General features: G+C 38.0%; 1 protein-coding gene and 2 long non-coding RNA genes across 3 annotated transcripts; 2 read left to right on the forward strand and 1 right to left on the reverse strand.

Annotated features, from left to right (window-relative positions):
• Window positions 1-27,111: 27,111 nt before the first annotated feature.
• LOC146730200 (uncharacterized) lies at window positions 27,112-29,089 on the reverse strand. The gene is made up of 3 exons (XM_085494259.1): window positions 28,898-29,089; window positions 28,284-28,410; window positions 27,112-28,141 (listed from the first exon to the last, which is right to left on the reverse strand). The coding sequence occupies exons 1-3, from the start codon at window positions 29,028-29,030 to the stop codon at window positions 27,166-27,168; spliced, it is 1,236 nt and encodes a 411-aa protein (XP_085350385.1). The 5' UTR covers window positions 29,031-29,089; the 3' UTR covers window positions 27,112-27,165.
• A 1,908-nt stretch (window positions 29,090-30,997) lies between these two features.
• Window positions 30,998-75,377, forward strand: LOC146730201 (uncharacterized). The gene is made up of 5 exons (XR_014927919.1): window positions 30,998-31,237; window positions 58,368-58,432; window positions 60,559-60,722; window positions 62,940-63,113; window positions 75,039-75,377. It is a non-coding gene; the product is annotated as an uncharacterized LOC146730201 (long non-coding RNA).
• A 58,110-nt stretch (window positions 75,378-133,487) lies between these two features.
• Window positions 133,488-139,083, forward strand: LOC102801067 (uncharacterized). Its single transcript, XR_014927923.1, has 2 exons — window positions 133,488-133,548; window positions 138,984-139,083. It is a non-coding gene; the product is annotated as an uncharacterized LOC102801067 (long non-coding RNA).
• The last annotated feature ends 5,096 nt before the right edge of the window (window positions 139,084-144,179 follow it).

Genomic DNA, 144,179 nt, shown 5'->3' on the forward strand with positions numbered 1-144,179 from the left:
TTTTAACGCGTAGCCAGGGTAGTGAAATTAAACGGTACCCACCGAAAAATACACAGGGTCAGAACCCTGACCAACACATTGAATTAAAGTCCACGATTGGTCGGTTATGTACGTACTTATACAAAATGAATTCATAACCATTTTAACGCGTGGCCAGGGTAGTGAAATTAAACGGTACCCACCGAAAAATACACAGGGTCAGAACCCTGACCAACACATTGAATTAAAGTCCACGATTGGTCGGTTATGTACGTACTTATCCAAAATGAATTCATAACCATTTTAACACGTAGCCAGGATAGTGAAATTAAACGGTACCCACCGAAAAATACACAGGGTCAGAACCCTGACCAACACATTGAATTAAAGTCCACGATTGGTCGGTTATGTACGTACTTATCCAAAATGAATTCATAACCATTTTAACACGTAGCCAGGGTAGTGAAATTAAACGGTACCCACCGAAAAATACACAGGGTCAGAACCCTGACCAACACATTGAATTAAAGTCCACGATTGGTCGGTTATGTACGTACTTATCCAAAATGAATTCATAACCATTTTAACATGTAGCCAGGGTAGTGAAATTAAACGGTACCCACCGAAAAATACACAGGGTCAGAACCCTGACCAACACATTGAATTAAAGTCCACGATTGGTCGGTTATGTACGTACTTATCCAAAATGAATTCATAACCATTTTAACACGTAGCCAGGATAGTGAAATTAAACGGTACCCACCGAAAAATACACAGGGTCAGAACCCTGACCAACACATTGAATTAAAGTCCACTATTGGTCGGTTATGTACGTACTTATCCAAAATGAATTCATAACCATTTTAACACGTAGCCAGGATAGTGAAATTAAACGGTACCCACCGAAAAATACACAGGGTCAGAACCCTGACCAACACATTGAATTAATGTCCACGATTGGTCGGTTATGTACGTACTTATCCAAAATGAATTCATAACCATTTTAACACGTAGCCAGGATAGTGAAATTAAACGGTACCCACCGAAAAATACACAGGGTCAGAACCCTGACCAACACATTGAATTAAAGTCCACGATTGGTCGGTTATGTACATACTTATCCAAAATGAATTCATAACCATTTTAACACGTAGCCAGGATAGTGAAATTAAACGGTACCCACCGAAAAATACACAGGGTCAGAACCCTGAACAACACATTGAATTAAAGTCCACTATTGGTCGGTTATGTACGTACTTATCCAAAATGAATTCATAACCATTTTAACACGTAGCCAGGATAGTGAAATTAAACGGTACCCACCGAAAAATACACAGGATCAGAACCCTGACCAACACATTGAATTAAAGTCCACGATTGGTCGGTTATGTACGTACTTATTCAGAGTGAATTCATAACCATTTTAACACATAGCCAGGGTAATGAACCAATGCATTGCCTGATATTAAATGTTAACTAACGTCTTAGTACATAAGTATAAGCATAATGTCCACAGTTATGTCTGTAGGTATACCTTACCTGCATGCAAAATAAAGTCCACGATTGGTCGGTTATGTACGTACTTATGCAAAATGAATTCATAACCATTTTAACACGTATCCAGGGTAGTGAAATTAAACGGTACCCACCAAAAAATACACAGGGTCAGAACCCTGACCAACACATTGAATTAAAGCCCACGATTGGTTGGTTATGTACGTACTTATCCAAAATGAATTCATAACCATTTTAACACGTAGCCAGGGTAGTGAAATTAAACGGTACCCACCGAAAAATACACAGGGTCAGAACCCTGACCAACACATTGAATTAAAGTCCACGATTGGTCGGTTATGTACGTACTTATCCAAAATGAATTCATAACCATTTTAACGCGTAGCCAGGGTAGTGAAATTAAACGGTACCCACCGAAAAATACACAGGGTCAGAACCCTGACCAACACATTGAATTAAAGTCCACGATTGGTCGGTTATGTACGTACTTATCCAAAATGAATTCATAACCATTTTAACACGTAGCCAGGATAGTGAAATTAAACGGTACCCACCGAAAAATACACAGGGTCAGAATCCTGACCAACACATTGAATTAAAGTCCACGATTGGTCGGTTATGTACGTACTTATCCAAAATGAATTCATAACCATTTTAACGCGTAGCCAGGGTAGTGAAATTAAATGGTACCCACCGAAAAATACACAGGGTCAGAACCCTGACCAACACATTGAATTAAAGTCCACGATTGGTCGGTTATGTACGTACTTATCCAAAATGAATTCATAACCATTTTAACACGTAGCCAGGATAGTGAAATTAAACGGTACCCACCGAAAAATACACAGGGTCAGAACCCTGACCAACACATTGAATTAAAGTCCACGATTGGTCGGTTATGTACGTACTTATCCAAAATGAATTCATAACCATTTTAACGCGTAGCCAGGGTTGTGAGATTAAACGGTACCCACCGAAAAATACACAGGGTCAGAACCCTGACCAACACATTGAATTAAATACCACGATTGGTCGGTTATGTACGTACTTATGCATAATGAATTCATAACCATTTTAACATGTAGCCAGGGTAGTGAAATTAAACGGTACCCACCGAAAAATACACAGGGTCAGAACCCTGACCAACACATTGAATTAAAGTCCACGATTGGTCGGTTATGTACGTACTTATCCAAAATGAATTCATAACCATTTTAACGCGTAGCCAGGGTAGTGAAATTAAATGGTACCCACCGAAAAATACACAGGGTCAGAACCCTGACCAACACATTGAATTAAAGTCCACGATTGGTCGGTTATGTACGTACTTATACAAAATGAATTCATAACCATTTTAACGCGTGGCCAGGGTAGTGAAATTAAACGGTACCCACCGAAAAATACACAGGGTCAGAACCCTGACCAACACATTGAATTAAAGTCCACGATTGGTCGGTTATGTACGTACTTATCCAAAATGAATTCATAACCATTTTAACACGTAGCCAGGATAGTGAAATTAAACGGTACCCACCGAAAAATACACAGGGTCAGAACCCTGACCAACACATTGAATTAAAGTCCACGATTGGTCGGTTATGTACGTACTTATGCAAAATGAATTCATAACCATTTTAACACGTAGCCAGGGTAGTGAAATTAAACGGTACCCACTGAAAAATACACAGGGTCAGAACCCTGACCAACACATTGAATTAAAGTCCATGATTGGTCGGTTATGTACGTACTTATGCAAAATGAATTCATAACCATTTTAACACGTAGCCAGGGTAGTGAAATTAAACGGTACCTACCGAAAAATACACAGGGTCAGAACCCTGACCAACACATTGAATTAAAGTCCACGATTGGTTGGTTATGTACGTACTTATCCAGAGTGAATTCATAACCATTTTAACACGTAGCCAGGATAGTGAAATTAAACGGTACCCACCGAAAAATACACAGGGTCAGAACCCTGACCAACACATTGAATTAAAGTCCACGATTGGTCGGTTATGTACGTACTTATCCAGAGTGAATTCATAACCATTTTAACACGTAGCCAGGGTAATGAACCAATGCATTGCCTGATATTAAATGTTAACTAACGTCATAGTACATAAGTATAAACATAATGTCCACAGTTATGTCTGTAGGTATACCTTACCTGCATGCAAAATAAAGTCCATGATTGGTCGGTTATGTACGTACTTATGCAAAATGAATTCATAACCATTTTAACACGTAGCCAGGGCAGTGAAATTAAACGGTACCCACCGAAAAATACACAGGGTCAGAACCCTGACCAACACATTGAATTAAAGTCCACGATTGGTCGGTTATGTACGTACTTATGCAAAATGAATTCATAACCATTTTAACACGTAGCCAGGGTAGTGAAATTAAACGGTACCCACCGAAAAATACACAGGGTCAGAACCCTGACCAACACATTGAATTAAAGTCCACGATTGGTCGGTTATGTACGTACTTATGCAAAATGAATTCATAACCATTTTAACACGTAGCCAGGGTAGTGAAATTAAACGGTACCCACCGAAAAATACACAGGGTCAGAACCCTGACCAACACATTGAATTAAAGTCCACGATTGGTCGGTTATGTACGTACTTATCCAAAATGAATTCGTAACCATTTTTACACGTAGCCAGGATAGTGAAATTAAACGGTACCCACCGAAAAATACACAGGGTCAGAACCCTGACCAACACATTGAATTAAAGTCCATGATTGGTCGGTTATGTACGTACTTATCCAAAATGAATTCATAACCATTTTAACACGTAGCCAGGGTAGTGAAATTAAACGGTACCCACCGAAAAATACACAGGGTCAGAACCCTGACCAACACATTGAATTAAAGTCCACGATTGGTCGGTTATGTACGTACTTATCCAAAATGAATTCATAACCATTTTAACGCGTAGCCAGGGTAGTGAAATTAAACGGTACCCACCGAAAAATACACAGGGTCAGAACCCTGACCAACACATTGAATTAAAGTCCACGATTGGTCGGTTATGTACGTACTTATCCAAAATGAATTCATAACCATTTTAACGCGTAGCCAGGGTAGTGAAATTAAACGGTACCCACCGAAAAATACACAGGGTCAGAACCCTGACCAACACACTGAATTAAAGTCCACGATTGGTCGGTTATGTACATACTTATCCAAAATGAATTCATAACCATTTTAACACGTAGCCAGGATAGTGAAATTAAACGGTACCCACCGAAAAATACACAGGGTCAGAACCCTGACCAACACATTGAATTCAAGTCCACGATTGGTCGGTTATGTACGTACTTATTCAGAGTGAATTCATAACCATTTTAACACGTAGCCAGGGTAATGAACCAATGCATTGCCTGATATTAAATGTTAACTAACGTCTTAGTACATAAGTATAAGCATAATGTCCACAGTTATGTCTGTAGGTATACCTTACCTGCATGCAAAATAAAGCCCACGATTGGTCGGTTATGTACGTACTTATACAAAATGAATTCATAACCATTTTAACGCGTGGCCAGGGTAGTGAAATTAAACGGTACCCACCGAAAAATACACAGGGTCAGAACCCTGACCAACACATTGAATTAAAGTCCACGATTGGTCGGTTATGTACGTACTTATCCAAAATGAATTCATAACCATTTTAACACGTAGCCAGGATAGTGAAATTAAACGGTACCCACCGAAAAATACACAGGGTCAGAACCCTGACCAACACATTGAATTAAAGTCCACGATTGGTCGGTTATGTACGTACTTATCCAAAATGAATTCATAACCATTTTAACACGTAGCCAGGGTAGTGAAATTAAACGGTACCCACCGAACAATACACAGGGTCAGAACCTTGACCAACACATTGAATTAAAGTCCACGATTGGTCGGTTATGTACGTACTTATCCAAAATGAATTCATAACCATTTTAACATGTAGCCAGGGTAGTGAAATTAAACGGTACCCACCGAAAAATACACAGGGTCAGAACCCTGACCAACACATTGAATTAAAGTCCACGATTGGTCGGTTATGTACGTACTTATGCAAAATGAATTCATAACCATTTTAACACGTAGCCAGGGTAGTGAAATTAAACGGTACCCACTGAAAAATACACAGGGTCAGAACCCTGACCAACACATTGAATTAAAGTCCATGATTGGTCGGTTATGTACGTACTTATGCAAAATGAATTCATAACCATTTTAACACGTAGCCAGGGTAGTGAAATTAAACGGTACCTACCGAAAAATACACAGGGTCAGAACCCTGACCAACACATTGAATTAAAGTCCACGATTGGTTGGTTATGTACGTACTTATCCAGAGTGAATTCATAACCATTTTAACACGTAGCCAGGATAGTGAAATTAAACGGTACCCACCGAAAAATACACAGGGTCAGAACCCTGACCAACACATTGAATTAAAGTCCACGATTGGTCGGTTATGTACGTACTTATCCACAGTGAATTCATAACCATTTTAACACGTAGCCAGGGTAATGAACCAATGCATTGCCTGATATTAAATGTTAACTAACGTCATAGTACATAAGTATAAACATAATGTCCACAGTTATGTCTGTAGGTATACCTTACCTGCATGCAAAATAAAGTCCATGATTGGTCGGTTATGTACGTACTTATGCAAAATGAATTCATAACCATTTTAACACGTAGCCAGGGCAGTGAAATTAAACGGTACCCACCGAAAAATACACAGGGTCAGAACCCTGACCAACACATTGAATTAAAGTCCACGATTGGTCGGTTATGTACGTACTTATGCAAAATGAATTCATAACCCTTTTAATACGTAGCCAGGGTAGTGAAATTAAACGGTACCCACCGAAAAATACACAGGATCAGAACCCTGACCAACACATTGAATTAAAGTCCACGATTGGTCGGTTATGTACGTACTTATCCAAAATGAATTCATAACCATTTTTACACGTAGCCAGGATAGTGAAATTAAACGGTACCCACCGAAAAATACACAGGGTCAGAACCCTGACCAACACATTGAATTAAAGTCCACGATTGGTCGGTTATGTACGTACTTATCCAAAATGAATTCATAACCATTTTAACACGTAGCCAGGGTAGTGAAATTAAACGGTACCCACCGAAAAATACACAGGGTCAGAACCCTGACCAACACATTGAATTAAAGTCCACGATTGGTCGGTTATGTACGTACTTATCCAAAATGAATTCATAACCATTTTAACGCATAGCCAGGGTAGTGAAATTAAACGGTACCCACCGAAAAATACACAGATTCAGAACCCTGACCAACACATTGAATTAAAGTCCACAATTGGTCGGTTATGTACGTACTTATCCAAAATGAATTCATAACCATTTTAACACGTAGCCAGGATAGTGAAATTAAACGGTACCCACCGAAAAATACACAGGGTCAGAACCCTGACCAACACATTGAATTAAAGTCCACGATTGGTCGGTTATGTACGTACTTATCCAAAATGAATTCATAACAATTTTGACGCATAGCCAGGGTAGTGAAATTAAACGGTACCCACCGAAAAATACACAGGGTCAGAACCCTGACCAACACATTGAATTAAAGTCCACGATTGGTCGGTTATGTACGTACTTATCCAAAATGAATTCATAACAATTTTAACACGTAGCCAGGATAGTGAAATTAAACGGTACCCACCGAAAAATACACAGGGTCAGAATCCTGACCAACACATTGAATTAAAGTCCACGATTGGTCGATTATGTACGTACTCATCCAAAATGAATTCATAACCATTTTAACGCGTAGCCAGGGTAGTGAAATTAAATGGTACCCACCGAAAAATACACAGGGTCAGAACCCTGACCAACACATTGAATTAAAGTCCACGATTGGTCGGTTATGTACGTACTTATCCAAAATGAATTCATAACCATTTTAACACGTAGCCAGGATAGTGAAATTAAACGGTACCAACCGAAAAATACACAGGGTCAGAACCCTGACCAACACATTGAATTAAAGTCCACGATTGGTCGGTTATGTACGTACTTATCCAAAATGAATTCATAACCATTTTAACGCGTAGCCAGGGTAGTGAGATTAAACGGTACCCATCGAAAAATACACAGGGTCAGAACCCTGACCAACACATTGAATTAATGACCACGATTGGTCGGTTATGTACGTACTTATGCAAAATGAATTCATAACCATTTTAACATGTAGCCAGGGTAGTGAAATTAAACGGTACCCACCGAAAAATACACAGGGTCAGAACCCTGACCAACACATTGAATTAAAGTCCACGATTGGTCGGTTATGTACGTACTTATCCAAAATGAATTCATAACCATTTTAACGCGTAGCCAGGGTAGTGAAATTAAACGGTACCCACCGAAAAATACACAGGGTCAGAACCCTGACCAACACATTGAATTAAAGTCCACGATTGGTCGGTTATGTACGTACTTATACAAAATGAATTCATAACCATTTTAACGCGTGGCCAGGGTAGTGAAATTAAACGGTACCCACCGAAAAATACACTGGGTCAGAACCCTGACCAACACATTGAATTAAAGTCCACGATTGGTCGGTTATGTACGTACTTATCCAGAGTGAATTCATAACCATTTTAACACGTAGCCAGGATAGTGAAATTAAACGGTACCCACCGAAAAATACACAGGGTCAGAACCCTGACCAACACATTGAATTAAAGTCCACGATTGGTCGGTTATATACGTACTTATCCAAAATGAATTCATAACCATTTTAACACGTAGCCAGGGTAGTGAAATTAAACGGTACCCACCGAAAAATACACAGGGTCAGAACCCTGACCAACACATTGAATTAAAGTCCACGATTGGTCGGTTATGTACGTACTTATCCAAAATGAATTCATAACCATTTTAACGCGTAGCCAGGGTAGTGAAATTAAACGGTACCCACCGAAAAATACACAGGGTCAGAACCCTGACCAACACATTGAATTAAAGTCCACGATTGGTCGGTCATGTACGTACTTATGCAAAATGAATTTATAACCATTTTAACACGTAGCCAGGGTAGTGAAATTAAACGGTACCCACCGAAAAATACACAGGGTCAGAACCCTGACCAACACATTGAATTAAAGTCCACGATTGGTCGGTTATGTACGTACTTATCCAAAATGAATTCATAACCATTTTAACACGTAGCCAGGGTAGTGAAATTAAATGGTACCCACCGAAAAATACACAGGGTCAGAACCCTGACCAACACATTGAATTAAAGTCCACGATTGGTCGGTTATGTACGTACTTATGCAAAATGAATTCATAACCATTTTAACACGTAGCCAGGATAGTGAAATTAAACGGTACCCACCGAAAAATACACAGGGTCAGAACCCTGACCAACACATTGAATTAAAGTCCACGATTGGTCGGTTATGTACGTACTTATCCAGAGAGAATTCATAACCATTTTAACACGTAGCCAGGATAGTGAAATTAAACGGTACCCACCGAAAAATACACAGGGTCAGAACCCTGACCAACACATTGAATTAAAGTCCACGATTGGTCGGTTATGTACGTACTTATCCAGAGTGAATTCATAACCATTTTAACACGTAGCCAGGGTAATGAACCAATGCATTGCCTGATATTAAATGTTAACTAACGTCTTAGTACATAAGTATGAGCATAATGTCCACAGTTATGTCTGTAGGTATACCTTACCTGCATGCAAAATAAAGCCCACAATTGGTCGGTTATGTACGTACTTATGCAAAATGAATTCATAACCATTTTAACACGTAGCCAGGGTAGTGAAATTAAACGGTACCCACCGAAAAATACACAGGGTCAGAACCCTGACCAACACATTGAATTAAAGCCCACGATTGGTCGGTTATGTACGTACTTATCCAAAATGAGTTCATAACCATTTTAACACGTAGCCAGGGTAGTGAAATTAAACGGTACCCACCGAAAAATACACAGGGTCAGAACCCTGACCAACACATTGAATTAAAGTCCACGATTGGTCGGTTATGTACGTACTTATCCAAAATGAATTCATAACCATTTTAACGCGTAGCCAGGGTAGTGAAATTAAACGGTACCCACCGAAAAATACACAGGGTCAGAACCCTGACCAACACATTGAATTAAAGTCCACGATTGGTCGGTTATGTATGTACTTATGCAAAATGAATTCATAACCATTTTAACACGTAGCCAGGATAGTGAAATTAAACGGTACCCACCGAAAAATACACAGGGTCAGAACCCTGACCAACACATTGAATTAAAGTCCACGATTGGTCGGTTATGTACGTACTTATCCAGAGTGAATTCATAACCATTTTAACACGTAGCCAGGGTAATGAACCAATGCATTGCCTGATATTAAATGTTAACTAACGTCTTAGTACATAAGTATGAGCATAATGTCCACAGTTATGTCTGTAGGTATACCTTACCTGCATGCAAAATAAAGCCCACAATTGGTCGGTTATGTACGTACTTATGCAAAATGAATTCATAACCATTTTAACACGTAGCCAGGGTAGTGAAATTAAACGGTACCCACCGAAAAATACACAGGGTCAGAACCCTGACCAACACATTGAATTAAAGCCCACGATTGGTCGGTTATGTACGTACTTATCCAAAATGAGTTCATAACCATTTTAACACGTAGCCAGGGTAGTGAAATTAAACGGTACCCACCGAAAAATACACAGGGTCAGAACCCTGACCAACACATTGAATTAAAGTCCACGATTGGTCGGTTATGTACGTACTTATCCAAAATGAATTCATAACCATTTTAACGCGTAGCCAGGGTAGTGAAATTAAACGGTACCCACCGAAAAATACACAGGGTCAGAACCCTGACCAACACATTGAATTAAAGTCCACGATTGGTCGGTCATGTACGTACTTATGCAAAATGAATTTATAACCATTTTAACACGTAGCCAGGGTAGTGAAATTAAACGGTACCCACCGAAAAATACACAGGGTCAGAACCCTGACCAACACATTGAATTAAAGTCCACGATTGGTCGGTTATGTACGTACTTATCCAAAATGAATTCATAACCATTTTAACACGTAGCCAGGATAGTGAAATTAAACGGTACCCACCGAAAAATACACAGGGTCAGAACCCTGACCAACACATTGAATTAAAGTCCACGATTGGTCGGTTATATACGTACTTATCCAAAATGAATTCATAACCATTTTAACACGTAGCCAGGATAGTGAAATTAAACGGTACCCACCGAAAAATACACAGGGTCAGAACCCTGACCAACACATTGAATTAAAGTCCACGATTGGTCGGTTGTGTACGTACTTATCCTAAATGAATTCATAACCATTTTAACGCGTAGCCAGGGTAGTGAAATTAAACGGTACCCACCGAAAAATACACAGGGTCAGAACCCTGACCAACACATTGAATTAAAGTCCACGATTGGTCGGTTATGTACGTACTTATCCAAAATGAATTCATAACCATTTTAACACATAGCCAGGGTAGTGAAATTAAACGGTACCCACCGAAAAATACACGGGGTCAGAACCCTGACCAACACATTGAATTAAAGTCCATGATTGGTCGGTTATGTACGTACTTATCCAAAATGAATTCATAACCATTTTAACGCGTAGCCAGGGTAGTGAAATTAAACGGTACCCACCGAAAAATACACAGGGTCAGAACCCTGACCAACACATTGAATTAAAGTCCACGATTGGTCGGTTATGTACGTATTTATCCAAAATGAATTCATAACCATTTTAACACGTAGCCAGGGTAGTGAAATTAAACGGTACCCACCGAAAAATACACAGGGTCAGAACCCTGACCAACACATTGAATTAAAGCCCACGATTGGTCGGTTATGTACGTACTTATTCAAAATGAATTCATAACCATTTTAACACGTAGCCAGGGTAGTGAAATTAAACGGTACCCACCGAAAAATACACAGGGTCAGAACCCTGACCAACACATTGAATTAAAGTCCACGATTGGTCGGTTATGTACGTACTTATCCAAAATGAATTCATAACCATTTTAACGCGTAGCCAGGGTAGTGAAATTAAACGGTACCCACCGAAAAATACACAGGGTCAGAACCCTGACCAACACATTGAATTAAAGTCCACGATTGGTCGGTTATGTACGTACTTATCCAGAGTGAATTCATAACCATTTTAACACGTAGCCAGGGTAATGAACCAATGCATTGCCTGATATTAAATGTTAACTAACGTCATAGTACATAAGTATAAGCATAATGTCCACAGTTATGTCTGTAGGTATACCTTACCTGCATGCAAAATAAAGTCCACGATTGGTCGGTTATGTACGTACTTATGCAAAATGAATTCATAACCATTTTAACACGTAGCCAGGGTAGTGAAATTAAACGGTACCCACCGAAAAATACACAGGGTCAGAACCCTGACCAACACATTGAATTAAAGTCCACGATTGGTCGGTTATGTACGTACTTATCCAAAATGAATTCTTAACCATTTTAACATGTAGCCAGGGTAGTGAAATTAAACGGTACCCACCGAAAAATACACAGGGTCAGAACCCTGACCAACACATTGAATTAAAGTCCACGATTGGTCGGTTATGTACGTACTTATCCAAAATGAATTCATAACCATTTTTACACGTAGCCAGGATAGTGAAATTAAACGGTACCCACCGAAAAATACACAGGGTCAGAACCCTGACCAACACATTGAATTAAAGTCCACGATTGGTCGGTTATGTACGTACTTATCCAAAATGAATTCATAACCATTTTAACGCGTAGCCAGGGTAGTGAAATTAAACGGTACCCATCGAAAAATACACAGGGTCAGAACCCTGACCAACACATTGAATTAAAGTCCACGATTGGTCGGTTATGTACGTACTTATCCAAAATGAATTCATAACCATTTTAACGCGTAGCCAGGGTAATGAACCAATGCATTGCCTGATATTAAATGTTAACTAACGTCTTAGTACATAAGAATGAGCATAATGTCCACAGTTATGTCTGTAGGTATACCTTACCTGCATGCAAAATAAAGCCCACAATTGGTCGGTTATGTACGTACTTATGCAAAATGAATTCATAACCATTTTAACACGTAGCCAGGGTAGTGAAATTAAACGGTACCCACCGAAAAATACACAGGGTCAGAACCCTGACCAACACATTGAATTAAAGCCCACGATTGGTCGGTTATGTACGTACTTATCCAAAATGAATTCATAACCATTTTAACACGTAGCCAGGGTAGTGAAATTAAACGGTACCCACCGAAAAATACACAGGGTCAGAACCCTGACCAACACATTGAATTAAAGTCCACGATTGGTCGGTTATGTACGTACTTATCCAAAATGAATTCATAACCATTTTAACGCGTAGCCAGGGTAGTGAAATTAAACGGTACCCACCGAAAAATACACAGGGTCAGAACCCTGACCAACACATTGAATTAAAGTCCACGATTGGTCGGTTATGTACGTACTTATGCAAAATGAATTTATAACCATTTTAACACGTAGCCAGGGTAGTGAAATTAAACGGTACCCACCGAAAAATACACAGGGTCAGAACCCTGACCAACACATTGAATTAAAGTCCACGATTGGTCGGTTATGTACGTACTTATCCAAAATGAATTCATAACCATTTTTACACGTAGCCAGGATAGTGAAATTAAACGGTACCCACCGAAAAATACACAGGGTCAGAACCCTGACCAACACATTGAATTAAAGTCCACGATTGGTCGGTTATGTACGTACTTATCCAAAATGAATTCATAACCATTTTAACGCGTAGCCAGGGTAGTGAAATTAAACGGTACCCATCGAAAAATACACAGGGTCAGAACCCTGACCAACACATTGAATTAAAGTCCACGATTGGTCGGTTATGTACGTACTTATCCAAAATGAATTCATAACCATTTTAACGCGTAGCCAGGGTAATGAACCAATGCATTGCCTAATATTAAATGTTAACTAACGTCTTAGTACATAAGTATGAGCATAATGTCCACAGTTATGTCTGTAGGTATACCTTACCTGCATGCAAAATAAAGCCCACAATTGGTCGGTTATGTACGTACTTATGCAAAATGAATTCATAACCATTTTAACACGTAGCCAGGGTAGTGAAATTAAACGGTACCCACCGAAAAATACACAGGGTCAGAACCCTGACCAACACATTGAATTAAAGCCCACGATTGGTCGGTTATGTACGTACTTATCCAAAATGAATTCATAACCATTTTAACACGTAGCCAGGGTAGTGAAATTAAACGGTACCCACCGAAAAATACACAGGGTCAGAACCCTGACCAACACATTGAATTAAAGTCCACGATTGGTCGGTTATGTACGTACTTATCCAAAATGAATTCATAACCATTTTAACGCGTAGCCAGGGTAGTGAAATTAAACGGTACCCACCGAAAAATACACAGGGTCAGAACCCTGACCAACACATTGAATTAAAGTCCACGATTGGTCGGTTATGTACGTACTTATGCAAAATGAATTTATAACCATTTTAACACGTAGCCAGGGTAGTGAAATTAAACGGTACCCACCGAAAAATACACAGGGTCAGAACCCTGACCAACACATTGAATTAAAGTCCACGATTGGTCGGTTATGTACGTACTTATCCAAAATGAATTCATAACCATTTTTACACGTAGCCAGGATAGTGAAATTAAACGGTACCCACCGAAAAATACACAGGGTCAGAACCCTGACCAACACATTGAATTAAAGTCCACGATTGGTCGGTTATGTACGTACTTATCCAAAATGAATTCATAACCATTTTAACGCGTAGCCAGGGTAGTGAAATTAAACGGTACCCATCGAAAAATACACAGGGTCAGAACCCTGACCAACACATTGAATTAAAGTCCACGATTGGTCGGTTATGTACGTACTTATCCAAAATGAATTCATAACCATTTTAACGCGTAGCCAGGGTAATGAACCAATGCATTGCCTAATATTAAATGTTAACTAACGTCTTAGTACATAAGTATGAGCATAATGTCCACAGTTATGTCTGTAGGTATACCTTACCTGCATGCAAAATAAAGCCCACAATTGGTCGGTTATGTACGTACTTATGCAAAATGAATTCATAACCATTTTAACACGTAGCCAGGGTAGTGAAATTAAACGGTACCCACCGAAAAATACACAGGGTCAGAACCCTGACCAACACATTGAATTAAAGCCCACGATTGGTCGGTTATGTACGTACTTATCCAAAATGAATTCATAACCATTTTAACACGTAGCCAGGGTAGTGAAATTAAACGGTACCCACCGAAAAATACACAGGGTCAGAACCCTGACCAACACATTGAATTAAAGTCCACGATTGGTCGGTTATGTACGTACTTATCCAAAATGAATTCATAACCATTTTAACGCGTAGCCAGGGTAGTGAAATTAAACGGTACCCACCGAAAAATACACAGGGTCAGAACCCTGACCAACACATTGAATTAAAGTCCACGATTGGTCGGTTATGTACGTACTTATGCAAAATGAATTTATAACCATTTTAACACGTAGCCAGGGTAGTGAAATTAAACGGTACCCACCGAAAAATACACAGGGTCAGAACCCTGACCAACACATTGAATTAAAGTCCACGATTGGTCGGTTATGTACGTACTTATCCAAAATGAATTCATAACCATTTTAACACGTAGCCAGGGTAGTGAAATTAAATGGTACCCACCGAAAAATACACAGGGTCAGAACCCTGACCAACACATTGAATTAAAGTCCACGATTGGTCGGGTAGGTACGTACTTATCCAAAATGAATTCATAACCATTTTAACACGTAGCCAGGATAGTGAAATTAAACGGTACCCACCGAAAAATACACAGGGTCAGAACCCTGACCAACACATTTAATTAAAGTCCACGATTGGTCGGTTATGTACGTACTTATCCAAAATGAATTCATAACCATTTTAACACATAGCCAGGATAGTGAAATTAAACGGTACCCACCGAAAAATACACAGGGTCAGAACCCTGACCAACACATTGAATTAAAGTCCACGATTGGTCGGTTATGTACATACTTATCCAAAATGAATTCATAACCATTTTAACACGTAGCCAGGATAGTGAAATTAAATGGTACCCACCGAAAAATACACAGGGTCAGAACCCTGACCAACACATTGAATTAAAGTCCACGATTGGTCGGTTATGTACGTACTTATCCAAAATGAATTCATAACCATTTTAACACATAGCTAGGATAGTGAAATTAAACGGTACCCACCGAAAAATACACAGGGTCAGAACCCTGACCAACACATTGAATTAAAGTCCACGATTGGTCGGTTGTGTACGTACTTATCCTAAATGAATTCATAACCATTTTAACGCGTAGCCAGGGTAGTGAAATTAAACGGTACCCTCCAAAAAATACACAGGGTCAGAACCCTGACCAACACATTGAATTAAAGTCCACAATTGGTCGGTTATGTACGTACTTATCCAAAATGAATTCATAACCATTTTAACACGTAGCCAGGGTAGTGAAATTAAACGGTACCCACCGAAAAATACACGGGGTCAGAACCCTGACCAACACATTGAATTAAAGTCCATGATTGGTCGGTTATGTACGTACTTATCCAAAATGAATTCATAACCATTTTAACGCGTAGCCAGGGTAGTGAAATTAAATGGTACCCACCGAAAAATACACAGGGTCAGAACCCTGACCAACACATTGAATTAAAGTCCACGATTGGTCGGTTATGTACGTATTTATCCAAAATGAATTCATAATCATTTTAGCACGTAGCCAGGGTAGTGAAATTAAACGGTACCCACCGAAAAATACACAGGGTCAGAACCCTGACCAACACATTGAATTAAAGCCCACGATTGGTCGGTTATGTACGTACTTATCCAAAATGAATTCATAACCATTTTAACACGTAGCCAGGGTAGTGAAATTAAACGGTACCCACCGAAAAATACACAGGGTCAGAACCCTGACCAACACATTGAATTAAAGTCCACGATTGGTCGGTTATGTACGTACTTATCCAAAATGAATTCATAACCATTTTAACGCGTAGCCAGGGTAGTGAAATTAAACGGTACCCACCGAAAAATACACAGGGTCAGAACCCTGACCAACACATTGAATTAAAGTCCACGATTGGTCGGTCATGTACGTACTTATGCAAAATGAATTTATAACCATTTTAACACGTAGCCAGGGTAGTGAAATTAAACGGTACCCACCGAAAAATACACAGGGTCAGAACCCTGACCAACACATTGAATTAAAGTCCACGATTGGTCGGTTATGTACGTACTTATCCAAAATGAATTCATAACCATTTTAACACGTAGCCAGGGTAGTGAAATTAAACGGTACCCACCGAAAAATATACAGGGTCAGAACCCTGACCAACACATTGAATTAAAGTCCACGATTGGTCGGTTATGTACGTACTTATCCAAAATGAATTCATAACCATTTTAACGCGTAGCCAGGGTAGTGAAATTAAACGGTACCCACCGAAAAATACACGGGGTCAGAACCCTGACCAACACATTGAATTAAAGTCCACGATTGGTCGGTTATGTACGTACTTATCCAAAATGAATTCATAACCATTTTAACGCGTAGCCAGGGTAGTGAAATTAAACGGTACCCTCCGAAAAATACACAGGGTCAGAACCCTGACCAACACATTGAATTAAAGTCCACGATTGGTCGGTCATGTACGTACTTATGCAAAATGAATTTATAACCATTTTAACACGTAGCCAGGGTAGTGAAATTAAACGGTACCCACCGAAAAATACACAGGGTCAGAACCCTGACCAACACATTGAATTAAAGTCCACGATTGGTCGGTTATGTACGTACTTATCCAAAATGAATTCATAACCATTTTAACACGTAGCCAGGGTAGTGAAATTAAATGGTACCCACCGAAAAATACACAGGGTCAGAACCCTGACCAACACATTGAATTAAAGTCCACGATTGGTCGGTTATGTACGTACTTATCCGAAATGAATTCATAACCATTTTAACGCGTAGCCAGGGTAGTGAAATTAAACGGTACCCACCGAAAAATACACAGGGTCAGAACCCTGACCAACACATTGAATTAAAGTCCACGATTGGTCGGTTATGTACGTACTTATGCAAAATGAATTCATAACCATTTTAACACGTAGCCAGGATAGTGAAATTAAACGGTACCCACCGAAAAATACACAGGGTCAGAACCCTGACCAACACATTGAATTAAAGTCCACGATTGGTCGGTTATGTACGTACTTATCCAAAATGAATTCATAACCATTTTAACGCGTAGCCAGGGTAGTGAAATTAAACGGTACCCACCGAAAAATACACAGGGTCAGAACCCTGACCAACACATTGAATTAAAGTCCACGATTGGTCGGTTATGTACGTACTTATCCAAAATGAATTCATAACCATTTTAACACGTAGCCAGGGTAGTGAAATTAAACGGTACCCACCGAAAAATACACAGGGTCAGAACCCTGACCAACACATTGAATTAAAGTCCACGATTGGTCGGTTATGTACGTACTTATCCAAAATGAATTCATAACCATTTTAACGCGTAGCCAGGGTAGTGAAATTAAACGGTACCCACCGAAAAATACACGGGGTCAGAACCCTGACCAACACATTGAATTAAAGTCCACGATTGGTCGGTTATGTACGTACTTATCCAAAATGAATTCATAACCATTTTAACGCGTAGCCAGGGTAGTGAAATTAAACGGTACCCACCGAAAAATACACAGGGTCAGAACCCTGACCAACACATTGAATTAAAGTCCACGATTGGTCGGTCATGTACGTACTTATGCAAAATGAATTTATAACCATTTTAACACGTAGCCAGGGTAGTGAAATTAAACGGTACCCACCGAAAAATACACAGGGTCAGAACCCTGACCAACACATTGAATTAAAGTCCACGATTGGTCGGTTATGTACGTACTTATCCAAAATGAATTCATAACCATTTTAACACGTAGCCAGGGTAGTGAAATTAAATGGTACCCACCGAAAAATACACAGGGTCAGAACCCTGACCAACACATTGAATTAAAGTCCACGATTGGTCGGTTATGTACGTACTTATCCAAAATGAATTCATAACCATTTTAACGCGTAGCCAGGGTAGTGAAATTAAACGGTACCCACCGAAAAATACACAGGGTCAGAACCCTGACCAACACATTGAATTAAAGTCCACGATTGGTCGGTTATGTACGTACTTATGCAAAATGAATTCATAACCATTTTAACACGTAGCCAGGATAGTGAAATTAAACGGTACCCACCGAAAAATACACAGGGTCAGAACCCTGACCAACACATTGAATTAAAGTCCACGATTGGTCGGTTATGTACGTACTTATCCAAAATGAATTCATAACCATTTTAACACGTAGCCAGGATAGTGAAATTAAACGGTACCCACCGAAAAATACACAGGGTCAGAACCCTGACCAACACATTGAATTAAAGTCCACGATTGGTCGGTTATGTACGTACTTATCCAAAATGAATTCATAACCATTTTAACGCGTAGCCAGGGTAGTGAAATTAAACGGTACCCACCGAAAAATACACAGGGTCAGAACCCTGACCAACACATTGAATTAAAGTCCACGATTGGTCGGTCATGTACGTACTTATGCAAAATGAATTTATAACCATTTTAACACGTAGCCAGGGTAGTGAAATTAAACGGTACCCACCGAAAAATACACAGGGTCAGAACCCTGACCAACACATTGAATTAAAGTCCGCGATTGGTCGGTTATGTACGTACTTATCCAGAGTGAATTCATAACCATTTTAACACGTAGCCAGGGTAATGAACCAATGCATTGCCTGATATTAAATGTTAACTAACGTCTTAGTACATAAGTATGAGCATAATGTCCACAGTTATGTCTGTAGGTATACCTTACCTGCATGCAAAATAAAGCCCACAATTGGTCGGTTATGTACGTACTTATGCAAAATGAATTCATAACCATTTTAACACGTAGCCAGGGTAGTGAAATTAAACGGTACCCACCGAAAAATACACAGGGTCAGAACCCTGACCAACACATTGAATTAAAGCCCACGATTGGTCGGTTATGTACGTACTTATCCAAAATGAATTCATAACCATTTTAACACGTAGCCAGGGTAGTGAAATTAAACGGTACCCACCGAAAAATACACAGGGTCAGAACCCTGACCAACACATTGAATTAAAGTCCACGATTGGTCGGTTATGTACGTACTTATCCAAAATGAATTCATAACCATTTTAACGCGTAGCCAGGGTAGTGAAATTAAACGGTACCCACCGAAAAATACACAGGGTCAGAACCCTGACCAACACATTGAATTAAAGTCCACGATTGGTCGGTTATGTACGTACTTATCCAAAATGAATTCATAACCATTTTAACACGTAGCCAGGATAGTGAAATTAAATGGTACCCACCGAAAAATACACAGGGTCAGAACCCTGACCAACACATTGAATTAAAGTCCACGATTGGTCGGTTATGTACGTACTTATCCAAAATGAATTCATAACCATTTTAACACGTAGCCAGGATAGTGAAATTAAACGGTACCCACCGAAAAATACACAGGGTCAGAACCCTGACCAACACATTGAATTAAAGTCCACGATTGGTCGGTTATGTACGTACTTATCCTAAATGAATTCATAACCATTTTAACGCGTAGCCAGGGTAGTGAAATTAAACGGTACCCACCGAAAAATACACAGAGTCAGAACCCTGACCAACACATTGAATTAAAGTCCACGATTGGTCGGTTATGTACGTACTTATCCAAAATGAATTCATAACCATTTTAACACGTAGCCAGGGTAGTGAAATTAAACGGTACCCACCGAAAAATACACGGGGTCAGAACCCTGACCAACACATTGAATTAAAGTCCATGATTGGTCGGTTATGTACGTACTTATCCAAAATGAATTCATAACCATTTTAACGCGTAGCCAGGGTAGTGAAATTAAACGGTACCCACCGAAAAATACACAGGGTCAGAACCCTGACCAACACATTGAATTAAAGTCCACGATTGGTCGGTTATGTACGTATTTATCCAAAATGAATTCATAACCATTTTAACGCGTAGCCAGGGTAGTGAAATTAAACGGTACCCACCGAAAAATGCACAGGGTCAGAACCCTGACCAACACATAAATCCAATAATAAATGTCTCCTTCATAAATGCAGGTACTGACTGACTGAGTTGAAAAAAAAACAGGACAAAAACTCAAACTGTGAACCGACGATAGAAATAAAAACAAATAGCAGGCACTGTTACTGTATTATCCCAATTTTGAAATTCATTGCAGAGACTGTATATGCAATAGTATCTTGTAAGACATATATAACTCTGTGACGTCAATTCAATGACCACAGTAGCATGGTGTGATAGCATACTGTGTGTGTGTTGTTTTATTGCATGTCACTCAGTAATCTATTTTTGTAGTCATCTGTTGAGAATTGTCCTCTATAAATCCATGTTTCAAGGACACCATGTACGTTTCAATACGCCTAATGCAGAAGCAGACCCAGCTATTTATTTGTTGTTTTCGTTGTCCCTAGCAACACCCACTTTAATGAGCACATTATGTTTGTGAAGTCGTATTGTATTATTATCAATATAACCAGGTGTGATTAATTCCATCACATAAACCCAATAATAAATGTCTCCTTTATAAAACTCGAAAAACTGTAAACTGCACAAAAAACAATCTGCGAGCCAATAACATAATTAATAGCAGGCACCGACTGACTGAGTAAAAAAAACAGGGCAAAAACTTAAACTATGAACGGATGACAGAAATAAACAAAATAGCAGGCACTGGTACGGTCACTCACTTGTACGACAGACAACTTTTTTTTGAAACTTCCTTTTACTTATCCAACTTGTTTCTGATCGTATATTATAACGCGTAGACAGGTTTTTGAAATTACTGTAAAATGACTAATTTTCACTGGGTTTAAATTTCACTGATTTACCATTTCAGGCATATTCAGTGGGTTTTAAATTCACGGTTTCGTCATTTAGATAATGTATTCTATGCTAAATTTTACATATTCACTGTGTTTTAATTTAGCGCATTTTTCCAGTCAGCGAAATAAGCTAAATTAAAACCCAGTGAATAATTACCCCTTAACAGTATTATGATTAAGAAGCCATAAATGGTGTGTTACCTTGAAATAAATTTAAGACGCCAAAGCACGGATCCTTTCGAAAATTAACCCGAGGTCACGATGCTGGTTGCATACATAATTAAAGGACAAATTTAAATGATCGATTAAGTGATGACCAAATCCTAATCATATCTTGCAAATTTCCCATAGAATATGACTGCCTAGTTTCATCTGATTGCGATCACCGATTCCTGAGACATCGTGTTTAAAAATTTGCTGCACAGACAGGTAACACGGGACATAAGCACGATAACAAAATTTGGCCTGATTCGTCGTTTTTGTGTAGAAAAATCCCTTGCATACGAACACCTAATTACACGAAGAACCTAGAACACTTTCCTGGGGTATTTAAAACTAAAAATTGGCATTCCAGCTCAGCTCGGTTGGCTTAATATAACTCCAACGGACTGTATTTTTGTGAAAGATTGGTATTTTTGTCCTGATTTGTAGGAATCTGAAAAACGCGTTCCACAACTTGTCTCTTATTTAGTTTTATGCGTCATTCAAGATGGCGGCCCCCATATAGTATATATAGTATTTATTTTATTATCACGTGTGCGCCAGCTGACTGTGTAACCATGCACTCAGTTTCCAATGAAGTGTTTGAGATTCAAAAATCACGTTGTCACTTGTCGTAGCGTATTCTATGCAAAGTCTGTAAAACTCTTATTCCTACTTTGGCTTGCTTTTCATATTTGTACATGTTCTCGTTCAGTATTTTTATTTGAGGTCACATAAAATGCGGCTTTTCGCCAATGAAAACACTTAGAATTAATATTTTGCACGATATTATGTGGACTATTTTTTAAGGTTTTTGTGCAGATTACTTAATTTAATTTTGCCATGGAACATTAATTCATTCACAGTTTTCCCTTTCATTCATGATCATGGCAATAGGTGTGAATTATTTTGCGAGCATACCACACACAGCTGCTAACATCGCATACGAAGTGATGGTAATGCTGAATGAGGCGATGTCCGTGGTGAACCACTTGTCTGATTTTTTTCCCCTTAACTGACACAAAGGCGAGGTTATATGATATGTATATCCAATCAACTTTGGATGTTCCATTTATCTGTAGGGGTCCATCCCACCCTCACCTTGGGCTTACCACAAACATAGAAGTGAAAAAAAGAGTTATATATGTCTTACAAGACACTATTGCATATACAGTCTCTGCAATGAATTTCAAATTTGGGATAATACAGTAACAGTGCCTGCTATTTGTTTTTATTTCTGTCGTCGGTTCACAGTTTGAGTTTTTGTCCTGTTTTTTTCAACTCAGTCAGTCAGTACCTGCATTTATGAAGGAGACATTTATTATTGGATTTATGCGATGGAATTAATCACACCTGGTTATATAGATAAGAATGCAATACGACTATACAAACACAATGTACTTATTAAAGTGGGTGTTGCTAGGGACAACGAAAACAACAAATAAATAGCTTGGTCTGCTTCTGCATTAGGCGCTTTGAAACGTACATGGTGTCCTTGAAACATGGATTTATAGAGGACAATTCTCAACAGATGACTACAAAAATAGATTACTGAGTGACATGCAATAAAACAACACACACACAGTATGCTATCAGACCATGCTACTGTGGTCATTTAATTGACGTCACAGAGTTATATATGTCTTACAAGATACTATTGCATATACAGTGTCCGCCATTAATTTCAAATATATGCATAAAACATGTTATTGGTTATAATAATTATTTGTTTCGTTAGATCAAACTTCTTTCGTGGTCAGTGATAGTCACGAAAATATTAGTCAAGGTGAACATTGCTAAATCATGCCGGTAACAAAAATGGCGACTATAGCCAAGGGATGAGTGACTGCATTTTAAAATGATATATATATGATATATACTGTATATACATATTCATTTCAGACGCCATTTGCTGGAATATTGGGTATGACTGTAAATACATAGGACGTGCATTAGTTGTCCAATAGATGTATTCAATTACTTTGCTACCCTAAACAGAAAGTTTTAAAATCAATTAAAGTCGTTGTCTTGCCAACTGACATCAAGACTATGCTCCTAATGTAAAGAATCCATGCACAGAAAATGTATGCTATTGTATATATAATTTTTATTTTTATTTTATTATTACATATATCTAATCTCCCTGTTATTATTACATTGATAGGAAACAATTATTCTTATTTATTTTACTGATATAAAAAAATATATGCATTTGAATATGGATGATTACTAATATCATTAATCACTCGATATATAGATGTACTTCTTATTATACTAATACAGTACAAGTATCTCTATGACAACTGCTCTACTAATAAAGTAAATATACTACTAGACCTGAATATAGATGTACTTCTTATGATACTAATACAGTACAAGTATCTCTATGACAACTGCTCCACTAATAAAGTAAATATGGTACTAGACCTGAAATATAGATGTACTCCTTATGATACAAATACAGTACAAGTATCTCTATGACAACTGCTCTACTAATATAGTATATATGGTACTAGACCTGAAATATAGATGTACTTCTTATGATACTAATACAGTACAAGTATCTCTATGACAACTGCTCTACTAATAAAGTAAATATTGTACTAGACCTGAAATATAGATGTACTTCTTATGATACTAATACAGTACATGTATCTCTATGACAACTACTATACTAATAAAGTAAATATAGTACTAGACCTGAAATATAGATGTACTTCTTATGATACTAATACAGTACATGTATCTCTATGACAACTACTATACTAATAAAGTGAATATAGTACTAAACCTGAAATATAGATGTACTTCTTATGATACTAATACAGTACATGTATCTCTATGACAACTACTATACTAATAAAGTGAATATACTACTAGACCTGAAATATAGATGTACTTCTAATGATACTAATACAGTACAAGTATCTCTATGACAACTGCTCTACTAATAGAGTATATATGGTACTAGACCTGAAATATAGATGTACTTTTAATAGTGCAAATACAGTACAAGTATCTCTATGACAACTGCTCTACTAATAGAGTATATATGGTACTAGACCTGAAATATAGATGTACTTTTAATAGTGCAAATACAGTACAAGTATCTCTATGACAACTGCTCTACTAATAAACTTAGTTATTCCATTTTTCCAGCATGAAGTTCTTCGCACAACCCATAAAAGAAAACTGAGGTCTGACGCTGTCCCTACGTTATTTTCACATCTTCCACCATCAAAAAAAGGAGAATATCAAGCGAAAATAGACAAGTACGAAAGGAGTATAAAAAGGTACTTTATGCCAATTAATCACGTCAAAATAATTACAGTAATTAGAAACAAGTTCTCAAGAGCAAAGAAAATTCATAGTATTTGAAAGCTGCCTCGACCAATGTTTCCTAAAGTGTCAACGGTGTGGAAAAGCTGTCATTGAAAAATACAAAACCATTTAAGGGACACTACTGACAGTTAGGACAATTTGTTGTAATTTTCTGAATCCATGAGAGTGAAAACTGAACTCAGAAAACAAGCAATTATAAAGCTTACAGGTGACGGTCGGTGTGATTGGCCAGGGTACAGTGCCAAGTATGGAACATACAGTACAGCGAAAAGGGTGTTGAAAAGTTAGGCTTCGTCACAACTCTTGATAGGATAACTGAAGACGACATAGACGTGAAAACCGTTGCAACCGATCGCCACATTCAAATTAAGTCGACAATGAAGAAGGACTATCCCCATATATCACATCAATTTGATGTATGGCACCTTGCAACATCCGTCATCAAGCGACTCTCTGAATTTGCGAAGAAGAAAAAGTACGCAAAACTATCACCTTGAATCCAGTCTGTGTTCAATCACATGTGATGGAGTGCCGCAACATGCAATGAAAATGCAGAAATATTGAAAGAGAAATGGATATCTATTATTAATCACATAACGGATGTCCATAGTTAGAGTGGATATAAATATTTCCATGAATGCGATCACCCCACTCCCCACCTCCCATTGACACAGGATGATTGAAGTAAAACCAGATGGCTCAACGCGGGTGAACCAGCACACCAGACACTGGTGGATGTGGTTTGCAATAAAAGAATATTGGAGGCAGCAACACAGTTGACTGAATTTTGTCACACTGGTGGTTTGGAAGTATTTCATTCCTTATTGACAAAATACTGTCCCAAGAGACAACATTTCAGTTACAAAGGTACAGTGTTTATTTTAGTTGCAGTATTAGCAAGCCAATATAACCCATTAATGTTATTAATGTACATGTACTCGTATTGTAAAGTACATGTACATGTATATGCAATGCCATGTCATAGAAAAAGACTTCTCGGGGAGTATACAGACTTCTCTCTAATAACAATATAAAACCCACCCTGAAAACACTATAAAAATAAAAAAATAAATTTCTATGCATGTCATATACTAATAACTTAACTATTTGTATTATTTACAGATATGGTTGCACGCATGCGTACAACTCGCTGCATTAGACAACAACAATCACTGTAATAGAAAACAGGCATCCATTAAATCTGGTGGCAATGAAGGCCAACTAAGATATCACGTGGTATTTCCAAAGAACAGAAAACACTGGGTAGTTAAACCAATTAAAGAGGTTAAATCATATCCACATGTACCATAGATGATAAAGGCCGTGATAGAAAGGAGAGATAATGGAATCACTGGAGTTGATAGCAAATTACCAGATTTGCCTGCAAATATTGCACCCGTCCCAAAACCAAAGGTGGCAGATGTTGTACATGCACATGTTACCAGATTCAACTAGTCATGTTTTAACTACTACATATAATGTATTTTTGTTATATTCGATGAGACCGTGGTTGTATCATACCTGTAAAATAACTACACTACTGTTACAGTACGTTTTAATTTATGTATAGGGCTTCACGTTTTGTCAAACAGACCCTACAATTACAGTTTTTCCCAAACTAGTATTTTAATGTTTTAATCGCCCCTTGTAATATAATTTCCAGCAAGTAAAACCTAAATTTTGGAGAGAGGGCCTAGAATGGGCCTTACACATTAATTATCCATTTTTTTCAACTGAGGAATTTTCTTATTTTGACCAACTTTACCAGACACAACTTGCCCTTTTTGTAGTGCATCAAATTTTGTTTTTTCTGGGCGGTTATTGCTAACATTGTACGACAATAAATTATGACAATAAATCAATCACAGTATATGAACATTTTAATAATAAATAAATATCATAAGGTTACATATAAATCAGTACGGAAACCGTGATGTGTTTGATTCTTTAAATCTTGTGTAGTCTCCACTGGCTTCTGGGAATGCCTTCCTCACTGCCCAGACAACACAGGATGGTATTACTCGTCTGACATTCCTTCCAAGTTTGTTATAAATCCAGTATGTAAATTGTGTGTAGTCTTCACTGGCTTCTGGGAATGCCTTCCTCACTGCCCAGACAACACAGGACGGTATTACTCGTCTGACATTCCTTCCAAGTTTGTTATAAATCCAGTATGTAAATTGTGTGTAGTCTTCACTGGCTTCTGGGAATGCCTTCCTCACGGCCCAGACAACACAGGATGGTATTACTCGTCTGACATTCCTTCCAAGTTTGTTATAAATCCAGTATGTAAATTGTGTGTAGTCTTCACTGGCTTCTGGGAATGCCTTCCTCACTGCCCAGACAACACAGGATGGTATTACTCGTCTGACATTCCTTCCAAGTTTGTTATGAATCCAGTATGTAAATTGTGTGTAGTCTTCACTGGCTTCTGGGAATGCCTTCCTCACTGCCCAGACAACACAGGATGGTATTACTCGTCTGACATTCCTTCCAAGTTTGTTATGAATCCAGTATGTAAATTGTGTGTAGTCTACACTGGCTTCTGGGAATGCCTTCCTCACTGCCCAGACAACACAGGATGGTATTACTCGTCTGACATTCCTTCCAAGTTTGTTATAAATCCAGTATGTAAATTGTGTGTAGTCTTCACTGGCTTCTGGGAATGCCTTCCTCACTGCCCAGACAACACAGGATGGTATTACTCGTCTGACATTCCTTCCAAGTTTGTTATAAATCCAGTATGTAAATTGTGTGTAATCTACACTGGCTTCTGGGAATGCCTTCCTCACTGCCCAGACAACACAGGATGGTATTACTCGTCTGACATTGCTTCCAAGTTTGTTATAAATCCAGTATGTAAATTGTGTGTAGGCAGCCCATCTGTACGTCCTGCAAATATCCAATATTTGTATTCAGTAATAAACCAAACACTTTACACGACTATGAAACGAATGTGAATAATATAGGCCCTTTAATCGATATATGGAATAAGTAAATGTATGAGAAATATAACAAACATAAATATATTTACCTGTTTACAATGGGATCCGTCAGAGGTTCTTTTCTTAAATCATATAGCCTTACCAATACAGTTCTTAACAGAGCAAGATAAAGGCACACGAAATCAAACTCCTCGTGCTCACATATACAGTTGTAATCTATTGAGAAAAGTGTAAAAGGGTACTATTATTTCATTTTTTCGAAATAGTTATAGAAATACATCGACTTGGCCTAGCGAATCTGTGTACTTGCACGATCGAAAACTTGTGAATAAAAAAACAAAGCTGACGACAGTAACTAAATGGATAATAGATTTGTCAATGGACATTTGACACGAATAAATGCGTCCACTCACAATTCTTTCAAAAAGTGTGAGGCCCAGTTGTTTCGCCAAAAAAATTATTGTCGCGTGTCGCCGGAGATACGATTACGGCGTTTATAAATCAAAACCAAAATAACGATAAAGCGAATATTTTCCGTTAAAACTAGGTATAAAGTCGTGATATGTACTGATTTAGATACAATATATACCGGGATATATATGTTGATGACCGACCCGGAAATGCAAAGGCTGGTTGTAATGCAGAAACGCGAATGCGATCGATCTCTTGAGCGAAAAAAACAACAAATAAAAACATTGCTTACGTTCTAATTTTACATCCAATCCCGACATTTCCTGACAACAAATACACTCTACAGAAGATGACATCGGCAAGCAATTTTCACAAGTAAACCAGTCTGTCGTATTTAGCCTCTCGATGTCGCCAGTTTCCTCCATATCCGAGTCACCACTCGGGCTGTCAGTGTCCGTGTCATTGCTACTCTTTCTTTCCTCTCCAGGCCATTATTTCGGCTCAAACTGTTAGGGTTTGACAACAGAGACACTATCCACCACAATTTCAGTTTCACTAGAGCTGTCATAATCATAGTCGCTTGAATCTGTCATTATTCTATCGATAACATTACATGTTTGGCAAGCAATACGGTGAAAACGTAGACTATAGAGAGGGGGCAAGGGTTATTTTCGTTCAACGTAATTGCAATATTTTTTGTTCGTACAACGTAAATTGAAAAAATAAATTCCGTGATTCTGTAATCACAGGCTAGACGTACAACGTAATCAATCAAATATTTTTTTCGTACACTGTAAAAATGTGTCATTTTTCTCGGTACGTACAAGAATTTACATCCAAATAAAAAAAGTCGTAAAGAATAATCCAGGGAAATTACATTTTCGAAACTGTAAAACGACTAGATGATACCATTCACTGCAAAATTCAATTTTCACTGTAAACTGTAAAAACGTCTTTTTTTCCTTGTAAATTGTAAAAAGCCCTTTTCATTTCCCGTAAAACTGTACCAGCTACCCCCCTTGCCCCCCTCGCTATAGCGTCGACCAATCAGGGTGGTTCATTCACCACGTCACTGAAACAATAGACCCCCAGCAGCAGCTCTCCATAGGAAATGGGGCAAACGTCGTCTGCTTTGCGTGTCTTTTTAAATCGTTATAAAAAACAATAGGCTGGTAGGAAAGTTCAAATTTTTGTTCAGACTTGATTAAAATCACATTAAGTTCGTGAAATAAACCCTGAAATCTACAGTTCAATGCCCCTTTCAGCGCATTAATAAGGAATGACGTCATTCATAAAGATATGATATATCGGACGAGAAAAAAAACACCTAGCTCACAACTTTCGCAACCAGTGAGCGCATCCGGCGACGCATTTTATTCAGTTTTTCCGGTATCTGGTTTTGAACCTGTACGAAAGTAAATAAATACTACACGCTTCTAAACATACACGTATTGCACTTCTCTAGAAGTAGCTAGGGGGTAAACAATACAAGACTCCCTAGAATACAATAAAATATACAATAAAGTCACTATAGATGTATTTTCACTATATCAATAGTGCACAGAAAAAACATGAAATTCACTGTGCCATAGAAATAATACATGTCTGCACAGAATAGAGAAGTGATAACCCCGTGTATAACCCGTATGTTTAACAACAATAAACCGTATGATTAGGGGTGAACAGAACCCTCTCAACATACAGTATAACGACCCCCCCCCTATTAAGGTCGCGCTGAATTGTCGATAACAGTTAGATTATATTCTAGGTTTATGTGATTATTAGATAAATCAATACGTGTCTAATTTGGTGAATCAGTTTTTACTATCATTATCCACACAGCGTTGTTTGAAAACTCTAAGAAACACGATTATATCACCGACACATTGTGTGCAATAATAAATCTCACAAAACATAATTTTGCAATAATAGTTTTACGTTTTTTGTCCAAAAATTGCATGGTTTTGAATCTACATTAGCATATTAAAATCAAATCACTTGAAATCTAGGGTAAAGGTGAACCATTGGAAACCATGGGAGCAGAAAAAATCTACAGGAATCAATAACAAAACCAAATTATACAGGCCTATTTCTTATATAAAAAATACACACAGAGAAAATAAAAACAAAATACAACGAATTCATCATTGAAAATAAAAAAACGAAAAGTAACCCAAAACTAACCGAAGGAATAATAGTTTGCATATTTTTTGTGTCATCTAATGGTTCATTCCTAATAGGTGTTTTTTTTAACTTTAGTTGAAAAAGCGAGCCCGTGAGTTTTTCAGTCACGTCATTTATTTTCACAACCCCCCCCCCCGCTGTTCCCTTTCACCAGGTTCAAACGGGTTACCCCTGACGACCGTATGGAAAAGACAGCCACTGCGACTGTTGGAGGAAACAATGACAAAACAAACACATTTAGTAACAGCGCCATTTTCAACGGTGTTCGTAGATTTTAAATCTCACGACCCGGAAGTCATGATGAAGTACTCAGTTTTCGATTTATACGAAGAAAACACAGTTGAATTTGGACTATCAGAGTATATTGACTCTTTATTGATTGTGATGTCGAATAACTGACCGATGTGCAACAAATCTGAGACTCACATGACATCTATTTGAAAGTAAGGTAACGTAGAGTTTATAGACTTCCCTTTTCAGGTTATTTCGATCGTAATCATGAATTTAATACAGAAAGATGTCACGATAGTTTTGTATTTTATCACCGCAAATGACGACCAGTCAACATCGCCCGACACACCGTACACGTCATCTGTTGTATCTTCGTTCTCCAAACTTGACTTCATCGATTTCCTCTGCAATTCATTCTCAACCAATCTTGTGTTCACGTAAACAATCTTGTGTTCACGTAAACAAGAGCTATCAACATACAGGCAACAAATACATTCAACGATCAGAGAGGCAGACAAACAATAGAATTATAAACCATGACTACTACAACTACTAATATTTAACTTCAATATTCCAGCAGATCATCATCATAACATTAAGTAATTATTAATGTCATTATATTTTACTTTAAATTTTTTATTACTTTTCATTTAAAAAACAAAAATTTGTGGCCTGCAACCCCGTATCGTGGAGAATAGAATAATGATGAAAACAACAACTGTCAACAGTATTAGGCAGACTAATCTTAATGTAGGTAGTTGGAACATTCACGGCCTTGGTGCTAAGTGTGTAGAATCTGATTTTACTTCTATTTTAAAGAAATTTGATATTTTGTGCTTACAAGAGACGTGGTTAGGTAGTATAGGTAGTAATAGTAGTTCATTAGATGTATTAGATAGTTATAGTTATTTTAAAACAGACAGAAAATGCAAATCAGCTAGAAGTAGGAGGAACTCTGGGGGAGTGGCAATTTTGTTTAAATCAGGGTTGAGGGGAGGGCTGAGGGAAATAAAGTCTGAAATTAACGACTTCATTTGGTGTAAATTGGACAAGGAATTTTTCTCATTAGAAAATGATATTTATTTGGGTTGTATATACATTCCACCCGAAAATTCGGTTTATCACTTAGATGTTGACTACTTTGGCATTTTAGAAAAAGAAATAACAGTTTTCTCCAATCAGGGCCAGGTAATTATAACAGGTGATTTCAATAGTCGCACTGGAAATCTAATTGATTACATTGCATTTGGAGATAACATTCATGTACCCACTCCAAATAATTACACTTTAGAAAATTTTGAAAAAAGGCACGCCCAAGATAAAACTAACAATAAGTTTGGCAAACAATTAGTCGATCTTTGTACTATAAATAATCTTTTAATAGCCAATGGTAGGAAGATAGGTGATTTAAATGGAAACTTTACCTGTCATAATCCGGTCGGTTCAAGTACAGTTGATTACTGCATTAGCACAAAGGATTTACACAGACATATTGATTATCTTAAAATTCATGATATTAATTACTTGTCAGATCATTGTCCTATTGGTTTCTCACTAACTGTAAATTACAATCACACCAAGAACACAAAGCTTGTGAATAAATTGAAACCGCACTGTAAAAAATTCATTTGGGACGTTGAGGCAAAGCAAAAGTACAAAGTCATGTTACAAAATTCAAATTTTGAAACAATGTTCAAAAACTACCTTGCCAATGATTTCAAAGACAGTGATGTCAATGAACCAACAGATCAATTCAACAAAATATTAATTAATGCAGCGGATAATTGCCTTAAACAAGTAACCAATAAAAGAACAATAAATAATAAAAACTATAAACATCCAAAACAACAACAATGGTTTTATAAGTCGTGTTCTACACTAAAAAGGGAATTAATTAGTACCTCTAAGTTGCTAACAAAACAACCAACCAACCCGTATATCAAACACCAATATTATACTCTTAAAAAGCATTATACAAAACTTATAAAATATAAAAAAAGAGAATATAAAAATATGTTGGTGTCCAAACTTGAACATATGAACAGTGCCAACCAAAATGAGTACTGGTCTGTGCTGAAAAGCCTACGTAATCAAAAGACCAAAAATCAAGACACAACAATATCCGGAAAAAATTGGATTGATCATTTTTCAAAACTCTATAATAAAACAAACATTAAAAATCATGAGTTACAAAATAATCTTATAGAAAAAGAAATGCGACAAATTCCCAACCAATATCTAAACTCAAATATCACATACAAAGAAATTCTTAGCGCTGTTAGCAAACTAAAAAACAATAAATCAGCTGCTGATGACAGCATTGCCAATGAAATGTTGAAAACCAAAAATAAGTTAATGATAAGATGTTTACAGAAACTTTTCAACTGTATTCTAGATAGTGGACAATTTCCTGCAACCTGGAAATCTACGATTCTTGTTCCACTACACAAATCAGGCGACAAATTAAATCTTCATTTTGGTAATTATAGAGCTATTGCATTAACAAGTTGTCTCTCAAAACTATTTACTGGCATAATGAATCAAAGATTGACCACATACTTGGAAAAAAATAAATTATTTACCGACATGCAGTTTGGCTTTAGGAAAGACAGGAGAACGACAGACGCAATTTTCCTGTTAAAAACAGCAGTTGAAAAAACAATTTATAATAAAAATAAAAGCAGCAGTTCTGGAAGACTGTTATACACATGTTTTGTTGACTTTAGAAAGGCTTTCGACAGCATCTGGAGGGATGCACTCTTTCTCAAGTTACAAAACAGTGGTATCACGGGGAACTTTTATGAAATAATAAAATCTATGTATAAGGATATTAAATATAATTAAATTGTCAGAGGGTATAACTGATGGATTTCAGTCTACCTGTGGAGTTAAGCAAGGCTGCAATTTATCACCAACTTTATTTAACATTTTTCTGAACGATCTGCCAGAATTATTTGGGGATCAAATTGATAAACCAGTTCTAATGGGCGAGAAACCTATAAATTGCATCCAATATGCAGATGACCTTGCACTTGTTTCAGAAACGGAAGATGGCCTACAAAGCTGTCTGAACAAATTAAATGACTATTGTATAAATTGGAATTTAGAAGTAAACGTAAAGAAAACTAAAGTCATGGTATTTAATTGCAGCAACAGACTGATTAAAAACATGAATTTTAAAATCAACAACCAAGACATAACAGCTGTTAGCGAGTTTTGCTATTTAGGGGCAATATTTACTCCAAATGGGAAATTTAAAACAAACTTATCTATGTTAAAAAATAAATCAATGAAGGCTCTTTTCAGCATCAGACAAACAGTCTTAAACCACAAAATAATCTCACCAGCACTTAGTTTGAAAATTTTCGACCAATTAATTTCACCTATACTCATGTATGGTGCAGAAATCTGGGCCAATGAAATCACAACTGACAGTAACAGTTTAGAGCAAGTTTGCAGTCATTTTTACAGGTTTATCCTAGGAGTGAGTAAAATGACGCCAATTAGTGGTTTGAAAGCAGAACTTGGTAGGTTACCAGTAAAATTAAAAATTAATTTGGCTCAAATTAAATACTGCCATAGACTATATAGTCTGCCAGATAATCACATTTTAAAATTAGCCCTGGATGAAATGATAAAAATTAATTCAAACTGGGTAAGGACTATTAATGCTACACTGGGACATGATCTAATTAAAATAAAAAATGATCACAATATGGAAAATTGGAATCAAATACTAAAAAAAGTAAAACTCAGACTATCTGAGTTTTATATTCAAAGATGGAGAGAAGAACTAAATTTCAGTGAAACCAATGAAAATAGGGGAACAAAACTGAGAACATACAAACTATTCAAAGTAAGTTATAATATGGAAAATTATTTGCAAAACATTTCGAATTTCAGCCTCAGGAAAATGCTTTCAAAATTCCGTCTGAGTGACCACAACTTAGAAATAGAATTAGGTAGAAGAACAAAGCCCAAAATAGAATTAGAAAATAGACACTGTAATAAATGTAACACTAAAGCATTAGGAGATGAAAAACATTTCCTGCTATTTTGTACTGGCTATATAGAACAAAGATGAAAACTGTTTGATGAGTGTTCAATAAATATTTACACAATGGATGTGAATTCCATATTTAAAAAGATTATGGAGAATAATATAGCTTTACTAAAATACTTAAAGAGCACAATTTTTAAAACCACAGAAAGTAATTAATTTATTTGATTCTTTTATTTTATTTTACTAATATTTTATTTTTATCTCTTATGTATTGTATGTATTTATGTTCCTTACCATACAAAAACCCTCTGAAGGTTTTTTAGTAGTGTAATAAAGTTATTATTATTATTATTATTATTATAAACTGCTGAACACGCCAGACGCAGACTTGACGACAATAATCGTAGAAATAAATTACTATTTCACGTCTCGTTTCTAAAACTTTATTGGAAGGTCCCACCGGTTTAGAGGTAGACCACTTGAAATCCTGGAGGGGGGGGTTAGAAATAACAAATTTGCAAACATAAATTTGCCATAAAAATTTACAAGTTAGTCACAGTGAAGAAAATTTAATCAACCAAAATGACAAACAATATTCCCTTTTGATTCCTGGTCAAATCAAACTTCTATTTTAAAATTTTGTATTTAATGATTTGATTATCTGTACAGAATAAAAGTCTTACACAAAATCAGTTATTGTACTATATTTACACAGCCAGTTCGTATAATGACATTTTCTGTCATCTTGTAGATAATGCATTGCATGGAAAGATTTCAAACAACTGAGGTCACATGAATACTCTCAAAAAATAGATGAATTGTCCCATAGAAAAAGACTACATATTTTAAAGTGAGGGAGTTGTCACCTGCGCATGTGTCAGATGGTCATAGCGTGTCATTGCTTACAAACAAGCATGTACCCCTGAATCTTTGTGTTTTTAGCATGTGTTGTTATCGTTGCTTGGGACTCAATTCCTGCACGTGCACAGGTGACGACTTTCCTATCTTTGTGTTTTTAGCATGTGTTGTTATCGTTGCTAGGGACTCAATTCCCACACGTGCACAGGTGATGACTTTCCTATCTTTGTGTTTTTAGCATGTGTTGTTATCGTTGCTTGGGACTCAATTCCTGCACGTGCACAGGTGACGACTTTCCTATCTTTGTGTTTTTAGCATGTGTTGTTATCGTTGCTAGGGACTCAATTCCCACACGTGCACAGGTGACGACTTTCCTATCTTTGTGTTTTTAGCATGTGTTGTTATCGTTGCTAGGGACTCAATTCCCACACGTGCACAGGTGACGACTTTCCTATCTTTGTGTTTTTAGCATGTGTTGTTATCGTTGCTAGGGACTCAATTCCCACACGTGCACAGGTGACGACTTTCCTATCTTTGTGTTTTTAGCATGTGTTGCTATCGTTGCTAGGGACTCAATTCCCACACGTGCACAGGTGACGACTTTCCTATCTTTGTGTTTTTAGCATGTGTTGTTATCGTTGCTAGGGACTCAATTCCCACACGTGCACAGGTGACGACTTTCCTATCTTTGTGTTTTTAGCATGTGTTGTTATCGTTGCTAGGGACTCAATTCCCACACGTGCACAGGTGATGACTTTCCTATCTTTGTGTTTTTAGCATGTTTTGTTATCGTTGCTTGGGACTCAATTCCTGCACGTGCACAGGTGACGACTTTCCTATCTTTGTGTTTTTAGCATGTGTTGTTATCGTTGCTAGGGACTCCATTCCCACACGTGCACAGGTGACGACTTTCCTATCTTTGTGTTTTTAGCATGTGTTGTTATCGTTGCTAGGGACTCAATTCCCACACGTGCACAGGTGACGACTTTCCTATCTTTGTGTTTTTAGCATGTGTTGTTATCGTTGCTAGGGACTCAATTCCCACACGTGCACAGGTGACGACTTTCCTATCTTTGTGTTTTTAGCATGTGTTGCTATCGTTGCTAGGGACTCAATTCCCACACGTGCACAGGTGACGACTTTCCTATCTTTGTGTTTTTAGCATGTGTTGTTATCGTTGCTAGGGACTCAATTCCCACACGTACACAGGTGACGACTTTCCTGCCTTTGTGTTTTTAGCATGTGTTGTTATCGTTGCTAGGGACTCAATTCCCACACGTGCACAGGTGACAACTTTCCTATCTTTGTGTTTTTAGCATGTGTTGTTATCGTTGCTAGGGACTCAATTCCCACACGTGCACAGGTGACAACTTTCCTATCTTTGTGTTTTTAGCATGTGTTGTTATCGTTGCTAGGGACTCAATTCCCACACGTGCACAGGTGACGACTTTCCTATCTTTGTGTTTTTAGCATGTGTTGTTATCGTTGCTAGGGACTCAATTCCCACACGTGCACAGGTGACGACTTTCCTATCTTTGTGTTTTTAGCATGTGTTGTTATCGTTGCTAGGGACTCAATTCCCACACGTGCACAGGTGACGACTTTCCTATCTTTGTGTTTTTAGCATGTGTTGTTATCGTTGCTTGGGACTCAATTCCCACACGTGCACAGGTGACAACTTTCCTATCTTTGTGTTTTTAGCATGTGTTGTTATCGTTGCTAGAGACTCAATTCCCACACGTGCACAGGTGATGACTTTCCTATCTTGGTGTTTTTAGCATGTGTTGTTATCGTTGCTTGGGACTCAATTCCCAAATGTGCACAGGTGACGACTTTCCTACCTTTGTGTTTTTAGCATGTGTTGTTATCGTTGCTAGGGACTCAATTCCCACACGTGCACAGGTGACGACTTTCCTATCTTTGTGTTTTTAGCATGTGTTGTTATCGTTGCTAGGGACTCAATTCCCACACGTGCACAGGTGACGACTTTCCTATCTTGGTGTTTTTAGCATGTGTTGTTATCGTTGCTAGGGACTCAATTCCCACACGTGCACAGGTGACGACTTTCCTATCTTTGTGTTTTTAGCATGTGTTGTTATCGTTGCTAGGGACTCAATTCCCACACGTGCACAGGTGACGACTTTCCTATCTTGGTGTTTTTAGCATGTGTTGTTGTCGTTGCTAGGGACTCAATTCCCACACGTGCACAGGTGACGACTTTGCTATCTTTGTGTTTTTAGCATGTGTTGTTATCGTTGCTAGGAACTCAATTCCCACACGTGCACAGGTGATGACTTTCCTATCTTTGTGTTTTTAGCATGTGTTGTTATCGTTGCTAGGGACTCAATTCCCACACGTGCACAGGTGACGACTTTCCTATCTTTGTGTTTTTAGCATGTGTTGTTATCGTTGCTTGGGACTCAATTCCCACACGTGCACAGGTGACGACTTTCCCATCTTTGTGTTTTTAGCATGTGTTGTTATCGTTGCTACATGTGTAGGGACTCAATTCCCACATGTGCACAGGTGACGACTTTCCTATCTTTGTGTTTTTAGCATGTGTTGTTATCGTTGCTAGGGACTCAATTCCCACACGTGCACAGGTGACGACTTTCCTATCTTTGTGTTTTTAGCATGTGTTGTTATCGTTGCTACATGTGTAGGGACTCAATTCCCACACGTGCACAGGTGACGACTTTCCTATCTTTGTGTTTTTAGCATGTGTTGTTATCGTTGCTAGGGACTCAATTCCCACACGTGCACAGGTGACGACTTTCCTATCTTTGTGTTTTTAGCATGTGTTGTTATCGTTGCTAGGGACTCAATTCCCACACGTGCACAGGTGACGACTTTCCTATCTTTGTGTTTTTAGCATGTGTTGTTATCGTTGCTAGGGACTCAATTCCCACACGTGCACAGGTGACGACTTTCCTATCTTTGTGTTTTTAGCATGTGTTGTTATCGTTGCTTGGGACTCAATTCCCACACGTGCACAGGTGACGACTTTCCTATCTTTGTGTTTTTAGCATGTGTTGTTATCGTTGCTTGGGACTCAATTCCCACACGTGCACAGGTGACGACTTTCCTATCTTTGTGTTTTTAGCATGTGTTGTTATCGTTGCTAGGGACTCAATTCCCACACGTGCACAGGTGACGACTTTCCTATCTTTGTGTTTTTAGCATGTGTTGTTATCGTTGCTAGGGACTCAATTCCCACACGTGCACAGGTGACGACTTTCCTATCTTTGTGTTTTTAGCATGTGTTGTTATCGTTGCTAGGGACTCAATTCCCACACGTGCACAGGTGACGACTTTCCTATCTTTGTGTTTTTAGCATGTGTTGTTATCGTTGCTAGGGACTCAATTCCCACACGTGCACAGGTGATGACTTTCCTATCTTTGTGTTTTTAGCATGTGTTGTTATCGTTGCTAGGGACTCAATTCCCACACGTGCACAGGTGACGACTTTCCTGTCTTTGTGTTTTTAGCATGTGTTGTTATTGTTACTAGGGACTCAATTCCCACACGTGCACAGGTGACAACTTTCCTATCTTTGTGTTTTTAGCATGTGTTGTTATCGTTGCTAGGAACTCAATTCCCACACGTGCACAGGTGACGACTTTCCTATCTTTGTGTTTTTAGCATGTGTTGTTATCGTTGCTAGGGACTCAATTCCCACACGTACACAGGTGACGACTTTCCTGTCTTTGTGTTTTTAGCATGTGTTGTTATCGTTGCTAGGGACTCAATTCCCACACGTGCACAGGTGACGACTTTCCTATCTTTGTGTTTTTAGCATGTGTTGTTATCGTTGCTAGGGACTCAATTCCCACACGTGCACAGGTGATGACTTTCCTGTCTTTGTGTTTTTAGCATGTGTTGTTATCGTTGCTAGGGACTCAATTCCCACACGTACACAGGTGACGACTTTCCTGTCTTTGTGTTTTTAGCATGTGTTGTTATCGTTGCTAGGGACTCAATTCCCACACGTGCACAGGTGACGACTTTCCTATCTTTGTGTTTTTAGCATGTGTTGTTATCGTTGCTAGGGACTCAATTCCCACACGTACACAGGTGACGACTTTCCTATCTTTGTGTTTTTAGCATGTGTTGTTATCGTTGCTAGGGACTCAATTCCCACACGTGCACACGTGATGACTTTCCTATCTTTGTGTTTTTAGCATGTGTTGTTATCGTTGCTTGGGACTCAATTCCCGCACGTGCGCAGGTGATGACTTTCCTATCTTTGTGTTTTTAGCATGTGTTGTTATCGTTGCTAGGGACTCAATTCCCACACGTGCACAGCTGATGACTTTCCTATCTTTGTGTTTTTAGCATGTGTTGTTATCGTTGCTTGGGACTCAATTCCCACACATGCACAGGTGACAACTTTCCTATCTTTGTGTTTTTAGCATGTGTTGTTATCGTTGCTTGGGACTCAATTCCCGCACATGCGCAGGTGACGACTTTCCTATCTTTGTGTTTTTAGCATGTGTTGTTATCGTTGCTAGGGACTCAATTCCCACACGTGCACAGGTGATGACTTTCCTATCTTTGTGTTTTTAGTCCCCGTTCGGACGGAGTCCGAAAACGGGGACTTATGTTTTGCCCTGTGTGCGTCCGTGCGTCCGTGCGTCCGTGATCACCTGTATCTCGAACATGCATGGACCGATTATGTTCAAACTTCACTCATACATCACACATTATATGGGACATATGCACATGCATTTTTTTCATGATCCGATTAACGATAGCCGAATAGCGGCCATTTTAAGGCCGAAAATGCATCAAAATGGCACATTTTCACCATTCCGGACCCGGATCTCAGTTATGCATGGACGGATTTCGTTCAAATTTGGTACATACATTAAACATAATAGGACCTTGATGCACGTCATTTTTTTTTCGGATCAAGTTCGAAATGGCCGACTGGCGGCCATTTTGTTTTAAAGATTTCAGTTCTGGATCCGTATCAGAGACATGTCTGGATTGATCAAGTTCAAACTTCACACACACAAGGTACATCATGTCACAAATATGTATGTGCATTTGTTTCATGATCCCATTAACGATAGCCAAATGGCGGTCGCTTTAAGGCCGAAAATGCATTGAAATCGCACATTTTCACCATTCCGGACCCAGATCTCAGTTATGCATGGACGGATTTCATTCAAATTTGGTACATACATTAAACATAATAGGACCTTGATGCACGTCATTTTTTTTTTCAGATCAAGTTCGAAATGGCCGACTGGCGGCCATTTTGTTTTAAAGAATTCAGTTCTGGATCTGTATCCGAGACATGTCTGGATTGATCAAGTTCAAACTTCACACACACAAGGTACATCATGTCACAAATATGTATGTGCATTTGTTTCATGATCCCATTAACGATAGCCAAATGGCGGCCGCTTTAAGGCCGAAAATGCATTGAAATCGCACATTTTCACCATTCCGGACCCAGATCTCAGTTATGCATGGACGGATTTCATTCAAATTTGGTACATACATTAAACATAATAGGACCTTGATGCACGTCATTTTTTTTTTCAGATCAAGTTCGAAATGGCCGACTGGCGGCCATTTTGTTTTAAAGAATTCAGTTCTGGATTCGTATCCGAGACATGTCTGGATTGATCAAGTTCAAACTTCACACACACAAGGTACATCATATCACAAATATGTATGTGCATTTGTTTCATGATCCCATTAACGATAGCCAAATGGCGGCCGCTTTAAGGCCGAAAATGCATTGAAATCGCACATTTTCACCATTCCGAACCCGGATCTCAGTTATGCATGGACGGATTTTGTTCAAATTCGGTACTTACATTAAACATAATAGGACCTTGATGCACGTCATTTTTTTTTCCGGATCAAGTTCGAAATGGCCGACTGGCGGCCATTTTCTTAAAGAATTCAGTTCTGGATCCGTATCCAAGACATGTCTGGATTGATCAAGTTCAAACTTCACACACACATGGTGCATCATGTCACAAATAGATATGTGCATTTGTTTCATGATCCGCTTAGCAATAGCTGAATGATGGCCATTTTAAGGCCGAAAATGCATTAAAATCACGTATTTTCACAATTCCAGAACCGGATCTCAGTCATGCATGCATGGATTTTGTTCAGATTTAGTACAATGTGTTGTACATATGCAGGTGCATTTCGGTCATGATCTGCTTTGAATGTATATGTCACTCAAATATGAACGGAACGGGGACGTGTCATTGACAATGACTTGTTAGCATGTGTTGTTATCGTTGCTAGGGACTCAATTCCCACACGTGCACAGGTGACAAATTTCTTATCTTTGTGTTTTTAGCATGTGTTGTTATCGTTGCTAGGGACTCAATTCCCACACGTGCACAGGTGACAACTTTCCTATCTTTGTGTTTTTAGCATGTGTTGTTATCGTTGCTAGGGACTCAATTCCCACACGTGCACAGGTGACGACTTTCCTATCTTTGTGTTTTTAGCATGTGTTGTTATCGTTGCTAGGGACTCAATTCCCACACGTGCACAGGTGACGACTTTCCTATCTTTGTGTTTTTAGCATGTGTTGTTATCGTTGCTAGGGACTCAATTCCCACACGTGCACAGGTGACGACTTTCCTATCTTTGTGTTTTTAGCATGTGTTGTTATCGTTGCTTGGGACTCAATTCCCACACGTGCACAGGTGACAACTTTCCTATCTTTGTGTTTTTAGCATGTGTTGTTATCGTTGCTAGAGACTCAATTCCCACACGTGCACAGGTGATGACTTTCCTATCTTGGTGTTTTTAGCATGTGTTGTTATCGTTGCTTGGGACTCAATTCCCAAATGTGCACAGGTGACGACTTTCCTATCTTTGTGTTTTTAGCATGTGTTGTTATCGTTGCTAGGGACTCAATTCCCACACGTGCACAGGTGACGACTTTCCTATCTTTGTGTTTTTAGCATGTGTTGTTATCGTTGCTAGGGACTCAATTCCCACACGTGCACAGGTGACGCCTTTCCTATCTTGGTGTTTTTAGCATGTGTTGTTATCGTTGCTAGGGACTCAATTCCCACACGTGCACAGGTGACGACTTTCCTATCTTTGTGTTTTTAGCATGTGTTGTTATCGTTGCTAGGGACTCAATTCCCACACGTGCACAGGTGACGACTTTCCTATCTTGGTGTTTTTAGCATGTGTTGTTGTCGTTGCTAGGGACTCAATTCCCACACGTGCACAGGTGACGACTTTGCTATCTTTGTGTTTTTAGCATGTGTTGTTATCGTTGCTAGGGACTCAATTCCCACACGTGCACAGGTGATGACTTTCCTATCTTTGTGTTTTTAGCATGTGTTGTTATCGTTGCTAGGGACTCAATTCCCACACGTGCACAGGTGACGACTTTCCTATTTTTGTGTTTTTAGCATGTGTTGTTATCGTTGCTAGGGACTCAATTCCCACACGTGCACAGGTGACGACTTTCCTATCTTTGTGTTTTTAGCATGTGTTGTTATCGTTGCTACATGTGTAGCGACTCAATTCCCACATGTGCACAGGTGACGACTTTCCTATCTTTGTGTTTTTAGCATGTGTTGTTATCGTTGCTAGGGACTCAATTCCCACACGTGCACAGGTGACGACTTTCCTATCTTTGTGTTTTTAGCATGTGTTGTTATCGTTGCTAGGGACTCAATTCCTACACGTGCACAGGTGACGACTTTCCTATCTTTGTGTTTTTAGCATGTGTTGTTATCGTTGCTAGGGACTCAATTCCCACACGTGCACAGGTGACGACTTTCCTATCTTTGTGTTTTTAGCATGTGTTGTTATCGTTGCTTGGGACTCAATTCCCACACGTGCACAGGTGACGACTTTCCTATCTTTGTGTTTTTAGCATGTGTTGTTATCGTTGCTTGGGACTCAATTCCCACACGTGCACAGGTGACGACTTTCCTATCTTTGTGTTTTTAGCATGTGTTGTTATCGTTGCTAGGGACTCAATTCCCACACGTGCACAGGTGACGACTTTCCTATCTTTGTGTTTTTAGCATGTGTTGTTATCGTTGCTAGGGACTCAATTCCCACACGTGCACAGGTGACGACTTTCCTATCTTTGTGTTTTTAGCATGTGTTGTTATCGTTGCTAGGGACTCAATTCCCACACGTGCACAGGTGACGACTTTCCTATCTTTGTGTTTTTAGCATGTGTTGTTATCGTTGCTAGGGACTCAATTCCCACACGTGCACAGGTGATGACTTTCCTATCTTTGTGGTTTTAGCATGTGTTGTTATCGTTGCTAGGGACTCAATTCCCACACGTGCACAGGTGACGACTTTCCTATCTTTGTGTTTTTAGCATGTGTTGTTATCGTTGCTAGGGACTCAATTCCCACACGTGCACAGGTGACGACTTTCCTGTCTTTGTGTTTTTAGCATGTGTTGTTATTGTTACTAGGGACTCAATTCCCACACGTGCACAGGTGACAACTTTCCTATCTTTGTGTTTTTAGCATGTGTTGTTATCGTTGCTAGGGACTCAATTCCCACACGTGCACAGGTGACGACTTTCCTATCTTTGTGTTTTTAGCATGTGTTGTTATCGTTGCTAGGGACTCAATTCCCACACGTACACAGGTGACGACTTTCCTGTCTTTGTGTTTTTAGCATGTGTTGTTATCGTTGCTAGGGACTCAATTCCCACACGTGCACAGGTGACGACTTTCCTATCTTTGTGTTTTTAGCATGTGTTGTTATCGTTGCTAGGGACTCAATTCCCACACGTGCACAGGTGATGACTTTCCTGTCTTTGTGTTTTTAGCATGTGTTGTTATCGTTGCTAGGGACTCAATTCCCACACGTACACAGGTGACGACTTTCCTGTCTTTGTGTTTTTAGCATGTGTTGTTATCGTTGCTAGGGACTCAATTCCCACACGTGCACAGGTGACGACTTTCCTATCTTTGTGTTTTTAGCATGTGTTGTTATCGTTGCTAGGGACTCGATTCCCGCACGTGCACAGGTGACGACTTTTCTATCTTTGTGTTTTTAGCATGTGTTGTTATCGTTGCTAGGGACTCAATTCCCACACGTGCACAGGTGACGACTTTCCTATCTTTGTGTTTTTAGCATGTGTTGTTATCGTTGCTAGGGACTCAATTCCCACACGTGCACAGGTGACGACTTTCCTATCTTTGTGTTTTTAGCATGTGTTGTTATTGTTGCTAGGGACTCAATTCCCACACGTACACAGGTGACGACTTTCCTGTCTTTGTGTTTTTAGCATGTGTTGTTATCGTTGCTAGGGACTCAATTCCCACACGTGCACAGGTGACAACTTTCCTATCTTTGTGTTTTTAGCATGTGTTGTTATCGTTGCTAGGGACTCAATTCCCACACGTGCACAGGTGACGACTTTCCTATCTTTGTGTTTTTAGCATGTGTTGTTATCGTTGCTAGGGACTCAATTCCCACACGTGCACAGGTGACGACTTTCCTGTCTTTGTGTTTTTAGCATGTGTTGTTATCGTTGCTAGGGACTCAATTCCCACACGTACACAGGTGACGACTTTCCTATCTTTGTGTTTTTAGCATGTGTTGTTATCGTTGCTAGGGACTCAATTCCCACACGTGCACAGGTGACGACTTTCCTGTCTTTGTGTTTTTAGCATGTGTTGTTATCGTTGCTAGGGACTCAATTCCCACACGTGCACAGGTGACAACTTTCCTATCTTTGTGTTTTTAGCATGTGTTGTTATCGTTGCTAAGGACTCAATTCCCACACATGCACAGGTGACGACTTTCCTATCTTTGTGTTTTTAGCATGTGTTGTTATCGTTGCTAGGGACTCAATTCCCACACGTGCACAGGTGACGACTTTCCTATCTTTGTGTTTTTAGCATGTGTTGTTATCGTTGCTAGGGACTCAATTCCCACACGTGCACACGTGATGACTTTCCTATCTTTGTGTTTTTAGCATGTGTTGTTATCGTTGCTTGGGACTCAATTCCCGCACGTGCGCAGATGATGACTTTCCTATCTTTGTGTTTTTAGCATGTGTTGTTATCGTTGCTAGGGACTCAATTCCCACACGTGCACAGCTGATGACTTTCCTATCTTTGTGTTTTTAGCATGTGTTGTTATCGTTGCTTGGGACTCAATTCCCACACATGCACAGGTGACAACTTTCCTATCTTTGTGTTTTTAGCATGTTTTGTTATCGTTGCTTGGGACTCAATTCCCGCACGTGCGCAGGTGACGACTTTCCTATCTTTGTGTTTTTAGCATGTGTTGTTATCGTTGCTAGGGACTCAATTCCCACACGTGCACAGGTGATGACTTTCCTATCTTTGTGTTTTTAGCATGTGTTGTTATCGTTGCTAGGGACTCAATTCCAGCACGTGCGCAGGTGACGACTTTCCTATCTTTGTGTTTTTAGCATGTGTTGTTATCGTTGCTTGGGACTCAATTCCCACACGTGCACAGGTGACGACTTTCCTATCTTTGTGTTTTTAGCATGTGTTGTTATCGTTGCTAGGGACTCAATTCCCACACGTGCACAGGTGAAGACTTTCCTATCTTTGTGTTTTTAGCATGTGTTGTTATCGTTGCTTGGGACTCAATTCCCACACATGCACAGGTGACGACTTTCCTATCTTTGTGTTTTTAGCATGTGTTGTTATCCTTGCTTGGGACTCAATTCCCGCACGTGCGCAGGTGACGACTTTCCTATCTTTGTGTTTTTAGCATGTGTTGTTATCGTTGCTAGGGACTCAATTCCCACACGTGCACAGGTGATGACTTTCCTATCTTTGTGTTTTTAGCATGTGTTGTTATCGTTGCTAGGGACTCAATTCTCGCACGTGCGCAGGTGACGACTTTCTTATCTTTGTGTTTTTAGCATGTGTTGTTATCGTTGCTTGGGACTCAATTCCCACACGTGCACAGGTGACGACTTTCCTATCTTTGTGTTTTTAGCATGTGTTGTTATCGTTGCTAGGGACTCAATTCCCACACGTGCACAGGTGATGACTTTCCTATCTTTGTGTTTTTAGCATGTGTTGTTATCGTTGCTAGGGACTCAATTCCCACACGTGCACAGGTGAAGACTTTCCTATCTTTGTGTTTTTAGCATGTGTTGTTATCGTTGCTTGGGACTCAATTCCCACACATGCACAGGTGACGACTTTCCTATCTTTGTGTTTTTAGCATGTGTTGTTATCGTTGCTTGGGACTCAATTCCCGCATGTGCGCAGGTGACGACTTTCCTATCTTTGTGTTTTTAGCATGTGTTGTTATCGTTGCTAGGGACTCAATTCCCACACGTGCACAGGTGATGACTTTCCTATCTTTGTGTTTTTAGCATGTGTTGTTATCGTTGCTAGGGACTCAATTCCCGCACGTGCGCAGGTGACGACTTTCCTATCTTTGTGTTTTTAGCATGTGTTGTTATCGTTGCTAGGGACTCAATTCCCACATGTGCACAGGTGATGACTTTCCTATCTTTGTGTTTTTAGCATGTGTTGTTATCGTTGCTAGGGACTCAATTCCCACACGTGCACAGGTGACGACTTTCCTATCTTTGTGTTTTTAGCATGTGTTGTTATCGTTGCTAGGGACTCAATTCCCACACGTGCACAGGTGACAACTTTCCTATCTTTGTGTTTTAGCATGTGTTTGTTATCGTTGCTAGGGACTCAATTCCCACACGTGCACTGGTGACGACTTTCCTATCTTTGTGTTTTTAGCATGTGTTGTTATCGTTGCTAGGGACTCAATTCCCACACGTGCACAGGTGACGACTTTCCTATCTTTGTGTTTTTAGCATGTGTTGTTATCGTTGCTAGGGACTCAATTCCCACACGTGCACAGGTGACGACTTTCCTATCTTTGTGTTTTTAGCATTGTTGTTATCGTTGCTAGGGACTCAATTCCCACACGTGCACAGGTGACGACTTTCCTATCTTTGTGATTTTAGCATTGTTGTTATCGTTGCTAGGGACTCAATTCCCACACGTGCACAGGTGACAACTTTCCTATCTTTGTGTTTTTAGCATGTGTTGTTATCGTTGCTAGGGACTCAATTCCCACACGTGCACAGGTGACGACTTTCCTATCTTTGTGTTTTTAGCATGTGTTGTTATCGTTGCTAGGGACTCAATTCCCACACGTGCACAGGTGACGACTTTCCTGTCTTTGTGTTTTTAGCATGTGTTGTTATCGTTGCTAGGGACTCAATTCCCACACGTGCACAGGTGACGACTTTCCTATCTTTGTGTTTTTAGCATGTGTTGTTATCGTTGCTAGGGACTCAATTCCCACACGTACACAGGTGACGACTTTCCTATCTTTGTGTTTTTAGCATGTGTTGTTGTCGTTGCTAGGGACTCAATTCCCACACGTGCACAGGTGACGACTTTCCTGTCTTTGTGTTTTTAGCATGTGTTGTTATCGTTGCTAGGGACTCAATTCCCACACGTGCGCAGGTGACGACTTTCCTATCTTTGTGTTTTTAGCATGTGTTGTTATCGTTGCTAGGGACTCGATTCCCGCACGTGCACAGGTGACGACTTTTCTATCTTTGTGTTTTTAGCATGTGTTGTTATCGTTGCTTGGGACTCAATTCCCACACGTGCACAGGTGACGACTTTCCTATCTTTGTGTTTTTAGCATGTGTTGTTATCGTTGCTAGGGACTCAATTCCCACACGTGCACAGGTGACGACTTTCCTGTCTTTGTGTTTTTAGCATGTGTTGTAATCGTTGCTAGGGACTCAATTCCCACACGTACACAGGTGACGACTTTCCTGTCTTTGTGTTTTTAGCATGTGTTGTTATCGTTGCTAGGGACTCAATTCCCACACGTGCACAGGTGACGACTTTCCTATCTTTGTGTTTTTAGCATGTGTTGTTATCGTTGCTAGGGACTCAATTCCCACACGTACACAGGTGACGACTTTCCTGTCTTTGTGTTTTTAGCATGTGTTGTTATCGTTGCTAGGGACTCAATTCCCACACGTGCACAGGTGACAACTTTCCTATCTTTGTGTTTTTAGCATGTGTTGTTATCGTTGCTAGGGACTCAATTCCCACACGTGCACAGGTGACGACTTTCCTGTCTTTGTGTTTTTAGCATGTGTTGTTATCGTTGCTAGGGACTCAATTCCCACACGTGCACAGGTGACGACTTTCCTATCTTTGTGTTTTTAGCATGTGTTGTTATCGTTGCTAGGGACTCAATTCCCACACGTACACAGGTGACGACTTTCCTATCTTTGTGTTTTTAGCATGTGTTGTTGTCGTTGCTAGGGACTCAATTCCCACACGTGCACAGGTGACGACTTTCCTGTCTTTGTGTTTTTAGCATGTGTTGTTATCGTTGCTAGGGACTCAATTCCCACACGTGCGCAGGTGACGACTTTCCTATCTTTGTGTTTTTAGCATGTGTTGTTATCGTTGCTAGGGACTCGATTCCCGCACGTGCACAGGTGACGACTTTCCTATCTTTGTGTTTTTAGCATGTGTTGTTATCGTTGCTTGGGACTCAATTCCCACACGTGCACAGGTGACGACTTTCCTATCTTTGTGTTTTTAGCATGTGTTGTTATCGTTGCTAGGGACTCAATTCCCACACGTGCACAGGTGACGACTTTCCTGTCTTTGTGTTTTTAGCATGTGTTGTAATCGTTGCTAGGGACTCAATTCCCACACGTACACAGGTGACGACTTTCCTGTCTTTGTGTTTTTAGCATGTGTTGTTATCGTTGCTAGGGACTCAATTCCCACACGTGCACAGGTGACGACTTTCCTATCTTTGTGTTTTTAGCATGTGTTGTTATCGTTGCTAGGGACTCAATTCCCACACGTACACAGGTGACGACTTTCCTGTCTTTGTGTTTTTAGCATGTGTTGTTATCGTTGCTAGGGACTCAATTCCCACACGTGCACAGGTGACAACTTTCCTATCTTTGTGTTTTTAGCATGTGTTGTTATCGTTGCTAGGGACTCAATTCCCACACGTGCACAGGTGACGACTTTCCTATCTTTGTGTTTTTAGCATGTGTTGTTATCGTTGCTAGGGACTCAATTCCCACACGTGCACAGGTGACGACCTTCCTGTCTTTGTGTTTTTAGCATGTGTTGTTATCGTTGCTAGGGACTCAATTCCCACACGTGCACAGGTGACAACTTTCCTATCTTTGTGTTTTTAGCATGTGTTGTTATCGTTGCTAGGGACTCAATTCCCACACGTGCACAGGTGACGACTTTCCTATCTTTGTGTTTTTAGCATGTGTTGTTATCGTTGCTAGGGACTCAATTCCCACACGTGCACAGGTGACGACTTTCCTATCTTTGTGTTTTTAGCATGTGTTGTTATCGTTGCTAGGGACTCAATTCCCACACGTGCACAGGTGACAACTTTCCTATCTTTGTGTTTTTAGCATGTGTTGTTATCGTTGCTTGGGACTCAATTCCCACACGTGCACAGGTGACAACTTTCCTATCTTTGTGTTTTTAGCATGTGTTGTTATCGTTGCTAGGGACTCAATTCCCACACGTGCACAGGTGATGACTTTCCTATCTTGGTGTTTTTAGCATGTGTTGTTATCGTTGCTTGGGACTCAATTCCCACATGTGCACAGGTGACGACTTTCCTATCTTTGTGTTTTTAGCATGTGTTGTTATCGTTGCTAGGGACTCAATTCCCACACGTGCACAGGTGACGACTTTCCTATCTTTGTGTTTTTAGCATGTGTTGTTATCGTTGCTAGGGACTCAATTCCCACACGTGCACAGGTGACGACTTTCCTATCTTGGTGTTTTTAGCATGTGTTGTTATCGTTGCTAGGGACTCAATTCCCACACGTGCACAGGTGACGACTTTCCTATCTTTGTGTTTTTAGCATGTGTTGTTATCGTTGCTAGGGACTCAATTCCCACACGTGCACAGGTGACGACTTTCCTATCTTGGTGTTTTTAGCATGTGTTGTTGTCGTTGCTAGGGACTCAATTCCCACACGTGCACAGGTGACGACTTTCCTATCTTTGTGTTTTTAGCATGTGTTGTTATCGTTGCTAGGGACTCAATTCCCACACGTGCACAGGTGATGACTTTCCTATCTTTGTGTTTTTAGCATGTGTTGTTATCGTTGCTAGGGACTCAATTCCCACACGTGCACAGGTGACGACTTTCCTATCTTTGTGTTTTTAGCATGTGTTGTTATCGTTGCTAGGGACTCAATTCCCACACGTGCACAGGTGACGACTTTCCTATCTTTGTGTTTTTAGCATGTGTTGTTATCGTTGCTACATGTGTAGGGACTCAATTCCCACATGTGCACAGGTGACGACTTTCCTATCTTTGTGTTTTTAGCATGTGTTGTTATCGTTGCTAGGGACTCAATTCCCACACGTGCACAGGTGACGACTTTCCTATCTTTGTGTTTTTAGCATGTGTTGTTATCGTTGCTACATGTGTAGGGACTCAATTCCCACACGTGCACAGGTGACGACTTTCCTATCTTTGTGTTTTTAGCATGTGTTGTTATCGTTGCTAGGGACTCAATTCCCACACGTGCACAGGTGACGACTTTCCTATCTTTGTGTTTTTAGCATGTGTTGTTATCGTTGCTAGGGACTCAATTCCCACACGTGCACAGGTGACGACTTTCCTATCTTTGTGTTTTTAGCATGTGTTGTTATCGTTGCTAGGGACTCAATTCCCACACGTGCACAGGTGACGACTTTCCTATCTTTGTGTTTTTAGCATGTGTTGTTATCGTTGCTTGGGACTCAATTCCCACACGTGCACAGGTGACGACTTTCCTATCTTTGTGTTTTTAGCATGTGTTGTTATCGTTGCTAGGGACTCAATTCCCACACGTGCACAGGTGACGACTTTCCTATCTTTGTGTTTTTAGCATGTGTTGTTATCGTTGCAAGGGACTCAATTCCCACACGTGCACAGGTGACGACTTTCCTATCTTTGTGTTTTTAGCATGTGTTGTTATCGTTGCTAGGGACTCAATTCCCACACGTGCACAGGTGACGACTTTCCTATCTTTGTGTTTTTAGCATGTGTTGTTATCGTTGCTAGGGACTCAATTCCCACACGTGCACAGGTGATGACTTTCCTATCTTTGTGTTTTTAGCATGTGTTGTTATCGTTGCTAGGGACTCAATTCCCACACGTGCACAGGTGACGACTTTCCTATCTTTGTGTTTTTAGCATGTGTTGTTATCGTTGCTAGGGACTCAATTCCCACACGTACACAGGTGACGACTTTCCTGTCTTTGTGTTTTTAGCATGTGTTGTTATTGTTACTAGGGACTCAATTCCCACACGTGCACAGGTGACGACTTTCCTATCTTTGTGTTTTTAGCATGTGTTGTTATCGTTGCTAGGGACTCAATTCCCACACGTGCACAGGTGACGACTTTCCTATCTTTGTGTTTTTAGCATGTGTTGTTATCGTTGCAAGGGACTCAATTCCCACACGTGCACAGGTGACGACTTTCCTATCTTTGTGTTTTTAGCATGTGTTGTTATCGTTGCTAGGGACTCAATTCCCACACGTGCACAGGTGACGACTTTCCTATCTTTGTGTTTTTAGCATGTGTTGTTATCGTTGCTAGGGACTCAATTCCCACACGTGCACAGGTGATGACTTTCCTATCTTTGTGTTTTTAGCATGTGTTGTTATCGTTGCTAGGGACTCAATTCCCACACGTGCACAGGTGACGACTTTCCTATCTTTGTGTTTTTAGCATGTGTTGTTATCGTTGCTAGGGACTCAATTCCCACACGTACACAGGTGACGACTTTCCTGTCTTTGTGTTTTTAGCATGTGTTGTTATCGTTGCTAGGGACTCAATTCCCACACGTGCACAGGTGACGACTTTCCTATCTTTGTGTTTTTAGCATGTGTTGTTATCGTTGCTAGGGACTCAATTCCCACACGTGCACAGGTGACAACTTTCCTATCTTTGTGTTTTTAGCATGTGTTGTTATCGTTGCTAGGGACTCAATTCCCACACGTGCACAGGTGACGACTTTCCTATCTTTGTGTTTTTAGCATGTGTTGTTATCGTTGCTAGGGACTCAATTCCCACACGTGCACAGGTGACGACTTTCCTATCTTTGTGTTTTTAGCATGTGTTGTTATCGTTGCTAGGGACTCAATTCCCACACGTGCACAGGTGACAACTTTCCTATCTTTGTGTTTTTAGCATGTGTTGTTATCGTTGCTAGGGACTCAATTCCCACACGTGCACAGGTGACGACTTTCCTATCTTTGTGTTTTTAGCATGTGTTGTTATCGTTGCTAGGGACTCAATTCCCACACGTGCACAGGTGACGACTTTCCTGTCTTTGTGTTTTTAGCATGTGTTGTTATCGTTGCTAGGGACTCAATTCCCACACGTACACAGGTGACGACTTTCCTATCTTTGTGTTTTTAGCATGTGTTGTTATCGTTGCTAGGGACTCAATTCCCACACGTGCACAGGTGACGACTTTCCTGTCTTTGTGTTTTTAGCATGTGTTGTTATCGTTGCTAGGGACTCGATTCCCACACGTGCACAGGTGACAACTTTCCTATCTTTGTGTTTTTAGCATGTGTTGTTATCGTTGCTAGGGACTCAATTCCCACACGTGCACAGGTGACGACTTTCCTATCTTTGTGTTTTTAGCATGTGTTGTTATCGTTGCTAGGGACTCAATTCCCACACGTGCACAGGTGAAGACTTTCCTATCTTTGTGTTTTTAGCATGTGTTGTTATCGTTGCTAGGGACTCAATTCCCACACGTGCACAGGTGACGACTTTCCTGTCTTTGTGTTTTTAGCATGTGTTGTTATCGTTGCTAGGGACTCAATTCCCACACGTACACAGGTGATGACTTTCCTATCTTTGTGTTTTTAGCATGTGTTGTTATCGTTGCTCGGGACTCAATTCCCACACGTGCACAGGTGATGACTTTCCTATCTTTGTGTTTTTAGCATGTGTTGTTATCGTTGCTTGGGACTCAATTCCCACACGTGCACAGGTGATGACTTTCCTATCTTTGTGTTTTTAGCATGTGTTGTTATCGTTGCTAGGGACTCAATTCCCACACGTGCACAGGTGATGACATTCCTATCTTTGTGTTTTTAGCATGTGTTGTTATCGTTGCTTGGGACTCAATTCCCGCACGTGCGCAGGTGATGACTTTCCTATCTTTGTGTTTTTAGCATGTGTTGTTATCGTTGCTAGGGACTCAATTCCCGCACGTGCGCAGGTGACGACTTTCCTATCTTTGTGTTTTTAGCATGTGTTGTTATCGTTGCTTGGGACTCAATTCCCACACGTGCACAGGTGACGACTTTCCTATCTTTGTGTTTTTAGCATGTGTTGTTATCGTTGCTAGGGACTCAATTCCCACACGTGCACAGGTGAAGACTTTCCTATCTTTGTGTTTTTAGCATGTGTTGTTATCGTTGCTTGGGACTCAATTCCCACACATGCACAGGTGACGACTTTCCTATCTTTGTGTTTTTAGCATGTGTTGTTATCGTTGCTTGGGACTCAATTCCCGCACGTGCGCAGGTGACGACTTTCCTATCTTTGTGTTTTTAGCATGTGTTGTTATCGTTGCTAGGGACTCAATTCCCACACGTGCACAGGTGATGACTTTCCTATCTTTGTGTTTTTAGCATGTGTTGTTATCGTTGCTAGGGACTCAATTCCCGCACGTGCGCAGGTGACAACTTTCTTATCTTTGTGTTTTTAGCATGTTGTGTTGTTATCGTTGCTTGGGACTCAATTCCCACACGTGCACAGGTGACGACTTTCCTATCTTTGTGTTTTTAGCATGTGTTGTTATCGTTGCTAGGGACTCAATTCCCACACGTGCACAGGTGACAACTTTCCTATCTTTGTGTTTTTAGCATGTGTTGTTATCGTTGCTAGGGACTCAATTCCCACACGTGCACAGGTGACGACTTTCCTATCTTTGTGTTTTTAGCATGTGTTGTTATCGTTGCTAGGGACTCAATTCCCGCACGTGCGCAGGTGACGACTTTCCTATCTTTGTGTTTTTAGCATGTGTTGTTATCGTTGCTAGGGACTCAATTCCCACACGTGCACAGGTGACGACTTTCCTATCTTTGTGTTTTTAGCATGTGTTGTTATCGTTGCTAGTTACTCAATTCCCACACGTGCACAGGTGACGACTTTCCTATCTTTGTGTTTTTAGCATGTGTTGTTATCGTTGCTAGGGACTCAATTCCCGCACGTGCGCAGGTGACGACTTTCCTATCTTTGTGTTTTTAGCATGTGTTGTTATCGTTGCTAGGGACTCAATTCCCACACGTGCACAGGTGACGACTTTCCTATCTTTGTGTTTTTAGCATGTGTTGTTATCGTTGCTAGGGACTCAATTCCCACACGTGCACAGGTGACGACTTTCCTATCTTTGTGTTTTTAGCATGTGTTGTTATCGTTGCTAGGGACTCAATTCCCGCACGTGCGCAGGTGACGACTTTCCTATCTTTGTGTTTTTAGCATGTGTTGTTATCGTTGCTAGGGACTCAATTCCCACACGTGCACAGGTGACGACTTTCCTATCTTTGTGTTTTTAGCATGTGTTGTTATCGTTGCTAGGGACTCAATTCCCACACGTGCACAGGTGACGACTTTCCTATCTTTGTGTTTTTAGCATGTGTTGTTATCGTTGCTAGGGACTCAATTCCCACACGTGCACAGGTGACGACTTTCCTATCTTTGTGTTTTTAGCATGTGTTGTTATTGTTGCTAGGGACTCAATTCCCACACGTGCACAGGTGACGACTTTCCTGTCTTTGTGTTTTTAGCATGTGTTGTTATCGTTGCTTGGGACTCAATTCCTGCACGTGCGCAGGTGACGACTTTCCTATCTTTGTGTTTTTAGCATGTGTTGTTATCGTTGCTAGGGACTCAATTCCCACACGTGCACAGGTGACGACTTTCCTATCTTTGTGTTTTTAGCATGTGTTGTTATCGTTGCTTGGGACTCAATTCCCGCACGTGCGCAGGTGACGACTTTCCTATCTTTGTGTTTTTAGCATGTGTTGTTATCGTTGCTAGGGACTCACAGGTGACGACTTTCCTGCTTTAAACTGATTCATAGACCAAAACTATTTTGTTTGAATTTAATATTAAATAACACATAAATCTACTCATATTTTAACAGAAATCAAAACATTTATTTTATGCAAATCATCGTGAACAAATCTATTTTTATGCTAATTAGCTATTGCTATGGTGACAAGATAATTATCCATTTTGGTGACAGAATAAGATACACTATTCAATACTAACAATAGCAGGTCAATTATCACAAATGTGATTGGTTGGAAGATTTAGTTGAAGACAATTTACAAAGTAATTAATTCTATTGTCTACAATGGTACACCTGTGTACAGAGAATTAAGAAAACATGTTAAGGTAGAGATGCAGGTTCATGGGCACTCAGAGTGATTTTTTTTTATTTTTGTTTTTTCTTACCCAGACAGTCTTGGCTAGATAGTGTTAAAATTTCGGAGCATTATCAATGTTGGAACATACTCAAAAAACGATTTTAAAATATAGGGAACGGAGGCACGCGTATGTGATTAAAAGTCCCGAAAGTTTGTTTGCGTTGCTCTTTGATTGACAAGTCACTGTTGATGTTATATGCAAATGATTGCTGGCCTCAGTTATGGAGCAGCCGGTGTGCGACTTCCTATACTTGGTCTCTGTTTACTTACCTCAAGCGCAATCAACTAGCAAACTACAAAAACAGACAACATGTAGACGCTTCCAGCATGCAAGCAAAATGAAACAAAACATACACTTGTAACTTATAAGTAAACTTTTTCACCCTTAAATAAATTGATTTTTCATTTATTTTCATGTAGGAGGTACATGTAGCGTCGATAGGGCGATTTAATTTTCATGCAAAACAAGGCCACAATTTCTTTTGTTTTCTTGGTGCATAGATTTCAAGCTTTTCCGCATTGTGGGCAAAACTAAAAAAATTTTTCCACACATTTTTACTACAACAGCATTTTAACACTGAAGTAAACATTTATGCTTGGCTGTAACGATTATCGTACTGATAGAATTGCGATGCAATTGACAAACAACACAGCTGTTGCTGTCATCAATAACTAACCTTTCATTGTCAAAATACACAAACATAAAATGCTCGGTTAATTAAAAATAAAAAAAATACCGAAATTACCGAAAAATTGGCAATGAGATACTGTTTTTAAACACCACAGACAAATTATGCACTCTGCGATGCCATCTTGGTTACCTTAATTAGAAACCCCCTTGTCAGCTAGCATTCACCGGTAGCGATGTCGCAAACTACGTTGTATGGCCGTGATCAGCAACCTCTAGTACATGTACTAAGGAACTCTATAAATGAGGTATTTCCAGAGGTCAGGGTTCGTTTAATTTGCATCAACCTGTCTCGTCTGTAATTGAATGAAATCTTCCTTGATTTACAATAGTTCCCCTTCCAATGTGACTTCATTTTGAATTTGTTTCAGCGACGTTTGGGTGATTGAGTAGTAAAAACTGTGAATAGCCGTTGTGTAGTAAAATATTAGGGCCCATTTCAACATGGTCGTCTAACTTCGCACAGTCCACGGAAACTGCGTCCACTCAGTTTTTTTTAATGGTTTGAAGGAAGGTAAATTTAGACTCAACCCACCCAATGGCAATCGCTATGTTTATATAACTGTATGAATATCTCATCGGCTTTACGTAATCCATTGTGTCAGGGGTCATTATTCAGGTCTATCCTAAGTAAATGCTTCTTATGGTTTCCCTGTCTTCACTGGAACAGAAACAATAGAGCTGCCAATTAGTGGTTCTGTTAACTGTGAACGATTTATAAAATGTGAATGTTTCAAAGAGCACTGTGTAAAAGCCTTTCAATGGAAACACTAATAAATAAGCCATTATGTTCCTAGTAAACAGACATTTTAAATAAGTGTTTTTAAATTAAAATCAGGGTATGCATTCAAAAGTTAAATAGTTTTAAGTGCACTTTCACCTAAAATGCATGATTTTACCCCAAAATCAACACCACTTAATATGGTATCATATTACATTATTGTAAACCATAACACTCGAAAGTTTAAATAAAACTCTTTCAAATGATATATAACTTGATTGGTAAAAGTTATATTTTACTCGTGTAATTACAGTAATTAGAGCCAATTAAAAATATACATGTATATCAATTTATTTTTTCCATGTCTATGATTGGTTGTAGATTAATTTATGTAAAATTGTTTTAAAAATAGAACCACTGTCAAGCATATCTCATATTTAGGGTACATGTATATCAATTTATTTTCTCCATGTGTATGATTGGTCGTTGTTTGTGATGATGACCATTATATCAATAAAGTCTGTCTTTGTTTAAATCTCCATTGTGACCCGTAATCTACTTTAATTCTTAATAGAACTCAAATTTATTTATTTCTGACTAGATTTTCAAGATTGATGATAACTCAGCTGGAATAAAAGGTAAGTTACCAAAACAGCTTATTTTGAGGTGAGTTTTGGTTTTATTTTTCTTGTATATGTAGTTTTTAAAATCTACTACAAGTTTTTTGTCCTTGAACCCAGCTAGTCAGCACTGTACGTGTGTTTATTTACAAGAACTCAAAATTGTAATTGTATGATTGTCTTGCCTCAGATATTTGGCAACAGACTCTGACCCCTGCAACACTGATTCACAGACAGATTTTGACTGCATATTGATTTTCAACATCATATTTGATGACACCTGTAACACTGATTCACTGAAAGACTCTGACCCCTGCAACACTGATTCACTGACAGACTCTGACCCCTGCAACACTGATTCACTGATAGACTCTGACCCCTGTAACACTGATTCACTGACAGACTCTGACTCCTGTAACACTGATTCACTGACAGACTCTGACCCCTGCAACACTGATTCACTGACAGACACTGACCACTGTAACACTGATTCACTGACAGACTCTGACCCCTCCAACACTGATTCACTGACAGACTCTGACCCCTGTAACACTGATTCACTGAAAGACTCTGACCCCTCCAACACTGATTCACTGACAGACTCTGACCCCTGCAACACTGATTCACTGACAGACTCTGACCCCTGTAACACTGATTCACTGACAGACTCTCACCCCTGCAACACTGATTCACTGACAGACTCTGACCCCTGTAACACTGATTCACTGACAGACTCTGACCCCTGCAACACTGATTCACAGACAGACTCTGACCCCTGCAACACTGATTCACAGACAGACTCTGACCCCTGCAACACTGATTCACTGACAGACTCTGACCCCTCCAACACTGATTCACTGATAGACTCTGACCCCTGTAACACTGATTCACTGACAGACTCTGACCCCTGTAACACTGATTCACTGAGAGACTCTGACCCCTGCAACACTGATTCACTGACAGACTCTGACCCCTGTAACACTGATTCACTGACAGACTCTGACCCCTGCAACACTGATTCACTGACAGACTCTGACCCCTCCAACACTGATTCACTGATAGACTCTGACCCCTGCAACACTGATTCACTGACAGACTCTGACCCCTGCAACACTGATTCACTGACAGACTCTGACTCCTGTAACACTGATTCACTGAGAGACTCTGACCCCTGCAACACTGATTCACTGACAGACTCTGACCCCTGTAACACTGATTCACTGACAGACTCTGACCCCTGCAACACTGATTCACTGACAGACTCTGACCCCTCCAACACTGATTCACTGAAAGACTCTGACCCCTGCAACACTGATTCACAGACAGACTCTGACCCCTGCAACACTGATTCACTGACAGACTCTGACCCCTGTAACACTGATTCACTGAAAGACTCTGACCCCTGCAACACTGATTCACAGACAGACTCTGACCCCTGCAACACTGATTCACAGACAGACTCTGACCCCTGCAACACTGATTCACAGACAGACTCTGACCCCTGCAACACTGATTCACTGACAGACTCTGACCCCTGTAACACTGATTCACTGAAAGACTCTGACCCCTGCAACACTGTTTCACAGACAGACTCTGACCCCTGTAACACTGATTCACTGAGAGACTCTGACCCCTGTAACACTGATTCACTGAAAGACTCTGACCCCTGCAACACTGATTCACAGACAGACTCTGACCCCTGCAACACTGATTCACTGACAGACTCTGACCCCTGCAACACTGATTCACTGACAGACTCTGACCCCTGTAACACTGATTCACTGACAGACACTGACTGCATTTGATTTTCAACATCATATTTGATGACACCTGTAACACTGATTCATTGACAGACTCTGACCCCTGTAACACTGATTCACTGACAGACACTGACTGCATTTGATTTTCAACATCATATTTGATTTCACCTGTAACACTGATTCACTGACAGACCACTTGTTTTTGTGAAATGCAAACTTTCTGGATGTCCACAGATTGTCAAAGATTAAAATAGTGATCGTAACGATTGTGACAACATAAAAACAGTGACACGATGAAAGCATCAGTTTCACTGAACACTAGGTTCATGTCACTTCACTTCGTTATTGCTACTCTAGGCTACCATTATGTCTAAATGTTTATCTTCTTTGTTATCATCCTGGCTCATAAAAGGTCATCATTGCTTGCTGCCACCATGACAACAGTAGACCTCCAGCCACTGAACCAAGCTATGAACAGATACCAAAGAAATGCAAAGATGCCAACAGTATGATACACTGCAAAAACCTAAAGAGACAAAAAGAAGACATTGTTGAAGGCAAGTTAAGATGGCCAAGGTAAGACGATTCAATGAATTGGAGAAATGCAGACCATATTTTAAAAGTGAAAATGTTTCTTCTCATTCTGTCTTGTTTTGTGTTTTGATTTGATCATGTGCACGTTTTTCAAGTGACGAGTCATGGTGGTTGACAGGCTTAATTTCACTTCAGTCTTTTTGTGAACTCTCGTTTGCATCCACGAATATTGTTTTAAAATGACAGGCAGACAGGTGGCTGACTAAAATGACAGACAGACAGGTGGCTGGCTAAAATGACTGGCAGACAGGTGGCTGGCTAAAATCACTGGCAGACAGATGGCTGGCTAAAATGACAGACAGACAGGTGGCTGGCTAAAATGACTGACAGACAGGTGGCTGGCTAAAATGACAGGCAGACAGGTGGCTGGTTAAAATGACAGACAGACAGGTGGCTGGCTAAAATGACAGACAGACAGGTGGCTGGTTAAAATGACAGACAGACAGGTGGCTGGCTAAAATGACAGACAGACAGGTGGCTGGCTAAAATGACTGCCAGACAGGTGGCTGGCTAAAATGGCGGACAGACAGGTGGCTCGCTAAAATGGCAGGCAGACAGGTGGCTGGCTAAAATGACAGACAGACAGGTGGCTGGTTAAAATGACACAGGCAGTTGGCTGGCTAATATGACAGGTAGACAGGTGGCTGGTTAAAATGACACAGACCGTTGACTGGCTAAAATGACAGGTAGACAGGTGGCTGGCTAAAATGGCGGCCAGACAGGTGGCTCGCTAAAATGACAGGCAGACAGGTGGGTGGCTAAAATAACAGACAGACAGTTGATTGGCTAAAATAACTAGCAGACAGGTGGCTGGCTAAAATGACAGACAGACAGGTGGCTGGTTAAAATGACGGACAGACAGGTGGCTGGCTAAAATGACTGGCAGACAGGTGGCTGGTTAAAATGACAGACAGACAGGTGGCTGGCTAAAATGACAGACAGACAGGTGGCTGGCTAAAATGACAGACAGACAGGTGGCTGGTTAGAATGACACAGGCAGTTGGCTAGCTAATATGACAGGTAGACAGGTGGCTGGTTAAAATGACAGACAGACAGGTGGCTGGTTAAAATGACAGACAGACAGGTGGCTGGTTAAAATGACAGACAGACAGGTGGCTGGTTAAAATGACAGACAGACAGGTGGCTGGTTGAAATGACAGACAGACAGGTGGCTGGTTGAAATGACAGACAGACAGGTGGCTGGTTGAAATGACAGACAGACAGGTGGCTGGTTGAAATGACAGACAGACAGGTGGCTGGTTGAAATGACAGACAGACAGGTGGCTGGTTGAAATGACAGACAGACAGGTGGCTGGTTGAAATGACAGACAGACAGGTGGCTGGTTGAAATGACAGACAGACAGGTGGCTGGTTGAAATGACAGACAGACAGGTGGCTGGTTGAAATGACAGACAGACAGGTGGCTGGTTGAAATGACAGACAGACAGGTGGCTGGTTGAAATGACAGACAGACAGGTGGCTGGTTGAAATGACAGACAGACAGGTGGCTGGTTGAAATGACAGACAGACAGGTGGCTGGTTGAAATGACAGACAGACAGGTGGCTGGTTGAAATGACCGACAGACAGGTGGCTGGTTGAAATGACCGACAGACAGGTGGCTGGTTGAAATGACCGACAGACAGGTGGCTGGTTGAAATGACCGACAGACAGGTGGCTGGTTGAAATGACCGACAGACAGGTGGCTGGTTGAAATGACCGACAGACAGGTGGCTGGTTGAAATGACCGACAGACAGGTGGCTGGCTGAAATGACCGACAGACAGGTGGCTGGTTGAAATGACAGACAGACAGGTGGCTGGTTGAAATGACCGACAGACAGGTGGCTGGTTGAAATGACCGACAGACAGGTGGCTGGTTGAAATGACCGACAGACAGGTGGCTGGTTGAAATGACCGACAGACAGGTGGCTGGTTGAAATGACAGACAGACAGGTGGCTGGTTAAATTGACAGACAGACAGGTGGTTTTGCTATTAGATGTAAATGCATATAAACCAATGTAAGTGCATATTAACTGAAATTTACATTAATTGTAAACTAACTCATTTAAATATTACTTATGTTACCATAGAAATACCTCTTTTATTTACGTAATAACATGCGCTACTAATAGAGTGAATATGGTAACTGTCGTGCTGTTATTTAAATATAACTAAATTTCTCTCTGTATTCAAACCAAGATGAAATCAGAAAGTTTCTCTTTCTACAAAGTGTGATCTGAAGTCTACTTCAAACAAACATGAAATATCTAAAGAATGTGTTGAAGATGAGGATGTCTTGATTCTTTAGATTTATCTAGATGTATCCATGGCAACTGACTGGAATTGAACAGAATAAGACATGGATAAATCCAAGTAAGACATTATGTTTTTATTTCTGATTCCCTAGATGTGGGGAGAGTCAGTACATTCAGACATGTACTTGTTTTCTGTTCTGTTACATTCACTGAAACTTTAATATCATGTGTGGGGAGGTCAGTACATTCAGACATGTACTTGTTTTCTGTTCTGTTACATTCACTGAAACTTTAATATCATGTGTGGGGAGGTCAGTACATTCAGACATGTACTTGTTTTCTGATCTGTAACATTCACAGAAACTTTAATATCTGTGGGGAGGGTTAGTACATTCAGACATGTACTTGTTTTCTGTTCTGTTACATTCACTGAAACTTTAATATCATGTGTGGGGAGGTCAGTACATTCAGACATGTACTTGTTTTCTGATCTGTAACATTCACAGAAACTTTAATATCTGTGGGGAGGGTTAGTACATTCAGACATGTACTTGTTTTCTGGTCTGTTACATTCACTGAAACTTTAATATCATGTGTGGGGAGGTCAGTACATTCAGACATGTACTTGTTTTCTGATCTGTAACATTCACAGAAACTTTAATATCTGTGGGGAGGGTTAGTACATTCAGACATGTACTTGTTTTCTGTTCTGTTACATTCACTGAAACTTTAATATCATGTGTGGGGAGGTCAGTACATTCAGACATGTACTTGTTTTCTGATCTGTAACATTCACAGAAACTTTAATATCTGTGGGGAGGGTTAGTACATTCAGACATGTACTTGTTTTCTGGTCTGTAACATTCACTGAAACTTTAATATCTGTGGGGTGGATCAGTACATTCAGACATGTACTTGTTTTCTGGTGCCTCATGCAATAATATTACATACATATCATGTGTGGGAGGGTCAGTACATTCAGACATGGACTTGTTTTCTGGTCTGTAACATTCACAGAAACTTTAATATCTGTGGGGAGGGTTAGTACATTCAGACATGTACTTGTTTTCTGGTCTGTAACATTCACTGAAACTTTAATATCTGTGGGGTGGATCAGTACATTCAGACATGTACTTGTTTTCTGGTGCCTCATGCAATAATATTACATACATATCATGTGTGGGAGGGTCAGTACATTCAGACATGGACTTGTTTTCTGGTCTGTAACATTCACAGAAACTTTAATATCTGTGGGGAGGGTTAGTACATTCAGACATGTACTTGTTTTCTGGTCTGTAACATTCACTGAAACTTTAATATCTGTGGGGTGGATCAGTACATTCAGACATATACTTGTTTTCTGGTCTGTAACATTCACTGAAACTTTAATATCATCTGTGGGGAGGGTCAGTACATTCAGACATGTACTTGTTTTCTGGTCTGTAACATTCACTGAAACTTTAATATCTGTGGGGTGGATCAGTACATTCAGACATGTACTTGTTTTCTGGTGCCTCATGCAATAATATTACATACATATCATGTGTGGGAGGGTCAGTACATTCAGACATGGACTTGTTTTCTAGTCTGTAACATTCACAGAAACTTTAATATCTGTGGGGAGGGTCAGTACATTTAGACATGTACTTGTTTTCTGGTCAGTAACATTCACTGAAACTTTAATATCATCTGTGGGGAGGGTCAGTACATTCAGACATGTACTTGTTTTCTGGTCTGTAACATTCACTAAAACTTTAATATCATCTGTGGGGAGGGTCAGTACATTCAGACATGGACTTGTTTTCTAGTCTGTAACATTCACAGAAACTTTAATATCTGTGGGGAGGGTCAGTACATTTAGACATGTACTTGTTTTCTGGTCAGTAACATTCACTGAAACTTTAATATCATCTGTGGGGAGGGTCAGTACATTCAGACATGTACTTGTTTTCTGGTCAGTAACATTCACTGAAACTTTAATATCATCTGTGGGGTGGATCAGTACATTCAGACATGTACTTGTTTTCTGGTCTGTAACATTCACTGAAACTTAATTATCATGTGTGGGGAGGGTCAGTACATTCAGACATGGACTTGTTTTCTGGTGTGTCATGTAATAATATTACATATAATGTGTGGGAGGGTCAGTACATTCAGACATGGACTTGTTTTCTGGTCTGTAACATTCACTGAAACTTTAATATCATGTGTGGGGAGGGTCAGTACATTCAGACATATACATGTTTTCTGTTCTAACATTCACTGAAACTTTAATATCATCTGTGGGGAGAGTCAGTACATTCAGACATGTACTTGTTTTCTGGTCTGTAACATTCACTGAAACTTTAATATCTGTGGGGTGGATCAGTACATTCAGACATGTACTTGTTTTCTGGTGCCTCATGCAATAATATTACATACATATCATGTGTGGGAGGGTCAGTACATTCAGACATGGACTTGTTTTAGGTCTGTAACATTCACAGAAACTTTAATATCTGTGGGGAGGGTTAGTACATTCAGACATGTACTTGTTTTCTGGTCTGTAACATTCACTGAAACTTTAATATCTGTGGGGTGGATCAGTACATTCAGACATGTACTTGTTTTCTGGTGCCTCATGCAATAATATTACATACATATCATGTGTGGGAGGGTCAGTACATTCAGACATGGACTTGTTTTCTGGTCTGTAACATTCACAGAAACTTTAATATCTGTGGGGTGGGTCAGCACATTCAGACATGTACTTGTTTTCTGGTCTGTAACATTCACTGAAACTTTAATATCATCTGTGGGGAGGGTCAGTACATTCAGACATGGACTTGTTTTCTAGTCTGTAACATTCACAGAAACTTTAATATCTGTGGGGAGGGTCAGTACATTCAGACATGTACTTGTTTTCTGGTGCCTCATGCAATAATATTACATACATATCATGTGTGGGAGGGTCAGTACATTCAGACATGGACTTGTTTTCTGGTCTGTAACATTCACAGAAACTTTAATATCTGTGGGGTGGGTCAGTACATTCAGACATGTACTTGTTTTCTAGTCTGTAACATTCACAGAAACTTTAATATCTGTGGGGAGAGTCAGTACATTCAGACATGTACTTGTTTTCTGGTGCCTCATGCAATAATATTACATACATATCATGTGTGGGAGGGTCAGTACATTCAGACATGGACTTGTTTTCTGGTCTGTAACATTCACTGAAACTTTAATATCATCTGTGGGGAGGGTCAGTACATTCAGACATGGACTTGTTTTCTAGTCTGTAACATTCACAGAAACTTTAATATCTGTGGGGAGGGTCAGTACATTCAGACATGGACTTGTTTTCTGGTCTGTAACATTCACAGAAACTTTAATATCTGTGGGGTGGGTCAGTACATTCAGACATGTACTTGTTTTCTGTTCTGTTACATTCACTGAAACTTTAATATCATGTGTGGGGAGGTCAGTACATTCAGACATGTACTTGTTTTCTGTTCTGTTACATTCACTGAAACTTTAATATCATGTGTGGGGAGGTCAGTACATTCAGACATGTACTTGTTTTCTGATCTGTAACATTCACAGAAACTTTAATATCTGTGGGGAGGGTTAGTACATTCAGACATGTACTTGTTTTCTGTTCTGTTACATTCACTGAAACTTTAATATCATGTGTGGGGAGGTCAGTACATTCAGACATGTACTTGTTTTCTGATCTGTAACATTCACAGAAACTTTAATATCTGTGGGGAGGGTTAGTACATTCAGACATGTACTTGTTTTCTGGTCTGTTACATTCACTGAAACTTTAATATCATGTGTGGGGAGGTCAGTACATTCAGACATGTACTTGTTTTCTGATCTGTAACATTCACAGAAACTTTAATATCTGTGGGGAGGGTTAGTACATTCAGACATGTACTTGTTTTCTGTTCTGTTACATTCACTGAAACTTTAATATCATGTGTGGGGAGGTCAGTACATTCAGACATGTACTTGTTTTCTGATCTGTAACATTCACAGAAACTTTAATATCTGTGGGGAGGGTTAGTACATTCAGACATGTACTTGTTTTCTGGTCTGTAACATTCACTGAAACTTTAATATCTGTGGGGTGGATCAGTACATTCAGACATGTACTTGTTTTCTGGTGCCTCATGCAATAATATTACATACATATCATGTGTGGGAGGGTCAGTACATTCAGACATGGACTTGTTTTCTGGTCTGTAACATTCACAGAAACTTTAATATCTGTGGGGAGGGTTAGTACATTCAGACATGTACTTGTTTTCTGGTCTGTAACATTCACTGAAACTTTAATATCTGTGGGGTGGATCAGTACATTCAGACATGTACTTGTTTTCTGGTGCCTCATGCAATAATATTACATACATATCATGTGTGGGAGGGTCAGTACATTCAGACATGGACTTGTTTTCTGGTCTGTAACATTCACAGAAACTTTAATATCTGTGGGGAGGGTTAGTACATTCAGACATGTACTTGTTTTCTGGTCTGTAACATTCACTGAAACTTTAATATCTGTGGGGTGGATCAGTACATTCAGACATATACTTGTTTTCTGGTCTGTAACATTCACTGAAACTTTAATATCATCTGTGGGGAGGGTCAGTACATTCAGACATGTACTTGTTTTCTGGTCTGTAACATTCACTGAAACTTTAATATCTGTGGGGTGGATCAGTACATTCAGACATGTACTTGTTTTCTGGTGCCTCATGCAATAATATTACATACATATCATGTGTGGGAGGGTCAGTACATTCAGACATGGACTTGTTTTCTGGTCTGTAACATTCACAGAAACTTTAATATCTGTGGGGTGGGTCAGTACATTCAGACATGTACTTGTTTTCTGGTCTGTAACATTCACTGAAACTTTAATATCATCTGTGGGGAGGGTCAGTACATTCAGACATGGACTTGTTTTCTAGTCTGTAACATTCACAGAAACTTGAATATCTGTGGGGAGGGTTAGTACATTCAGACATGTACTTGTTTTCTGGTGCCTCATGCAATAATATTACATACATATCATGTGTGGGAGGGTCAGTACATTCAGACATGGACTTGTTTTCTGGTCTGTAACATTCACAGAAACTTTAATATCTGTGGGGTGGGTCAGTACATTCAGACATGTACTTGTTTTCTGGTCTGTAACATTCACTGAAACTTTAATATCATCTGTGGGGAGGGTCAGTACATTCAGACATGGACTTGTTTTCTAGTCTGTAACATTCACAGAAACTTTAATATCTGTGGGGAGGGTCAGTACATTTAGACATGTACTTGTTTTCTGGTCAGTAACATTCACTGAAACTTTAATATCATCTGTGGGGAGGGTCAGTACATTCAGACATGTACTTGTTTTCTGGTCTGTAACATTCACTAAAACTTTAATATCATCTGTGGGGAGGGTCAGTACATTCAGACATGGACTTGTTTTCTAGTCTGTAACATTCACAGAAACTTTAATATCTGTGGGGAGGGTCAGTACATTTAGACATGTACTTGTTTTCTGGTCAGTAACATTCACTGAAACTTTAATATCATCTGTGGGGAGGGTCAGTACATTCAGACATGTACTTGTTTTCTGGTCAGTAACATTCACTGAAACTTTAATATCATCTGTGGGGTGGATCAGTACATTCAGACATGTACTTGTTTTCTGGTCTGTAACATTCACTGAAACTTAATTATCATGTGTGGGGAGGGTCAGTACATTCAGACATGGACTTGTTTTCTGGTGTGTCATGTAATAATATTACATATAATGTGTGGGAGGGTCAGTACATTCAGACATGGACTTGTTTTCTGGTCTGTAACATTCACTGAAACTTTAATATCATGTGTGGGGAGGGTCAGTACATTCAGACATATACATGTTTTCTGTTCTAACATTCACTGAAACTTTAATATCATCTGTGGGGAGAGTCAGTACATTCAGACATGTACTTGTTTTCTGGTCTGTAACATTCACTGAAACTTTAATATCTGTGGGGTGGATCAGTACATTCAGACATGTACTTGTTTTCTGGTGCCTCATGCAATAATATTACATACATATCATGTGTGGGAGGGTCAGTACATTCAGACATGGACTTGTTTTTAGGTCTGTAACATTCACAGAAACTTTAATATCTGTGGGGAGGGTTAGTACATTCAGACATGTACTTGTTTTCTGGTCTGTAACATTCACTGAAACTTTAATATCTGTGGGGTGGATCAGTACATTCAGACATGTACTTGTTTTCTGGTGCCTCATGCAATAATATTACATACATATCATGTGTGGGAGGGTCAGTACATTCAGACATGGACTTGTTTTCTGGTCTGTAACATTCACAGAAACTTTAATATCTGTGGGGTGGGTCAGCACATTCAGACATGTACTTGTTTTCTGGTCTGTAACATTCACTGAAACTTTAATATCATCTGTGGGGAGGGTCAGTACATTCAGACATGGACTTGTTTTCTAGTCTGTAACATTCACAGAAACTTTAATATCTGTGGGGAGGGTCAGTACATTCAGACATGTACTTGTTTTCTGGTGCCTCATGCAATAATATTACATACATATCATGTGTGGGAGGGTCAGTACATTCAGACATGGACTTGTTTTCTGGTCTGTAACATTCACAGAAACTTTAATATCTGTGGGGTGGGTCAGTACATTCAGACATGTACTTGTTTTCTAGTCTGTAACATTCACAGAAACTTTAATATCTGTGGGGAGAGTCAGTACATTCAGACATGTACTTGTTTTCTGGTGCCTCATGCAATAATATTACATACATATCATGTGTGGGAGGGTCAGTACATTCAGACATGGACTTGTTTTCTGGTCTGTAACATTCACTGAAACTTTAATATCATCTGTGGGGAGGGTCAGTACATTCAGACATGGACTTGTTTTCTAGTCTGTAACATTCACAGAAACTTTAATATCTGTGGGGAGGGTCAGTACATTTAGACATGTACTTGTTTTCTGGTCAGTAACATTCACTGAAACTTTAATATCATCTGTTTGGAGGGTCAGTACATTCAGACATGTACTTGTTTTCTGGTCTGTAACATTCACTACAACTTTAATATCATCTGTGGGGAGAGTCAGTACATTCAGACATGTACTTGTTTTCTGGTCTGTTACATTCACTAAAACTTTAATATCATCTGTGGGGAGGGTCAGTACATTCAGACATGTACTTGTTTTCTGGTCTGTTACATTCACTAAAACTTTAATATCATCTGTGGGGAGGGTCAGTCTATTCAGACATGTACTTGTTTTCTGGTCTGTAACATTCACAGAAACTTTAATATCATCTGTGGGGAGGGTCAGTACATTAAGACATGTACTTGTTTTCTGGTCTGTAACATTCACAGAAACTTTAATATCATCTGTGGGGAGGGTCAGTACATTCAGACATGGACTTGTTTTCTGGTCTGTAACAATCACTAAACTTTAATATCATCTGTGGGGAGGGTCAGTCTATTCAGACATGTATTTGTTTTCTGGTCTGTAACATTCACAGAAACTTTAATATCATCTGTGGGGAGGGTCAGTACATTAAGACATGTACTTGTTCTCTGGTCTGTAACATTCACAGAAACTTTAATATCATGTGTGGGGAGGGTCAGTACATTAAGACATGTACTTGTTTTCTGGTCTGTAACATTCACAGAAACTTTAATATCATCTGTGGGGAGGGTCAGTACATTCTGACATGTACTTGTTTTCTGGTCTGTAACATTCACTAAAACTTTAATATCATCTGTGGGGAGAGTCAGTACATTCAGACATGTACTTGTTTTCTGGTCTGTTACATTCACTAAAACTTTAATATCATCTGTGGGGAGGGTCAGTCTATTCAGACATGTATTTGTTTTCTGGTCTGTAACATTCACAGAAACTTTAATATCATCTGTGGGGAGGGTCAGTACATTAAGACATGTACTTGTTTTCTGGTCTGTAACATTCACAGAAACTTTAATATCATGTGTGGGGAGGGTCAGTACATTAAGACATGTACTTGTTTTCTGGTCTGTAACATTCACAGAAACTTTAATATCATGTGTGGGGAGGGTCAGTACATTAAGACATGTACTTGTTTTCTGGTCTGTAACATTCACAGAAACTTTAATATCATCTGTTTGGAGGGTCAGTACATTCAGACATGTAGTTGTTTTTTTGTTTGTAACATTCACTGAAACTTTAATATCATGTGTGGGGAGGGTCAGTACATTCAGACATGGACTTGTTTTCTGGTCTGTAACATTCACTGAAACTTTAATATCATCTGTGGTGAGGGTCAGTACATTCAGACATGTAGTTGTTTTTTTGTTTGTAACATTCACTGAAACTTTAATATCATCTGTGGGGAGGGTCAGTACATTCAGACATGGACTTGTTTTCTGGTCTGTAACATTCACTGAAACTTTAATATCATGTGTGGGGAGGGTCAGTACATTTAGACATGTACTTGTCTTCTGGTCTGTAACATTCACTGAAACTTTAATATCATCTGTGGGGAGGGTCAGTACATTCAGACATGGACTTGTTTTCTGGTCTGTAACATTCACTGAAACTTTAATATCATCTGTGGGGAGGGTCAGTACATTCAGACATGTACTTGTTTTCTGGTGTGTAACATTCACTGAAACTTTAATATCATCTGTGGTGAGGGTCAGTACATTCAGACATGTACTTGTTTTCTGGTCTGTAACATTCACTGAAACTTTAATATCATGTGTGGGGAGGGTCAGTACATTCAGACATGTACTTGTTTTCTGGTCTGTAACATTCACTGAAACTTTAATATCATGTGTGGGGAGGGTCAGTACATTCAGACATGGACTTGTTTTCTGGTCTGTAACATTCACTGAAACTTTAATATCATGTGTGGGGAGGGTCAGTACATTCAGACATGTACTTGTTTTCTGGTCTGTAACATTCACTGAAACTTTAATATCATCTGTGGGAGGGTCAGTACATTCAGACATGTACTTGTTTTCTGGTCTGTAACATTCACAGAAACTTTAATATCTGTGGGGTGGGTCAGTACATTCAGACATGTACTTGTTTTCTGGTCTGTAACATTCACTGAAACTTTAATATCATCTGTGGGGAGGGTCAGTACATTCAGACATGGACTTGTTTTCTGGTCTGTAACATTCACTGAAACTTTAATATCATGTGTGGGGAGGGTCAGTACATTCAGACATGGACTTGTTTTCTAGTCTGTAACATTCACTGAAACTTTAATATCATGTGTGGGGAGGGTCAGTACATTCAGACATGTACTTGTTTTCTGGTCTGTAACATTCACTGAAACTTTAATATCATGTGTTGGGAGGGTCAGTACATTCAGACATATACTTGTTTTCTGGTCTGTAACATTCACTAAACTTTAATATCATCTGTGGGGAGGGTCAGTACATTCAGACATATACTTGTTTTCTGGTCTGTAACATTCACTAAAACTTTAATATCATGTGTGGGGAGGGTCAGTACATTCAGACATGTACTTGTTTTCTGGTGTGTAACATTCACTGAAACTTTAATATCATCTGTGGGAGAGTCAGTACATTCAGACATATACTTGTTTTCTGGTCTGTAATATTCACTGAAACTTTAATATCATGTGTGGGAAGGGTCAGTACATTCAGACATGTACTTGTTTTCTAGTCTGTAACATTCACTGAAACTTTAATATCATGTGTGGGGAGGGTCAGTACATTCAGACATGTACTTGTTTTCTGGTCTGTAACATTCACTGAAACTTTAATATCTGTGGGGAGGGTCAGTACATTCAGACATGTACTTGTTTTCTGGTGCCTCATGCAATAATATTACATACATATCATGTGTGGGAGGATCAGTACATTCAGACATGGACTTGTTTTCTGGTCTGTAACATTCACAGAAACTTTAATATCTGTGGGGAGGGTTAGTACATTCAGACATGTACTTGTTTTCTGGTCTGTAACATTCACTGAAACTTTAATATCTGTGGGGTGGATCAGTACATTCAGACATGTACTTGTTTTCTGGTGCCTCATGCAATAATATTACATACATATCATGTGTGGGAGGGTCAGTACATTCAGACATGGACTTGTTTTCTGGTCTGTAACATTCACAGAAACTTTAATACCTGTGGGGTGGGTCAGTACATTCAGACATGTACTTGTTTTCTGCTCTGTAACATTCACTGAAACTTTAATATCATCTGTGGGGAGGGTCAGTACATTCAGACATGGACTTGTTTTCTGGTCTGTAACATTCACTGAAACTTTAATATCATGTGTGGGGAGGGTCAGTACATTCAGACATGTACTTGTTTTCTGGTCTGTAATATTCACTGCAACTTTAATATCATTTGTGGGGAGGGTCAGTACATTCAGACATATACTTGTTTTCTGGTCTGTAACATTCACTGAAACTTTAATATCATCTGTGGGAGAGTCAGTACGTTCAGACATGTACTTGTTTTCTGGTCTGTTACATTCACTAAAACTTTAATATCATCTGTGGGGAGGGTCAGTACATTCAGACATGTACTTGTTTTCTGGTCTGTAACATTCACTGAAACTTTAATATCATGTGTGGGGAGGGTCAGTACATTCAGACATGTACTTGTTTTCTAGTCTGTAACATTCATTGAAACTTTAATATCATGTGTGGGGAGGGTCAGTACATTCAGACATGGACTTGTTTTCTGGTCTGTAACATTCACAGAAACTTTAATATCTGTGGGGTGGGTCAGTACATTCAGACATGTACTTGTTTTCTGGTCTGTAACATTCACTGAAACTTTAATATCATCTGTGGGGAGGGTCAGTACATTCAGACATGGACTTGTTTTCTAGTCTGTAACATTCACAGAAACTTTAATATCTGTGGGGAGGGTCAGTTCATTCAGACATGTACTTGTTTTCTGGTCTGTAACATTCACTGAAACTTTAATATCATCTGTAGGGAGAGTCAGTACATTCAGACATGTACTTGTTTTCTAGTCTGTAACATTCACAGAAACTTTAATATCTGTAGGGAGGGTCAGTACATTCAGACATGGACTTGTTTTCTAGTCTGTAACATTCACAGAAACTTTAATATCTGTAGGGAGGGTCAGTACATTCAGACATGGACTTGTTTTCTAGTCTGTAACATTCACAGAAACTTTAATATCTGTGGGGAGGGTCAGTACATTTAGACATGTACTTGTTTTCTGGTCAGTAACATTCACTGAAACTTTAATATCATCTGTGGGGAGGGTCAGTACATTCAGACATGTACTTGTTTTCTGGTCTGTAACATTCACTACAACTTTAATATCTGTGGGGAGGGTCAGTACATTCAGACATATACTTGTTTTCTGGTCTGTAACATTCACTGAAACTTTAATATCATCTGTGGGAGAGTCAGTACATTCAGACATGTACTTGTTTTCTGGTCTGTAATATTCACTGAAACTTTAATATCATGTGTGGGAAGGGTCAGTACATTCAGACATGTACTTGTTTTCTAGTCTGTAACATTCACTGAAACTTTAATACCATGTGTGGGGAGGGTCAGTACATTCAGACATGTACTTGTTTTCTGGTCTGTAACATTCACTGAAACTTTAATATCATGTGTGGGGAGGGTCAGTACATTCAGACTTGGACTTGTTTTTTTGTTTGTAACATTCACTGAAACTTTAATATCATCTGTGGGGAGGGTCAGTACATTCAGACATGGACTTGTTTTTTTGTTTGTAACATTCACTAAACTTTAATATCATCTGTGGGGAGGGTCAGTACATTCAGACATGTACTTGTTTTTTTGTTTGTAACATTTCTTTTTTCTGCTATCACCATATGAGTTTTGAATTAATAGTTTTGCATTGATCCAATTCAATATGGCTGATATATACTTATATACCCTTTATTTCTGACATTTGTCATTCTCTCCCATTTTGTTGACACCTTATTTTTATAATCAATCATTCATACCTGTATAATTTTGTTTTAATTTCAGAATCTGAAATACAGAATACACTACAAATAGAATAAATACGGTATATTAGAATGGCATCTTTAATAGAAGTGTACGTAAACCAATAGTTGTAATGTATACTAGATTATTTAAAATATTAATTACTTTGACCATAGACACATCTGTCATTTACATTAGCACATACACTACAAATAGAATAAATATGGTATATTAGAATGGCATCTTTAATAGAAGTGTATGTAAACCAATAGTTGTAATGTATACTAGATTATTTAAAATATTAATTACTTTGACCATAGACACATCTATGTTATTTACATTAGCACATACACTACAAATAGAGTAAATACGGTATATTAGAATGGCATCTTTAATAGAAGTGTATGTAAACCAATAGTTGTAATGTATACTAGATTATTTAAAATATTAATTACTTTGACCATAGACACATCTGTCATTTACATTAGCACATACTGTACACTACAAATAGAATAAATACGGTATATTAGAATGGCATCTTTAATAGAAGTGTATGTAAACCAATAGTTGTAATGTATACTAGATTATTTAAAATATTAATTACTTTGACCATAGACACATCTATGTCATTTACATTAGCACATACACTACAAATAGAATAAATACGGTATATTAGAATGGCATCTTTAATAGAAGTGTATGTAAACCAATAGTTGTAATGTATACTAGATTATTTAAAATATTAATTACTTTGACCATAGACACATCTGTCATTTACATTAGCACATACACTACAAATAGAGTAAATATGGTATATTAGAATGGTATCTTTAATAGAAGTGTATGTAAACCAATAGTTGTAATGTATACTAGATTATTTAAAATATTAATTACTTTGACCATAGACACATCTATGTTATTTACATTAGCACATACACTACAAATAAAGTAAATATGGTAGTAATGTCTGAACTGTTTTAAACTAAATGTACATGTTAAGTTTTTTGAGGGTGACTGGAACAGACGAAGGTGTGGTGATGGGAATGGATGAAGGGAGCGTGACAGGGACAGAGGAAAGGGGGTGAAAGGAACAGAGGAAAGGGGGTGAAAGGAACGGACAAAGGGATAGGGACGGGGACAGAGGGGATCTGACATGTGTTTTTTTTTAGGATTTCTACATAGACAGTAGTGTATTTTAGGCTAGAATAGAATAATGATTTATTACATTCTTAATGAAATCTGACATTTCAGTTTTTGTAATTGCTGTATTAAAGCTTTTTAAAATAAACTACACATACAATAATAGATTTCAAATAAACTACAACTAAATCACACTGAAAATATAGTACAACAATACAATAATAGATTTCAAATAAACTACAACTAAATCACACTGAAAATATAGAACAACAATACAATAATAGATTTCAAATAAACTACAACTAAATCACACTGAAAATATAGAACAACAATACAATAATAGATTTCAAATAAACTACAACTAAATCACACTGAAAATATAGAACAACAATACAATAATAGATTTCAAATAAACTACAACTAAATCACACTGAAAATATAGAACAACAATACAATAATAGATTTCAAATAAACTACAACTAAATCACACTGAAAATATAGAACAACAATACAATAATAGATTTCAAATAAACTACAACTAAATCACACTGAAAATATAGAACAACAATACAATAATAGATTTCAAATAAACTACAACTAAATCACACTGAAAATATAGAACAACAATACAATAATAGATTTCAAATAAACTACAACTAAATCACACTGAAAATATAGAACAACAATACAATAATAGATTTCAAATAAACTACAACTAAATCACACTGAAAATATAGAACAACAATACAATAATAGATTTCAAATAAACTACAACTAAATCACACTGAAAATATAGAACAATACAATAATAGATTTCAAATAAACTACAACTAAATCACACTGAAAATATAGAACAACAATACAATAATAGATTTCAAATAAACTACAACTAAATCACACTGAAAATATAGAACAACAATACAATAATAGATTTCAAATAAACTACAACTAAATCACACTGAAAATATAGAACAACAATACAATAATAGATTTCAAATAAACTACAACTAAATCACACTGAAAATATAGAACAACAATACAATAATAGATTTCAAATAAACTACAACTAAATCACACTGAAAATATAGAACAACAATACAATAATAGATTTCAAATAAACTACAACTAAATCACACTGAAAATATAGAACAACAATACAATAATAGATTTCAAATAAACTACAACTAAATCACACTGAAAATATAGAACAACAATACAATAGTAGATTTCAAATAAACTACAACTAAATCACACTGAAAATATAGAACAACAATACAATAATAGATTTCAAATAAACTACAACTAAATCACACTGAAAATATAGAACAACAATACAATAGTAGATTTCAAATAAACTACAACTAAATCACACTGAAAATATAGAACAACAATACAATAATAGATTTCAAATAAACTACAACTAAATCACACTGAAAATATAGAACAACAATACAATAATAGATTTCAAATAAACTACAACTAAATCACACTGAAAATATAGAACAACAATACAATTAATTGATTTTCACCTTTACTTTTCTTATTTTGTAGGCTTTCTGTATGTAATTTAATAAACCGAGTAGACATTGTTTGTTAGTTGTGTTTAAAATGTGTATCAATTTATCTTTGTTGTAATTTTTGAAATTTGGATTGCAGAATTCTTGTCTATTTTCTGTATAGAGATCACACTCAGTGATGAAATGGATTTTATCCTCGATCACGTTACATTGTATTTTGGAGAGGTAGGGAGGAAGGCACCAACAATCTCGTCCATCTCTGCCCCCCCTAAAAATTACCATGTACCCTGAGCTCACTGAAGTTGTAGCAAATGTGTTTTACATTATTATTGTGACAGATGATTTTTTTTATGGAGATAAGCTCTCTTTCAATCACACTGCTTGATGAGGATTGTCAACAAACTTGTGTGTTAATTTAGTTATATATATATATATATAGAATGTCACAACACCACAGCGGTATTTGTCATCTGCTGTATAATCTATAGGAAAATATTTCAGGGACTTTGTTAAAAAATTGTTTTCAAATCCAAAAATATTGATTATTGATTATTGATACTGATTATAAGTTGATATTTCTTTTTGTAACACGTTATGAAATGCAGAAAAAATAATAGAAGTGACCATGAACCACAGAAATTATCACCAACAAATTTAGTATAAATTCTGGTGTTTTACCCACTGTATTGTTCTGAATCACAGTTTATAGAATAGACTCTGTGTTTTAGTTTATGTTTGGGGATTTCATGGTGTTTTTTTTTTGACAGAAATAACAATGTTTGTATACTGTGTTATGTCATTTTATCTATTTCTAGTTTTAAAAAGTCAACAAAATGTTTTATACTGTTAATCCAATGAAGAGTTTAATATACATTACTATGTAAGCAAATACAATACAAACACAATGTTGTAACACATTATTTTATATTTCAGTCAATTTAACATGTCAACCACATTACATCAACCAAGATTAAATGTTACCTTGTATTTAACTTTAGTGTCAAGTCTTATTTTAAATTACAAAGTATGAAAAAAAGTCTCCATTCATATTATTATACATCTGTCACCGTAATGCCATAAGTTACAGCGTGTCGTAATTTTGCATTTTCCTACCATATTACGAAATGGGAATTCCAAATACAGCAGAATGATTACGCTCATAAGCGTCCTCTAATAATAAAAACAAATATGGCTGCCACCAGGGATTGATCACACTCCACACAAAGAAGTTCGCTGATTCTGTTCTAAACTTTTTTGATTTCGGCATCGATTTTGATGTATCCTTGGAAGGAAAGATGTATAATAATAAGGTTATTATGAGGATACCTTAAAGTATGCACTTAGACAGTACTGTAAAAGCATTTATTTTCACTGGGTTTTAATTTCACAAACTTGGTAGAGAAACAATGAGTTTATTGTTATTCTACATGTTCAAGTAGATTTAATTTAGAAAATTTTACTTAACAGCAAAAATAGAAAAATTAAAAACCAGTGAAAAATTAATGCATTCACAGTAACTTATGATTAAAGACAAAAATGTTTTTTAGAAATTTTTCAAACCCACTCGTTACCTATTTCAAACCCATTCGTTACCCATTTCAAACCCACTCGCTAAGACCCCTATGGAGTTACCAGACTACCACCAAATAAGACCCCCTATCTGGTAACCAGGACACAACCAAATAAGACCCCCTATCTGGCACCGAACTACAAACAAATAATACCCCTTATCTGGTAACCAGACTACAATCAAATGAGACCCCCTTATCGGACAACCAGACTACAACCAAATAAGACCCCCTATCTGGTAACCAGAAGACAACCAAATAAGACCCCCTATCTGGTAACCAGACTACAATCAAATAAGACCCCATATCTTACAACCAGACTACAACCAAATAAGACCCCCTATCTGGCAACCAGACTGCAACCAAATAAGACCCTATATCTGGCAACCAGACTACAACCAAATAAGATCCTATTTCTGGCAACCAGACTGCAACCAAATGAGACCCCCTATCTGGAAACCAGACTACCATCAAACAAGACCCCCTATCTGGCAACCAGACTACAACAAAACAAGACCCCCTATCTGGAAACCAGACTGCAACCAAATAAGACCCCTTATCTGGCAACCAGACAGCAACCAAGTAAGACCCCCTATGTGGCAACCAGACTACAACCAAATAAGGCCCCTTGTCTGGTAACCAGACTACAATATCATAAGACCCATTATCTGACAACCAGACTACAACCAACTAAGACCCCAAATCTGGTAACCAGACTACAACCAGAATATGACCCCCTATCTGACAACCAGCCTTCAACCAAATAAGACCCCCTATCTGGTTACCAGACTACAACCAAATAGGACCCCCTATCTGACAACCAGACTACCATCAAATAAGAACCTATCTGGCAACCAGGCTACAACCAAATAAGACCATGTATCTGGCAACCAAACTACAACCAAATAAGACCCCTATCTGGCAACCAGGCTACAACCAAATAAGACCCTATATCTGACAACCAAATAAGACCCCTATCTGGTAACCAGAACACAACCAAATAAGACCCCCTATCTGGCACCCGGACTACACACAATTAATACCCCATATCTGGTAACCAGACTACAATCAAATGAGACCCCCTTATCGGACAACCAGACTACAACCAAATAAGACCCCCTATCTGGTAACCAGAAGACAACCAAATAAGACCCCCTATCTGGCACCCAGACTACAAACAAATAATACCCCCTATCTGGTAACCAGACTACAATCAAATAGACCCCATATCTGACAACCAGACTACAACCAAATAATACCCCCTATCTAGCAGCCAGGGTACAACCAAATAAGACCCCTTATCTGACAACCAGACTGCAACCAAATAAGACCCCCTATCTGGAAACCAGACTACCATCAAACAAGACCCCCTATCTGGCAGCCAGACTACAACAAAACAAGACCCCCTATCTGGCAGCCAGGGTATAACCAAATAAGACCCCTTATCTGGCAACCAAACTACAACCAAATAAGACCCCTATCTGGCAACCAGACTGCAACCAAATAAGACCCTATATCTGACAACCAGACTACAACCAAATAAGACCCCCTATCTGGCAACCAGACTGCAACCAAAGAAGACGCTATATCTGGCAACCAGACTACAACCAAATAAGACCCCATATCTGGAAACCAGACTGCAACCAAATAAGACCCCTTATCTGGCAACCAGACTGCAACCAAATAAGACCCCCTATGTCAGTGTAGGAAATTTGTCCAGATTACATACCAGACATCAGGGCTGGTAACTTTCAAAAGTTACAAGCCCTGCTAAAATGTTACCAGTCCCGCACATTTTTTTCAATTATTTTCGCACACACACACACACACAAATAAACACAAGTTGTATACAATATACTATGCACGGTTTATTTTAACAACAAAGTAGCTGTAGAGAACATGCATATTCAGAACATGATATATCAGATGTCTGTGTCACTGTTGCTCTCGGCTAGATCAGAAAAATCTGAACCCTAGTCAGAATTTAATCCAGCTACCAAATGAGCATTACCATCTGTTACAGCCTCGGAATAGATTGTCTAACCTGTCAACACTTTTACCATTCAACATTTCGATGATTCTATCAGCAGGAAGTTGCTTTGGTGGTGGAGCATTCTTTGCTTCGAATATCGATTTGGCTCGTTTATGACCAATTGACATTTCATGGCATGTAAGGGCATCATGTTTTAAGTTGGTACATCCCTTTCCGTACTTACGGAGTTTGTCTGGTATTTTGCGGTTTGATAACGGCCCGTAAATAGCCCGGCAGATACGGCAATACACCGTATGATTACCGGTGTCATCGGTGACCAGCCATTCTTTGAACACCGTCTTCCAGCTTGGAACTATTTTGCGAGTACGTTTTGACTGGTCATACTCCTTATTTGCCGCAATTCTATCGATGCTCGACTTCTGTTTCTTTGTTGGAGGGTCTATCTCCAAAAAACGATACATGTTGTACGCGAAATGAAAACTTTGTAAACAAACTACGCAACGATAGAACTGGTCAGGGGTCACCGGAAGTCTCACTGCACCATGGGAGATAGGACCTGACCCGAGGTCACGTACCTATTATTATGTTAATAAGTCAATGGATTCCGTGTTGTGGGTTGAGAATGCGTGTCGGCAAGTCGCGATGTGAGACGGCAATGCAATATTTTCATAGTTTTGGCTGATCACGTTTCTGTTTAAAATGTTTAGAGCACATATAAAGAATGGTAGCTTGTTTTTATTTTAATTTCGGCGGAAGAATGTGGTAACATGTTACCTGACCACCGGACAGGGAAGTTTGAAATTCAACCAGTCCGATACGAAAGTTAGCCGTCTCGGGCGTGCGGACGGACAGGAATTTCCTACACTGCCTATGTGGCAACCAGACTACAACCAAATAAGGCCCTTGTCTGGTAACCAGACTACAATATCATAAGACCCATTATCTGACAACCAGACTACAACCAACTAAGACCCCAAATCTGGTAACCAGACTACAACCAGAATACGACCCCCTATCTGACAACCAGCCTTCAACCAAATAAGACCCCCTATCTGGTTACCAGACTACAACCAAATAGGACCCCCTATCTGACAACCAGACTACCATCAAATAAGACTCTATCTGGCAACCAGGCTACAACCAAATAAGACCCCGTATCTGGCAACCAAACTACAACAAATAAGACCCCTATCTGGCAACCAGGCTACAACCAAATAAGACCCTATATCTGACAACCAGACTACAACAAATAAGACCCCTTATCTGGCAACCAGACTGCAACCAAATAAGACCCCCTATCTGGTTACCAGACTACAACCAAATAGGACCCCCTATCTGACAACCAGACTACCATCAAATAAGACTCTATCTGGCAACCAGGCTACAACCAAATAAGACCCCGTATCTGGCAACCAAACTACAACAAATAAGACCCCTATCTGGCAACCAGGCAACAACCAAATAAGACCCTATATCTGACAACCTGACTGCAACCCAATAAGACCCTATATCTGGCAACCAGGCTACAACAAATAAGACCCCTTATCTGGAAACCACACTGCAACCAAATAAGACCCTATATCTGACAACCTGACTGTAACCCAATAAGACCCTATATCTGGCAACCAGACTACAACCAAATAAGACCCCATATCTGGAAACCACACTGCAACCAAATAAAAAACCCTATCATGCAACCAGACTGCAACCAAATAAGACCCCCTATGTGGCAACCAGACTACCACCAAATGAGGCCCCTTGTCTGGTAACCAAACTACAACCAAATACCCCCTATCTAGCAGCCAGGGTACAACCAAATAAGACCCCGTATCTGGCAACCAAATAAGACCCCTATCTGGTAACCAGAACACAACCAAATAAGACCCCCTATCTGGCACCCGGACTACACACAAATAATACCCCCTATCTGGTAACCAGACTACAATCAAAGAGACCCCCTTATCGGACAACCAGACTACAACCAAATAAGACCCCTATCTGGTAACCAGAAGACAACCAAATAAGACCCCCTATCTGGCACCCAGACTACAAACTAATAATACCCCCTATCTGGTAACCAGACTACAATCAAATAAGACCCCATATCTGACAACCAGACTACAACCAAATAATACCCCCTATCTAGCAGCCAGGGTACAACCAAATAAGACCCCTTATCTGACAACCAGACTGCAACCAAATAAGACCCTATATCTGGCAACCAGACTACAACCAAATAAGACCCCCTATGTGGCAACTAGACTACAACCAAATGAGGCCCCTTGTCTGGTAACCAGACTACAACCAAATAAGACCCTTTATCTGGCAACCAGACTACAACCAAATAAGACCCTATATCTGACAACCAGACTACAACCAAATAGGACCCCCTATCTGACAACCAGACTACCATCAAATAAGACCCTATCTGGCAACCAGGCTACAACCAATTAAGTCCCCATATCTGGCAACCAGGCTACAACCAAATAAGACCCTGTATCTGGCAACCAAATAAGACCCCTATCTGCCAACCAGACTGCAACCAAATAAGACCACATATCTGGCAACCAGGCTACAACCAAATAAGACCCCGTATCTGGAAACCAAATAAGACCCCTATCTGGCAACCAGATAAGACCCCGTATCTGGCAACCAAATAAGACCCCGTATCTGGCAACCATATAAGACCCCTATCTGGCAACCAGACTGCAACCAAATAAGACCCTATATCTGGCAACCAGACTACAACCAAATAAGACCCCATATCTGGAAACCAAATAAGACCCCTATCTGGCAACCAGACTGCAACCAAATAAGACCCTATATCTGGCAACCAGACTACAACCAAATAAGACCCCTATCTGGCAACCAGACTGCAACCAAATAAGACCCTATATCTGGCAACCAGACTGCAACCAAATAAGACCCTATATCTGGCAACCAGACTACAACCAAATAAGACCCCATATCTGGAAACCAGACTACAACCAAATAAGACCCCATATCTGGAAACCACACTGCAACCAAATGAAAAACCCTATGTGGCAACCAGAATACAACCAAATGAGGCCCCTTGTCTGGCAACCAGACTGCAACCAAATAAGACCCTATATCTGGCAACCAGACTGCAACCAAATAAGACCCTATATCTGGCAACCAGACTACAACCAAATAAGACCCCATATCTGGAAACCACACTGCAACCAAATAAAAAACCCTATGTGGCAACCAGAATACAACCAAATGAGGCCCCTTGTCTGGTAACTAGACTACAACCAAATAAGACCCTATATCTGGCAATCAGACTACAACCAAATAGGACCCCCTATCTGACAACCAGACTACCATCAAATAAGACCCTAACTGGCATCCAGGCTACAACCAAATAAGTTCCCATATCTGACAACCAGACTGCAACCAAATAAGATCCTCTATCTGGCAACCAGACTACAACCAAATGAGGCCCCTTGTCTGGTAACCAGACTACAACCAAATAAGACCCTATATCTGGCAATCAGGCTACAACCAAATAAGAACCCATATCTGACAACCAGACTGCAACCAAATAAGATCCTCTATCTGGCAACCAGACTACAACCAAATAAGACCCTATATCTGACAACCAGACTACAACCAAATAAAATCCCTTATCTGGCAACCAGACTACAATCAAATAAGACCCTCTAGCTGGTAACCAGACTACAACCAAATAAGACCCCTTATATGACAACCAGACTACAACCAAATAAGACCTTCTATCTGACAACCAGTCTACAACCAAATGAGGCCCCTTGTCTGGTAACCAGACTACAACCAAATAAGACCCTATATCTGACAACCAGACTACAACCAAATAAGATCCCCTATCTGGCAACCAGACTACAATCAAATAAGACCCTCTAGCTGGTAACCAGACTACAACCAAATAAGACCCCTTATATGACAACCAGACTACAACCAAATAAGACCCTATATCTGACAACCAGTCTACAACCAAATAAGACCCCTTGTCTGGCAACCGGACTACAACAAATAAGACCCCCTATCTGGAAACTCCATATCTTGCAACCAAAATGCAATGAAGTAACACCCGCTTTCTGGTAGTTAAGACAGTAATCTAAATAGACCTCCTGGTAATCAAACTGAAACGAAATAAGACTCCAGTTGCAGTGGGTCTATGTACCATGTAACTTAAAACATTATTTTAAAGTTATCAATGTTTTTACGATTTTATGATGCATTCAACCTAATTTACGATGTTGTGTTGGTTGTAAATTGGCAGCATTTCTGTTCTACCCCAACCACCCTGGTATGGGGGACAATGTGCTATTTTTATAACGTGATAACAACACTGTAGATAAGAAATGTATTCATGGATGTCAATCATTAACCAAATAACAATGTTATCAGTTAAACGTAAATCAGAATATTCTGTGCATGTAGTCATTCCGTTGATTCGGTTACACTGAGCAACACCCATCGTCACACAATCGTCGTTCATTTGTACACAGCTGATCTGATCACATCTAGGTATTCATCGTAACTCGGTAAGTTAAAATATAATATTTTGTTGTATACTTTGTACACAGCTGATCTGATCACATCTAGGTATTCATCGTAACTCGGTAAGTTAAAATATAATATTTTGTTGTATAATTTGTACACAGCTGATCTGATCACATCTAGGTATTCATCGTAACTCGGTAAGTTAAAATTGTATTGTTGTATAATTTGTAATATAAAGCAGGACTCAAATCGGAGCTTGTTTTAACATCGTATAAACGTTTTTACGGTCGGTATTTGGTGACATTGTTGATTTCAGAGGTTATGTGATTGACGTGAAATATTCGTGTTACCAGTATTTCACAGCGTAGTTACCATAGTTACAGTATATTAGTTTTTGTTGTTGACACGATAAATTTGTCACGTGATATATTAGTATAAACAAAATACACGAATTATAAAAATACGGAAGTGTTCTTTTGTTCAGACAACCCAGTAGTCAGACAAAACGTTGTTTTAGATAGGTAATAATATGTCATCTGATTTAAAGCGGCAAGGGGGGTATCGTTTAAACACTCGTTTGTTTACTATGTTCTACATTTATCGTGACATTTGCACGTATTTCAATAGCAAACACAACTGAAACCATTCAAGTCATTTCTGCCGTATACTATATGTGAACCTGAGAGAAGATGCTTTCAACCTTGATACAATGTCAAGTATACAAACTGTTGACCAATGATCGCTTAGTGCGAGTTATTTTGTCAAGTACACGTGAATCTTACTAATTGTTATCACGTTGCTTGCTATTAATTTGTCATTCCAGTCTGTGTTTCGTTGTTACAATACGTCATTGCTATACTCAACCAAGTTTTACTATTTTGTTTAGTCTGACACGACATACCCTCTGTCATCATCCCAATATTCCAAACCTCTCTACAATTTTCCCACATCAGTGATAGAGTTATTGTTATTGCAAAAAGTGATCTTGAGTTATTCAAAGGTAGACGTATGACCACCCGTTCCTAGCTCGTGAGAGCACCAAACAAGATTGGAACAGCCATCGGAAAATTCAGCGCTGCAAGAAGTCAACAAATAGAAGCAAACGACGCAATTCACGCTATGTTACCGATCACCGAAAACCGCCTGAAAGAGTTGACTACCATCGACGATAAAATTGCCAAATTTATCTCGAAGACACCGACATTACTGAAATGAGTAATTACGAATTCAGTGGCTCCGTCCGAGTTCCGAAAGCCTCCAATTTCTACGTTAAAACAGCCCCGAGTACAAGCGTAAACTAGCCAGGGAAGACATACAAACAAGTAACGTTATCCTGTTGCCGCCGCGACGACTTCGACTGCACGGTTCAAATCCATGCAGTTACCAAAGCTCGAAATACTGACTGTCCACGGCAACACGCTGAAATGGTCACAGTTCAACGACAACTTCACTGCTGTTTGTCAAATGTACAAAAATTGACATATTTAGGAAGTTTCCTTGAAGACAAAATCAGTCGCGTTATAGATGGACTATTACACTATCTGCCCAAACTACGACTTGCTCACCCTGTTTCCTACGATGATTCGTTGAATATTGACATTCTAATCGGAGCGGATCGGTACTGGGATTTCATTGGTGACATTAATTTAAAGGGATCAGACCCGTTGCCGTGAACTCTCCATTAGGATATTTGCTGTCTGAACCTCTACACCATAATAAACAACGCACGAACACACCGCGGACTTGTCTGTTACTACAGACGCCATTAGCGACGCCATGCTTGACAACCATGTTATTTCATGCTGGGATCTCGACTGAATATATAAGGATAAAAGACGAGATAAACCAGACCCGCTAAAAGGCTACGCCTAACGAACAACTAAAGCAATACACTCAAACTTGTTTGAAAAAAGAAGATGAAAGATTTACTGCCAAATTGCCTTGGAAGGGCGACAATGAACAGCTTCAAACGAACTTTAACGCAATCCTAAACCGCACTCGACACATGGTTAGTTGACATGTACAACTTTAACTTCATTGACATTATTCATTTTGAATAGAACATAGTCCAATCTATAACTAAATAACAATTCATAAATACGTAAACAAAAACATACTAAAACAGTTTAACAAAAGGGCTTGTATGACAGGGTTAGGCCACACTGATTTAATGTTATGGATGACATCCTCTGGAGACCACAAAACTAATGCGAGAGGGCGAAAAAAAATCCTGCCCTCCCCCCAAAATGTTGCTAAAACCAGGACTGCGGAGCTGGTATTACGAATTGAACCACAGAACACAGTGTATCAACAAAACAACAAGAAGTCTTTATTTGTAGGAGGCACATGTTGATGTACAGTATTACTATCACAGGTATAACCATTTCAGACAAGCTCTAGTACATGTAGTCATGATGAAGTACCTTCAGTCAGAAACACTGCATTCAAGGAACAGCATGAACACCATTTCCAGTACCAGTCAAGGCGGAATGTACATATCATTACTTACAATCCCTCCGTTTTATGCTCACGAACTTTTATGCTCACGTATTTTGGTGGCGTCACGTGGTCGCCACGTTGGAATAAGAATATTGGAATATTCCCGGCAATAAGAAGATCATTTACGACAAAATTGGCACGTTTTGAGGTAGTCCAAAACTAGTTTTTGCGACAATATGAGTCGGCAAGTTCCGGATAGAAAACCGATCTGTGGAGACTTTTTTTTAATTTTTTTTTGTACTTGTCTATGCAAGTTTATTTGTTGAAAAAAAAGTCGGTGCGGCCTTATCTGCGAACAATTGCGTAGCGGTTATTTTGAGCGAGTCATCGATGACAACAACTCCGAGGGACACTACTTGCCTCACTACGCTGTTAAACGAGTAAACAGCACTACTCCAATTCGCGTGGTTTATGACTGCAGTGCGAAAGATAACTCTGGTCAGCCCAGTCTGAACGACTATCTCGATACTGGACCACCACTACTATATTGCTTAGATTTCGTGCCAACCCCATCGCCTCCCAGTCAACCAGTGACATTGAGAGGGTATTTTTACAAATACGCCTGGACCATACCGATCACAATTTACTAAGTTTCTCTGGTTATCCGATATTAACGACCCGGAAAACGATTTCATCACATATTTTATTCGGTGTTACGTCGAGTCTATTCATACTCAACGCCACTGTAAAACATTGAAGCCAATGATGTTGTATCTGACTGTACCAATACTGAGAAAGCCATACAATACTATAAGGATTCCATCAAACTCATGTCAACACGAGGTTTTAACCTACGCTCTTGGAAATCTAACGATAACAATGTAAGGGAACTCGTCGCCAAAGATGACAAGTCTACCACTTCAAGCACAGTTTGGGTCCTCGGAATTCTGTGGGATTCTGAAAAAGACATTCTCGGTCACAAAGAACTTGACACCCCATCCGTCTATGCCTTGTCTACAAAACGAGACATTGCAAGTTACTCATCTGTTCTCTACGATCCCCTTGCATTATTGTCACCGTACAAGTTCGTGCTAAAATACTGATCCAATCACCGTGGAAACTAAATTATCATTGGTACGACCCCATTTCTCACGAACTGCAAAATTCATGGATTAATATTGCAGCGGACTTAAATTAATCTATCGGTATAGTTGCCAGTACTTTCCCGACAACAACAATACGAACATTGAAATCCACGCATTCACCAACGCCTTGGAAAAGTCACATAGAAGCGGTGTGTACATCAAAACTCGTGTCACTCCAGTTAATAAACAAACTTTGATACTACACCGAACGGCTGTCGTGATAGCAACGCGTCTTTCTAAATTCACTGACAACGCGCTACGCTCCAACTATAATATTGCTTGACAAGTGCTTTGGTCTGATTCGCAAATTGCTCTTCATTGGATACATTTACGCGGCAAACCAGACGTGTTTACCACTAACCGTGTTAAAGAAATTAACAACAAACGTGTAAATATGAACCCACGGATTATAATCCTGCTGACCTACTTACTTGTAGAATTACACACCGAGAATTGAAAGAATTTACACTTCAATGGGAAGGACCCACCTGGCTCAAATCACAGAATTCGTGGCAAGACGTACAACACACCGAATATGCCGACGTGTTAACGTCACTCAAACACAACGAACATAATCTGGGTCAACTGTGCAAATAACTTAAATTATTTATCGATGATCGTGACCTAATACGTGCTGGAGGTAGACTTCTATTCGCCGTGTCGTGAACTCTGTCTTATATAAATGTGTTAAGTGCAAGAAATTCGATGGTCACGCTAATAAAAGACCTATAACCACCCCATCCTGAATATCAGGTTAATATGATTCCTCACTTCTGTGTTACAAGCGTGTACTACTCCGGTACGTTGTTTGTACGAAATAACCATACCGTCTCGAAAGCGTGCGTGTGTTCATTTTATTTACGTGCGCTGTGACACGTGCCAGACATTTGGAACTCTGTCAGATTTAACCACAGCTTCTCATCTCTGCTTAGAGTGAACTCAATGCGTTCATGTTTGACCCGGAAGTTCATACCACGCTAGCCAAACTACGCACTACGTGAAAATTTATAGCTAAGAGAGCTCCATGACGGGTTCTGGGAAAGGATAATTGAAGTTACTAAATCTGCCCTGAAGAAAATACTCGGACAATCTTGCGTTTTCTTTATTGAACTCAAGACTATCCCGGTGCTAATGAAATAATGTGATCCGTGGAAATCAAAACAAAGACTGGTAACACTAACCGACCAATCACCAAACTTTACTCTGTTGAAGTCAATAATACGGCTATTCCACTGGAAACTACGCCAGTTGGATTAAATAATCAGTCCGATACATCCGAAAATATACAGGATATTGTACCGCCGAGATGCGAGCCCGAGATTATTAAGTCAAGACCCAACAGGAGAGCGTTTGTACATGCTTACCAAAGAATTGGGAACTGTAATCATTAATAACTGTTATTGACTTTGAGTTGTTCGCCTTAATGTAAAGTATTTTATACCTTATCTGACCTAGGCCAATGAACTCTTGCTATTATGAACAATATCGTTTTCAAGCAATGATTCTGATTCTAATTAAAGTTTCAATTCTGTGTTTTCTATCAAAGTCAAATAACTTTTCGACTCGATATTCTACTGATATTCCATGATAATTTTTCACTATTTTGTTTAGTCTGACCAAAAGGTGTTTCTTTAGTAGGGGGTACATGGGCTGATGAAAACAGCGCGTTGTCATTAGCACATGTCACGAGGTAGGCCCTCATCCCACCGGGCGGATCCAGAAATTCGGTAAGGGGGCGCGTTCCTATTGACGTAGCCGAAGGCCACGTCCGCGCACCTCCGGTAGGCTGGGCTTCATTGTCTTTTTGCGGGCTGTATGGGGAGGAGCGCGCCTGGCGTGCATTCCCCTAAACCCGCGTGTGCATCCAAGAGGACGCCTTCGCCCCGTGTTGTGGGTTCTTTAACACCCTTCCGATTATAAAATCAAAATAAGCCAGCTGATTGGTTGGTTTTCCCCATGCATAAATTATTAACATGCCAGGTCCGCTTGCACACAATAAAATACACAGTAATGTCGTAAATGATGTTTTAATTGTACAACCGTTTTACGGTATCAATAGTACACAGGAAAACATGAATTCATTGTACCATAGAAAAATTAACACACGTGTCAGAACAGAATAAAGTAGATAACGGAATAATTCAGAATGGACAAAGTCCCTTTACAGATAGAACGACGTCACTACTAACTGCACGGACAGGCGAGCGAAACTTTGAAGCAGAAAACAGGCTGTTATGAAATACAATAAAACGAATGCTATTACAATTTCAGAGCTCCCGTAAATAGGAATACAATAATTTCGTCAATAAATTAAACAAATAATTACCAATAATAATATTCAAAACACATCCAATAAACCCTAGCCTAATGTGTGTGTAACGAGCGTGATAATTACCGGCTTCTGTCGGGCTATAGTAGAAACGTCGCTACACGTAGATTCAATTCGATACCCAGGCCTGGTTTCCCATAGAATAATTCGTATAACTTGTACCGAACACAGAATGTCCGTAGAATTGCACGCAGTAAACAAATCTTTCGTTGTCTCTACACAATGTCCGTCGACCAGGCAAGTAACCTGAACACCACGGGCTGCGTCTACCTTGACCTTTTATAACGTCTCCCACCTGACATCATTGTCATGACAACTAAGCATACTTGAATGCCGCTTGCAAAATTCACTCGGTCCCATCATCCCAACCGTACGATGCATAACACTTGACCATTAGTATCATTTCGTACAATGAATATCTGACACGTGTATGACACGTGTCTTTTGTGAATGGAGTAAAGTAAGTGTGTCAAAATCTACTTAATCGGTTGTGAAACAATCCTACAGAAACGGTGGCACGAAATGTTACTGACACAAAAGGTTTCAGCTTGATTTTGGGGGGCATTTATCCGAGGGAGAGACTTCTCCCTCTGCCCCCCCACGTGCCGCCGCCAGTGTCCTACCCCTGGCTGTATTCTAATACAGTACATTTTCCCCAAACACTGAAGTGTATTCACAAGACGATCTACTGATTGTGATATACTGACAGTCTGAAAATAAAAATAGTAGCACTCCGAGAAGTTTAACGATTGGCGTAAACTAAGTTTCCAATCGTAACATCAAACTACATTTATTGTATTGAACTGCTGTCCAGTGGTAATATAGCCGTGTACTCGGTACCGAGACTTGACGTCTGCCGGTCACCAAGTTTTAGTGATAAAATCATCAACAATAATAACGTCTTATTCTTGTATTAGTATATATTCACGTAATTGTTACGTATGGCTTCCTAATAAATTAAAAACCAAAGCAGTGTAACTTTTATGTTACGGGAAAATAAATGCAGACGTTGTTTTCACTCACACTGTAGCAGTCGTGTTTGACATTCAAACCGTGAGTATTTACGTGAACCGTACGCGTTGGCGCTGCTAAACCTCTGTACACACGCACATACAGAAATACACAGACATCGAACTTTAAGAGTAGATTTCTTATCTATCGATTTCTGGAGAGTTCACAAATAAACTACTGGATGTAGCAACATCAAGAATTATGTTCATGTTTTGATATGATTTTACAAGTAATCAGGACAGGTAATGTTATCACCCTTATCGGGGGACAGCGGTAATTACAAGGAAGTACCAGATGACTGGCCAATATTCAGACATCGTGATTAGTAAAAATATTAGTTTATCGTTTGTTCGGATAAGCCAATAGTCTGAATACACGATAATAGGCATCTTGTCTAAAACACGGGGCACCCCAATTCGTTTTTATTTCCGAAGAATACGTACAAATAAATAGTGATCGCAACATTCAGTCAACGACGGGCGTCGAGTGTCTAGTCCGAAAATAGAAGTGATATGATAAATTCCGAGGTAGATAAATCGTGTAACAAAGTCATTGTCATTGCCATAATTATATAAATTTTGAATAGGACCCGAATTATTTGATGTGTAAGTACAGTTTATGCTTTGAAGACCCATCCCACAACGTAGTGGGAACTCGCAATACTTTCTGTTAGATTAGTAGCTGATAACAACATTTATGCTGGACCTATCGACATGTTAAAACGAATATTTAGAGATCAATATGTTTTGCGTACAAATCAGATGTACGCGGTTTGAACGAATCGGAATGCGCTGCGTCTTATACCCCGTCTATTTATAGAATGTTGAATACACGCGACCAAAAGCGTGAACGCTCGCCGTGTTTTGGAACGTTCCACACTAAGCCGAGCGTGACACGTTTTACTACGAGTGGTATGATCTAACTGTGTAACAAAAGAAAACTCGCTGGTGGTGATATTCACTAAAAATTACACGATAATTACATTGCCAGTAATTAGTGGTGTGTACGACCCATTGTTGTGTATACTGTCTAAAAATTACAATAATTACCAAAGATTTGCTGCTCTAAATGTATTTATTTATTATTTCAATCATATACTGAATTAAATACTCTTATTCAACAGTTGTTGTCTACTACCCTTGATCAGTTTTATGGCTTTGCACCATAATTGTTGTATTTTTACCTCATACCGTAATTGTACCTTATACCCAGAATATTTGTCATTGTGTTGTCGCTATCATCCACACGTAATATCGAGACAGTCTGACGTATCGTATTTTCAGATCAATTTGAAAGCTGTGCAAAGCGACTCTGTTTGGATTTGCGACACAACACCTTACCATCACTACTGGGTTAGATAATAACACTGGTAACTACATGGACAGTGTGTACTTGTATAACAATGTTGTCTGAGTGATAGGGAATCCCCACGCAAACATTTCCGTTGTAAACACTGAGTCACAATTAATTTGTAAACCGTTTTAAAACGTAAACAATAGTTGTAATTCGTGGTTTCATGTCGTCCTCTGAGTAGAAACAGAGTTGTGTTTACAATATGGCCATTTCCGTTGTTGCAGTGTTCTCTGTAAGCATACTCATTTCAAATTACAATACCTAGACTGATCCAGTCGTGACAATTTTATTGTTTTATATGACAATTCTTCGAAGACTGAGTTTGTAGAATCCCCTGCGTTCACGCGAAATTTCCATCAGACCAAGATTGAAGAAAGATAAAATTATCATGGCTCAGCGAATCTGTTAAAATTATATAAATACCACAAAACATAAACACATTCAGATAAAAACAGGTTGAATTCAGTTTTCTATTTAATGTATACAATATAAAATAAGATACAAATTTGTGTGGAAAGTCAAAAACAGTTGAAATAAATAAAATTAATTTCTCAAAAAATTACCATTCAGTTGTTTCAGAAATTGCTCAGATTTATGTAAAAAAAAATACATCACACACCAACAAAATTCAATGACTTGATCCCTGCATATGTGAAAAATTATTGAAAATTATTTTCAGTGACTGAAAAATGTAACAACCATAGAAAATAAAATTAAATCTCAGCTCATTGATTTGTCCGTACAACTTAATAAAAATCAGTAAATTTGGACTTTACATCTCGACTGTAGAATCTGTATTCTCTGTGAAAAAAATATTACACAAAATGATAAATTTATAGTTGAAAATAAACTTAATAATTTAAATAACACGACCAAAAATACAAGAATAACAAGAAAGGTGAGCCAAAATATACTGAGTATATTTAACACATATCGGAAACGTGAAGACTAGAGGTCACGGCAATACAAACAGAGCAAAATACAAAACAGATTCAGTAAAAATGAAAGTATATTTTATACGTAGTGTTAGCAGAGATAGTTATCTGTTCATGTGTTACAAAATTGAACCCAATAATCTTGAGAATTTCGTCAAAATTTGAAAATTACCGAAAATTGTGTTGAAACCAGCGAACAACGACCCTACTGCGCATGCGCGAAACATTCAAAATTTTAGCGTGGAATTTGAATACAGAAAAACCCGTTTTTTAGAATTGTGTGTTTTATTAAAATGAAGTGAAAGTTTGAAATGAAATCAGAATTACTTTACCTCATAATTAGTGAATATTTAACATCTGATATCAACTTGTAAACGCCATTTTTTAGAGTATTTCGGAGACAGAATTGACAGATTGTGATATCGTCTGACGGACGGCATTCAGGCTTTGATCATGTGATCTCAATGACGTCATTATGTTCTATTTTTAGGTGAAATACGTCAATACAGTGATTAATGTTGTTATTGTAGTGTTGGCATAGCGACGTGTTTATCCAATGGCTGGGCGTAAACCACGGTGGAATCCTGAAGACAAGAGATACGATGCTTATGCCTGTGGTCTAAGTCAAATACCTGATGAGATTTTAAGAGAGCCATTACGTCATCAAGTTGAAGTGATAGACCTGAGTGTAAATCCAATAGAAGATTTACCTCCAAATATCGGGACTTTATGGCCAGAATTGAGAGTACTGGAGTTGGGTGACAACAGACTGAGATATATTCCGGAGTCAGTCGGTGATCTAAAAAAGTTAGAAGCACTGTACGTGAATGCCAACCCATTAGAACGTCTTCCTGCATCGCTGACAAGACTTACAAATTTGAAGACGTTTGTCTGTAACCGAATTGAAGGAGTGTTATCAGAATATGTGGTGATTGTGGACAACCCAACGGAAATCAGGAAACTATGGGATAAATTGTTTCCACAGAAAACTGGTATGTAAACAATAACAACAACAGAACAACATTATCGAATATGAAATATTTTTGAAAAAAAAAAAAAAAAAAAAAAAAAAAAAATATATATATATATAATTTGACTTAGAACTTTTAAACCGGGTCACGTGACACTGAAAATAGCGATTTTTCTAAAAGCTAATTCAGTTGTTTTTAATTAGCGCTGTTATAATAATATCGAATTAAATATTGTATAAATAATTGCGGTAATTTTGGAATTTGATTTGATTCCCGGGAAAGTAAATATGTGTCGAAGCTTGTGCTACAAATCAAACGATTTCGATTTCACGTTTGACCCGGGTGTTTGACTTAGTTTATTGGAAAATAACTTACTTGTCAGCCAATTCGCGGAATCGCCGATCTTACCGTGACTGGATATGGTATAACTAATCACCAGGTCAGTGATTGTTTGATTAGAAATTTATTATTTATTGTTTGGGTGCCATATACACAGATAAAACCAGTCAAACGGAGATTACAGTGTCAGCTGTCTCTGTATTTTACTGACCTTCAAAGTTAGTCAGCTGATCCGTGCAACTTGTACAAGTTCACAGACACTGTCACCACATAAGGTCTTATGTCACCAATTATCTTATCAGAGATTTTTGTTTTATTTTTATGTTATGGCAGATATGCATTACAATTTCTAGTGCGGTCATTACTAATTTACCATATTCAATGTTTAATGAGGTCAAATTCCAAAATAAACAAATCGCTTCTCAAAATTGTATTGTATAATTTGTCACTGACAAGAGTGTTGTATACTGTCAGGATATTGTCCAAGTAATACAACTCTTTCCATCCTATTATTGCTATTTTCTCTGTCTGTCTGTCTGTCTGTCTGTCTGTCTGTCTGTCTGTCTGTCTGTCTGTCTGTCTGTCTGTCTGTCTGTCTGTCTGTCTGTCTGTCTGTCTGTCTGTCTGTTTGTAATTATTTTGCTAATTAGTCATAACATGACTTTATTTTTGAACAGTGATTGCAACTCCCCTTCCACCATTAATCAGAAATATGTAATAGGGGTATATTATATTTAGACCTATTTCTGCTTGGTATATTTTTATTTTTTTCTAAATTATAAAACTGTTTTCTTCACATAATATTTGACTATGCTTTTTATGTATAGTAAATTTCATGTGCAGTCATGGTTAGTCAAACTGTTGTGTTTCGGTACTAGTATATCCAAGGTTGCATGTCACAGTTCTCTGGCCTGAGCTCAGATCCTGTTTAATTTTGTATTAATTGGAGAAATAATGAGCTGATGAATTGAGAAGTTTGATTAAATAAAATGTTGTTTTTTTCATAATTTTAGTGATAAACTATAACTTTAATAATAATAATTCTATGTATTGTTTTAGAAATTAATTGAAATTACTAATCATGCCAAAAATATTGGTCTGTACTTGTATGTGGTAAATGAGGACATTATACTTTACAATACTGCATCTAGGAATCAAGTCTATAAAATCTACTAGTAATTCAGTGTCACTTTGAGTGTTTATGCCCACTTATCTATTTTAAACATGCTATTTCATCTAAATATAATTATGTTTAATTCAACTGATAGACAAACTCACATTCTTCAAATATTCATGGATGTGCTTGAATAATAAAGTACCCCGTGTTTTCTGATTATCGAAAATATTAATTTTGTGGAGCACGCCAACCTTGTACATGGCCACGGAGTGTAATTTGCATACTCCATCTTTACTTTTATACATGTACACCTGCAGCTGTGTTTTTAAAAATATGATTTAACACTGTAAATTGTGAATCTACACTTGTTTATTGGAAAACTTTTCAATAATTTTCAACTTTGGGAGACTGATGTAACGGTAAATACTGCAAACCATGTCACATTTTAAACTTATATTACTTTAATCGCTTTCACAAATTTATTGGTAATAAAAACAACTTTCATATCAGTTGAATTGTAAGTACAAAACACCAATAAAATAAAAATAATAATAAAAACTATTCTCCCTAGAACAAATAAATAATGTTAAATAATTAGATTATTTTTATAACCAAGGAAGGCGTATAAATATCCCACACCTACACATCATTGGGCTAAGATGAAGTAAGAATTGAAATAAAAAGTAAAAATACAATTCATGCAGAGATTTTCATATTAAAATAAAAAAAAATTGACAAGGGATTTTTATCTCCCATTGATAGTTAACGGTTGCTTATTTTGTGGTGTTGTTGTTTCCTTTGTCTGTGCAGCAAATTTGTGAACATAATATAACAAGAATCAGTGATCAGAATCAGATGATTCTGAGCAGTCATATGCAGTCAAATTTGCAAGGTCTGGTTTGGTTTTGGTTAAAATCCTTTAACAATTAATAAGAAAAATTGTGAATGTAATTCTTGTTCCATTGACTTGACTAAAACCAGTGCTCATATTCACTGTTTTTGCTATGTTTTACATTCAACTCATCATAAATCAGTGAAATTAAACTCCATATAAAACAACCACAATTCACAATGTCTTTTCAGTGAAGACCATTGTATACATTGTATACATTAGTATGGAACACAAATAATGGCCAAACTTGTCAGATCTGTTGTGCAGCAAATTTTTTTTTAACTCACAGATGTAAAACTGTAAAATCTGAATTTCCCATACAGGGAAGGCTTAGATAGTTTTTCTATGTTAGTAATCAGTTTGAGATATCGGCTAAGTCTGATTTTAAGATGCATTCTACATTTGTATGTGTAATCTTGACAGTTTATTAAAAATGGAAGTATAATGTATAATAAATTTCCAATTTTTAAAAGCCTGGTTTCCATAGCAACATGCTAGGGTACAGCAATGAATTCCCCATTCAAACTTCACATACAGCTAATACACAATACTGTAAAATAATTTATTTTGGCTGGAATTAATTTTCGCTGAGTAGACTTTTTGAGCATTTTGTATGGAATTGATTTTCACTGATTTTTGACTAGTTGAATGTAAAATATAGGGAAAACGGTATATTCGCTGGATTTTATTTTTCACTGAATCATTCCTTCAGCGAAAATATCAAAAATTCCAAGTGAAAATAATTTAAAGTATTCTACAGTACATTACGTATATTGATACATATAGACACAATTCCACAATTAAAGTGTACTGAAGTGTCTTTTTGGTCAAAAAATAATGTTTTTTTTCAACATTTATGCTTTGCATACACCAAATTTATTCAACTTTGGAATATATATTAAGTGTTATGAAACACAGCTTCAGGGAACACATAGTTTTGTGGTTCTAGAACATCTCAGGAGTGTTTTGGTTAAAAAAAAATGTCATCTTCATTCACAAAGTACGGTAGGCCAGAAATTATTTTGTTTTCATTATTTAAGCTTCACATACTCAGTAGTATCATAGTTTTGTGGTTCAAGCACATTTCAGGTGCATTGTTCAACCTGTTACTGTAACAGAATCAAATGATGATGGTCTTTGAGTCGTACACATGCAAGTTTTTCTGTGAAATCATGGTTTTTATTAGAAATTTAAGGAATTTTATTGACATCAGGATTCATTTCATTGACATTTAATTTAACATCCCTAATTGGTTGTAATTATATCAAAATTATATATGAATTTGAGAGCTCACATTTTATTGAGATCCATTTATTAGTCCCCGTTCGGACGTAGTCCTATAACAGGGACTTATGTTTTGCCCTGTGTGCGTCCGTGCATCCGTGCGTTCATGATCACCTGTATCTTGAACATGCATGGGTCGATTAAGTTCAAACTTCACTCATACATCACACATTATATGGGACATATGCACATGCATTTTTTTCATGATCCGATTAACGATAGCCGAATAGCGACCATTTTAAGGCCGAAAATGCATAAAAATTCGCACAGTTACACAAGGTACATCATGTCACAAATATGTATGTGCATTTGTTTCATGATCTCATTAACGATAGCAAATGGCGGTCACTTTAAGGCCGAAAATGCATTGAAATCGCACATTTTCACAATTCCGGACCCGGATCTCAGTTATGCATGGACGGATGTTGTTCAAATTTGGTACATACATTAAACATAATAGGATCTTGATGCACATCATTTTTTTGGGGATCAAGTTCGAAATGGTCGACTGGCGGCCATTTTGTTTTAAAGAGTTCAGTTCTGGATCCGTATCCGAGACATGTCTGGATTGATCAAGTTCAAACTTCACACACACAAGGTACATCATGTCACAAATATGTATTTGCATTTGTTTCATGATCTCATTAACGATAGCCAAATGGCGGCCGCTTTAAGGTCGAAAATGCATTGAAATCGCACATTTTCACCATTCCGGACCCGGATCTCAGTTATGCATGGACGGATTTTGTTCAAATTTGGTACATACATTAAACATAATAGGACCTTGATGCACGTCATTTTTTTTGGATCAATTTCAAAATGGCTGACTGGCGGCAATTTTGTTTTAAAGAGTTCAGTTCTGGATCCGTATCCGAGACATGTCTGGATTGATCAAGTTCAAACTTCACACACACATGGTACATCATGTCACAAATAGATATGTGCATTTGTTTCATGATCCGCTTATCAATAGCTGAATGATGGCCATTTTAAGGCCGAAAATGCATCAAAATCACGTATTTTCACAATTCCGGAACCGGATCTCAGTCATGCATGGATGGATTTTGTTCAGATTTAGTACAATGTGTTTTACATATACAGGTGCATTTCGGTCATGATCTGCTTTGAATGTATATGTCACTCAAATATGAACGGAACGGGGACGTGTCATTGACAATGACTTTTTTTTTCTGATTAATTTAAAGGAAGAATATAAAATTAAATAATTGAAATTGTAAATTCAATGGTGAGGACATATATTTTAATATATACTCTGTATTCTTAGCAAAGTACTCAAATTGATGGTGTGAACTGAAGGTTACTATGACCTTTAGATCCAGTTCATGATGACCTGTCACAATATAATGTACACATGACAACTGGAAATAAGGAGTACAATGTAAGTTACATTACACATGACTGAGGAATTTTAAAATTAAATTTGGCAGAAAAATAATATTTCATATAATTTTTAGCTCCGCTGTCGACAAAATCAACACAGCGGAGCTGTTCATATTACTGATTGCCCGTCGCTGTCGTCTGTTGGCATCGTCAACTTTACAATTTCACTTTCTTCTTCGAAACCGCAAGTCAGAATTTTTTCAAATTTGATATCCAAGTACCTTGGATGGTTCTTTCTCAGATTTGTTCATTTCATCTCAAATTCTCTAATTTTGATAAATATTTTTGTTATTTTTGGTGAAAAGTGATATTTTCCACTTCTTGTTAAAAACTGTAAGTCCGATTGCTTTGATATTGCATATATAGGTACTAAATGTGGACCTCTCTCAGATCTGTTCATTTCGTGATGATATCTTTAATTCTTTAATTTTGGTGAATACTTTTGTAATTTTTGGTATAAAGTGATATTTTCGACTTCTTGTTAAAAAGCGCAACTCTGATTTCAATTTTATCATCTGTGCAGAGTTTACATATTCTTTGGCTCTAGGAATTTTCTTTTGTCTGCCATTCTCAATGAGTAGTTTATGATCAGAAATTCTAAATTTGCAAAATAATCGCTTTAATTTTAAGTTTTTTATATCATTTAAATAATTCTCTATATTGAAGGTAGTTTTAAATTTTCTGTATGAAGTTAGTTTGTTTGTTGCTCCATTCATTCTGCTGTCATTAAATAATTCCCTTCTCCATGTTTTTACATAATTTTCTCTGAGTACCTCCCCTATCTTCTTTTCATGTTGTTTTGATAATTCCGAAAAATGTTTGTTTTTAGTTTTCTCTTCTATTCTTTCTACCCATCCTGTTTTTCAAGTTTTTATTTCCATAAAGGCAGTTGCTACAATGTTGGGAATTTCTGGGGATTTTAGTCTCAACCAATATTTTAACATCAATTTTGACGTTCAATGGATATCTACCCAGCTCTCCAAGAATAGCATTTTTTGGTGAATTTTTGCTGACACATAAGAGAAATCTACAGAAAGCAAACTGTACACTTTCTATAATGTTACTATGTTTTGCTGATTCTTCTCCCCATACTTCACACCCATAATTAATAATTGGTACAACAATTAATTTATAAAATAAATTCAATGCTGTGCTAATTTTATAATGTGATAATGTTATTAAAGACTGCTTTCATACTACTGATTGCCCGTCATCGTCCGCTGGCGTCGTCAACTTTACAATTTCACTTTCTTCTTTGAAACCGCAAGTCAGAATTTTTTGAAATTTGATATGCAAGTACCTTGGATGGTTCTTTCTCAGATTTGTTTCTTTCATCTCAAATTCTCTAATTTTGGTGAATATTTTTGTTATTATAATCTGCGTTTCGGGGGAATTCCCGAATAGAAAGGTGAAAATTGTGAGGAGATAATAAAAGAAATAATCAGAAATATATTTAAATTATCGGACGTTCTACTCGAAATGTTAAACTGCACTTCTATACTGGACGTATCCAAGATTGCTCTCCGTTCCAATCCACGCCATATCATTGTGAAGTTCCCTATTAGATTGCCGAGATGACAAATGTTATTACTAAGGCATAAAGCCCTTTCAGACACTGGAATGTTTGTGCAGGTAGACTTGTGTGCATCCGATTACCAAGTATAACAGAGCTTGAGGGGTGTTCAGGAGCAAGCATATAAAGATGGAAGACGTGTTCGTTTTGTAAACGGGAAGTTATTTATTGATAATAAGCCATATACCGTAAATTGAGTAGTTATTGTTACAGTCATATAGATATTAACTTGATTTGTCTCACAATGATGACCATGAAAGTTTCTTAGGTGAATCATATCAATAGTTTATGAATGTTTGACAAGTTCATTCAGGCCCTGGCTGGTTGGTGGTGGTGGGGTTATTATGTAGTTAATTAAAATATGACGAATTAAATATTTTTTGTAACATAGTTATCTGAAAGCTAGTGAGTCTTGCACAATTAGTCTTGCAATGTACCAACCATCCAGGCTCTGTTATTTGTTGTACTGTGACGGCATTACATTGTGCACTATTGTTTTTGACTCCCATGTGCGAAGCACATAATGGGAGTCTTTGCAGTTAGTGTGTCTGTGTGTGTGTATGTGTGTCCGACTGTTCCACTGCTATCTCAAGAACCATACATCGGTTTTTGATGAAACTTGGTGCATAGATGCTCTGGGCCAATGCGCAGATTTGATTAGGTTTTGGTAAAAATCCATGCCCGTTAATTACCTAATTTGCATGATAATTAGCTAATTTTTAGCTGTTCTATGACTGTTCCACTGATATCTAAAGAACCACTCATTGGATTTTGATGAAACTTGGTACTTAGATGCTCTGAACATATGCGCAGATTTGATTAGTTTTTTGTAAAAATCCGTGCATATTAATTACCTAATTTGCATGATAATTTGCTGATTTTTAGCTGTTCCATGATTGTTCCACTGATATCTAAACAACCACTCTTTGGATTTTGATGAAACTTTGTACATACATGCTCTGAACTAATGCTAGGTTTTGATTAGTTTTTGGTAATAATCCGTGCATATTAATTACCTAATTTGCATGTTAATTAGCTGATTTTAGCTGTTCCATGATTGTTCCACTGATATCTAAACAACCACTCATTGGATTTTGATGAAACTTGGTACATAGATGCTCTGAACATATGCGCAGATTTGATTAGTTTTTGGTAAAAATCCGTGCATATTAATTACCTAATTTGCATGTTAATTAGCTGATTTTTAGCTGTTCCATGATTGTTCCACTGATATCTAAACAACCACTCATTGGATTTTGATGAAACTTGGTACATAGATGCTCTGAACATATGCGCAGATTTGATTAGTTTTTTGTAAAAATCCGTGCATATTAATTACCTAATTTGCATGATAATTATCTGATTTTTAGCTGTTCCATGATTGTTCCACTGATATCTAAACAACCACTCATTGGATTTTGATGAAACTTTGTACATACATGCTCTGAACTAATGCTAGGTTTTGATTAGTTTTTGGTAATAATCCGTGGATACTAATTACCTAATTTGCATAATGATTAGTCAATTTTCGTTTTTTCCACTGATATCTCAAGTACTAATTATCACATTTCAATGAAACTTGGTACATAGATGTCATATGACACTGCACAGACCTGATAGTTTTTATGGTAATATCAGTTCATATTAATTACCTAATTTGCATAATTAATTAATTTTCAGCATTTGATATAAGTACTAATCATCACATTTCAATGAAACTTGGTACATAGATGTCATATGACACTGCACAGACCTGATAGTTTTTATGGTAATATCAGTACATATAATTACCTAATTTGCATAATTAATTAATTTTTAGCTTTTGATATAAGTAGTGAGCATTACATTTCAATGAAACTTGGTACTTACATACTCAAGGACTATGCAGAGATTGATTGTTTTCCATAAATATTTGTGCATATTAATCACCTAATTTGCATAATTAGTTAATTTTCAGCTTTTCCACGGGTATCTCAAGTACTAATCATCGCATTTCAATGAAACTTGGTACATAGATCCTTTAGGACTATGCAGAGACCTGATTAGTTTCAGGGGAAATAATTGTGCATATTAATTACCTAATTTGCATAATTAATTTTCAGCTTTTCTACTGATATCTAAAGTACTAATCATCACATTTCAATGAATCTAGAATTATGCAGAGACCCAATTAGTTTTTGGTAAATATTTGTGCATATTAATCACCTAATTTGCATAATTAACCAATTTCCAACTTTCACACTGATATCTCAGGTACTAATGATCACATCAATGAATGTTTATACATGGATGCTGTAGGACAATGGACAGACCTGGATAATTGTGGGTTAAAATCTGTACATATTAATTACCCAATTTGCATAATTAATCAATTTTAATCTTTCACACTGATACATGTATCTAAAGTACTAATTTCCATTTTAATGAAACTTAGTACAAAGTTGCTCTAGGACAATGTACAAACCTAATTAGTTTGGGGTAAAACTCTGTTCATATTATTTCCCTAATTAGCATAATAATTCATAATTTTTTGGTTCTAATCACATTTCAATTAAACTTGGTACATAGAGTTTTTGTTACATTGCGCAGACCTCATTAGTTTTACAATCAAATCTGTTCATGTTAATTTTCTGATTTGCATAATTAGTTTTCAGCTAAGTAATTTCAAATTATATTTAATGTGTCTCCAATACTCTCAGCACATGGGAGTTCTTTCTAAGCTTTCTTTGATTCAGATTGGATTCAAAATGAGTGACTGGTGGCCATTTTGTTTTAATGATTGGGCTTCTAGAGCCATATCTCTTAAATGCTTTGACTGGTTATATTCAAATTTTATAAATTAGTTATACATCATGTTATATATATACATGTATTCAAAATGGCTGATTTTGAATGCTGTTCCAGCCCAATATCTCTCAATATGGACAAGTACTTGTTTTATTCAATTCTAACAATTTTAGCTCCGCTGTTGACTTTGTCGAGCGAAGCTTATCATATGAGTGATTGTCGTCCGTCATTCGTGTCAATGTTTTATTTTTTTGACTTCTTCTTGAAAACTACAAGCCTGAATGCTTTGATACATGGTGTGTATGTACCTGGGGTAGACCTCTCTTAGATTTGTTTATTTCATGATGATATCTTTAATTCTCTAATTTTGGTGAATATTTTTTGTCGTTTTTGGTAAAAAGTGATATTTTTGACTTCTTGTTAAAAACCGCAAGTCTAATTGCTTTGATATTACATATATAGGTACTACATGTGGGCCTCTCTCAGATTTGTTCATTTTGTAATGATATCTTTAATTCTCTAATTTTGGTGAATATTTTTGTAATTTTTGTAAAAAGTGATATTTTCCACTTCTTGTTGAAAACCGTCTGATTGCTTTGATACTATACATATTGTTCATTTTCTAATGATATTTTCTGTTCTTTAATTGAAATGTGCATTGCTAACAGCGGAGCTATCTCAGCAGACAGGCTGCTTGTTTACCAAAACTATTGACTTTCTGATCTTTATTGTTCCTATTATTATACTCATCATCAACATAATTATCTGGTATTGGCATATAGGTACTATTATCATTAATTATATGATCTGGTGAGGTTCAGTACATGCGTAAAAATCACCCATTAGAAGAACTTCCCCTATATTGCTATACCTAATGACATCCTGGGATAGTTTTTCAAAAATCTCAATGTCTTGTCTGTTATGAATGACTGAGTTTTCAGGAGGAATATAAACAGAACATATATAAAGATCTAAATCACTATCAAATACCTTCAATTTTACACCATATGTGCTCACTAGATTTAACTTCTAATTTTGAAATATATTTTTGTAGTTGACTTTTGAAGAGGATAGCAAGTCCACCAAAATTACTGTTCTTTTTTCTGTCACTCCTCAAATAACTATAGCCATCTAAAGTAATTTTACTCTGAATATGTAGATATGCTAATGAGTGTTGTTAATCACTTTCACAGCTTACTCGTATGTTTACAAAAAGCATACGACTTGTTTACCACTTCCGTGTGACTGAGAATGTTCTAGAACCATACTGTGTCTGGGTGGAATTTTTAGAAGTTGGTTGAATAGGTAATAGGACACTGTAGAAGGTAATGGAACATTCTAGAAATTTGTAGTAAGTTCCAGACTCATTATGTATGCTGATATAATGGTCTATTTATAGACAGTGTGGGTATATATAGGGGAGTTGTTCAGCACTGAGATCAGATGGGAGATCTCGTTGAATTGTATTGGAGTTTAAGTATCAAGTTATTGGAGTAGTGGAGTTTTACCGCGTTATTGTACTTGATGTTTGCAGAGTATAATAATACCAGTAACAGTTGAAACCTCATCTGTTGGCTCCGTGTTTGTATTTTATCATCGCCGCCAGGGAAGTCTTTTTGTTACTGTTGCCATTTTGGTATTTGAACCATCACACCTGTACTATACCAATTACGGTAATATTACGTTGCGTGTGACATGTGCAAATTGCAAGTGCTGACACATTGTGCATTTTACCACAGAAGTCATATTCATGTTTAGGACTACATGACAGGGCTGTGTGGCCATCTCTCTATTAAATGGCAAGTTTAATGCTAACCTGGCATCACCCAGGTTCGGTCAAACACAAGCACCTGCGGATCTTAACCTAGGTTCCCCCAAAGTCACATTTGTTAGTGAATAAATTTCGGCCAGTGGATTTGGCCATCCCATTGGGTCTGTGGCACACTCACACAGGGGAGGGGTTGACCCTTTTGATGTTCAGCCTAAGGTGGGATTTGAACTTGGGTCTACCGATCGTGAGTCTGATGCAACAACCACTAGACAAATTCTTAACAACTAAACAAAGTTAAAATGGAATGCGTTACATACCATATCTATTTGCCTTCCTGATGATGACGAGTAATATATGCATGCATGCTTTGGTTGTTGCCATGTTCGGGGACTTATAATTCGGTCTCCATCTGTCCGTCTGTGCATCTAGAGTCGTATTTCAGAACCCTCTTGATCAAATCTGTTCATTCATTGCATGTGCCTAATACTTTATCTGGGACATATGCACATGCAGTGGTTTACTGATTCAATCCATGATCGGATCAAAGATGACTGACTGGCAGCCATTTTGTTTTTTTGAAAATGTGGTATCTTGTGCTTGTTTGTCGGTTTTTGTTCAAATTTGGTACATACATAATACATGTTAGGATACATGTCTGACGATTCGATTCATGTTTTCGGATCAAAAATGGCTGACTGGCAGCCATTTTGCTTTTCGAAAATGTGGTATATTATGCATGCTTGTCGGTTTGTGTTCAAATTTTGTACAAATGTACATACATAATACATGTTAGGATACATGTCTGGTGATTTGATTCATGTTCGAATCAAAGATGGCTGACTGGCAGCCATTTTGCTTTTTGAAAATGTGGTATATTATGCATGCTTGTCGGTTTGTGTTCAAATTTTGTACAAATGTACATACATAATACATGTTAGGATACATGTCTGGTGATTTGATTCATGTTCGAATCAAAGATGGCTGACTGGCAGCCATTTTGCTTTTTGAAAATGTGGTATATTATGCATGCTTGTCGGTTTGTGTTCAAATTTGGTACATACATAATACATGTTAGGATACATGTCTATTGCGATTCGATTCATTATCGGAGCAAAGATGGCTGACTGGCAGCCATTTTGTGTATTTTAGCTGGGAAAGGCAAAGCTTTGACCAGCTTTGTTATTAGTCCAAGAAAATTGTTCAGCTTGGAATGTGTCTGAATCCCTCATTAGTATGCAAGAATGTGGGAATGTACCAAGAAAATTGTTTTTCTGGAGTAAATTGTAGTGTATTTTACTTATGAAAGGTCAAAATGTTCATGGAGATTTTATGAAAATGTGTGTATGTTAACAGAATGATGTCGTGTGGTCACAGTTGTGCAATAAATGATGGACTTATTTGGGCGTAGCGATACAATGTGTGACCGAAGTACATGTACTCACACATGTGCATGATTCCAATAGTTTGTGCTGTGAAGAAACTTCATTAGAAAATAAGTATTGTGTAAATTGTATTGAGAATGTATTCAAAATGTATGTGAAATCATGGTACTGTTTTGACATTATACAACTTACAGTTCCCTTTTGATGGATTTATGTGACTGGCCGTGTTATCAAACTGTATTATTATGTAAATCTGCCCAGGAAAATCTGCAAGCAAAGTTTTAATTGCCATTTTCACGTGGAGTCTGCACAATTGTTCGTCTCGTGTTCCCCGGTGCATTTAAACATCCCTTTTTGGGGACTTTGTGTGACTGACCATGGTGTTTGTAAACTTTAGTTGAACTGTAGTAGTGTGTATTTAATCTGCCACAATGTGGAGTTGCCATCGTCTCTTATTTACCAACTCATTTAAATACGTTTGTGCCTCAACGAGGACTGAAAAGTGATTTACATTTACTTCGTCTGTTATAAATCAACTGTATTAGCTTCCTTCGAACTTCCTATTGCCATCGGGATTGTGTCTGCTACTCTCGACGGTGTAGTTCGTATCAATCTTCTTGTATTAAATGCACCTGAACCTGGAAATCGATGGCAAATTGTGATGTCACGTAATGTCTTATCTTGTTCTTGATCGCAATACGCTTGGCTATGAACTTCCACATACCCACGCTTATGGGAAAAGTGCATCGTTGGTAATACTGTATTGATCGAGGTGAAACAAACATGGCTGCCGTAATGCCTGTTGTTCGACTACATCGCTCGTGTTTCTCTTCCTGTCTTAGAGTTCTCTGCTTTCTTTTATTTTTTTATTTTAATTAAACAGCGATTTGGTTGTGACCATGCATTTAGTCATTGTTGACTGTTTTTCTCAAATTGGTTGATTGTCATAGTAACATACACTAAGTACAATTAAACGTCCGGAGTTGAACAGTAGTCATTTCTAACATGATTATTTAATTTAGTTTAATTCCTTCAGTTAAAAATTGAGTTTCCAAAATAAATAAATAATAATAAGTCTTTGAAATTGCTTTTCCGCCTGTTCGCCAATCCATTGCTTCAAAACACACCTTTAAATACTCTTATTTTCCCAGCATCGAGATGGCTCTGCCAACTCTTGTTGAAAATGTGATATCTTATGCATGCTTTACAGTTTGTGTTCAGTTGGTACTGGGCCAGCCACTCTAAATTATTCACTATGCTTTTGGTGCATATTACTTTATTTCTGGCATGAATAATATTTCTTCTAATTCCAATGGGGACTATGTCATTATCAATGACTTGTTTTTTCATCGTTTGTTTATGTGTTACATCCTGTGATTGATCTTTTTAAGATAGATTGTAGTTGTTGGGTGTCTACTAACTATATACTTCAAGTTTCTGAGACGAAACATATGGGAATATGCGCATACACTGACACAAACCGGGAGAGGAAACATTGAAGCTATCTTTGGAATTGTTCCTTTTCCCCTCAATTATTTAGAAGGAAAGAACCAGGCTAGCTCTCACAGTCACCACACTACATTCGGTATCTAGTAAGACCCTTACTGATTGCCTATTCACCAGGCATTTAAACTATCGACATTGCCAACTCCATAGATACATCGTCAATACCAATATTTGTCATTGTTGCCATAGAAATGGAACTACCCTTTTTTGTTTTTGATATATCACTCGGATAAATATCACCAGCTCATTTTTTGAATCAAAAAGTTGATTACCTGTACGAGTGGCATTGCTATATATACCTGTGGATGCAGTTCAAAATTTGCAATGGACATCTTTTATTGCATAACATGTTACTTTCTGATGCTCAATTTTACCACAGCAGAAATGCTGAACTTTACTGGTGGTGTCATTTTGGGTTTTATCAGAGGTACTCTGCACTTGTGTTGACTTCACAGGCTGGGTTGCAGTTTTCTGTGGTTTGGAACAGAGATAAACAAATATCCTGGATGTGTTTAATAAATTGTACACATCCCACTTCTGACACCAAATGTCACAGGGTTGAATGATATTCTGCACAAATAATCCTGTTCGTGAAGGACACCACTCATTACTCGTGATTGTGAGTTTTTTTTTACCTGTCAAAAACAGGGCCACATTACACCTGTGAATAAATACAGGGTGTAACGTCACTCACATAAATTGAAAACACAATATTGGGAAAATAATATTGTGAATATACTTATAAACAAAATAGAACGTACAATAAATAATTACATATAACTCCCAAACATTACAATCAATAATAACAATAAATACCACTACAGCCTCTGAAATTCCCTACACTAGTATGCGTGTGTGTATGAAATAATGTTACCGGTAACAAAAGTAGTGGTCTTTATGCTAAGCCAGCAGTGTTTTCTATCAAGATGAAAACATTACAATCAATAATAACAATAAATACCACTACAGCCTCTGAAATTCCCTACGCTAGTATGCGTGTGTGTATGAAATAATGTTACCGGTAACAAAAGTAGTGGTCTTTGTGCTAAGCCAGCAGTGTTTTCTATCAAGATGAAAACATTACAATCAATAATAACAATAAATACCACTACAGCCTCTGAAATTCCCTACACTAGTGTGCGTGTGTGTATGAAATAATGTTACCGGTAACAAATGCAGTGGTCTTTGTGCTAAGCCAGCAGTGTTTTCTATCAAGATGAAATTGATGATTTCCTTGTCTTCAATCAGCACGCTATTTGGTGGCTTGGGATGTTTGCATCACAGTTAGATTAGTAGAGCTTCCTTGGTCAATATGCAGTGCACATGCAGTGGTTTACTGATTCAATCCATGATGAATCAAAGATGGCTGACTGGCAGCCATTTTGTTTTTTGAAAATGTGTAATCTTATGAATGTTTGTGTTCAAATTTGGTACATACATAATACATGTTAGGATACATGTCCATGACGATTCGATTCATGTTCGGTTCAAAGATGGCTGACTGGCAGCCATTTTGTTTTTTGAAAATGTGGTATGTTATGCATGCTTGTCAGTTTGTGTTCAAATTTGGTACAATAGAAAATACATACATAATATATGTAAGGATACATGTCTGGCGATTCTATTCATGTTCTAGGATCAAAGAAGGCTGACTGGCAGCCATTTTGCTTTTCGAAAATGTGGTATATTATGCATGCTTGTCAGTTTGTGTTCAAATTTGGTACATACATAATACATGTTAGGATACATGTCTATTGCGATTTGATTCATGATCGGAGCAAAAATGGCTGACTGGCAGCCATTTTGTTTTTTGAAAATTTGGTATCTTATGCATGCTTGTCAGTTTGTGTTCAAATTTGGTACATACATAATACATGTTAGGATACATGTCTATTGCGAATTGATTCATGATTGGAGAAAAGATGGCTGACTGGCAGCCATTTTGTTTTTTGAAAATGTGGTATCTTATGCGTGCTTGACGGTTTGTGTTCAGTTGATACTGGGCCAGCCACTCTAAATTATTCACTATGATTTTGATACATATTACTTTATTTCTGGCATGAATAATATTTCTTCTAAAATTCCACTGGGGACTATGTCATCAATGACTTGTTTTTTCATCGTTTGTTTTATGTTTTACATCCTGTGAATGATCTTTTTAAGATAGATTGTAGTTGTTGGGTGTCTACTAACTATATACTTCTAAGTTTCTTAGACGAAACATATGGGAATATGCGCATACACTGTACACAGACACAAAACGGAAGAGGAAAAATTTAAGCTATCTTGGAATTGTTCCTTTCCCCTCAATAATTTGGGAGGAAAGAACCAGGCTAGCTCCCACAGTCACCACACTACATTCGGTATCTAGTAAGACCCTTACTGATTGCTTATTCACCAGGCCTTAAACTATCTACATTGCCATAGATGCATAGTCAATACCAATATTTGTCATTGTTTCCATAGAAATGGAACTACCCTTTTTTGTTTTTGATATATCACCCGTATAAATACCACTAGCTCATTCTTTGGATCAAAAAAGTTGATTACCTGTACCAGTGGCATTGCTATATATACCTGTGGATGCCATGGACATGTTTTGTTGCATAACATGTTACTTTCTTTACTGGTGGTGTCATTTTGAGTTTTATCAGAGATATTCTGCACTTGTGTTGACTTCACAGGCTGGGTTGCAGTTTTCTGTGGTTTGGAACAGAGATAAACAAATATCCTGGATGTGTTTAATAAATTGTAACACATCCCACTTCTGACACCAAATGTCACAGAGTTGAATGATATTCTGCACAAATAATCCTGTTCGTGAAGGACACCACTCATTACCCATGATTGTGAGTTCTTTTTACCTGTCAAATACACTCTCAATAAATAATATGATTATAATGTATCCCACTGTGGATAGCCATCATACATGTTGTAAATACGGGGTGTAACCTAACTCGCATGAAATGAAAAAAAAAGCACTGTAATATAAACACATGTTTATAAAATACAATGTGTTTGCCAGGAGCTTGCCTAGGTGGCATTGTGACGTGTATGTATGTACACAAATTGTCCTACCTAGCTGTGTAATCACACTGTCTAGAGGCTCAACATATATGTAGATAAACACAATAGATAGATTTTCTGATGAACCCTGTAACAGTCATATATGTCACCTTATTTATACCAGTTGAATAAGAGAGAGGAAATTAAGCTTATGTCTAAACTGAGACTTAGCAACCACAAATTAGAAATAGAGCTAGGACGTTACAAGAGACCAAAAATACCAGTTGACAACAGAGTTTGCAGAATGTGTAACGTACTTGAAGATGAAATACATTTCATTACATCCTGTAAACTCTATAATACAGATCGTGAGAAACTATATATGGTCTTCACTGAACAATTTCCAGATTTCCAGTCTGCCAGTAATATTGAAAAATTTAAGTACTGTAAAATCTGTATTAGAAACCGCGGCTTCTATTAAAATGGTACAATCCAATAGAGGGGGTGCGGCTTCTATTAGAGCATCTACACATATGAGAAATGATGATTTTTTGGCTCCCAATTGTTTAAAAAGAATGGGTGCGACTTCTATTAGGGATGCGGCTTCTAATACAGATTTTACGGTATATCATGAATACATCAGAAATAAAACTCATTAAACATGTTATTACCTATCTTAAATCATCTTATACTTTACATGCTAACTTCCAAGCACAATGAAAATTTTCTTATTTAAAGCATTATTAATACTGTACCTAGTAGTAGTTGTGTCTTTTTTATGTGATTCAGTCACTTCTTTTTGTTATACTTTTATTACAATTAGCTAAAATTGAGACGTAATTTCACAATACAGCGTAATAAAGTTATTATTATTGTATATGTTTGAATAGATATCTGAATTTTCACATTCTGTTTTTCTGTTTTGTTTTTTAAGTATTTTCTGGCAACTAACAATTTTGTACATTGCTACTGATTTTTTTAGTTGGTAAACCAACAACTTTGTTGCCAATAGGCAATAAGGGAAAAACAAGCACAGAGGGCGCTGTTTATGTCAAATCGTTGATACATGCATCTAGCTTAATTCACTAATAATTTGACTGGCCTGGTTCCTTCTGATTTTAACTTTGCCTGTATCATCTAAAGAGGGCACTGTTTATATGAAATCACTAATATCTAGTGTTACACATGAAATTGTCTAAAGTGACAAGTTTTGATAATTTGCACTACTTTAATGATTGCATTTTTTTTTGTATGATTTTTTTTATTTTTCACACAACATGAAAATATACAATAACAAAAGCATACATACACAAAAAAAACTGAAACGAAAACAAGAATGAGATGTGGGCTAATATGTGGTGTTTTCTATTTTGTACCCTTCAAAGCCAGCTGTCATGTTTTGTTTGTACTATTCCAATAGCCAAAAAGAAATTATTTACAATTACAAAATAACATTTTAACCAGTTCGCTTCCTTGGTATTAATACAATTGAGCAATTTTGACTGCTGGCTTGAATGAGTGGCTATCCGTTAATCCAAATCATAACTGGCTCCCATTTCTGATAATGATATAATATTTTGCCTCTATTTTAAGGAAGTTGATATATGTTCATGGTCTTTTATGTATGCCTTGAAACCAAAGAATGATAAGATTTTCGCTTCTCCCCTACATTTGTATATGTATTTTTTAAACAATAAAATAAAATCCTTCATAGATGCCAAGTATAATATTTTGTACATTACAATCTGTATTTGAAATAAAATTACAGTTTTGCTGCAATTTTTCCCACAATGACTGTACACAGTGGCGTTCCACAAACAAGTGCTCTATGGTTTCTTGATTGCATCAAGATAGGGACATTTGTTTCTGACTGTTTGATGCGAATGTAGACAGGAATTTTGATTTAATCACATTCGTTAGTAACAACCAATCATAAGACAGGCCATGAACCACACCAAGGTTACAACTAAATTAGCCTCACTCAACTGGTCTGTAACCTGTCTTGTGATTGGTTCTTGACAAATTGTGAATAGGCCACGCCTCCAACTGTGGCATGCATTCGGGCCAACCATTAATTATTCATAAATGGAGTCAATTTGTGTAGTTTTCATGATTTATTCTGTAGATATAGGTAAAAAATACGTAAGGCTTTGGCAAAATTTGAAAGTACAACTAATATTCTGCAACCTAAGTTTTTTTTATAGATTTTATTTTTCATTCTGTTCGTCTGTTTTTTCTAGTTGAAAAAATGTGAGCTGGCTGGAGCCTTCATCCCTTGTCTATTTCTTACACAAGATACCAGCCGACACCCCCCCCCCTGCACATAGGGAGTGCGTACAGTTTGTTATAGTTCCTGGGCTCCCTGTGGTTTGATTTAGATTTTGTGAACTACGACAGCAAAAGCTTATTCTGTTTTTGTATACATTTATACTGCTTTTCCATGAATATATGTCAGGATTCTTCATAGTTTATTTTATGTGTTGACTTTCTATCCACACGTGTGGATTGAGTGATTTAATAGATGACCTTTGACCCATAGAGGGTGTGTTTACAGTTTTATGCAAATGTGAGATATTGACGATTGTTCATGGATATTTTTATTTTAGTTATTGTCGGAAAATTGTTGGCTGTCACAAGTTCTATTTAAAACCAGTACCATTTATTCATGACTGTTTTATTGTGAATTTGCCAGGCTATTGATTCTGTGTTGGTGGGTCAGTCTGTCAATTTTCTTGATTTTATCAGCACGGATTCTTGATAAATATTATATTGCATATGAATATTCTGGCAAGTACCGTATTCACTGCGTTGAATACGTGAGGAGTTAGTAATGTTTTATACATTTACCCAACTTGTAGGAAGCCGCCTCAATTTGACTGGTATCTTTGCATGTCGTCTTGTGTTTCAGTTCTGTCAAGCTGCACCAATCCAAATAGAGATGCTGACGGAATGAATGTTTTTTTCTGTTATTATCTTACTCACATGGTTTCCAACAAACGAATAAATTTAAAAGTTGAATTTAATTTCACAACTTGCAGGTGTGACACTAGCTTGGTTCATTAATAATTTGACTGGCTTTCTGATTTAACGTGGTTCATATATAAAGTGCATGATAGACAAGGATGACAATCTTTATTGTTGTCTGGTGTTAAATGTAGGGCTTGAACTTTTCAAATCCCAAACTTGTCTTGAGCATATAGAAATAAAGTAGTGGATATCAAAGTAAAAAGAAAAATTATATTTTTTTCTGGCCTGTATATTTTCTGTCAAATATTTGCTTAGTTTATATATAATTGTCTACATTTTGGACACTTTTTATGCAATTAATATTACATATGTGCCATTCCAATTGGGGACTTTGAGATTGATATTGTACTTACTTACTTTTTACTTACTTTTATGTATGTATGTGGAAATTTATTATTTTGGCCAGACAGCTTTATTTTAATTGGGCGTGGTATTATTATAAATCTTTTCCAAGGATACATCATGGGAATGCTGAAATGCTCTGAAATAACGCTCAGACCTGATTGTTCTTTTTGTTGAAATCTGTGCACATATATATGTATTACCTAATTTGTATATTAATTAGCACATTTTAAACATTTTCATTAGTTTCTCAAGTACAAGTTTGCAGATTTCAATGAAAACTTGGTACATGGATTCCATGTGATATTGTGCAGACCTGATTGGTTTTAGTTGAAATCCTTTGAATATTAATTACTTAATTTGCCTATTAATTAACTAATTTTAAGCATTTTTACTTGTTTCTCATGTACTTTTTAAGAGATTTCAATGCAACTTGGTACATAGATTCCATGTTATATTGCGTAGACCTGATTGGTTTTAGTTGAAATCCTTTGCATATTAATTACCTAATTTGCATATTAATTAGCACATTTTAAACATTTTCATTAGTTTCTCAAGTACTAGTTTGCAGATTTCAATGAAAACTTGGTACATGGATTCCATGTGATATTGCGCAGACCTGATTGGTTTTAGTTGAAATCTTTTGCATATTAATTACTTAATTTGTCTATTAATTAACTAATTTTAAGCAATTTTACATGTTTATCATGTACTTTCGAAGAGATTTCAATGCAACTTGGTACATAGATCCCATGTAATATTGCGCAGACCTGATTGGTTAACGCTCAGACCTGATTGTTCTTTTTGTTGAAATCTGCGTACATTTATACCTAATTTGCATATTAATTAGCACATTTTAAACATTTTCATTAGTTTCTCAAGTACTAGCTTGCAGATTTCAATGAAAACTTGGTACATGGATTCCATGTGATATTGCGCAGACCTGATTGGTTTTAGTTGAAATCCTTTGCATATTAATTACCTAATTTTGCCTATTAATTAGCTAATTTTAAACATTTTTCACTAGTTTCTCGTGTACTATTTTACAGATTTCAAGGAAACTTGGTACATGGATTCCATGTGATATTGTGTAGACCTGATTAGTTTTTTGTTGAAATTCTTTGCATAATAATTACCTAATTTACATATCAATTAACTCATTTTAAGCATTTTCACTAGTTTCTCATGTACTGTTTTACAGATTTCAATGAAACTTGGTACATAGATTCCATGTGATATTGGGCAGATCTGATTGGTGTTTTGTTGAAATCCTTTTCATATTAATTAACTACTTTGCCTATTAATTAGCTAATTTTAAACATTTTCACTAGTTTCTCATGTACTATTGAACAGATTTCAATGAAACTTGGTACATAGATTCCATGTGATATTGGGCAGATCTGATTGGTGTTTTGTTGAAATCCTTTTCATATTAATTAACTACTTTGCCTATTAATTAGCTAATTTTAAACATTTTCACTAGTTTCTCATGTACTATTGAACAGATTTCAATGAAACTTGGTACATAGATATTTAAATTGGACGTGGTTTCGCTGGTGTTGCTATTGTGAACTAGTTATGGCACTTACGAGACATTGTAATATTATATATGATTAGTAAATTCCTGACACATATGGTCAATCAGATGTCATCTTTAAACATTGCCTGCCGACACAATTTCTCCTATTTATATTGGCTGTGAATGTTTTCAGCAGTCGTTATGTTAACTGTCAAGTTTGTAGGCATGTGTTTGGGTGGTATTCATTTTTATTTTCAAAATATATGATCATCATTGTTTTTTTAGGAAAATCAAGTCCCAGCATAGTTTTTTCGTGAATTATTTCATAATATATTACAACAACCTTTATCATGTCAGTAGTTGTATTATTGTTGTAATTAATGGTGGTAAGTTTGGTGGGTGGTCATTTCAGCACATTATATACATGTACATGTATATGAGGTTATTATGAGGATACTGCAAAATATGGATGAAGACAGTACAGCGGGAGTATTCACCAACGTGCAGTAGAGGTTGATTGCGACCGGTACTGTCTGAGTGCATATTTTACAGTATTCTCATAATAAGCTTGTTATTATACATTTTTTCCTCCCATGGGAATTACGAAATCCAAAACATTGAGAACTTTTTTTATTATTAGAGAATGCGTATGCACATAATCATTCCATATTTGGAAGTCATGTTTCCTAATATGGTAGGATGAAAATACCCAATACCCAGTGCAATACCACAAAATTATGGCACCCTGTAATATATGGTGTTACAGTGACAAACGTATTATATGAGGTTATTACGAGGATACCTCAAAGTATACACGAAGATAGTACAGCGGGAGTACCAATGCGCAGCATACTGTCTGAATGCATACTTTGAAGTATTCCTGTAATAACCTTATTATTATACATTTTTCCTTCCAAGAACACATCATGGGAATGCTGAAATCCAAAAAGTTTAAAACAAATTCGGTGAACGTCTTTGTGTGGAGTCCGATCAAACTCTGCTGGCAATCATGTTTGTTAGCTCCGCTATCGACTTTGTCGAGCGGAGCTTATCATATTAGTGATTGTCCGTCGTCGTCTGTCGTTGTCCGTGTAAATGTTTTACTTTTTCGACTTCTTCTTGAAAACTACAAGCCTGAATGCTTTGATACTTGGTGTATATGTACCTTGGGTAGACCTCTCTTAGGTTTGTTCATTTCATGTTGATATCTTCAATTCTCTAATTTTGGTGAATATTTTTGTCATTTTTGGTAAAAAGTGATATTTTCGACTTCTTGTTAAAAATCGCAAGTGCAATTGCTTTGATATTACATATATAGGTACTACATGTGGACCTCTCTCAGATTTGTTAGTCCCCGTTCGGACGCAGTCCGAAAACGGGGACTTATGTTTTGCCCTGTGTGCGTCCGTCCGTCCGTGCGTCCGTCCGTCCGTGCGTCCGTGATCACCTGTATCTCGAACATGCATGGACCGATTAAGTTCAAACTTCACTCATACATCACACATTATATGGGACATATGCACATGCATTTTTTTCATGATCCGATTAACGATAGCCAAATAGCGGCCATTTTAAGGCCGAAAATGCATCAAAATCGCACCTTTTCACCATTCCGGACCCGGATCTCAGTTATGCATGGACGGATTTCATTCAAATTTGGTACATACATTAAACATAATAGAACCTTGATGCACGTCATTTTTTTTTTCGGATTAGTTCGAAATGGCCGACTGGCGGCCATTTTGTTTTAAAGAATTCAGTTCTGGATCCGTATCTGAGACATGCTTGGATTGATCGAGTTCAAACTTCACACACACAAGGTACATCATGTCACAAATATGTATGTGCATTTGTTTCATGATCTCATTAACGATAGCCAAATGGCGCCCGCTTTAAGGCCGAAAATGCATTGAAATCGCACATTTTCACCATTCCGGACCCGGATCTCAGTTATGCATGGACGGATTTCATTCAAATTTGGTACATACATTAAACATAATAGAACCTTGATGCACGTCATTTTTTTTTTCGGATCAAGTTCGAAATAGCCGACTGGCGGCCATTTTGTTTTAAAGAATTCAGTTCTGGATCCGTATCCGAGACATGTCTGGATTGATCAAGTTCAAACTTCACACACACAAGGTACATCATGTCACAAATATGTATGTGCATTTGTTTCATGATCTCATTAACGATAGCCGAATAGCGGCCATTTTAAGGCCGAAAATGCATCAAAATCGCACATTTTCACCATTCCGGACCCGGATCTCAGTTATGCATGGACGGATTTTGTTCAAATTTGGTACATACATTAAACATAATAGGACCTTGATGCACGTCATTTTTTTTTGGATCGGGTTCGAAATGGCCGACTGGCGGCCATTTTGTTTTAAAGAATTCAGTTCTGGATCCGTATCTGAGACATGCTTGGATTGATCGAGTTCAAACTTCACACACACAAGGTACATCATGTCACAAATATGTATGTGCATTTGTTTCATGATCTCATTAACGATAGCCAAATGGGGGCCGCTTTAAGGCCGAAAATGCATTGAAATCGCACATTTTCACCATTCCGGACCCGTATCTCAGTTATGCATTGATGGATTTTGTTCAAATTTGGTACATACATTAAACATAATAGGACCTTGATGCACGTCTTTTTTTTTCGGATCAAGTTCGAAATGGCCGACTGGCGGCCATTTTGTTAAAGAATTCAGTTCTGGATTCGTATCCAAGACATGTCTGGATTGATCAAGTTCAAACTTCACACACACATGGTACATCATGTCACAAATAGATATGTGCATTTGTTTCATGATCTGCTTAACAATAGCGGAATGATGGCCATTTTAAGGCCGAAAATGCATCAAAATCACGTATTTTCACAATTCCAGAACCGGATCTCAGTCATGCATGGATGGATTTTGTTCAGATTTAGCACAATGTGTTGTACATATGCAGGTGCATTTCGGTCATGATCTGCTTTGAATGTATATGTCACTCAAATATGAACGGAACGGGGACGTGTCATTGACAATGACTTGTTCATTTTGTAATGATATCTTTAATTCTCCAATTTTGGTGAATATTTTTGTCATTTTTGGTAAAAAGTGATATTTTCGACTTCTTGTTAAAAATCGCAAGTCCGATTGCTTTGATATTACATATATAGGTACTACATGTACATGTGGACCTCTCTCAGATTTGTTCATTTTGTGATGATATCTTCAATTCTCCAATTTTGGTGAATATTTTTGGCATTTTTGGTAAAAAGTGATATTTTCGACTTCTTGTTAAAACCAATAGTTCAATTCTTTGATATTACATATATAGATACTACATGTAGACCTTTCTCAGATTTGTTCATTTCGTGATGATATCTTCAATTCTCCAATTTTGGTGAATATTTTTGTCATTTTTGGTAAAGAGTGATATTTTCGATTTTCTTGTTGAAAACCACAGGTCCAATTGCTTTGATACTACATTTCTAGGTACTACATGTGGTCCTCTCTCAGATTTGTTCATTTTGTGATGATATCTTTAATTCTCTAATTTTGATGAATATTTTTGTAATTTTTGGTAAAAAGTGATATTTTTGACTTCTTGTTAAAAACCGCAAGTCTAATTGCTTTGATATTACATATACTACATAGGCATACAGGTAGACCTCTCTCAGATTTGTTCATTTCATGATTATTTTGTTCTTCAATTATTTAATTTTAATGAATATTTTTGATAAAAAGTTATGAAAAGTCTGATTGCTTTGATACTATACATATTGTTCATTTTCGAATGATATCTTCTGTTTTTTAATTGCAATGTGCATTGCTAACAGTGGAGCTATCTCAGCCGACAGGCTGCTAGTTGTCTCCGTTATTTTTAATGGTAGCTCTTTCTGGTTGACTCTCATGTGCAATGCACACAATGGGAGTATTTGTATCTGTGTTTTGAATTGCATTGTAATTGATTTAAATTAAACTCTAATGAAAATGCAACCTAATATAGGAATGCGTTAAAAGTTAATTCAATTATAGTTGATCTAATGTGTGTCGTTACAACAATGGTAAAACATGCATGTGTGTGTCTGTTCCACTAATATCTCAAGAACCAATTATCAGATATTAATGAAACTTGGTACATAGATGCTCTGAGTTAACGCTCAGACTTGGTTAGTTTTTGGTTGATATTCATGTGTATTAATTACCTAATTTGCATATTAATTAGCACATTTTCACTTGGTACATAGATGCCTTGGAATATTAAGCAGACCCCATTAGTTTTTGTTGAAATTCTTTGTATACTAATGACCTAATCTATATATTTATTAGCCAATTTTAAGCATTTTCATTTGTTTCTCATGTACCATTAAACAGATTTTAATGGACCTTGGTACATACATGTAGATGTCTGAAATAATGTGTAGACCTGATTAGTTTTTGGCTGAAATCTGTGCATATTTATTACCTAATCTGCATCTTAATTAGCTAATTTTAAGCATTTTTACTTGTTTCTCATATACTATTCAACAAATTTCAATGAAACTTGGTACATAGATCCCCTGGGATATTGCGCAGCCCTGATTTGTTTTTTGGTTAAAATTCTTTGCATTTTAATTGCTTAATTTGCATATTAATTAGCCAATTTTAATGAAACCTAATACACAGATGTTTTGGGATAATTCTCAGACCTGGTTAGTTTTTGGTTGAAATCTGTGCACATTAATTAACTAATTTGCATATTATAATTGAATCTTTGGAACCACCCTAATCATTGCTTGCAGTTATATTTTGTTAAATGCCACAATTGCTCTAATAGAAGCACATGTGCTAACTGTATATATATATATAGGAAATACTACCAGTATTCTTTATTTGTACTTCATGCCACCAATACTTTCAACAATACCTAAGCTTTCTTTGATTTCCTTCTTCTGATATTTGTCTTAGTTGGTTCATACTGCCCTCTGGTGTTCATACTTGGATTTTGCTTTTGTTTTTTATTCCAGAGAATGCTAATATCAATGTCCTCCACTGGTGCGTGTTCAGGTTATGTGATTATTTACAGATGACAAATTTATGTACAGCATCACATAATTTCCATGATTTGTTTTTAATAATCATTTACTGTGTGGTTCATATTTTGATAGGTTTTTGGATTGGTCTAATATAAGTGTTGTGATACAGATTTGTGTTTCTGTGTAGGATTGTGTGATTTTATAAACTCCACTGTCACCATGGTTATTAGTGTTCATATCAGTGGCTGTCCGTCGTCTTCTGTCCATTGTCTGTTGTCCATTCACTAAGAAATACAATGTACATTTTCATCTTCTTCTTGAAGACTACCAGCTCAATTGTTACGTAACTTGGGAGGACAACTCTGTAAAATTTGTTTATTTCATGACAATATCATTAATTCTATATTTATAGCGAATATTTGTGTCTTCTTGAACACTACTAGCTTGAACCAGAATGTGTAATCTTTTGAATACGGTTTCAGCCCTAAATATTTGCCCATTTTCTTCAGCTAGTTGTGTTAATGTGACCAATGTTTTATAAAGGTAAGAATCTGCACTGTGAAGATCAGTACAGATGAGCTATAAATCATTCTCCATCCCATAGTTCCTTGCAGTTAGAACACCGAAAAGAACTCTGCCACTATACACGTTTTACTAAATGTATTCTTGGTATGTTTTTGTTGTTAGAGTGTATCAATAGCAACCACATCTCATCAAATTATTAATCATAATGGTCTATGTATGATATTGTGTACAATTTTGTAACTATTGGCAACATGCGCCACTTGTCATCTTACCATCAGTTGCAAGATGATCTGTTTAATGATGGCCAAGAACACAAAATAAATGACTAGCAATATATTAAAACAACTAACAAGTACACTAGCAATACACTACACTACATAGTCAAATCATTTAGAGAAAGATTTACAGATTCCATTGTAGTGTGAGCACATTCCGTATCATGTGTGTCACTCCATCATATATCATATATAATCATCAAATGGTTTCTAGATGAAAATTGAGGTCTACATCAGACAAATGACATTGATGTCATCTGCGATCAAGTGATATTGTATTTAACCACAAGCCAATTATAAATATGTTGTAAATATGTAAATATGTTGTTAATATTTTATTATATTTTGCTTTTACTTTCATTAATGAAGTTGGTCGTGGTTGTTATGTTACATGTGGTCCTGCAGCAAGTGGCAAAACATCTTTGATTCGACAAATCTGTGGTCTGGAATTTGATAGTAAACATAAGATAACTGACGGGGCAGATATTGCAAAGATTCGCACTAGTAAATCAGGACCCTGGGAATTAATACATGAAGGTAAGACATTTACAATGCACGATTCATTATATAGAAATGACCCTCTTCTAAAACTGGTAATGTAAGCATTGCTATGTTAAAATATGTAAATGAAAACATTAAATCAGTTGTCTAAAATTGTCTAAAATCGGTAGCAGGCTTCATTTTTACCAGCAGATTATATTGTCACACTTGATAAGTGAGAATAGATTTGTAACCAATACATTCTAACAAAGTGTTAGAAAATGGCCTAATTCACTACCTTCAATTACCCACCATAGACTCCGGTCAGTCAAAATGACTATTTTGGACTATAGGCATTAATCAGCAATTCTGCCAATGACGGTGAGATAGAATCTAGGTCATGGGAAGCCCCATGACCCCAAAATTCTTTTCCCTTACGTCATGAACCACGTGACCGAGCCCATATGGCGGCGCCATCAGGACTGAATATCCACTCTGCTTCTTCTCTGCATCGAGTGGAGATCAAGTCTAGTGTCTCTGCCTGGATCACCTGCTTTTTTTCCTGTCTCAGTTTCTGCTTGGGTCGTTGTCGCTGCACAGCATCCGACATTGTAGCTGGTAGGATAAGTTGTCCTTGTCATTTTTACCCTTGTGTCATTTTTCCTTTTTGTGTGTAGTATTTTTCACAACAAAGATTTAAAACCCGAGCGACGTAGCTTAGTCACTTGTTGGTTTTGTTAGGTCTCCATTTCCTACTGTAATTCGCTTTCCTCATGCATGTCGTCTTCATTTTATGCTTGATCTATGTATTTAGAAATGAATAGATGTAATGACAGCACCAGGACTCGCTGCCATTTTTTTGGTCTCCCCGGTTTCGAGTCGACTGTGCAGTGGTTATATTTATCGGTTAAAAAGTGAGTTGCGTGTTTGGCAAGAGTGGAAAGTTCTCATGCTCGGCTACCGGTGCTTCATGCACCGGGACGTCGAGTAGGAGGCCTGATGGTGGAGGTACCAATATTTGTTCTTGGTTTCCCCCCCGCTGATCGGAGGGCATCCTCGCAGTCTGTTTTTTCAGGCGGTGGTTTACCAGATTTTACCAGCTGCAGTGAAGCTGTGCCCCTGGAGGCTTTCCTCCTATGGGGCCCGTTGCGGGTCCCTTTGTGGACCCTTCCTCGCACAGCACTGGGTTTGCCTCCAAGTTGAGGGCTTTGGTCGAAGGACTGTCGGGGCAATTGCATCCCTGGCAGGCCGGGTAGATCAGACGCAGTCGGAGCAAGCTGACTCCACTGCGGCCGCTCAGTGGCAAGCAGGAAGAAACTTGAAAGTATGTTTGCATTCAAACACGTCTCTTCTGGGGAACCCCCATTCCCAGCCGCGGCTCTCCCACTAATATGTGGTGAGGCCGAGGCTCAGGCTAATTGCATCAGGCCTCATATGGCACTGAATGCCAACAGGGTGGTGGCAGCCTCCGATCTTGGGGCAGAGCTTTCAGGGCAGGGCACACTTGACCCCCCCCTACTTTCAGCCAACCAGGGTTCCTCGCATGGTAACAGTACAACGGTATCGAATTTATTATTGTGTCTGGTCTCCGCTGTCCGAAGGGGGACAGCCATATTCCATGGGCATTCTCGCCAGCTCAATCGGAGACGACCTATCCCACGCTGAGGGCAGAGTTGCTTGAACGCATTATTGTGCACGCCCAGGACTCAGAGGCAGAACGCAACAGTCTCATAGACCAGGCGACACATTTACAGGTGGTCCACCGCACATCTACGTGCGACATTCCCTAGTGTTGCCTGGCTCTCTTGGCCGGGACCACTACTGTACTCTGATGTGCGACCTTAAACGCATGTGTTTTTCGCAGACAAACTGAGTCAGGGGGTACGTTCCCACCTCAGTGACACAGACAGGATATCTTCCACCCTCTTGGTTGTCCACCCCAGCAGCGGGGCAAATATGTTTTGACACTTACCTCTGCAACCGGGGGGACAGGTATGTGTTTGGCGAGTGGCCAGGTCACAACAGAGTGACTACTTCAGGCCTTGGGAAAACTCACCTCATGTGAAAAGAGAGCACCCCCTTCACAACTGCCAAACCCATGGCCACATATCCTTGTCATACACAGATTGTGCCGGTGTAGTTTGGGAGACAGTGGGTGACTGATCCCTAGGCCTTTTCCAGGTGTTGACATCCTGTTACGGGATACCGCTGAAATCTCCATCTCCCCCGTCAGTGTCTCCCCTATCGGCGAGCGTCTAGTTCTTGACCTAGGCATACTGAATCAGTACATGCTCTTCAATCGGTTCCACCTGGAGATGCCATTCAGGGTTCTTCTCTCCACCCACCGTTTCGACTGGCTAGTCCCACTAGATTTAAGCGGGGCCTACCTGCGCATACATATGCACCCAGCGAGTTGCCATCTCCTTTGAATTGCCCAGCTGGGCCAAGTATTCGAATTTCGGGTGCCCCCCTGCTCGGGTTATGCACAGTGCCCTACATGTTCACCAGAGTGATGAAACAGGTAGTGCTGCTGCTTCACCAAATATCGATACACCTCAATCCGTATCTAGATGATTGGTTACTACTCAACCCAGACAAGGGGTTAATAGCCAAACGCGTCTGGCTAACACAGAATTTACTTTACCAGTTGGACATGTTAATAAATCGACAAGTCCCATCTCAACCCAACGCGCAGTTGGTGTCCCTGTGCATGGAGTTTGACACAGAGGTGGGCTTGGTATAGCTTTTTTAAGTGTGTTGCTTAGCGCCAAGCAGCCTAGCCGAACGCCTAGTCAGCGTTCCCTCAGTGTCCTTCCAAGAACTAATGTGGATCATTGGAATGATGACCTGGCCGCACTACGCAGCCACCCGGTATAACGCTCTCCTATGGGAACTAGATAGGCAGGTCTCGAACTTGGACCAAGTGAAGGAAGTCTTGCCCTGGTGGTCGTCACTGGCCAACCTCGGACATGGAGCCCCCTTGGACCCACTCTCTGCAGGTATGACTCTGGTAACAGTTGCCTCCCCCCAGGGTTGGGGAGCACATCTATTGGATGAACAAGCCCAAGGATATGGCCCGCATTAGTTTCGGGACTACCATATGAACCGCCCCGAACTGAAAGCAGTGTACTTAGCACTACCATGCTTTCTCCCCATATTTCAAGACCACAGAGTCCTGCTCAGCACAGGCAATGCAGCGGTGGTCTCCTTCAAGAAGGAGGGGGATGCGTTCCCCATTGTTGTCAGTCCTAGCGGAGCAAATCCTTCTTTGGTGCCTGGAATACAATGTGGAGCTAATTGCACACCACCTTCCAGGGGTGAGGAACACCTGCATATTATCATTGGTCGCACCCAATTGGCAAAGGAAGGCCTAGTTTCCACTTCTGTCAGAAATGCTAGTCGAAACACCAGCAGTGCTTCTGAACTTACCAGACCTGTCGTCCCAACCAGATGGCGCACTACGAATGAGCCCAGCAGGTATCACTTACACGCATAGAGGCTCTCAGTAGACCTGCACATACAAAAGCCTTATCTGAACGGGCTGCCAAAGTCCTGGCCAGGGCGAACAGGGATTCCACCATCGCGAGCATACACTGATTGGTGTAGCGGAAGGTAGATTGATCCATACTCATCCCTCTATTGGCCAGGTAGCAGGCTCCCTACCTGTTTGATGAAGTGGGTTTGTCCTATGCAGCAATCATTGGCTACAGGTCGACCTTGTCCCCCACCATTGAGAGCGTACAGGAACAAGACTAGCCGATTGTCCTATTATTAGGAGACTATTTACTGCTTTCCAGATGCCAAGACCCCATACAAGGAAACCGCCCAACTGGGTCTTGTCGGCTTTGTTGTCCGCTCTAAGCAGACTGCCCTTTAAGTCTCTCTGATCAGCACCACTCAAATTGTTGACGTGGAAAATAGTCTTCCTACTGGCCCTCGCAACAGGTAGGTGTCGGCCAGAGCTGGGGGCATTGTCCTTCTCCGGTGATGTACCACCGTTATGGACAATCAAGTTGTGCTAAAGACATTGATTGGGTTTCTTGCCTAGAACCAAATCCCAGGACACGATCCTCACCCAATCGTCATCCCCCGGCTGTCAAATTTTGTCTGCCCAGAGGGTCAGGAGGAATTGCTTATCTGCCCGGTTCGAGCATGGAGTTGCTACCAAACTGTAATATGGATTCATGATGGGGTGCACATATCTTTGTGTTATGGCCCAGGCAGGCAGGATAGGCCGGCCTCCCCAACTTCCATTACCAGGTGGTTTACTGCGACTGTATTAGAGGTCAATAGTACTTTAACTGCCTTGACACAGAGACACCACGTACGAATGCATGAAATCTGTGTGATTGCTAACTCACATGGCAGGCTGGTTTCTGGAGAACGCAGAACGTCTTTATCAACTACCACCTAAGAGACACCAAATCCATTGAGAAGGGTCTCTTTAGGTTGGGTCCCATCGTAGCGGGTCAGTCTTGGTTTGCTGACCCAGCCCGAACGACCACAAGGGTCCCTGCGCATAGGCAATAAGTCAGTCTTGGCATTTTTTGCGGACAAATTTCTTTACTGTCAGCAATCCTCTGGAAACTCCCAGGCCCTGCTTTGCGGCCTATGCTGTCATGCAGAACTGTTTCGGTCTTTACTTCGAAAGCTTACTACCCCCAAAATTGGGTTGGGGTCTAGCTGTCTCGGGCACACCGAACCCTGTCACCGTAACAGCATTTTGGCTTCTTGCTCCAGGTACAGCACAGGCAAGGTAAGACACCACCCTTTTTTGGTCTTAACTAGGGTGTTGAGTGATTATTGTAGAGTGTTTCATCCCGGACTGGGAAAAGACTTTCATCATTTTTCTGTTTGCTCGGGAAACCCGCCACCTATCGGTGTCTGACTCTACTTACAGTTCAAAATAGTCATTTTGACGGACCGGAGTCTATGGTGGGTAATTGAACGTAGTGAATTTAGCCAGAGGGTTCTCCAAACCCGCTTATTCACATAGTTCATACCCACTATAGACTCCATTTCCTCCCCAACCACCCCACTCTTTCCATGGCGTCCTCGATGCGGAGAGAAAGGAACCAGAGTGGATATCCAGCTCTGATGGGCCGCCATATGGGCTCAGTCACATGGTTCGTGACATAAGGGAAAAGAATCTTGGAGTCATGGGGCTTCCCCTGACCTAGATTCTATCTCTTCGTCATTGGCAGAATCGCTGATTAATGCCTACAGTTCAAAATAGTCATTTTGACTGATCAGAGTCTAGGTTGGGTATGAAATATGTGAATAGGCGGCTTCGGAGAACCCTCTGCCTAATTCATGCATAATTCTTACTTTCCTTCTTATTTGAAATATGTGTTGTTCTATATTGTATTAAACCACGGCTATGGGGGTATAAAAAGAAAGATGGCCGCCAGTTTTTGTTATGCAAATGGCACTCGAGCATGAATCCACAAAATTACTCTTTCCAACAATCTTAACACCTGTGGTGTGTTATTTTCATAATGCACACAAACATAAATATATTTGCGATACAGTTTTGATGTTAATATACAAGTTCAGAGTGAAAGTGGCGGGAAAGCATGAATCAAACAGTCGTTTTGACTGCTCAAAATGACTGTCAGTGGGTTTATGCAATTGCAAGGTGTTAATCTAAATAGTATTATTGAGCTAATAAGAAATGATATGCTGTGAGCTACTTCATCGGTGCCCCACGAAGTGATCCAGCTCGAGTGAGTGCGGATGGCATGGGCTGGGGTGTGCACAAGAGGAGAGGGACTGTGCATAAACAACCAATATTTTTCTTAGTGTATGTGCACAAAGAATGACCTTCATGGTTACAGGACTTGTAAACTTATTTTGCCAGTGGCAACAGAGGTGAGCTAGATCAGTTACGAGAAGGGAAAAAAGATGAACCAAGCTGTGAGTGCTGGCCTAGATTAGTTCATTGGCAGATGTGACAGACCTGGTTGGTCATGATAACATGATAATAGAGGGGTTTGTTCGAGGGGCTCGTCAACTAATATGTCCTATACAATATGTCGAGTATGCTTCTCGAATTTAATATATGAAGTTCCCAAAATATAAAAAAAAAAATTGTGTCTCGAAATATATAAATTGAAAGATCCTGCAAATACTGTTATGTTCCCTGGAATATATTCCGCAGTGAAATGATTGCTGACCAACAACATTGCATAAAAATGTATGTATGTCTGTGTTCAAGACCTTTTTGTATGATTTGCGCATATACATTGTATTCGTGTATATAATGGGTGTCAGACAACTCGCTAAGTTTTTTTTCCAACCAATCTTGCCTCTTTGTGGTTACACAAGATGGATCAGGTCCAATCCACTATCCTCTAAATCTCCGCCTGGTTCTCATGAACTAAATCCAAATATGACCGGGCTCTGTGAGTGTTGAACATCGCGTTTCAAGTCTTTTCAAATCAGATAATAGCATAATGTGTGATGTTAGCTAATGGAATTAACACCTTCGGTTGAAATGATAACAGCTGTGTACCAAATTAACAACAAGGCGGACCATGCAAAATTACATTTCCCATAATGCACTGGTGCAATCTCTGGGATTGCAGTGCCGCAGTGAGAAAAACGTGAGAAACTAGACCCAACAATGTGTCAGTTTCTGGCAAGAATCCTTATTATTTCCGCAATTTGGTAGGAATACATATTTCCCTGCCTCTGCCAAAATACTGGTACATACATGTAAATTGCTAATTTTATATAGATCATATTTTTTCTATCAGATTAGTGTTACATGATATTAAACTATTTGTTACTTTTATCAACATACTTAGTAATACCTACCTATCTACATCTTTTATTTCTTACATTGGCAATCACTTAAATTGTTTTCCATGGTCACACAGTTTGCACTTTAATGTATAAAGAGTCATAGCTTAATAACTGACTTCTCTATGCTGCAATACTAATCAATGTGTTTTCACTGTGTCACCTTTCTACAGTTCTCACTCTTCCCAACCTCCTGCTCACCTTTCCTTTTCAGTTGCTTTATTTTCCACTCCTTTTTGTGAATACTTTTTGAAATTAACTGGATAATTTCTACTTTATTTCTGACTGTGCAAACCAGCAAGTGTTGCATGTCGCTCACCCCTCTTGCCATTGATCATTACTTTATGTTGAAGTCAAACTTTACCAGACACCATAAATTGTGTCCTTACTGTCAAAACACAACTCCTTTCATGTGACTGTCTCAATAATCATTATTGAAAGGAACAGCCATAAATAAATTCCAACAGAGTCGAATGCATGTTGTGGAACACTGTTAATACACATTTCACATGCATGCATAAATTCACATAGACGCATGTTTTCATGAAACTACATTTATTTCACTCACTTTGTCCACAGTCACACTTCAATTACATTTCCATTAAATAGAATAAATATAATATTACATTTATTTAACTAAAATCAGAACAAGCATCTGAGTATCCAAATTATGTAACAATAGGTCACAGTTCAAGTTACGTTTGTGAACAATACGCGTCATACGATTTGAAGTTTCATTCAGAATATAATTAGCGTCACCTAATTTTCTACAAATATTCTTTATTGTATCTGCAAACTTTACCATTAAAACCACCATTTTGACCATTTATGTACGAGTGAATGATGTTTTCAATAAGCAAGCAAGCGGGAAATAAAGTGATCATGCAAATTACTATGTAGATTAAAATTAAGTAACACACCTCTGTGAATGATAACATGAACTGTAAAACAGTTCACCAGCAATATACCGGTATATGTATCTTATAAAAATGTGCTGAGAAAAAAGAAATGGTGACAAATGTTATCAATAAAAATACTTAATTTGTACTATGTACAATGTAATCAACTAACATTGGGTTGTTACATTCAAAACTGATAATAATTACTAATTATAACAGTTTTCCCTCAATTAATAATCTGTGTTCAACTCAAATTAGAATTTGTATTAAAAGTTTTCACTAGTATATGTAAGATTATTTTGCAGGAAAAAAAACACAGATGTGGTAATCACTATACCTTGCCTTTATCTCAAATCATTAGAGGCAATATAAAATGTTGATATCACTGTATACTGTACATTTTTGTGTAACATGTTTTATATATTTTCAACCTAGTTCGTGAAGAACTAAAGAACAGACAAGATGAACTATCTCGCACAGATGAGTCAAGAAGTGATGAAAAACTTGGTGACATCCCATCGGTCAGCAATGCAGAAACAGCACTTAAACAGCCTGAGAAAACATTCAATGAAGATGAGCTGCAACGTTTGGAAGAACGATTAAAACTAGCAGGAGATGTTGGTGTAACAGACCATGAGGTCACTTTCTATGACCTTGCAGGTCAACTTGTATATAACTTAACTCACCAGGTTTGTTTACTTTCTTTACACATAATTAATGAATAACACAGACATGTTTAGGTATTCTAGTTCTACTTGAACAGTTCTGTGTTTACATCACACCGGCTGCCTGCCCATCTAGATGAATCTGACAACTGGTTGGCTTGTTCTACTTGCTTGAAGTTCACTACAATATCTTCCCTTAAAAAGGGGCTGATAATAATATCGTTTTCGCTGGTACCATTCGGAAATTTTGATTGATTGAATAATTTGGCAGCCATCTTGGATTTAAGTTGAACCGGAAGTGACCATTTTGAACCCATTCGTTAGGATATTCTGATTTTTTGTAGTAACAATATTGATAATGTGGGATGCATAGTTCATGATTAAAAAGCTTTATCGATCACATGACTTTTTCTCTCATGTTTTTTTCCTGGGCTGATTTCAATCAAAATGTGCACGCACACACACACACATCATAACATACTTATGCGCATGTTTCATAATCCAATTCAGGGTGGACAAATGATGACCATTTTAGAGATACAAATTCATCGAAATCGTGCATTTTTGCAATTCTACATCTGGATGTCAGTTATGCATAGACATATTTCATTTAAACTTTGTATGTCTTTGTTTCAGATTATGTTTTCAGATTGGATTGAAAATGGTTGACTGGCAGTCATTTTGGTTTTTCAATTAATATTAATAACTTAAGTGCTTTCTAACAACTGAAAAAAATAACCAACACAACTGTGCATTAAACTTTCATTACTATGTTTAAAGTTACAAAATATTACATATATACAATGTCAAAGATTCCAGCATACTGACTGTGAAGAGGTTAAAAATTATGCCTTATAATGGATCACAACTATTCTTTTACATAATTGCAACTATATTTTCTGTTGATTGTATTTTCTAGATATTTATGCCAAGTAATGGGGTCTACACTTATGTGACTGATTTATCAAAAGATCTTGATGATGTATGTGTTGATGAAGATGGAAACCAGACAATGGATGGCAAGACATCAAGAGGTATTGTTTGTCAAGTTTTCAGACAATGTTGACTGCTTCCTGATTCTTATCTATTGTTACAATGTTGCCAATGACTATTTCACAGTGTAAGGCCTGATTATCGCAATTGAGAGGGCCACCCCCAGAACTTACACTGGACAAGGGGTTCTTTCACTGCTAGTATGGGGTAGACAAGACAATAGTACTGGAAATAAAATACACATACACCAAAATATCAAGTTAAAGCTCCTGCCTTTAATCTATTTATTTATCTTTATTTCAGACTGTCAATCATTTGAAAGACCATATAAAACTAGTATGAAAAATAAATAAATAAATGAACAAAAAATATATGTATATAGGTCAGTGTGCATTTGGCAACATTAATAGTACAAAATGTTATTCCAATGCTGGAACAAGGCAGACTTCCAACGGACATCAGAGTTACATAAGCTCACTAACAGACTGTTATCAGAGGTGTATATACGCTCTCTGAATTTAAATACAAGATTTCTAAAAATTTCGTAAAAAGACTTGACATGATTATATACAAACATATGATTTATACTATAATCACGTGGGTAATGAAAAAAGCGGCAAAACAAGTTACTGTAGAATACTTTATTTTCGCTTGGAATTTATTTTCGCTATTTTCGCTGAAGACATGATACCGTGAAAATAAAATCCAGCGAATATACTTTTTTTCCTATATTTTACATTAAACTCATCAAAAATCAGTGAAAATAAATTCCAAGCAAAACGCCCAAAAAGCCTTTTCAGTGAAAATTAATTCCAGCGAAAATAAAGTATTCCACAGTATTATAAGATACACGCAAAGCATTAAGGTTCGACTTCCGAAAGGAGCACCATAGTTGACAGCAAAAAAAGTTATAACAAAAAGTTTTAAATAACAAAAGTTTGACCTTATGACTGCATTTTGAAAATTTCCGTAATAGAAGATTAGCCTTGATGCAAAATAGACGTTTCTGATGATCTATATCAGTGTTATCCTTCAAATCACTAGTAAGCTTGTGACCAAGATATGTAAATTGGTCAACAAATTCCATTGGCTGTCCTATAGGACTGGTGTATGAGATCATAAGTCCTATAGGACTACATGTATACAATTCCTATAGGACTTTACACTGCCAGTCCTATAGGACTGGTATGTGAGATCATAAGTCATATAGGACAATACAATTCCTATAGGACTTTACACTGCCAGTCCTATTGGACTGGTGTGTGAGATCATGAGTCTTATAGGACTATACAATTCCTATATGACTTTAAACTGCCAGTCCTATAGAACAGGCGTGTAAGATCATAAGTCCTATAGGACTATACAATTCCTATAGGACTTTACACTGCCAGTCCTATTGGACTGGTGTCTGAGATCATGAGTCTTATAGGACTATACAATTCCTATATGACTTTAAACTGCCAGTCCTATAGGACTGGATATTTCTACATGTAGAGTAAGTTATCTAGATTCATATCACTCCCCTACAAAAATATTACATACTGTCATAAGATGTCAACATTTTTTCAAATTGAACTTTTGTCAATCTCATTACAATCAGTTGTATTTTATGGCATGTTTTTTATTGTATTTATATTTGTTTTCATCCATCTTGCATCTTCGAAAAACTCCCAGTAAATGAATAATATATCAAGATAAAATTTTACTTTAAAAAAAAATTAGTAAAAAAATCAGATTGATATACGTTATTTCTATAGACTTTTAAAAGTCAGCACATTTTGAAAAAAAATAAACAAATACTGATGAAAAATCATTTGTAAAAAATTTAAAATATCCATGTTTAGTTTAATTTTTCTTTCAACTTTCCAAATGTCTATATTTTTATCACACAAAAACAGAAAGTCTCTAGTTTTTACTGAATTGTTAAAACTTCATAAAAAGATTTGAGTAATTTTAGAACAAATAATCATGATTATAATATTCTTGGGATCAGCTTTATTTTAATTCATAAATGGCAGATTAGAAGAAAAACATAACTGAAGCATTTTGAGAAATTTTATAACTTTTAAATTATTGGGAGATAAGTTACTGCATAGACCCTCCAGTACTGGAGGGTCTATGGTTACTGAACACAGAGCCTGAACTTCCTGTGACCACAGATGGTGTACTTCCATCAGCCTCCTTCTGAGTGTTTTACCCATCATGCACTACAAGTCACACATTGTTTGTGCCAGGGACTGTGGACCATGCTGTCACAATGACCTTGTAATATGGAGAAACTGATGTCATTTTACCTAATTTTTGGATCAAGAAGACCATAAACTTGTAGAGAACATGTGAGTAACATAATTATGGTATATCTTGGTGTTTTTAATGTGTTTTTTAGCTTCAGAAAACACAAACACAAAAAGGTACAGTGACTGTGTACTTAAGGATTAGTAACACTGAATTAATTAACTAGCTGACTGTTGACTTCAAAAGTATACCATTTATCCTTTAAATTTAAGGACAGTTGTGATAACCATTTGCAATTACAAATGTATAAAGATTGCTGATCAAGTTTCATAATTTAACTTTTCTTGTTTTAAAATAGTTATTTGTGTGTGCATGTGGTGATGGGGGGGGGTGTATTTGCATATATAATTATGTAAATAGTCACCAAGTGCATGGCTTTTTCTGGGGGAAAATTCACTCATAACAGCAGTGAATTTCAATATTATATCCTAATATTTACCCTGTTGAACCAGTTTTGATTTCTCTAACAACTTTTAATTTTAGGAAATTATAATTAAATGCTAATTTAATTCAAGTAATTTTACATTTAGAAAGTACCACTTTTTTCATATTACATTGTACTAGTAATTTTTTCATTCAATTTGTGAAAGCCAAATTTAGAGGAATGCATATAATAAAATCAATGAAATTCATGTAGTATTTAAAAACATTACACACATATGTACCTTCAAATTTTACTGTTTTAGCATATTTGCTCCATTAAGTAATGAATTTGCTTATAAAATATACAGAGTTTTTTTCTATGGCAAAAAAAGTAAATTTTAATACACAGCCAATGCAATGTTGGGTTTATATGCACTTCTATTGGGAATAAACATCTAATAGTGCATAATAGTAAATGGTAGTTTTTTATCTACTGTAAAATTTTAGCTGAAAGGGCTTTTTGGGTATTTTGTGAGGAAATTATTTTCACTGATTTTTGATGAGTGAGTTTGAAATATCCCTTCAGCGAAAATAGCAAAAATTAATTGCAAGTGAAAATAAAATATTTTACAGTATTTGGAATATTTTAATTAATATTTTAATGAAACATTTGAAACAAATTCTTTTTTGTATTACAGGTCCAATACTCAAATCCTATGAATGACTTAATTCACAGAAGACTGCATTGACAATATTTTATTTTGTATTTCTTTATCCATAATGGAGACTCTCTCTCATACTAGTATTAGAAATCAATGAATTTGAATTGAGGGTTCTATGCTTTTTTTTAGAAACACAATATGCATACCAGTATTTTTGTAATTGTACTTTTTATACATTTATTTTTTAAATTGTCTGGATACTGTGTATCACTCACTATGTACATCATTTTATTCCAAGGCAGTAAACTTTTATTTTATTTCAGTGTACATTTCTTGATTGACTGAAAGTTTGTAATTGCTGGTTGAGATTGTTTACTGATTTGTATTTTGGAATTACTCGGTAATATAAAATAATTTTTATGAAAAAAATCTAGTATTTAGAAACAATGACAGAGTGGAGGGAATTACATTTATTATTCAAATTGTCTGAGTCATCAACTTTATATTTTCATTGCATTTTAAGAAATGTTGTGCAATATATTTATAGTAATAGTTTTATCCTTTAATTTTTCTTACAATTGTATTAAATTTAAGTCAGGTACATGTTAAGCAATAAAATACTCTTGTTTAACTAATTTTAGTTTATGATGTTATTTATGTGAGTGATTGATGGGCTCTTTCCCCAAAAGAGCTGGGAAAAATTCATGTAGAATTCCTATAATATTTTGACACAAAATCCTATAGGATTCCAATAGGACAAAATCCAATAGGATTCCTATAATATTTTCGCACAAAATCCTATAGGATTCCTATAGGAAAACATGTGTCAAAATATTATAGGAATCCTACAGGAATTTGTTCTATGGGATTCTTATAGGAATCCTATAGGAAACTTTTGTAAGGGCAAGATATGTAAATTGGTCAACAAGTTCCATTGGCTGTCCCGACAAATATACTAGTGGTATTTCGAAAACACTGTGTCGACTATAAAAACACATACATTTAGATTTAGTGACATTATATATGATATCATGGTCATGCGCAAAGCGACCACATATTTCCAAAAGTCGTCTTAACCCCTTAATAGAGGGTGATAGCACACACATATCATCAGCATAACTGAGATTGTTGAGCAACTTATCACCAACTAGACACCCACTCGGAGTGTCATTCAGTTGGATATTCAGATTATTAATATATACATTAAGTAACATAGGCGACATAACACCGCCTTGGCATACTCCGTTAGATACACAGAATAAACAGGATATAGCATTCCCCCATTTAACACAATATTTTTGATGTTGATACCAATTCATTAAAAAGCGAACTATATATATATATATATAGGTACATTACGTTCAGTCAATTTGTAAAATACCTCTGAAAATAAATACAAGAAATAAAGCACAGAAAATACAATGAATAAAGTCACTAAAATAGGGGATTTCTTAGGGAAGTGTGTATTGGTGGTAACGCACAGGTATTATTGGACGACAGTCAATGGCTTCTGCAACACAACAACGAAGAAATACAGGAGTCTTGCTTGCAGAGGAACACTTGTATTCTGGAGGGCACCGCTGGAAGCAGGAGATCGCAGAGCATCGTAGAGCAGTCTCACAGAATGATGGTTGTAGCATGTATCACACGTAGCAGAACACGCAAGCAAGCAAGTTGAAGTGACGGACACCAAGTTGAAATGATCGACCTAAACTGTCTTAAGTCTGTCCAATTTATAGGCAGTGACACCACCTGGGTTTCCACATGAGCCAATCAGAATGTAATCTTGCTAGCAGCTGTGTCACATAGGCAACTCAGTAAATCATAAACATCCTTTGTTATTCAAATAACAGCACACCTGGTAGATTCCAATTTTCCTTCCAAAGTTGTAAACACCCTTTGTTATGTAAATTACAAGCACACCTGGTAGAACCCACTGTCCTTCCAGAGTTGAAAATAAGTATGACCTGTCAATCACCTATATGACAGTTATCGCAATACACACCGTTTCTTCCCATGATTCCATGCACACTTCCATTTGCAGGGTTTGAGGTAATATGACAAAACATGAAATAAAGGATGCTGACAGACTACTTACAGATAAGTCTGAAATTGTTTTAAAAATACACAATCTTAGCATGTATTTTTTATTTCAGAAAGTATTTGCAGTTGGATTAATTCAATTCACGCTCGTGTATCCAGAAAGACAGACTCAGAACATAAATTCAAACCAAGTATTGTTATTGCAGGAACAAAGATAGACAAGATCACAGAGGTAATTTTACATTATCAAAACCAAAGTTTCCATGCCATTATACAGTTAATTTCATAAAGGCATTAATGTGTTTATGGAAATTCATAAAACCTGGAAGACATTTACGCTTCATTCAGATTGAAATACTTTGAAACACCAATTAATTATGTGTCATTGTGGGTTTTCTTCAGTTTTTCTTCCACAAGTACATATGAAAGGCTATTTCGTTTTCAAATTTATTTCTATTTTTATGAATATTTTGTGTGCAGTACATATCATGTGCCTTCATGAATTTTCATAGTACGAGTCAACAACAAGCCATCTCTTCAAGATTTATTGATAATCTCTTAAAATATCTGATCTTTTACTGCACTGCTTGCATCAACTTCATCAAAGAGCCTAGCATTGCTAGGTAACTTAGGATCATCACATCCTTTATCACACTATTTCCATCAACACCACCAGGGTGCCCAGCATTGCCAGGCAACTCAAGATCATTCCTTCTTTACTACACTGCTTTTATCAACTCCATCAGGGAGTCTGGCATTGCTAGGTAACACAGGACCATCCCATCCTTTATCACACTACTTTCGTCAACACCACCAGGGTGCTCAGCATTGCCAGGCAACTTAGGATCATCACACCAGGGAGTCTAGCATTGCTAAGCAGCTCAGCATCATCCCATCTTTTACTGCACTGCTTGCATCAACTCCATCAGGGAGTCTAGCATTGCTAGGTAACACAGGACCATCCCATCCTTTATCACACTACTTTCATCAACTCCCCAGGGAGTCTAGCATTACTAGGCAACTCAAAATCATCCCATCTTTTACTGCACTGCTTGCACCAACTCCACCAGGGAGTCTAGCATTGCTAGGCAACTCAAGATCATCCCATCCTTTACTGCACTGCTTGCACCAACTCCACCAGGGAGTCTAGCATTGCTAGGCAACTCAAGATCATCCCATCTTTTACTGCATTGCTTGCACCAACTCCACCAGGGAGTCTAGCATTGCTAGGCAACTCATGATCATCCCATCTTTTACTGCACTGCTTGCATCAACTCCACCAGGGAGTCTAGCATTGCTAGGCAACTCAAGATCATCCCATCTTTTACTGCACTGCTTGCACCAACTCCACCAGGGAGTCTAGCATTGCTAGGCAACTCAAGATCATCCCATCTTTTACTGCACTGCTTGCACCAACTCCACCAGGGAGTCTAGCATTGCTAGGCAACTCAAGATCATCCCATCTTTTACTGCACTGCTTGCATCAACTCCACCAGGGAGTATAGCATTGCTAGGCAACTCATGATCATCCCATCTTTTACTGCACTGCTTGCATCAACTCCACCAGGGAGTATAGCATTGCTAGGCAACTCAGGATCATCTCATCCTCTACTGTACCCCTTTCATTACTCCATCAGGGAGTCTAGCATTGCTAGGCAACTCAAAATCATCCCATCTTTTACTGCACTGCTTGCATCAACTCCACCAGGGAGTCTAGCATTGCTAGGCAACTCAAGATCATCCCATCCTTTACTGCACTACTTGATTCAACTCCATCAGAGAGTCTAGCATTGCTATGCAACTCAGGATCATCTCATCCTCTACTGTACCCCTTTCATTACTCCATCAGGGAGTCTACCAATGCTAGGCAACTCAAGATCATCACATCTCTTACTGCACTGCTTGCATCAACTCCTTCAGGGAGTGTACCATTGCTTGGCACTTCAGGATCATCCCATTCTTTACTGCACTGCTTGCATCAACTCCATCAGGGAGCCTAGCATTGCTAGGCAACTCGGGATCCCAGCCACTCCTGCAGTGCTTGCATCAGCATGAACATAGCCATTGTAATGTAGTTAAGCACCCTGCTTCTCTAAAAACCATTATACACAAAGTCTTGAAAACCATATGTAATAGATCAATAGTTAGAGTCATAAATATTCAACCCATGTACTTGACCTCCTGTGTTTTTGTTATCTCTAGTTGTAATGTTATAAAGTCACTTTACACCGTTCTAGTAGTCAACCAACCAACATTGTGTCTCTGTATGAGCAATTTTTCTAAGCTTGATTTCAATCAAGGATATCACTAACTTGAGCTGTCATCCGCGTCACGATACATCACCACATTTAATAAGTATGTTGAACTATGTAGATACAAACAATTAAATTTTGGCATATTATCTGTGTCCAAAATATTTCAGAGTGCTATTTGCCAAGCCATTGAGGAATACCTGGTGTGATAAATATCAGCCATTATATGCTTGTACATGCATATCAGCTGATAATCACTATTGGGATTTGAAGGTTGTGTTCGAAAGTTTAAATGAAAGAAACCTCACTCTCAACAAAAGGAATTGTCAGTCTAATCTAACTTAATATTTTATGGGGAAATACTCTTGGCAGAAGGAATATCGCCAGAACGTCACGAAACCATGTTGAAATCCATTAGAAAACGATTAACCAGTGACATCATTATGGCGTATTTTCATCTAAATAAAGAAACTGAAATCGTGCTTGATGCGAGCCCTGTAGGGTTAGGGGCAATGTTAACACAGCGTGGCAAATATGGTACCACAACACCACGAGCAATAAGTTACGCGAGTAGATTGCTCACTCCCATTGAACAGCGCTACTCACAAACAGAAAGAGAGGCATTAGCCGTTGTGTGTGTAACTGAACGATTTCACAGTATGTGTACAGTAAACAATTCACCAATCATAAATCGCTTGAACGTATATACAACGATCCGAGTTCCAAACTGCCTGCTAGGAAAGAGCATGTTTCATTGACTTTAAAAAGGCTTTTGACTCAATCTGGCACCAAGGCTTACTTTACAAACTCCGTAAAAACAACATCTCTGGTAAATTCTACAAAATCATAGAATCAATCTATCAAAACTCTCTTGGTTGTGTCAAAACAAAAACAGGGCTTACACCTTCTTTCCCAGTAAACAGAGGGATTAGACAGGGAGATAACCTGAGCCCACTTTTATTCAATCTATATGTTTATGACATCCAATACCACATTGAATTCTCACAAAATAACCCATCAACTCTTTTAACTAACCAGCTGTCCTGTTTACTGTATGCAGATGACCTATTACTACTTTCAGAATCAAAACATGGTCTCCAAAATGCCATTGATTCTGTAGGAATATATTGCAAACAGTGGAAGCTGGATGCCAATGCATCAAAATCAAAAATAATAATTTTCAACAAATCTGGGAAAATGCTATCAAAAAACAAATTTAAAATAAATGGACAAGAATTGGAAAACGTAACATCATATACCTATTTAGGACTAAAAATAAATTCTTCAGGTAAACTCAGCAAAGCACAGGAAGATCTTGGACACAGAGCAACAAAAGCACTATTCAATATGAAACAACTATTATACTCAGAAAATAACATCCCAATAAAAACACACCTGAAACTATTTGACAGTATAATCAAACCAGTCCTACTCTATTGCAGTGAAGTATGGGCTAGTGATTGCATACTACAATCCAAAGATCTTCATAATAATACGCTTTCTATGGAGAAGCTACACATCAAATTCTGTAAATATGTGTTACAAGTTAACTGTAAAGCTAGTAATTTAGCATGTCTATTAGAACTTGGTAGGTATCCCCTACTTCTAACGAGCATAAAGCACTTAATAAATTATTGGCAAAAATAAAAAATAACAATGAAAATACTCTATTTCATGAAGCATATCAACTTGGAATGGAGCTTGACAAAAACAATACATCTAACTGGGTAACTGGTGTGAAAAGCATACTAAAATATGTAAATGAAAACAATGTGTGGGAGAACCAACATCTGCATAATGCTGCCTCTATAACAAAAAAAGTTATGGACAATCTTCAAAAAATATTCAAAATTAACAGTCAAGAAAAAATGCAGGATGACAACAAAGGAAAAAACCAAAAAAAACAAATTGCACACATACAGAATGTTAAAAAATGACTGCTCATATGAGGAGTATCTTTCAGTAATAAAAGACTCTAAACATAGATCAGCACTAACAAAACTAAAAATTAGTGCCCATGTTCTACAAATAGAAATGGTTCGCTACAATAAAATAGATGCATACAAAAGGAAATGCCCTGTGTGTGACCTAGACGAAATTGAAGATGAAAAACATTTTCTGCTTAACTGCAAATTATATAAAAATGAAAGAAACCAACTAAACACTAAGTCAAAAATGTCACTCACAAACACGACAGATGAAGAAAAAATGATAGCTATGATGAACAACAATGAAAATAAAACAATTATAAAACTAGCTAAATACATTTACGAATGTTTCAAAATTAAAGAAAATAACATGAAAAAGCCTTCATTCTCATCCAAATAAACAACAATATTAATATCAAGGCATATCTGCAAGGTTTTTTTTTCTGTTATCATTTTTATGATATTTTATCTTATTGTCTTTCTTGTTTTGTTTTTCATCCACACTTTATTGTAATTTAACTCAAGATCTTATAAAGGATACGATATCAATAAAGTTTATTATTATTATTATTACAATTGAAACCACTCCCAGACAATGCATTGGAAGACATGGCAATGGATTTTTGGGCACCAATTAATGGTTGTCATTGATAACTTCTCCTGATATCCCTTGGTGGAAATAATAAAGTTTACATCTACTTGAGTAGTCATTCCTAATCTTGATAAAATATTCGCATAATACGGAATTCCCAGAAGTATAACCTCCGATAACAGACCTCCTTTCAAAAGTCAAATTTAGACAGTTCTTATACCATCTTGGATTTCATCACTGCCGTATTACTCCCATCTGGCCAGAAGCCAACAGTGAAACAGCAATTCATGAAAACACTTGGAAAGTGTCTACATATTGTAGTACAAGTTACTTGTAGTACAAATTCCAAAATAAAATGGCAAGATAAACAGGCTAAGCAAAGGATGAAAAATTAGGCTGATGAACGTCAACATGCGAAACCATCGTCTATTCAAGAAGGCGACACTGTTGTGATGAAGAACCCGGTGAAAGGAAAACTTAAGACACCCTTCATTGCGGATCCCTACCATGTAATACCAAAAAAAAGACAGCATGGTT

This window comes from Saccoglossus kowalevskii, chromosome 20 (genome assembly GCF_978046115.1).
Source record: "Saccoglossus kowalevskii chromosome 20, keSacKowa6.1, whole genome shotgun sequence".
NCBI classification, from domain to species: domain Eukaryota; kingdom Metazoa; phylum Hemichordata; class Enteropneusta; family Harrimaniidae; genus Saccoglossus; species Saccoglossus kowalevskii.

What these genes read in the sequence shown, in the direction of transcription:
- LOC146730200 (XM_085494259.1), bottom strand. Translation starts at nt 29,030, where the DNA reads ATGGAGGAAACTGGCGACATCGAGAGGCTAAATACGACAGACTGGTTT. An exon ending in ATTGGATGTAAAATTAGAAC is followed by an intron (nt 28,411 to 28,897) that starts GTAAGCAATGTT and finishes TTTTCTCAATAG; the next exon opens with ATTACAACTGTATATGTGAG. An exon ending in ACGGATCCCATTGTAAACAG is followed by an intron (nt 28,142 to 28,283) that starts GTAAATATATTT and finishes GGATATTTGCAG; the next exon opens with GACGTACAGATGGGCTGCCT.